This window comes from Elephas maximus, chromosome 1 (genome assembly GCF_024166365.1).
Source record: "Elephas maximus indicus isolate mEleMax1 chromosome 1, mEleMax1 primary haplotype, whole genome shotgun sequence".
NCBI classification, from domain to species: Eukaryota; Metazoa; Chordata; class Mammalia; order Proboscidea; family Elephantidae; genus Elephas; species Elephas maximus.
In genome coordinates, this window is record NC_064819.1 from 195583347 (window position 1) to 195690571 (window position 107225).

At 37.8% G+C, this 107225-nt stretch overlaps 1 protein-coding gene across 3 annotated transcripts; it reads right to left on the reverse strand.

Annotated features, from left to right (window-relative positions):
• Window positions 1-42895: 42895 nt before the first annotated feature.
• On the reverse strand, window positions 42896-89353 carry LOC126086405 (protein LEG1 homolog). 3 transcript variants are annotated; one of them, XM_049902578.1, is made up of 6 exons: window positions 89017-89353; window positions 84221-84307; window positions 80266-80450; window positions 79083-79183; window positions 68186-68424; window positions 42896-43608 (listed from the first exon to the last, which is right to left on the reverse strand). In XM_049902578.1, exons 1-6 carry the CDS (start codon window positions 89315-89317, stop codon window positions 43511-43513), a joined length of 1011 nt encoding a protein of 336 aa, XP_049758535.1. In that variant the 5' UTR covers window positions 89318-89353; the 3' UTR covers window positions 42896-43510. The 3 variants fall into 3 exon arrangements, with proteins under 3 accessions (XP_049758535.1, XP_049758626.1, XP_049758708.1); XM_049902669.1 differs by having other exon boundaries at window positions 43499-43625; XM_049902751.1 differs by lacking the exon at window positions 42896-43608 and adding an exon at window positions 44055-46503.
• Between the last annotated feature and the right edge of the window lie 17872 nt (window positions 89354-107225).

Below are 107225 nucleotides of genomic sequence, written 5' to 3' on the forward strand. Positions count from 1 at the left end.
AGGGACTTCTCCGCTACCCTTAAGAATTCCATTGTGATCTAGAAGGTGAGGATAAGCACTGCTTTGGAAAGTGCATTTTCTAAAATTATAGTTCTTTTCCATTAAATATAGGAGCATTTAGGTAAAAGGAGGTTAGTGTCTTGAAATAATCGTTTGTGCTAACATGAATTTTAGTATAAGTAACTTTATTTTCCAAGTGCAACATCTTGCATTAAAAATGAAATAAAAACACTTTAGAAGTAGTTTTCATACAAGCAATATCATTAAAGCAAAATAAAAATATGCTCAATCCATGGCGAGTAATATCTCCAGTGGCATATAAGACAAAGATGCTATCACAATAAAATCATTTTTGTATTCACTTATTCCAAAATACGTATTAAGTGACTATTGTGTGCCCAGCACTGTCCAAGGTGCTGGGGATGTAGCGATAAGTGAAGAAATGGTCCCTGTGATAGGAAGGCTCAAGAATGTTGGTGAGAATTGAGATAATTGCCTTATTCCCCTTTAAATATTTTTGAGAGGTGGAAGAGTGACATCTATAATAAATATAAAGGTCGGACTTTTACTAAACTAAAAAAAAAAAAATTGCCATCGAGTGGATTCCAACTGACAGCGACCCTAAAGCACAGAGTAGAACTGCTCCACAGGGTTTCCAAGGAGCAGCTGGTGGATTTGAACTGCTGACCTTTTGGTTAACAGCCAAGGAAAAAAGTGAAATCTAGTTACAGTTTATCTGGAATTTATATTGGACAACATGTCATTACTTACCCAAACTTGACTAGTAATTTCCTTAAGAAATACTAAAACCCACAGGTCTTATTCAACAAAAATGGATAAAAAGGATAAAAATATTTTTCCAAGCAGTCCTTACAAATAAAATATTGATGTTATGAATGTAGTGTTAGGACAAAAAAATAAAAACAAAAACATACTGTTCTTCTCTGAGAACTTGCGCTCTCTTCCTTCATCTAAGTTTCAATTTTTTCCTAAAGTGGTATTATTAATTTCAATGCAGTTAGTAACATAAATCTAACAAAAATAAAAATACATTACTATACTTGATTAAATGAAGCAGAGTGTCTAAGTGTTTTATTTTCCAATTATTATGTAATTCCAAGGTTGAAAAAAGAAAATAATAGTGAATAAGTATGCGTGTGTATTAGGTGTTGGTCCCAACTCATAGAGACCGTATGTACAACAGAATGCAACACTGTCTGGCCTGTGCCATCTTCACAACCATGACTGTGTTTGAGCCCATTGTTGCAGCCACTGTGTCAATCTATCTCACCGAGGGTCTTCCTCTTTTTCACTGACCCTCCACCTTACCAAGCATGATGTCCTTCTCCAGGGACTGGTCCCTCCTGGTAACATGTCCAAAGTACATGAGATGAAGTCTTGCCATCCTTGTCTCTAAGGAGTATTCTGACTATACGTCTTCCAAGATGAATTTGTTCATTCTTCTGAACAACAACAACAAAAAACTCAAACCTGTTGCCATCGAGTCGATTCTGACTCATAGTGACTCTAATCTTCTAACAGTCCATGGTATATTCAATATTCTTTGCCAGCACCATAATTCAAAGGCATTGATTCTTCTTTGGTCTTCCTTATTCAACATCCAGCTTTCACACGCATATGAGGTAATTGAAAACACCATGGCTTGGGTCAGGTGCACCTTAGTCTTCAAGGTGATGCGTCTTCACTTTCTAACACTTTAAAGAGGTCTTTTGCAGCAGATTTGCCCAATGCAATACATCATTTGGTTTTCTGAGTGCTGCTTCCATGGGCATTGATTGTGGATCCAGGTAAACTGAAATCCTTGACATCATCAATCTTTTCTCCACTTATGATATTGCTTATTGGTCCAGTTGTGAGGATTTTTGTTTTCTTTTTACTGAGTGCAATCCATTCTGAACACTGTAGTCTTTGGTCTTCAAGAATAAGAAATATTAAAGATGCTTCTTTATTCTTGTAAACATGGATAAGATATGGAACTTTTGAAACACTTGTATGGCTTATTATCCTATTTGCTAGTTAAGATTATATTTCTCCAGTTAAGAAAAGTCAAAGCAGGCAGGCCAACTGACCTTTTAATGTCTGTTTGAAATAATGAATCATCCACACTGTAATACAGGAAGATATGGATCTTTGATGAAGGGAAGAAGGCTGAAGTCTCAACTTAAATGCCCTTAAGAAATACGTAGCTTGTAATGCCTACCTCTCAATTTTCATGACATTAGCTATATAATGATATCTTAATCTGTTTAGCTGTACAGGTTGCAAAACTCTTTCATTTTGTATACTCAAAATGTGAAGTAGCTATTTTCTCTAAATGTGGGGTAGCTGAGGTTTAATTATGTGACGTGACTTACTCAAGTTCGATTTCACAATCACAACTTGAACTTGGTTCCTTTCCTCAGTCAAGTGTACTTCTTATACAGGTAGCCCCTGTCTTTGTCACCTAGTACTGCTGTAACAGAAATACCACAGGTGGATGGCTTTAAAAAACAGAAATTTATTCTCTCACAGTCTAGGAGGCCAGAAGTATGAATTCAGGGTGGCAACTCCAGCGGAAAGCTTTCTCACTCTGTCAGCTCTGGGGGAACATCCTTGTCATCAATCTTCCCTGGTCAAGGAGCTTCTTAGCACGGGACCCCAGGGCCCAAAAGATGCGCTATTCTCCTGGTTCTTGGTTCGTGGTGGTATGTCTCTCTGCTCGCTTCTCTCTTTTGTATCTCCAAAGAGATTGGCTTTAGACAAAACCTAATCTTGCAGATTGAGTCCTACCTCATTAATGTAACTGCTGCTAATTCCACCTTATTAACATCATAGAGATAGGATCTACAACAAAGGAAAATCACATCAGATGACAAAATGGTGAACAGTCGCACAATACTGGGAATCATAGACTAGACAAGTTGGCATATATTTTGTGGGGACGTAATTCAATCTATAACAGTCCCCAACTGATGTTGTATTGGAGTTACAAGAATAGCACCTACCAGTGTCTATTTTGTTTTGTGTTACTTCTGATGGTTAGTAGCATGTACTACATACAATGTTGCAATGTGTAATTTGATGATGTAATTATTCTTATGCCAACCCCCAAAGACAAATAAAGATAGGATTTATAAAGATACTGAAAATAAAAGGCAATAACAATGAAAAAAAAAAAAGAGGTATTCAACTAATGTCAGAACTGACTTATGACAGAATCTTCAGAACCGAGCAGGGGCTACCCATACTCTTCCCAGATGCCACTTTTTCATACCATAACTTAAAAATGTGTATCTCTAAGCCCAATTTTGCATTTGTATCCTAGACCAATCTTCGCCTATTTATAGAATGTCCTCATTTGCAGATGACGCCATCACCTCAAACACCATATGAAATTTTTTCTCCTCTAAGTAGTATCATTTGGAAACCCTGGTGGCATAGTGGTTAAGTGCTACAGCTGCGAACCAAAGGGTCGGCAGTTTGAATCCTCCAGGAGCTCCTTGGAAACTCAATGGGGCAGTTCTACTCTGTCCTGTAAGGTTGCTATGAGTTGGAATGAACTCCACAGCACTGGGTTTGGTTTTGGTTTAAGTAGTATCATTTATATACTATGTTTCTTTTAGTGAAAAAAATGCATTACACATGTATTCTTCTTTTAGTGAAACTATGATTCGATGCTTTCCTACTAAACATTGGTTTCTTCATTGCTTTATTGTTTTCCTTCTCTTCTGTATCCATTTTTTCCTTCTTTTAAAATGTCTCTCAGGCTTACTTTCTCATTTTTCTTTCCTTTGTAGTCACTACCAAAATCTAGACCCTCATAATTCTGTGTCCAGCCTGCTGCAACTCTTTCCTATACCAAATGAAACACTCTTTCTCCCAAACTCACGCTGTCTAATGCTACCAGTTCACACTTTTACTAAGCACCACTTTGCTCATGTCACTCTGCTTCTCGTCATGACATCATTCCAGACTCTTCTTCTGGGATTTCAAGGAACTGCATTGTTACCACCCTGTAACAAAATGTACTTCCTAACACATTAGTACACATACCCCTGCCCCAGTTAAACTTTTTTATCTCTTTTTCCCATAAGTACGAAGGGTTCATTTTGCTTCTGTACCTTTCCAGAACAAGGGGAAACTACCTGGGTTACAGTCATGAAAGACGTGCATCAGGGTTGTATCTTTCACCATACCTATTCAATACGTATGCTGAACAAATCATCCGAGAAGCTGGACTATTAGAAGAAAAACAGGGCATCAGAATTGGAGGAGGACTCAATAACAAGCTGCATTATGCAGATGACACTACCTTGCTTGCTAAAAGTGAAGAGTACTTGAAGCACTTACTGATGAAGATGAAAGCCTTCAGTATGGATTACACCTCAACATAAAGAAAACAAAAACCCTCACAACTGGACCAATAAACAACACCATGATAAACGGAGAAAAGATCGAAGTTGTCAAGGATTTCATTTGACTTGGATCCACAATCAACACCCATGGAAGCAGCAGTCAAGAAACTGAAAGACACATTGCACTGCAAAAAACATCTTTAAAGTGTTGAAAAGCAAAGATGTCACCTTGAAGACTAAGGTGTGCCTGACCCAAGCCATGGTGTTTTCAATCACCTCATATGTGGGCGAAAGCTGGACAATGAATAAGGAAGACCAAGGAAGAATTGACCCTTTTGAATCGTGGTGTTGGTGAATATACCATGGACTGTGAAAAGAATGAACGAATCTGTCCTGGAAGAAGTGCAGCCAGAATGCTCCTTAGGTGCAAGGATGGCAAGACTACATCTTACATACTTTGGACATGTTGTCAGGAGGCATCAGTCCCTGGAGAAGGACATCATGCTTGATACAATAGAGGATCAGCAAAAAACAGGAAAACCCTCAAGGAGATGGATTGACACAGTGGCTGCAGCAATGAGCTCAAGCATAGCAACAACTGTGAGGTTGGAGCAGAAATGGGCAATGTTTTGTTCTGTTGTGCAAAGGGTCACTATGAGTCAGAACCAACTTGATGGCACCTAACAACAGCAACAACAACTTTTCCTCCTGTTTAGCATGTCCTCCTTCCTCTCCTATCCAAAAGCTATCCATATTTTAAGGCTCAGCTTAAGTTTTAAATCCCTCTGTCACATGAACTTGGGCAAACTATTTAATCTTTCAGAAGTTCAGTTTTGTTTTGTTTTTACTGTTTCACTCATTTATATATACATTTATCATGTATTGTTGAATTCATGTTATTAATAGTACCTAATTTATGTCATCATTATTATAAAATGGTGAAAGTAGTTCTTATCACAGTGCATGGAACTTAGTAATAATAACTAACAATGAATGACAATTACTATGTGCCTGGGACTATAAGCTATTGATAAATGTTAGCTCACATTATTATCATTAATATTTTATCAATATTATTATACTATTTACACCAAGTTTAACCATTTGTGAACTCCCATAGAACTAATAACTAACATCACACTGCTAGACACACTAGGTTAGTGTTAGATTATTTCATAACTGTTCATCCAGATGATAAATATCTCAAAACAATACTCCTGTTTCTCTCATTATCTCCACCAGAAAAGTGAGCACATAGAAACTGGTCAATATATACTGACTGATTGGTAGAGACCTTATTATAGAGAAAGGCTGATGTATTCAGATCCATTTTCTGTTTTTGGAGAGTCATTTAACTTGGAGATGTGCCATTGTCCTGACTTCTCCTGGCATATGTATGTAGTCAAGAGCCACATTTGCTCTCTGTAAATTTTAGATAATAATTGATGAATCATAGACTCCTGGGTTTGTAAATATCAGGATTCATCTTTTTATCCCTACGCAAACTACCTAAACCATATTATACACTGGGTTTACCTTCATTTCAGACACCTCAATAAAAGCTATTCTACAATCTCTCAGAGTAAATGTACACATTATAGTTTAACAGTATGAATCACATATTGGATCAAGGCTGCTTTGTGAATGGCAGTGTGTGTACACATCTGTCAGCATTGCACACGCTGATAGGCCATGCCTCAAACTTCCTGGCGAACATTAGACTACTAGGAATGAGACACATACACTTGCTGGCATCAACCATACTGTGAGTGCTATGTTCATCTGTGATCAAGCCACGCACATGACATACTTACACAGTGTTGGCAAAGTGAAAGCCATGATTATTGTTTACAGAAACCAAAAGACAAACCAAACCCACTGTGGAGTCTATTTTGATTCATAGTGACACTATAGGACAGAGTAGAACTGCCCCATGTGGTTTCCAAGGAAAGGCTGGTGAATTTGAACTGCTGGCCCTTTGGTTAGCACCCAAGTTCTTAATCAGGGCTTCTATTTACAGAAAGCAATCACTAAACAATAACAAGAGATTCCCAAAAGAGAACTGCTTACCATTCCCTAAATTACCCGTGTCCATTCTTATGCTGCTGGGCAGAAGCAGCCGTGGTTCATATCAGATGCTGTATTCCTGTCACCACTACCTTGGGCTACTGCTAAGCTGCTTGGGGCAGGGAAGGGGGTGAGCAGGGCTCCCAAGGCTTCTGCTCTGCCACTGGGCCTCACTGTTGGATGGAGACCTCTGCATAGGGTCTTCTGAGCCTCTGCTACTGGGCTCTTCTAAGCCTCTGCTTTTGGCTCACCCCACACTACTTGCTATCACAACTGTGGGACTCTCTTTCCCCTTACCCAGTACCCCACTGCCTGGTGGAGGTGGGAGTGGGGGTTGGTATGCAACACCTGCACAGGGCACACTGAGGCCTCTGCCCAGTTCTTTTAGCTCCTTGGGCAAGCCTTCTGGCCAGAGGCACTCAGTTCTCTCTCCTTGGGCCAGGCAGGCTCACTGCTGCTGCCTCTCGTGTTAACTCTTTCTTTTGGGCCTAAGAGGTTCTCAGCACAGGTATTGCTGGTCCTTGGTTCAAAAGATGCACTCTGCTCCAGACTCTTCTTAATGGTATTTAAGTTCCTTTTATCCTCTGTGGTATTACCCTTATAAGCCTAGCAGGATAGCAAAACCAGCCAATCCCCTTGATTAGGCCACAGTCACCTCATTTGCCTTGTCCTGAGAGAATTTTTGGCACCTTACTTGCATAATTTCAGCCAATGTATTTCGACCTTTTAATAATTCTTTATCTCACCTACTATGGATCTTCCTGCAGCTCTCAGCATTCATCAATAATTAAACTGCCCTAATATGAAAACACTAGGCCCATTCTTATTGTGCCAAACCAAGAAGGATGACAATCCTGCATGACTCTGTACTTCACAGGGAAATTTTAGTCCATGTTTTGTATTACTACTTCGTCACTTCCCCTGTGTTGTCTGAAAAAAATTTTTCAAGGGTCCTCTGCATAGGCATAATCTAGCAAAGATCCTACTAACGGGAAATGGATTTGGTAGATCTGATATTTATTTCTGGCTGAATATTTAAGTAAAATGTAAAAGTAATATTGCAATATTCAATTGGTCCAGTTATAAAAAAAAAAAAAATAGGAAACTGCGCCTATATTTTATATTCTTATATCTTAACTATTTTGTTGTTCCGAAGTATCAGAGAGATTTTAGTTCAAAGTGGTCGCATATTTTAGATATTATAATATGCTATGCTGTTGTTCTTGTCATGTGCTGTCATGTCGATTCTGACTCATAGTGACCTTATTGGACAGAGTAGAACTGCTTCACAGGGCTTTGTAGGCTGTAATCTTTACGGGAGCAGATCACCAGGCCTTTTCTCCCATGGAGCTGCTGGTGGGTTCGAGCCATTCAACTTTCAGTTAGCAGCTGTGTGCTTAAACATTGCACCAACAGTGCTCCTTATGCTATGCTAAGGTCATATTTCTTTTTTAACTCTGGCAATTTGATTCTTAGTTTTATATGTAAGTATCAAGGACTAAGACTATGCATGACATAAGGTGAGTTAACATGCTCTATGGGATGTTAAGATTTAAATTGTATTACTTTACATATCATGCTACTGGCTAGAGATAGAGAAACTAAAGAAATAAACCTGGTAAAATACAGAGGTAGCATTGCAGATCATTGGGGGAGATTATGGATTATTTAATAAATGATGCTAAGACAAATGGTTAAATCTATGGAAACAAAAGAAATTGGGTCATGTCATATGATAAACAAAAAACCCTTGGTAATAGATTCATGATTTAAATGTGAAAAGCAATTTTTTTAAACTTTTAGAAGAGAAATTAGGAAAATGTAGTTTTTAGTTTGAGATAAGAAACAATTTTTTTAAAAATAAGATTCAAAAAATGTACAACACAAATAGAAGTACTAATACATTCTACTGCTGTCGAGTCGATTCCTACTCATGGTGACCCTACAGGACAGAGTAGAGCTGCCTCATAGGGTTTCCAAGGCCGTAAATCTTTAAGGAAGCAGACTGCCACATCTTTCTCCTGCAGGAGTGGCTGGTGGATTTGAGCCACAGACCTTTTGGTTAGCAGTCAAGCACTTTAACCACTGTGCCACTAGGGCTAATAAATAAACATATTAGACTATATTAAATATAAGAATTTCCATTCATCAAAAGATAATATGAAAAAAGGATGAAAAGACAAGCCACAAACTTGGAGGAATAACTTCAAAAGTATAACAACAAAAAACTAGTATCCAGAATATTTAAATACGCTCTTACGAATCAATAAAAAATATTAACAGCTTAAAAGAACAAAGGTTAAAATACATGAGTAAGGAAACACAGAAGAACAAGCATAAATGGCCCATAAATATAGAATATACACTCGACATCGTTAGTAAAAAAAGAAATGTAAGTAAAAACACTTGGACTACCATGTCTTACCCAACATATTTTTAAAATATTAAAAAGCCTGTAAAGCTAAGTATCAAAATGGATATGAAGCAACAGCAAAGCTTATATATGGCTGGTAGGATTAAGGTACATTCCACTTGGTAAACAATGTAATAGGCAGAAATGTTGAAGATGCAAGATTTCTACAATTTGGCTCCTCCAAACATAGAAGCAGAACTTCTTGCACACGTTTACCATACTGTGTGTTCCTAGAGACACTTGCAATCATGAAAATGTAGAAGAGACGCAAATAAATATATTCATTGAATGGAGTATTGCTGATCAGTGAAAATGAGTAAACTACAGCTACAAACATCAAAATAGATGGTTCTCAAGAACATAGAGTTAAGCAAAAGAAGCAAGTCACAATTTTTATACACAAAAACATACATAAGTTTAAAACATGCAAAAGTATGCAACATATTACTTAGGGAGTCATGCACAGACATGGAACTAGAACACAAAGTATAAAGGAGGTGAAAACAAAATTCAGGATAATGGGTGACTGAGTGAGAGAAAAAAAGTAGTTTACGAGTAGGAATGGCTTCAGGAATAACTCAAATGCTTGAATCCTGTGCTCAAAGCTTATTTCCAATCTGTCTTTTTCCTCCTGGATCTCTGCTTTCCTTTGTGTTGGCTTTAAACTCTCAGGCAGACTCTCTGTGTATAGGGAACTACCAGGCTTCGCAGCCCCAGGAGGATAAGGACATCTCTTTTCTAGCAGCTCCAGCAAAATTCCAGGCATCGCTCTCATTTTTCCGTGTTGAGTCTTGAGTCCACCCCTGCAATGGTCGTGAGAGGGTGTAATTATTACTACCAGGTCTGGATTACGGGTCGGCTGCTTAAGCTAGGCACTGGGTCAGTCTCGCCAGTCCCCATGGGCAGGGTGGGGGAATTCAGGGCCTAAATGAGTGTTAATGCTCTGTTACCAAAAGAATGGAATACTGATGCTGAGACGGCAAAACGATTTCAGCCATCTTAGATGAAATTTCTTATTTTGACCGATCGCATACTTCCAGGAAGAGACAGAACTTGCATAAAGCAGGTTGTAGTAGTAAATAAAAACATGCTTCCTTTGTATAAAGCTTTAAACGTGACACATTATTTTTTAATCTTTATCGCAGCCTGGTGAGATGTGATATTGGCAGGTTTTAATATCTCTTTTCTGACTTCTTTATGCACTCGAAAATCTCTATTCCCCTTTAACCTCTTTTTTTTTTTCTTTCTTCATAGCACTTATCTCCACCTGACATATCCTGTATTGATTTATTTGCTTATTGTCTGTTTCCCCCCCTTTAGAAGGGGAGCTCCATGAGGGTAGAATTTTTTTTTTTTAATTGCTATATCCCCAGCATCTTAGTAGGATCTTAATAGGCATTGAAAAATATGCTTACTTTTTGAACAGATGGATGGAAGAATGGGTGGATGAAAAAAAAGAATGCATGAATAAATAAGAACAATACTTGACAGAAGTTTCAAATGCCAAAACAGAATTTTGTTTTGATAGGAAAAACAATAGGGATACATTGTAGATACTTGAGGGAGTAGAGATTATCTGACAGTCAAGAGCAGAGTAAATCTGAAGAAGACAAAAAGAGTAAGGAAGGAATTTCTATAATCTAATCTGAGATCATTATGTTAGGGAAACAGTTACAGAAGTGTAGAGAAAGTAATGAACTCATGTGAATTGGCTGAGTTGAGTTTAGTGGGGGGGGGGGCGGGTGCAGCATTTCATAGATATTCCTAATATTGTACTAAGATCTTTAGAAAATTGGAAAGTGTTGGGGCCACTCCCAAAGAGGAAGAAATTGGGAAGTTAAGCTTGTTGTGTGAAATGACACAGCTAGGAGTTGGGGATGAGGAGCAGCTGTAGTTCAATGATAGTTTTTTTTTTTTTAATTATTATTATTTTGACTCCACAGCCCTCTTCATTGGTGTTATTTAGAGAAGGGTGAATAAACACAAAGTTTCCAGCCATAAAAGACTTTTCAAACCATGTGTTTTTCTTTTTATGTTTTAAATTGCTTCTCCATATATCACACAGCTGTAATTTGATCTGTAGACTAATCAACAGAGGAATGATCCTGTACTGCTCCAAATTAGTTTAGGGTGTGTTCCTGCTAGGTCTAAAAGAGTTGTAAACTAATCTACCAGTCCCCAGATTTCTTCTGGCTTTACCCCTCTAACCATGTCCCCATTTCAGTACAGCACATTTTGTATAATGGAATCTTAACAGAGAGATAGAGGATCTGAATTGTTTTATTATTTGGGGGTTCTGCACTCGAACTAAGCATCTTCTGTTATTTTCTTTAATCTTAAACTCCGGAGAGTGTAAGTAATTCTTACTTCATTAGTTTATAAGGACTAAAATCAGAACCTTTATACATTAATGGAATAAAACCATACCACACATCTTCGAGCTATTGAAATCCCCAGTGGTAGGATTATCAGGGAGGACTGAGCCATTCAGATTGCCAGGATTGAGGGGATGATTGTAAGAGGTGACACTCATTTGCAGAGTGTTTGAAATTTCTGGGAAGGTTTAATCTGATAAGCCACAAGCTTTGAACTTATTAATTTCTTATTTACTGTCTTTTGGGCTTTTTTTTTTTTTTTTTTTGTGGTGTGTTTCCTTGTTTGGTATTATATACGATAGGACTTAAACCTCAACAGATTTCAGAGGTAAGGACTTAAACTGTGAGGCTACTCTTTTGAGTGGATGTATTGAGTAGCCACAATCCAGAATTAAGAATGCCTTTGGCTTAATTGACCATAACCGAAATCAAACTGGGTTGGGCAAAAGATACATTTATTGGAGAAACATCTTATTATCAAATATGATTAAGAAATACAAATAACCAACCACTGGAAGGACAGCGTTGCCATGGGCTTTAGGAATAACTAGAACTGGGGGCAAGAACACTGCTAAGATTCTCTTTCTCAGCCTCTTCTGTCCTTCCCTCTGCTTTTCAGCTGGATTTTTTTTTTTTTTCCTACTCAAAGCTAGCCTCCTCAGCTTCCCACAGCACCTACATGTCACATATTTTTGCTCCCACTACTACAAAGATATGGCTGGCTTTTCTTAATTCCAGTTTGAAAAACCCCAGGGAAGGAGACTACATGGCTGTATTTAGGTCACATGCTCACCATGAAGCCAAGAGGCCATGATGCATGATGGGCCCGGCTTGAATCTGACGCCAGTTCCTGACCAGTCAATATCACAGGAGGTGTGGGGTTTGGGGAGTCAGATATGAAATAACGTAAGAATTCTCATTTGAACCATGTGGTCAAAGAGGGGAGAGGGGCAGCTCCAAGAAAAAAGGATATGTTGATCCAGAGAGGCAAGCAAACAAGCCATATTACTATAGTTTGCACTTAAAAACAAACCAAACCAAACCTGCTGCTGTCAAGTCAATTCTGACTCGTAGCAACCCTAAAAAGAGACTTCAAGAAAGAGAAAGCCTTTATGTTTCTATAAACATTGATCTCCTACACGCTTGGCATTGTAAAGTTTCCTATTAGAGATTTATTCCTTTGGTTTAAGGCTACCACCTATATAAAAATTCAAAATAAAACAATTCCTGGACCTATGTGGCACATACTGGCAGTTCCCTGTTCAACAACCACCAAGCTGCACACTTTTTCCTTGCTGGCAGAGGAAATCTCTTTCTTTAGAGGCTGAAAATATCCCCAGAACCTGACACCACTTCTGGCACATGGTAGACACTCAATAAATCTCAAAGAACTAAGTGATTAATATTGTTGTTGTTAGGTGCCGTCGAGTCGGTTCCGACTCATAGTGATCCTATGCACAACAGAATGAAACACTGCCCGGTCCTGAGCCATCCTTACCATGGTTGCTATGCTTGAGCTCATTGTTGCAGCCACTCTGCCAAGCATGATGTCCTTCTCCAGGGACTGATCCCTTCTGACAACATGTCCAAAGTATGTAAGACACAGCTTCACCATCCTTGCTTCCAAGGAGCATTCTGGCTCTACTTCTTCTAAGACATATTTGTTCGTTCTTTTGGCAGTCCATGGTATATTCAATATTCTTCGCCAACAGCACAATTCAAAGGTGTCAGTTCTTCTTTGGTCTTCCTTATTCATTGTTCAGCCTTCACATGCCTATGATGCAATTGAAAATACCATGGTTTCGGTCAGGTGCACCTTAGTCTTCAAGGTGACATCCTTGCTCTTCAACACTTTCAAGAGGTCCTTTGCAGCAGATTTACCCAATGCAATGTGTCTTTTGATTTCTTGACTGCTGCTTCCATGGCTGTTGATTGTGGATCCAAGTAAAACGAAATCAATGACAACTTCAATCTTTTCTCCATTTATCATGATGTTGCTCACCGGTTCAGTTGTGAGGATTTTTGTTTTCTTTATGTTGCAGTGCAATCCATACTGAAGGCTGTGGTCTTTGATCTTCATTAGTAAGTGCCTCAAGTCCTCTCCACTTTCAGCAAGCAAGGTTGTGTCATCTGCATAAAGCAGGTTGTTAATGAGCCTTCCTCCAATCCTGATACCCCATTCTTCCTCCTATAGTCCAGCTTCTCATATTATTTGCTCAGCATACAGATTGAATAGGTATGGTGAAAGAATACAACCCTGATGCACACCTTTCCTGACTTTAAATCAGTCAGTATCCCCTTGTTCTGTCCGAACAACTGCCTCTTGATCTATGTAAAGGTTCCTCATGAGCACAATTAAGTGTTCTGGAGTTCCCATTCTCCACAATGTTATCCATAGTTTGTTATGATCCACACAGTCAAATGCTTTTGCATAGTCAATAAAACACAGGTAAACATCCTTCTGGTATTTTGTGCTTTTAACCAGGATTCATCTGACATCAGCAATGATATGCCTGGTTCCACGTCCTCTTCTGAAATCGGCCTGAATTTCTGGCAGTTCCCTGTCGATATAATGCTGCAGCCGTTTTTCAATGATCTTCAGCAAAGTTTTGCTTGTGTGTGATATTAATGATATTGTTGTATAATTTCCACATTCGGTTGGATCACCTTTCTTGGGAATGGGCGTAAATATGGATCTCTTCCAGTCAGTTGGCCAGGAAGCTGTCTTCCATATTTCTTGGCATAGATGAGTGAGCACCTCCAGCGCTGCATCTGTTTGTTGAAACATCTCAATTGATATCCCATCAATTCCGGAAGCCTTGTTTTTCACCAATGCCTTCAGAACAGCTTGGACTTCTTCCTTCAGTAACCATCGGTTCCTGATCATATGCCACCTCTTGAAATGTTTGAACATCGACTAATTCTTTTTGGTATAATGACTCTGTGTATTCCTTCCATCTTCTTTTGATGCTTCCTGCGTCATTTAATATTTTCCCCATGGAGTCCTTCACTATTGCAACTGGAGGCTTGAATTTTTTCTTCAATTCTTTCAACTTGAGAAACGCTGAGTATTTTCTTCCCTTTTGCTTTTCCATCCCCAGCTCTTTGCACATGTCATTATAACACTTTGTCTTCTCGAGATGCCCTTTGAAATCTTCTGTTCAGCTCTTTCACTTCATCAACTCTTCCTTCTGCTTTAGCTGTTTGACATTCGAGAGCAAGTTTCAGAGTCTCCTCTGACATCCATCCTGGTCTTTTCTTTCTTTCCTCTCTTTTCAATGACCTCTTGCTTTCTTCTTGGATGATGTCCTTGATGTCATTCCACAATTCGTCTGGTCTTCGGTCGCTAGTGTTCAATGTGTCAAATCTATTCTTCAGATGGTCTCTAAATTCTGGTGGAATATACTCAAGGTCATATTTTGGCTCTCATGGACTTGCTCTGATTTTCTTCAGTTTCAGCTTGAACTTGCATATGAGCAAATGATGATGGTCTGTTCCACAGTCAGCCCCTGACCTTGTTCTGACTGATGATATTGAACTTTTCCATTGTCTCTTTCCACAGATGTAGTCAATTTGATTGTGTATTCTGTGTATTCTATCTGGCGAGGTCTGTGTATATAGCCACCATTTATGTTGGTGGAAGAAGGTATTTGCAACGAAGAAGCTGTTGGTCTTGCAAAATTCTATCATTTGATTTCTGGCATTGTTTCTATCACCAAGGCCATATTTTCCAACTATTAATCCTTCTTCTTTGTTTCCAGCTTTTGCATTCCAATTGCCAGTAGTTATCAATGCATTGTGATTGCATGTTCCATCAATTTCAGACTGCAGCAGCTGATAAAAATCTTCTATTTCTTCATCTTTGGCCCTAGTGGTTGGTGAGTAAATTTGAATAATAGTCGTATTAACTGGTCTTCCTTGTAGGCACATGGATATTATCCTATCGCTGACAGCACTGTACTTCAGGATACATTTCGAAACATTCTTTTTGACGATGAATACACCACCATTCCTCTTCGAGTTGTCATTGCCAGCATAGTAGACTATATGATTGTCTGATTCAAAATAGCCAATACCAGTCCATTTCAGCTCACTAAAGCCTAGGATATCAATGTTTATGCATTCCATTTCATTTTTGACGATTCCCAATTTCCCTAGGTTCATACTTCGTACATTCCAGGTTCTGATTATTAATGGATGTTCACAGCTGTTTCTTCTCATTTTGAGTCTTGCCACGTCAGCAAATGAAGGTTCTGAAAGCTTTACTCCATCCACATCATTATGGTCGACTCTACCTTGAGGAAGCAGCTCTTCCCCAGTCATCTTTTGGGTGCCTTCCAACTGGAGGGCTCATCTGCCAGCACTACATCAGACAATGTTCCTCTGCTATTCATAAGGTTTTCACTGGCTAATGTTTTTCAGAAGTAGACTGCCAGGTCCCTTTTCCTAGTCTGTCTTAGTCTGGAAGCTCAGCTGAAACGTGCCGTCCATGGGTGACCCTGCTGGTATCTGAATACTGGTGGCATAACTTTCAGCATCACAGCAACATGCAAGCCCCCACAGTACAACAAACTGACAGACACGTGGGGGAGTGATTAATATAGAATGAATAAATAAAGAGCCCCAGCACAACAACACACTGAGAGGCCATGTAGCCTGGTGATTAGGTCCAAGCACTTTGGAGCCACACAGACCTTTAATTTGAGTCTCATTTCTGATCTTGGGAAAGTTACTAATTGGAAAATAATATATTCCTCACCAGCTACTGTTGTGATTATATACATACAGACATACATACATTTTTATAAAGGTGCCTGATAAGAAAAAAAAGGGGTGTCTAACAATAATAATAATAGTTTAATAGCAATAATAATTAACTTATATAGTGCTTACAAGGTGTCAGATACTTCTCTAAATGCTTATGTCTGTTTAGTCACTTAATCTTTATAACAACTATTGTGAGGTAGGTTAAAAAAAAAAAAGTTGCCGTAGAATTGACTGTGACTCACGGAGACCTGATGTGTGTCAGAGTAGAACTGCCTTCAAAAGGTTTTCAGTGGTTGATTTTTTGGAAGTAGATTTCCAAACCTATCTTCCAAGTTACCTCTGAGTAGACTTGAACCTCTGACCTTTCAGTTAGCAGCCTAGTGTGTTAACTGTTTGCGCCACCCAGGGACTCCATGAGGTAGGTAGGTAAACTTATTATTCCCATTTCACAGATGAGGAAACAGAAATACAGAGAGGATAAATAATTTGTCCTAGGTCACTCAGTAAAAGAGTATTTGCTCAGTGTCTAAAGTAGTCAATAAATAAATACTAGTTATAATTAGACTTACAATCATTAAAAAACCATTTGGAAGAGCCTGAAACACAGTAGAGCAAAACAGGGGGGCTACACTATATTTAATAGGTTATATAGTACCATCTAGTAACATTTCAGCGTTATTCATATTTTACTCTATTTAATAACTGAGGCAGTTTTATATTTCCTAATGTAATCTTAAAAAGAAACATAATAAATTGCCAATATATTTATAATCACATATTTACGTATTTGATGGGCTCAATAAAAGAACAGCAAACATATAAAGGATCATTTCAATTCAAATGCAAGAACTGTGATGTTGATCATATCGCTGAAATTTTAAAAATCTGGGATAAATTCTCTCACAGAAAATAGCCACTTGTTCTCACAGTTTGGAATAAGCCAGATGTCGAGATTTGTGATAATTTGTCATATGATCCCTCTTTCTGAAAAACAAATGGTTGATACTGAGGTTGAAGTGGAAAATCAGTAAGTGCTAGGGTGAGCCTGCTATGACTTGCCTTTCCTCAGGATGTTCTTTATTATCCCACAGGCCTGCACTGGGAACTGCTCTTGCTAGTTTGCCGCTAAGACACAGAGACTAGCCACAGGGCACAGAACTGGCTGATCAGCCTGGTTTTGAATTCACGTCACCATTTTGGTACCACCAAATACCTTGAAACAACGCTGTTCCTCTTCTATAAATGTGATTTATAATAACACGATTCTACATTTATCATCCCATTTAGTAGTATACTAGGAGTCCCTGGATAGCACAAATGGTTAAGCACTTGGCTGCTAACTGAAGCGTTGGTAGTTTGAGTCCACTCAGAGGTACCTTGGAAGAAAGACCTGGCAGCTACTTCTGAAAGATCAGTCACTGAACACCCTATGGAGCACAGATGTACTCTGAAACAAATGGGGTCTCCATGAGTCGGAATTGACTTGACAGCAACTGGCTTGGAATAGTCTAGCACAATTATAGGATAAGGGATAAGCGGCAACATTATTTAAAAAAATAATATTGACCACTTTCAATATCTTTTAAGATTATATTTAGTTCAACATTATTTGATGATGTTTTGCTCATTGCAGAAATAATATTTCATAGTGCATGTGGTCAGTGAACTTGTGCCTGAAGCACTCAATGTATGCCAAGAGCGTTTGCGTATCATTGGAGAATTCACCATAGCATGCTTTCTAAGCCTGGTTTCTGGCTAATTTTCCAAAATCTCCAGTTAGTTGAAGAGGTCATTCAAATCTTGATACTATTTCCAAAGCAAGGGAAATCATAAGAAGATGGTACTGTGAATATGATATTCTCTTCCCTTGAAGTAACAGCACTTCATGTTGTGTGGAAATATTATTCTAACCTCACCCGAAGTAAGAAGACCTGCTACTTCGGTTTGTTAAAATTAGTTTAAAATTAATTTAATTCTCAATTCCTGTATCAAATGCCAGCATTAAAGTAGTTTTAGTGACACAGATAGACTAAGAGCTGGTGAATGAAGTTGACTGAATGGTAAAATTTAAAATTAGATCGACTTTGAATACAAATCTCTTTTATTTAAAAGCAAAAGTTGAGTTGTTTTTTAAATAGGGCCTTAAAGTATAAAATGTATGCATGTTGTCATCTATGTTTTCTGCTTGGTAAAATTATGTGGGTGATAATATATTTTACTAAGTATACTTGGAATATTTATTGAAACCAACTGTCATTCTAGATGTTATTTTAAAATATAATACCTTAACCACAATTTAAAAAAATGCTTTCCTGCAGTATCTCCTCCTTTACCACTCTCTCATTCCTGAGAAATTTGGAGATGACCCAGAAAACTGTTGAGATTCGTTAGGAATCAGTATTCATGCACACACTCAGGGTTCAAGATCTTGGGGTGCCTGAAAGAGTGACATTTGTTTATATTCTCCTAATTGGGGAAACTGTTGTTTTTGTTGTTGTTAGGTTCTCGAGTCGATTCCAACTCATAGTGACTGCATTCACAACACGATAGAATCCTGCCTGGTCCTGCACCATCCTCACAATCACTGCTATGTTTGAGCCCATCGTTGCAGCTACCGTGTCGATCAATTTCATTGGGGGTCCTCCTCTCTTTCGATAACCCTCTACTTCACGAAGCATGGTGTCCTTCTCTAGGGACTGGTCCCTTCTGATAACATGTCTGAAGTACAGAAGATGAAGTCTTGCCATCTTTGCTCTAAGGAGCATTCTGACTGTACATCCTCCAAGACAGATTTATTCATTCTTCTGGCAGTCCATGATATACTCAGTATTATTGGCCTGCACCAGAATCGACTCGACAGCAGTGGTTTTTATAATTCGAAGGCGTCAATTCTTCTTCAGACCTTCTTATTCATCGCCCAGCTTATAGATGCACGTGAGGTGATTGAAAATACCATGGCTTGGGTCAGGGACACTTTAGGCCTCAAAGTGATATCTTTGCTTTTGAATACTTCAAAGAGGTCTTTTTGTAGCAGATTTACCCAATGCAACACGTTGTTTTATTTGTTAACTGCTGCTTTCATGGGCGTTAATAATGGATCCAAGTAAAATGAAATCCTTGACAACTTCAATATTTTCTCCATTTATCATGATGCTACTTATTGGTCCAGTTGTGAGAATTTTTGTTTTCTTTATGTTGAGTTGTAATCCATACTGAAGGTTACAGTCTTTGATCTCTATCAGTATATGCTTCAAGTCCTCTTCATTTTCAGCAAGCAAAGTTGTGTCATATGCATATTGTGGGTTGTTAATAAGCCTTCCACCAATCCTGATGTCACATTCTTCTTCATACATTCCAGATTCTCAGATAATTTGTTCAGTATGAAGACTGAATAAGAATGGTGAAAGGATACAACCCTGAAGCACATCTTCCCTGATTTTAAACCATGCAGTGTCTCCCTGTTCTATTCCAACCATTGCCTCTTGGTCTATGTACAGGTTCCTCAAGAGCACAGTTAAGTGTTCTGGAATTCCCATTCATCACAATGTTATCCATAATTTGTTATTATCCACACAGTTGAATGCCTTTGCATAGTCAATAAAACACAAGTAAACTTCTTTCTGTATTCTCTGCTTTCAGCCAAGATCCGTCTCCCATCAATAATGATATCCTTTTATCCGTGTCCTCTTCTGAATCTGGCTTGAATATCCAGCATTTCCCTGTTGATGTACTGCTGCAACCATTTTTTAATGATCCTTAGTAAAATTTTACTTGCCTGTGATATTAATGATACTGATTGACAATTTCTGCATCCTGTTGGATCATCTTTCTTTGGAATGGGCATAAATGTGGATATCTTCCAGACTGTTACCCAGGTAGCTGTCTTCCAAATTTCTTGGCATAGGCAAGTGAGCACCTCCAGCACTGCATCCTTTTGTTGAAAATTCTCAGTTATTATTCTGTCAGTTCCTGGAGCCTTGTTTTTTTGCCAATGCCTTCAGTGCAGCTTGGACTTCTTCCTTCAATACCATCAGTTCTTAATTATGTACTGCCTCCCGAAATGGTGGAGCATCAGCCAGTTCTGTTTGGAACAGTGACTCTATGTATTCCTTCCATCTTCTTTTGATGCTTCCTGAGTTATTCAATACTTTAACCATAGAATCCTTCAAAATTGCAACTCAAGGCTTGAATTTTTCTTCAGTTATTTCAGTTTGAGAAATGCCAAATGTGTTCTTTGCCCTTTGTTTGATAACTCCAGGTCTTCGTACATTTCATTATAATGCTTTTTGTCTTCTCAAGTCACCCTTTGAAATTTTCTATTCGACTCATTTATTTCATCATTTCTTCCTTTGGCTTTAGCTACTATACATTCAAAAGAGCAAGTTTCAGAGTCTCTTCTGACATTCATCTTGGTTTTTCTTTCTTTCTTGTATTTTTAATGACCTTTTGCTTTTTCTGTATGATGTCCTTGATGCCATCCCACAACTCATCTGGTCTTCAGTCATTTGTGTTAAATGTGTCAAATTTATTCTTGAGATGGTCTCAAAATTCAGGTGGGATATATTCAAGGTCATATTTGGCTCACCTGGACTTGTTCTAATTTTGTTCAGTTTCAACTTGAACTTGCATATGAGCAATTGCTGGTCTGTTCCACTGTCCGTCCCTGGCCTTGTTCTGACTGAGATTTTCCGTCATCTTTTTCTAGAAATGTAGTAGATTTGACTCCTGTATTTTCCATCCAGTGAGGTCCAGGTGTATAGTTACCATATATGTTTTGAAAAAAAAAGTTATTTGCAATGAATAAGTCATTGGTCTGGAAAAATTCTGTCATGCACTCTCCAGCATTGTTTCTATCACCAAGACCATATTTTCCAACTACCAATCCTTCTTTGTTCCCAGCTTTTGCATTCTAATCACCAGTAACTATCAATGCATCTTGATTGCATGATTGATCAATGTCAGACTGCAGAAGTTGGTAAAAGTCTTCAAGTTCCTCATCTTTGGCATTAGTGGTTGGTGCATAAATTTGAATAATAGTCGTATTAACTGGTCTTCCTTGTAGGTTTATGAATATTATCCTATTATTGTCAGTGTTGTCCTTCTCTATAGATCTTGAAATGTTCTTTCGGAAGATCGATGCAATGTCATTCCACTTTAATTTGTCATTCCCGGCATAGAAGACCATAGGATTGTCTGATTCAAAATGCCCAGTACGAGTCCACTTGAGCTCACTAGTGCCCAGGATATTGATCTTAATGTGTTTCATTTCATCTTTGACGATTTCCAATTTTTCTTGTGTCATACTTTGTAAGTTCCACATTCAGATTATTGATAGATGTTTGCAACTGTTTCTTCTTGTTCTGAGTCATGCCACACTGACAAACGAAGGTCCTGAAAACTTTACTCCATCCACATCATTATGGTCGACTCTGCTTTGAGGAGGCAGCTCTTCCCCAGTCATTTTCTGAATGCCTTCCAACCTGAGGGACTCATCTTCCAGTACTATATGAGACAATGTTCTGCTGCTACTTGTAAGGTTTTCACTGGTCAATGTTTTCAGAAATAGACCACCAGGTCCTTTTTCCTAGTCTGTATTAGTCTTCAAGCTTCACTGAAATGTGTTCACCATGGATGGCCCTGGTGGTATTTGAAATAACGTTGGCATAGCTTCCAGCAACATTCAAGCCACGACAGTACGACAGACTGACAGATGAGTGGTGGTGATAATTACTGGTGATGGGAATGGGAAAGCTGGAAACGAAGAAGAATCAGTAGTTGGAAAATATGCCTTTGGTGATAGAAATGACACCAGAGACTGCATGATAGAGTTTTTCAAGACCAATGACTTATTCATTGCAAATAGCTTTTTTTCAACAACATATACAGTGACTATAAATGTGGACATCACTGGATGGAATACACAGGAATTAAAGCGACTACATCTGTGGAAAGAGATGATAGAAAAGTTCAACATCATCTATCAGAACAAGGCCAGGAGTTGACTATGGAATAGACCATCAATTGCTCATATGCAAGCTCAGGTTGAAGCTGAAGAAAATTAAAACAAGTCTATGAGAGCCAATATGTGACTCTGAATATATTCCACCTGAATTTAGAGAACATCCCAAGAATACAATTGACATATTGAACGTTAATGACTGCAGACCAGATAAGTTGTGGGATGACATCAAGGACATCATACGTGAAGAAAGCAAGAGGTCATTAAAAAGACAAGAAAGAAAGGAAAGATTCAAATGGATGTCAGAAGAGACTTTGAAACTTGCTTTTGAATGTACAATAGCTAAAAGAAATTAAAGAAATGATGAAGTAAAAAAGCTGAACAGGAGATTTCAAAGAGAGGCTCGAGAAGAACAAAATAAAATATTCTAATGACATGTACAAATACCTGGAGTTAGAAAACCAAAAGGGGAAGAACATGCTAGGCATTTTTCAAGCTGCAAGTACTGAAGGAAAAATTTAAGCCTCGAGTTGCAATATTGAAGGATTCTATGGCTAAAATAGTGAATGATTCAGGAAGCATTAAAAGCAGATGGAAGGAATACACAGAGTTACCATAGCAAAAAAGAATTGGCCAACCTTCAACCGTTTGAGGAGGTAGACTATGATCAAGAACCAAATGTCTTGAAGGAAGAAGCCCTAGATGCACTGAAGGCATTAGGGAAAATGGCTTCAGGGATTGATGAAATACCAACAGAGTCGTTTCAACAAATAGATTTAGCAGTGGAGGCACTTGGTCTTCTATGCCAAGAAGTTTGTAAGATAGTGGCCAGCCTGCTGACTGCAAGGGATTCATATGTGTGCTTATCCATAGAATGATGATCCAACAGACTGTGGAAATTATTGACTGATATTGTTAATGTCACACACAAGTAAAACTTTGCAGAAGATAATTCCAAAATGATTGCAGCAGTGCATCCACAGGGAGCTGCCAGAAATTCAAGACAAATTCAGAAGAGGATTTGGAATAAGGGATATCATTACTGATGTGAGATGGATATTGGCTGAAAGCAGAATACCAGAAAGATGATTACCTGTGTTTTATTGACTATACAAGGGCACTGGACTGTGTGGATCATAAAATCATGGATAATGTTGTGATGAATGAGATTTCGAGAGCACTTAATTATGATCATGAAAAACCAGTACATAGACCAAAAGGCTGTGGTTGGAACAGAACAAAGGGGTACTTCATGGTTTAAAATCAGGAAAGGTGTGTGTCAGGGTTGTAACCTTTCCCCATAATTATTCAATCTATTTTGGGCAAATAATCTGGGAAGCTGGACTATATGAAGAAGAACGTGGCAGGAGGGTTGGAGGAAGACTCATTAAAGACCTGCTATTTGCAGATGACACAGCCTTGCTTGCTAAAGCGAAGAGGACTTGAAGTACTTACTGGTGAAGATCAAAGATTGCAGCTTTCAGTATGAATTACACCTCAACAGAAAAAAAACAAAAATCCTCACAACTGGGCCAATAAGCAGCATCATCATAAATGCAGAAAATATTGACGTTGTCAAGGATTTCGTTTTACTTGGATCTGCTATCAGTGCCCATGAAAGCACAGTCAAGAAATGAACTGATGTGTTGCTTTTGACATATCTGCTGCAAAAGACCTCTTTAAAGTGTTGAAAAGCAAAAATGTACTTTGAGGAGTGAGGTGTGCCTGACACAAGCCATGGTATTTTCAATGGCTACATATGCATTCAAAAGCTGAACAATGAATAAGGAAAACAGAAAAAATTGATCCCTTTGAATTATGGTGTTGGTGAAGAATATTGAATATACTATGGACTTCCAGGAAAATGAACAAGTCTATCTTGGAAGAAGTACAGCCAGGATGCTCCTTGGAAGCGAAGATGGCAAAACCTCGTCTCACGTACTTTGGACATGTTATCAGGAGCAACCAGTACCTGGAGAAAGACATCATGCTTTGTAAGGTAGAGGGTTAGGGAAAAAGAGGTAGATCCTCAAAGAGATGGATTGACACAGTGGCTGCAACAATGGGCTCAAGCATAAACAACAATTGTGAGGATGGGGCAGAACTGGGCAGTGTCTCGTTCTGTTGTACATGGGGTCCCTATAAACTGACTCTGTGGCACCTAACAACAACAACGTCCCTTCTTTCTAAGGAGCTCTGGTTGTGCTGTGGTTAAGCTCTTGGATGCTAACTGAAAGGTTGGCAATTCCAACCCACCAGTCTCTCTTTGGGAGAAAGATGTGACAGTTGGCTTCTGTAAAGGCTTACAACCTTGGAAGTCCTGTGGAGAAGGAAGGAAGACAGAAAGCAGAGGGGAGGGTAAAGGGAGAGGCAGAGAAGACAGAGGATCAATAGGGTATGAGTATGAAAGAGTCAAAATTACTACTATTTACCAATAACAACATCATTTACCTAGCAAATCCAAGATAATCAAAGAACTGTAAGCAACAGGTGAGAGAATTTAGAAAGGAAATTCAAGCGTTTCTTATATCTGCGGGATTAAACTTTCTTTCTCTTTTTCTATTTGCCTATCTGCCTTTCTGTCTGTTTTATTGCTTTAGCTAAAATTTCCTCAACAATGTTGAGGCACATCAGACAATGGAACATCTTATATTGCTTATATTATATTCTTCATGACTTTAGTGTGAAAAGCTATGTTTGTTTTTGCTTTTGTTTTACAATTAAGTATAGTATTTTCTGTTGATTTTCTTTACTGGTATACCATCTGGATTAAGTGAAAGATAGGAATGACAGCCTGTGATCCATGCATCATCCTCCATGAAATTCCATAGGATGTTTGTAGAGTAAGGTTGAGAACTCCCCTTTCCCTTCCTCATTCATCACCCTCCCTGCTTCAGGGTTAGGCTTGCCTACATTCCCTGCCCCTTGGAGTTGATTATGTTTTCAGATATTTTCTGGAGCTGCTGTCTATTGTCTTTCTAGGTGGGCATTTTCTTTACAGATAGTGAACTGCTGGGTGGTCTGTCCTTCCCTAGTATAATCTCATCAGTACCAAGTCCTGCAGAACTTGCTTGAAATCACCCTTCTTCGATTTCCTTTATTATTAATATATATATATTTTTTATTTCTTTAGGATTTTTAATGGGAATTTAATAAGCAAATCAGCTTAACCAACCAACTTGAACCAGTTAATGGTCCTTTTAAAAATAAAATTTATCATTTTCAATTCTCCAATTACAAAGCACAAATGAATCCTTCCTTAAGTGATGAAGGAAATAATATAGTCAAATTTATCTCTAGGGGCACACCAGTGATGATTTTTCCTTTAAAAATGTTAATTGCTTAAGCCAATTAACGTTAGATTAAGAGCTTTACTTCCAAAGTGAAAATACGAATATGAATGGATTGTCCCTTTCCAAAAGAGGGTTTTTCATGCCAAGTATTTTAAAATTTCTTTTTTTTTTAATGTTGGCAAAGAACCTTCCTAAGAAACAATACTGAGTTTTAGATCAACACTGCACACTAGCTTAGGAAAACAACAACAATCCACCTCTTTTTTTTTCTGTTTGAATAACAAGTGTTTTTTTTTCCAGTGGGACCACTGTAGGTTTACGTATATCACTGCCCAGTTTTTCAAGAGTCCCTAGTTAGATCTATGTTTTGCAGCAGTAGGAGTCATTGTGTCTTTCACGGTGAAATGTTGTCTTGTTTGAATCACATTTTTGGCAGGATGGGGTTTTGTTACATTCCATAGGAATCAAAGGTGGCTGAGAGAGAAAGGAGGCAGCTCTTCTTATCTATGAAATTTGTACTTGAATTTTTCTTTGGGCACCTAAGAAACCTTCTTTTGTGTAAGACCCCCGTTGCCCTCTAGTCAATTTCGACTCATAGCAACTCTGTAGGACAGAGTAGAGCTGTCCCATGTGGTTTCCAAGGAGCAGCTGGTGGATTCAAACTGCTGACCTTCTGGTTAGCAGCCATAGGTCTCTGTAGCTTTCAACCGCTGTGCCACCAGGGCTCCTCCTGTGTATGAAAGGGGCATAAAAATGTCTGTCATGCTTGATAAACTAAATTAGTTTCTCATAGCAAAGGAATACCACACATAGCAAAAGTACGTATTGAGAGGTTGTTTCTGATTTATGTGCTTTTAAACTTACTCCAAAATTAAAAATTATTACTTTGAATTCTTTCTCTGCTTTATACCACTACACTTCACTTTTTTTCTCACACTCTCCTTCTTCAGGCAATTTATGTCCTCATTTTATTCCGTCAATGGACAACAGTTAGCACTTTGTTCCCTAATCCCAACCTATTTACTCTGTCAGCATTCCATGCTCTGAATCTTTCCAGATTTTTCTTTATTTCACTCAACTAGTTTCCTGATTTTTTTTTACCCACTTCCCCGATTTCCAAGGTAAATCTGGCTGATCCATCAAACAAATTCTAAATCTAACCATATTCTTTTTCTCTACACTGTAATCTCACTTTAATTCATTATTATGACTTTATTTTAAAGATGTAATAGTATGAAGGATCTGCATTATTTTTCAGAAACCGAATATGCAGGGTGGCTGTATATTCAGTGAGGATACATCTGCAAGCCAAGGAATGCCAAGACAACTGGGGCTTCAGAAGCTTAAAGAGACTACGAAGGATCTTCTTCTAGTGTAGACAGAGGGAGAGCATGATCTTGCTGATGCAATTAACTCCTACTTCTAGCCTCCAGAACTTTGAGAGAATAAATTCCTGTTGTTTAAAGCCACTCACTTTGTGATATTTTGTTACGGCAGGCCTGTGAAGCCAGGATGGTGAGACTTTGACTTACTTACTTTTGACATATCAGGAATGACCAGGTGCTAGAAAAGGACATCATAGTTGGTAAAGCAGAGGACCGATACAAACCAGGGAAATCCCCAATGAGATGGACTGGCACAATAGCCACAACAATGGACTCAAACATACCAACAGGCACGAAGATGACCCGGGGGAGGGCAAGGTTTCCTTCTTATTATACATAAGGTTGCCATGAGTTGGAGTCAACTAGAAGGCAACTGACAATAACAAGATCAACTGGAAACTAAATCAGTCTTCATAATCAAAGTTAAACATTTTTTTTCAAATTATAGAGAAAATTTTAATATTCAGATCATAATATTCAGATCACTAGATTTAATAAATCATTGAGATGAAAAGGAATAAAAACAAAACCCACTACCTTCGAGCTGATTATGACTTACCGTGACCCTACAGGACAAAGTAAACTGCTCCATAGGGTTTCCAAGCTATAAATCTTTATGGAAGACTGCTGCATGTTTCTCCTGAGGAGAGGTTGGTGGGTTCGAATCACTGATCTTTTGGTTTGAAGTTGAGTGCTTTAACCATTGTGCCACTAGGGCTCAATAGAAACACAGGAAAATAACTTGAATATGCAATTAATTCAAGAGGAAAGAACTGGCAAAAGATCATTTGTGAATGTTATTAATCTCACTAAAGGAAAAATACAAAATCTAGCAATTAGAATTTTATCAGTTACATAGACAAAGCTTATGAAGATTTATAAAACTTTGCTGAGTTGGAAAGTGTACAGATTTATTTAATAAGTGTGGTAGTTTAAATTAATATAGTGTTCCTGGATTCAATGTAATGACATTTTTCAAAATTTTTTATATATTTGACTCAAAGGAAAAGCTTTCTTAATGTAGATACATAATTTTGTTTAGTATGATATGAGATACTGGGAATAAAATGGGAAATAGACATATTTACTGAAAAATAATTTTTAATATTGTAATTCATAAAGGAAATTTACATGCTTAGAGGTCAGATTCAATTTTCAGATGTACGCCTCTGAGAATTAGTGGTATACATGAGAAATACAGGTATAAATATGAATATGAAAGAAAAACCCTTCCACAGTTTTAGTTCTCTAGGAGGGAAAACATATGTGCAAACTAATAATTACTTTATCTTGTTTAATTTTTTCCTAACCATGAAACTAAAAAATTAATTTCTTAAAAAGGTATACCTATTAATAATAATATTAAGATATACATAAAGGTGAATTCCAAGCAATTTCAGTCACTGTATCCACAGATGACTTGAAAATTTTTAAAAATATAATAAAACACAAATATCAGTCAAATGAATTAGAATTTACCAATAAATCCAAAATAATCAAATAAAGGACTGTCAGTATAAATCAGAGAATTTAGAAAACAACTGGTTCCTTGAATAAAAATAGAAAATTCAAAGCTTTCCTCTTTTCTTTTTTGGCAGAGCCAGGGGATGGTTAGCTAAAGAAAGAAAATAGATAAGTAAACAGGACATGTGGCAATGGTGAAAGACAAACAAATAAATAGGACAGAAAAAGATCATAAATTAACTCAAGTATATGAAATAATTTGGCCTATGATAAAAGTGGTGCTTCAAATCAGTTTGATCTTTCAACACTGTGATGAGCTAAATGAAAAAGTAGATCACTATGTTGGGAAAATAAATTCTACATTACAGAAAAAAAAACACATTTGAGATGATTTAGAAAGTTAATTAAGAATGTTTTATTGCAGAAATGCTAGAATAAAATGTTGCTGTTGTTAGGTGTCCTGCAATCAGTTCTGACTCATAGTGACCCTGTGTACAACAGAACAACACTCTGCCCAGTCCTGTGCCATCCTCACAATTGCTGTAACGCCTGAACCCATCATTGCGGTCACTGTGTCCAGCCATCTCATTGAGTGTCCTTCTTCAGGGACAGGTCACTCCTGATAACATGTCCAACATATGTGAGATGAAGTCTTGCCATCCTTGCTTTTAATGAAGATTCTGGCTGTGCTTCTTACAAGACAGATTTGTTCCTTCGTTTTGGCAGTTCAGGGTATATTCAATATTCTTCACCAACACTACAATTCTGAAGACATCAATTCTTCTTCTGTCTTCCTTATTCGCTGACCAGCTGTCCCACGCAGATGAAGTGATTGAAAATGTAATGGCTTGGGTCAGGAGCACCTTAGTCCTTAAAGTGACATCTTTGCTTTTTTAACACATTAAAGAGGTCTTTCGCATTTAGAATTTCCCAATGCAAAGGCATTGTTTAATTTCTTGACTGCTGTTTTCCATGTGAGTTGATTGTGGATTCGAGTAAAATGAAATCCTTGACAACTTCAATATTTTCTCCATTTATCATGATGTTGCTTATTGATCCGGTGAGGATTTTTGTTTTCTTTATGTTGAGGTATAATATATACTGAAGGCTGAGTTGTTTGATCTTCATCAGTAAGTGCTTCAAACCCTCTTCACTTTCAGCAAGCAAGGTTGCGTCAGCTGCATATTGCAGGTTGTTAATGAGTCTTTCTCTAATCCTGATGTCCCATTCTTCTTCATATAGTCCAGCTTCTCAGACAATTTGCTCAGTGTACAGACTGAATAAGTATGCTGAAATAATACAACCCTGATGCACATTTTTCCTAAGTTAAACTGTGCAGTAACCCCTTATTCTATTTGAACAACTGCCTCTTGGTCTAAGTACAGGCTTCTCATGAGCACAGTTAAGTGTTCTGAAATTCCCATTCTTCACAATGTTATCCACAATCTGTTATGATCCACACAGTCCAATGCCTCCATAGTCAGTAAAACACAGGTAAACATCTTTCTATTCTCTGCTTTCAGTCAAGACCCATCTGACATCAGCAATGACACCCTTCATTCCAAGTCCTCTTCTGAATCCAGCTTGAATTTCTGGTAGTTCCCTGTTGATGTACTGCTACAACTGCTTTGGAATGTGTGATATTAATGACACTGTTCAATAATTCCGCATCCTGTTGGATTGCTTTTCTTTGGAATTGATCACTTCCAGTCACTTGGCCAGGTAGCTGTCTTCCAAAATCTTGGCATAGACGAGTGAACACTTCCAGTGCTACATCTGCTTGTTGAAACATCTCAACTGGTAGTCTGTCAATTCCTGGAGCCTTGTGTTTCACGAGTACCTTCAGTGCACCTTGGACTTCTTCCTTCAGCACCATAAGTTCTTGATCATATGCTACCTCTTGAATTGGCGGAATGTTGATCGTTCTTTTTGGTACAGTGTGTATTCCTTCCATCTTGTTTTCATGCTTCCTGTGTCATTTAATATTTTCCCCATATAATCCTGCAATATTTAAATTGAGGCTTGAATTTTTTTTTTCAGTTCTTTCAGCCTGAGAAATGCCAAGCATATTCTTTCCTTTTGGTTTTCAAACTCCAGGTCTTTGCACATTTCATTATAATACTTTGTTTCCTCCAGCCACCCTTTGAAAACTTCTGTTCAGCTTTTTTACTTCATCGTTTCTTCCTTTACGCTTTAGCTACTCTACATTCAAGAGCAAGTTTTGGATCTCTTCTGACAACCATTTTGGTATTTTCTTTCTTGTCTTCCTAATGACCTCTTGCTTTCTTCATGTATGATATCCTTTCACAACTCGTCTGGTCTTCAGTCATTAGTGTTCAGTGCATCAAATCTATTCCTGAAATCGTCTGTAAATTCAGGTGGGGTGTTCTCAAGGTCGTACTTTGGTTCTTGTGGACTTGTTCCAATTTTCATCAACTTCAACTTGAAGTAACACATGAGCAATTGATGATCTGTTCTACAGTTGGCCCCGGCCTTGTTCTGACTGATGATATTGAGGTTTTCCACTGTATCTTTCCACAGATGTAGTCGATTTGATTCCTGTGTATTCCATCTGGCTATGTTCATGTGTATAGTCACCATCTATGTTGTTGAAAAAAGGTATTTGCAGTGCAGAGGTTGTTGGTCTTGCAAAATTCTAAAATGTGGTCTCTAGCATCTTTTCTATCCCCATATTTTCCAACTACCAATCCTTCTTGGTTTCCAACTTTCTCATTCCAATAACCAGTAATTATCAATGCATCTTTGTTTCATATTTGATCAATGTGAGACTGCAGAAGTTGGTAAAAATCTTCAAATTCTTCATCTTTGGCCTTAGTGCTTGGTGCATAAATTTGAATAATAGTCTTATTAACTGGTTTACATTTGGGCATAAGGATATTATCCTATCCCTGATAGTATTATACTTCAGGATAGGCCTTGAAATGTTCTTTTTGACAATGAAAGCTAAGTTATTCCTCTTCAATTTGTAATTTCCACATAGTAGACCATATAATTGTCTGATTCAAAATAGCCAAAACCTGTCCATTTCAGCTCACTAATGCCTAGGGTATTGATGTTAATGCGTTTCATTTAATTTTTGACAACATAAAAATTTTCTTAAATTCTCACGTCTTACATTCCACATTCTGATTATTAATGGGTGTTTGCAGCTGTTTCTTCTCATTTTGAGTCATGCCACCTCAGCTAATGAAGGCCCAGAAAGCTTGACTCCATTCATGTCATTAAAGTCAATTCTAATTGAGGAGGAGGCTTTTTCCCAGTCATATTTTGAGTGCCTTCTAAACTGAGGGGCTCATCTTCTGGCACTATATCAGACAATGTTCGGCTGCTATTCATAAGGTTTTCACAGGTTAATTTTTTTTTTTTTTTTTTCTGAAGTGCTCGACCTCCAGGTCTTTCTTGCTAACATGTCTTAGTCTTTAAGCTCCACTGACACCTGTCCACCATGGGTGACCCTGCTGGTATTCAAATACTGGTGGCATAGCTTCCAGCATCACAGTATCATGCAAGTTACTGCAGTATGACAAACTAACAGACATATTAATAAATAGCCCCAGGTTGATAGCAACATTTTAAATTATGTCATCAAACGCAGGAGTCATTAATATTCTGGTGAAGAATGTTTCTCATAAAAAATTTTTTAAATATTAAACATGGAAGTGAAGTTGGAAAAATGAAACATGGAAATCCATTAAACTTCAAAATCTATTAGATATCCTTAATATGTTGAGACCCTCCTCATCCCAAATGAATGGGTTTGGTGTTCTGAAGCTGACCTAAGCAGATGGAACACTTCCAGGAAATTCAAATACTGGCCTTCAGATACGTTTCTTATGTTCATATATAAATATGGTGCTGCTATCATCTGCCTAAAACCACTTGGTCCAGGGGCCACCCAAGGCAGACTAGTAGAATATATTATTTATACAATTATTTATAAAACCACAATACAACATGAAGTTTGTAAGAAATAAGTACAATGTAAACTTATCAAACATGGGTTGTATATTGATATTAATAGAGACAAACCGACAGAAATGGGGGAGGGAGTAGCACATCAGGAATTGATTTATTTTGTTAGGATTGTACTTTAACTGTTGTTCATATGTTAAATGTTGCAGTTGTAAATTGTGTAATATAAAACGCGTGTTAACTACTAAGAAATTGAAGAAACATTCAGAAGAAAAGAAGGAAGCTAGCAAAAAAAGGCTCATCACAGGAAGGCAGCCAAATACAAACAAAAACAGAAAAATCAGGATTAACAAAAAAAGATATGAAACATTCAAAAAACAAATAGCAAATTGAGAGAGGTAGACACTTTGTTTTCAGTAATAAATTTAAATGTAAATCGTCTAAAAGGCCCATGCAAAAGGTAGAGAGTGGCAGAAAGAATATATAAAAAAAAATGATCCATTCTTTTGCTGTCTATGAGAAACACACCTTAGACATAGGGACACAAACAGACCGAAAATAAAATAATGGAGAAAAATATTCCATGCAACCAGTAAACAAAAAAGAATAGAGGTGGCCATATTGAGATCAGATAAAATAGGCTTTAAATTGAAATCTATTACAAGAGATAAAGAAAGGCATTACATGATAATAAAAGGGTCAATCCAGCAAGAAGACATAGCAATTATAAATATATATACATCTAACAGCAATGCACCAAAATACATGAAAAAAATACTAACATGAAAGGAGAAATAGCTTCACAATAATAGTAGAGGACTTCAAGACACCACTTTCAACTACAGAGAGAACAGCTAAAAGATCACTAAGGACATTAGAACTTAAATAAAACCATAAGCCAACTGGACCCTGCAGAGGATAAAACACTTCAACCAGCATCAGAACAATACAAATTCTTTTCCAGCACACGTGGATCATTTTCCAGAGTAGATCATGTGCTAGGACATAAAACAAGTCTCAACAAATTTAAAAAGATTGAAATCACACAAAGCATCTTCTTTGAACAAAACGGTTTGAAGCTAGAAATCAACAGGAAAAAATAAATAACTACATGGAAACTAAACAATACACTACTAAAAAACTATTAAGTACTACAAGAAATCAAAAGTGAAATTTAAAAAATTCCTTGAATCAGATGAAAACAAAAAACACAATGTATCAAAACTTTTGGGACGCAGCAAAAGCAGTGCTCAGAGGGGAATTTATAGCAATAAATGCCTACATTAAAAAAGAAAGACGCAAAGTCATTAAATTAAACTGACAACTTGAATAAATAGAAAAAGAAGAGCAAAAGAAGCCAAAAGTTACCAGAAGATAGGAAATAATAAAGATCAGGGCAGAAATAAATGAAATAGAAAAGCAATAGAAAGAATCAACAAAACCAGGAATTGGTTCCTTGAAAGAATTAATAAAATAGACAAACCACTGACTAGATTGAAAAAGAAAAAATCCAAGAGGCAAATAACCAAGAAATGAAATTAGTGACTTTACAACTGATCCACAGAGATAAAGGAGATCATAACTGATTACTATGAAAAAAATGTACTCCAACAAATTTGAAAACCTAAATGAAACGGACAAATTCCTAGAAACACACTACTTACCCAAACTAACACAAACAAAGGTAGGAAATTTAAACAGACCTATTGCAAAAGAAGAGATTACAGATATCATTAAAAAACTGCCAAAAAAAAAAAAAAAGCCCAGGTCCAGATGGCTACACTGGAGAACTCTACTAAACATTAAGAGAAGAGTTGACATCAATACTACTGAATCACTTCAAAAACATAGAAGAGGAAGGAACACTACTGAATCTTTCTATGAAGCCAGCATACCCCTGATACCTAAACCACGCAAAGATATCACGTACACACACACAAAAAACCCTGGTGGCACAGTGGTTAAGAGCTCAGCTGGTAACTAAAAGCTTGGCAGTTAGAATCCACCAGCTGCTCTGTGGAAACCCTATGGGGCAGTTCTACTCTGTCCTATAGGGCCACTATGAGCCAGAATCAACTTGACTGCAATGGTATTTTTTTTTATCCCTTATGAACATAGATGCAAAAATTTTCATTAAAATTCTAGCCAACAGGCTTCAGCAACATATCAAATAAAATCATACACTATGATCAAGTGGGATTCTTACCAGGATTACAAATTGTTAGGTGCCATTTAGTCAGTTCCAACTCACATTGACCCTGCCCAAAACACTGCCCGGTCCTGTGCCATCCTCACAGTTGTTGTTATGCTTTAGCCCCTATTGCAGCACGGTGTCAATCCATCTCATTAAGGGTCTTTCTTTTTTTCACTGACCCTCTACTTTACCAACCATGATAATTACAAGAGTGGTTGAAAATTAGAAAACCAATCAATATTATCCACCAAACAAAACGAAGGCAAAAACCATATGATCATATCAATTGATGCAGAAAAAGCATTTGATAAAATTTAACACTTTTTCCTGATAAAAACTCTCAGGAAAACAGGAATAGAAGTGAAATTTATCCACATGACCAAGGGCATAAATGCCAAATCAACAGCCAACGATCTACTCAACAGAGAAAGGCTGAGAGCCTTCCCTATAAGAATGGGAATGAGACAAGGATACTCAATTTCACCACTCCTATTCAACATTGGACTGGAAGTCCTAGCCAGAGCAATAAGACAAGAAAGAGAAATAAAATGTATACGAATTGAAAGGAAGAAGTAAACCTATCTCTAGTTGCAGATGATGTCCTATACATAGAAGACCCTAAAGATTCCACAAGAAAACTGCTGGAACTCACAGAAAAATTTAATAACATTGCAGGGTTCAAGATCAACATACAAAAATCAGTTGGGTTCTTCTGCACTAACAAAGACTACCCCAAAAAAGAAATCAAGAAAACAGTATCATTTACAATAGGCCTCAAATTGATAATATACCTAGGAATTAACCTAACCAGGGACATAAAAGACTTATACTATGAAAATTATAAAACATTACTGCAAGAGACTAAGAGACCTACAAAAATGGAAAGACATCTCTTGCTCGTGGACTGGAAGACTTAATACAGAGAAAATGTCAATTCTACCTAAAATGACCTATAGATACAATGCAATCCTGATACAAATCCCAACAACATTCTTTACTGAAAAGGAAAAACTAATGCCCAACTTTACATGGAAAGAAAAGAAATTCTGAATAGTCAAAGCAATACTGAAGAAAAAGAACACTCCCCAATTTCAAAACATATTATACAGCCTCTGTAATCAAAACAGCCTCTTGTTGGTTCAGTGATAGGCACATAGACCAGTGGAATAGAATTGAGAACTCAGAATTAAACCCAATCATCTATGGACAGGAATCCTGGTGGCTCAGTGGTTAAGAGCTTGGCTGCTAACCAAAAGGTTGGCAGTTTGAATCTACCTGCTACTCCTTGGAAACCCTATGGAGCAGTTCTACTCTGTCCTATAGAGTTGCTATGAGTCAGAATCTACTTGACAGCAATGGGTTTTTTTTTGTTGTTGTTATTAATCTATGGACAACTTATTTTTGACAAGGGGTCAAAGTCCATTCAGTATGGCAGAAACAATCTCCTTAATAAACAGTGTTGGAAAAACTGGATACTTACAGAAAAATGAAACAGGACCCATACCTCACACCATATGCAAAAACTAAAACTCAAAATGGATTGAAGACCTAAATGTAAAACCTAAAACCATAAAATTCCTGGGAGAAAACTATGGGACGCAATCTTTTATAAAACTAGGATAACAAAAATTACAACAGATGCACGAATAGCAGAACACAAAATAGATAATTGAGACCTCATAGAAATTAAAATCTCATGCTTATCATAAGACTTTATTAAGAGGGTAAGTAGACAACCTTAAGACTGGGAAAAAATCTTCAGAAACAACTTATCTGATATGGGTCTAATGTCTAAAATCTCTAGGGAACTCCAGCAACTTATGAACCAGACAATCCAATTACAAAATGGGCAAAGGACATGAACAGAACCTTCACCAAAGAGGGCATCCAAGCAGCCAACAAACATATGAAAAGATGTTCACAATCATTTGCCATTAAAGAGATGCAAATCAAAACTACAATCAGATGCCATCTTACCCCAGCTAAAATGGCACTGATTAAAAAAATAGATAATGACAAATGTTGGCAAGGATGTGGGGATATTGGAACCCTTATCCATTGCTTGTGGAACTATGTACAACCATACGGAAAATGGTATGGCACTTCATCCAAAAACTAAAATTAAAACTACCTTATGATCTAGCAATACCACTCCTAGGTAAAACCAAAAAAACAAACCCGTTGCCATCAACCAATAGTGACCCTATAGGGTAGAGTAGGACTGCCCCATAGAGTTTCCAAGGAGTGCCTGGTGGATTTGAACTGCCGACCTTTCGGTTAGCAGCCATAGCACTTAACCACTGCACACCACCAGGGTTTCACCAAACAAACAAAAACTCATTGCTGTCAAGTCGATTCTGGCTCATAGCAACCACTTAGGACAGAATAGAACTGCGCCTTATGGTTTCCAAGGAGCGGCTGGTGAATTCGAACTGCTGAGCTTTTGGTCAGCAGCCAAATGCTTCACCACTGCGTCACCAGGGATCCAAAAAGTATGGAGCAGAACTCAAATTCTTAGGAAAAAAAAAAAAAAAGATAAACTGGAACAGTAGAGGACTCCCTGAAACTGTTGCCCTGAAACACTCTTTAAACCTAGAACCGAGATTTCCCCTGAGATCCTCTTTTAGCAGAATAGCAGAATGGCACACAAAATAAAGTGTGTTACCTGTAAGATCGAAGCCCTACTTAAAAACCATCAGTATGAGACCAGAAGGTCAGCAATTACTCAATGGCAGAGATGGGAAGATGGGGCAGGGAAATTAGAGTACTGGAAAGGGAAAAAACTGCACACAATTAAAGAAAATGTTGACACATTGTGAAATGTAACTAATGTCACTGAGCAATGTATGTGGAAATTGTCAACTGAGGACCTAAAATGCTGTGCAAACTTCCAACAAAAACTCAATAAAATATTATTTTTTAAATAGATATTGTACACATACACACATATATAAAATTTTAGTTCACTTAAAAATAATTGTATAAGATTCCATAATATGGATATATTATTACTTATACAACCATTAGTTTATTGATAGACATTCAATAAAATTACTGCAAAATATGTTTTCCCATGTAAACTTCAACAGGGGTGTTCTTATATCTTTAAAATCAGTTATCAAAAATGTAGTGACTGAGTAGAGTTTATCAATTTATTTTGGTATAAAGTAGAAAACAGGATGTAGCTTTCTTTTTTTTTCCATATGTTTGGCCAATGGGCCTGATTTCCTAAATTTATTAATTGGTCCACTTTCCTCTTTGATCAAAAGTACCACATTTATCATATACTAATTTTTATTTTATTTATTTATTTTTACTAATACTGAGAAGTTTATTCTGTTTTTTTAATCTAGAATTTTTTTTTTTTTAATAATTCTATTCCAGTGAACTAGTGGTTTATCTTGTGCATCACACAGTGCTCATGGCTTTAACGATTGTAGCTATAAACAGCTAGTCCCTGACTTACGATGGGGTTCTGTTCCAACCACTCCATTGTAAGTTGATTCTGACATAAGTTGAACACTTTTTTTTTAATTTTTCATTATTTCCTGCTATATGACAGTATTTTGAACAGTAAATCATAACATTGAATATCTGTGAGTGAACATCTGAGAATGATAGCATCAACACTACAACGTTGTATGTACCACATATTACTAATGATAAGATGTACAAAGGAAAAAAAAATGTCAGTTGTAAGTGCAGTTCAATGGAACTTGAGTATGGACTTGACAGGAGTCAAGGACTATCTCTAGTCAACTTTAATAACTGCTATCATTTTTTGTTTTCCCATAAGGGGAAAAAAAAAACTTTCTGGCTATTCTCATAGGCTTATTTATTAGAGTTGGACCAGGCAAATTTTTCTATGAATAGCCAAATAATAAATAGGCTTTTAAGCTTTGTGGGCTGTCTTAGTTACCTAAAAACTCGTTGCCGTCGAGTTTACCTAGTGCTGCCATAATAGTAATACCACAAGTTTATAAAACAGAAATTTATTTTCTAAAAGTTTAGTAGGCTCGAAGTCCAAATTCAGGATGTGGCTTTTTGTGGGAGGTCCTTCCTTATCTATTATTTCAGCTTCTAGTACCTGCCAACATTCCTTGACATTCCTGGGCTTGTAGATATACCTGTCTCCTGATCTATATTTCTCTTCTTTTGTGTGTATATCTGTGTCTATTTTGCTGTTTTTATAACTCAGAAGTGATTAGGTTTAGGACCCAACCTATTGTGATATGACTTCATTGACATAACAAAAGAACAACCCCGATTTCCAAACAAGGTTATATTTACAAGTATAAGGTTTAAGATTTCAATGTATTTTTGGGAAGGACTCAATTCAATCCATAACACAGGCCCTTAAGTCTCTGTCACAACCACTCAGCTCTGCCTTTGTAGCATGAAAGTGTGATAGACAATACATAAAAGAATGAACAAGGCTGTAGTAAACGGCATTTTATTTACAAAAACAGGTAGTGGGCCAAATGTTTCCATATGCATTTGGTATAATTATGGACTTTCTCTTCTATTCCTCTGATCTGTCGCTAAAATTTCATTCGATTCTATTCTTCCTTGGTCACCTTGTCCTTTACTCTTCATTTCTGAGATTCTTTTGCCTTTTTTCTGCTTCTTTCCTAAGTTTATGTACTCTTTGTTCATGTATTTTTATTCATCCCTGCTTTAAAATTTTGAATATCTAATTATAAAGTTGGTTTCTCACATCCTAAAATTCTTATTTGAGTATATTTAATTCTGTTTATAGTATAGGCTTACAGTTTTCTTCTGCTTTATGGTTGTTTTCTAGGAGATAATTGCCTCAGTTGATTTATGTGAAATCTTGTTTCCTGATTTTCGGCCATTGTTCATTACAGATTTTATTTTCTTCCTGTTCATTTTTATTATATGGTGGGGTTTAACAAGCATAAAAGTGTAAACACAACATAGGCATTTTACAATCTAACTGATGGTGCCATTTTCTATCAGGCTACCTAAATTCGGGTAATTTAACTGTTTTTCCTTTGTTTTCTGGCTTGCTTATTTGTTGCGGTAATGGAAGAAAGGTTGTGAATACTCAGATTTTGTGGTTCTCTTTTTTTTTTTTTTCTCTAAAGGGCCTGTCATGGATTGAATTGTATCCTCTAAAATTATGTGTCAACTTGGCTAGGCCACAATTTCCAGTATTGTGTGATTGTCCCCATTTTGTAATCTGATGTGATTTTCCTGTGTGTTGTAAACCCTACCTCTGTGATAGTAATGATACAGGATTGAGGCAGTTATGTTAATGAGGCAGGACTCAATCTAAAAAATTAGGTTGTGTCTTAAGTCAATCTCTTTTGAGATATAAAATAGAGAAGCAAGCAGAGAAACATGAGGACCTCCTACCACCGAGAAATAAGAGCCAGGTACCCCAAATTTGGACTTCTAGCTGTGAGAAAGCTGTGAGAGAATAAACTTCAGTTATAGCAGCACTAGATAACTAAGACAGGGCCCTAAATTTCCTACCTTTTCTTTTTTGCTCCTTTACTATGCAATTGTCAAAAGGGACATCTTTCTTCCTTTTTGCATTTTTTCTCCCTCATAATTTATGCATTTGGAAGACTGACACTTTAAATTATGCTTAGCCTTTTCACTTTGGCTGTTCCTTTAAATCACAGTCCTGGCCCGTTTTAGGGTGGCTGGCTCTTGAAGATGTGTTTGTGTTTTGGAATTCTTTCCTTGCAGTTGTGCTTTGGTGTGCTCTGATCTGCTCCATTGCTTTTTAGTATTTTCAGAATAAGGTTAGATATAATCTTTCTGGTGGTCACTCCATTCCACCCTCAGGCTCCTTTGCTACAGCCCCTCCTCTGTCTTCCCTCATGGTGTTTCTCCATCTACCTTTGATTGCTGAACTGGGGTGGAAGCCTGAGGACTGGAAACTATTAAGTATTGATTTTTTCTCTTTTTACCTGGAGCTATTTTGCCTTTACATCATTGTCTGATGAAGTAATATTGAAGGTTTAGTTTTGTGTAGACTTTGTATATGTATCATTATTTTGTATCTTTTGGAGAGCAGATTTTGGGGGGTTGTTTACTACACTGTCTCCATTGTCTACAGCTACCCAGAAATTCTGTTTTCAGGCTTAACAAAAACATACTCATGGCCTTGACTCATCACAAATATTTTTACTGTCCCACCAACAGAGTACAGGTTGAACTATAAGAACAATTATTGTGACAATCCCTACCTTTTTGGATGCTGACTACATGTTGGGAAGAGCACTAGTCACTTTATATTCACCTTTTATTGAATCCTCAAAATAATCCTGAAAAGTAGGTTTCATAGTTTTCATTTTAACAATAAGTAAGCTGAGGCACAAAGGGGGCTAAAAAATCCCCAAGTTCACTAAACTAAAAAATGACACAACTACATCTTTCTTCAAATGTCCATGTTATTTCAAACCAATTTATCCAATTTATAATTCCAAGAGTTGGTGGATAGATTGATATGTGGATGAGGCCCTTGTGAAGCCTTTATGTGAAAGCTTCTGTGCTGCCAACTGCACTAAAAAAGGGGCAAAATGGGCAAACCCCATCTTTATCATTAACTGCAAGGTAAGGATCACCATGAATCCAATTCCCACCTGAAAGTTGATCCAGGCTTCACTTTCCCACAACTCCATGATCCTGTTACTAGCCACTTACATGGCACTTTGTATCTGATCCTTCCACCCAAAATTAGGTCAGACTTCAATCCCAGCCAGAAGCCTTGGTGACATAGTAGTTAAGAGCTATGGTTGCAAAGCAAAAGGTCAGCAGTTTGAATCCACCAGGCACTCTTTGGAAACTCCATAGGGCAGTTCTACTCTGTCCTATAGGGCCACTATGAGTAGGAATCAACTTGGGGGCAACAGGCAGGCTTTATCCCTGCTACCCTGAGCCATTTCAAATCATCCTGGCCATTCAGGGCCAGGTCATCTAGTACCAGTCCAAGGCTCAGGAGTCTGTACTACTCTCTGCACTTCAGGTGAACTGCTTGCTCTGCATCCCTCTCTCTTTCTTTCACCCCCTGGGGCTAGGTCACAAGGTAGAAAGACTCTATTCTTCTTAATCAATTGCCTGTGCATCCTTTCCCTGACCAGCAGTCACACAGAGCTGGGTTTTCACAAACCAACTGTGTGCAGTCTTTCTCTGAATTAGCCACCCCAAGGTAAGTAAGAGTTTCATTGCCCCTGTGGGTTTACTAGTTCTCTATAATAGCCCACAAAATTCGTGGAGGGTATTAACTATACTTACAGTTACCCATTTATAACTAGAAAGGATACAAGTGAAGAGAAACATCAGGAAAGTTCTGGATGAGGTCCAGGTACAAGACTGCCACTGTTCCCAGGGATTTGCCATCCCTTCCCACGTGTCTGTCAGTTTGTCATACTGTGGGAGCTTGTGATGCTGGAACCTATGCCACCAATATTCAAAAACTAGCAAGGTCTCCTGTGGTGGACACGCTTCAGCTGAGCTCCAGGCTAAGACAGACTAGGAAGAAGGATCCCACGGTCTACTTCTGAAAAGATTTAGCCAGTGAAAACCTGATGTATTGCACTGGGAAAATCTGAGGCAAAAGACCTCTTTAAAGTGTTGAAAAGCAAAGATGTCACCTTTAGTTCTAAAGTGCACCTGACCCAAGCCGTGATGTTTTCAATTGCTTCATATTCATGCTAAAGCTGGAAAATCGAAGAATTGACGCCTTTAAATTGTGATGTTGGTTAAGAATATTCAATATACCATGGACCACTAAAAGAATGAACAACTCTGTCTTGGAAGAAGTACAACCAGAATCCACAGAAGCAAGGATGGTTAGACTATGTCTCACATACTTTGGCCATGTTCTCAGGAGGAATCAGTCCCTGCAGAAGGACATCATGCTTGGTAAAGTGGAGGGTCAGCGAAAAAGAGGAAGGAAGCGCCTCAACAAGATGGATTGACACAGTGGCTGCAACAATGGGTTTAGGCACAGCAACAATTGTGTGGATGGCACAGGACCAGGCAGTGTTTCGTTCTGTTGTGCATAGCATGGCTACGAATTGGAACCAACTCAATGGCACCTAACAAAAACAACCCATGCATGGATGTTCCTACTAATGCAGGAAGCCTCAAAAGAGGAACCTCCAGGGTCCCTTAGTCACTGGAACCTCAATACGTTTGCATGAGTATCAATATGTATGCATGTTTGACTCCATTATGTACCCCCCTCTTTGAGGTTAGTTGCCAGGTGATATGCTGGGGGCTCTCAACTCATTTGCACATGTTTAAGCATTATATGACTGTTTTAAAAAACAAAGACAGCTTGACTGCTGAGGGATTCCAAGAGCTATTTTCAGAAACCAGAGACAAAAGGCCAATTCTAGTTCTTCATGTCATATCAACTCTGGTAATCACCTCCTGGCCATTGCATTCTCTCTACCAAAAGATAAAAACCTTGAGAAACTTGACTTTTTAACATTCATTATCATGTGTGAATAAAGGAGGACAAATTTATAAGGTAATTGTAGTAAACTGTGGTCAGAGAAAATGCACATACACACACATAACAACTTGATAAATCAACTACTGTATTTTATTGGCTAGTTCAGTTTTATCAGTTTTAAACATTTAAATTGGATGTCAGCATTTTATTTTACATTGTTGTGAAATTTTATTGTAAATTAGCATTATTAACCAAAAAAAAAAAAAAAACCCAAACCCACTGCCATTGAGTCGATTCTGACTCATAGCGACCCTATTTGACAGAATAGAACTGCTCCATAGAGTTTCCAAGGAGCTCCTGGTGGATTCAAACTGTTGATCTCTTGGTTAGCAGCCATCGCACTTAATCACTACGCCACCAGGGTTTCCAAATCAGCAATATACATTGTTCTAAATATCATGAAATTAGCTTATATAGGATAACAAAAAAGAGCCATAGAAGTTTAGTACCTGCTTATCAATTTCTCAGTCATTTACGGTAACTTAATGTAATCTCCTTTTGATCTTAATCATTTTCAACATTAATGAATTTTTAAAATCAAGAATTATTAATTAAGTAAAATAATCACAATGTTAATTTGAACTTAAAAGTCAAGAATAAAAAAAAAGGCAAGAATATACCCAGAAAATTCTATTAAACATGCATAGGTGAAAATTACCAGACACAAGAAAATTATCTGATTGTGACCATAATAATTATTTGAAATGACTGTCTCTCAACAGTTTAAAATTGTTCCTTTTTAATTCATTAATCATTTCCATCCCAACCCAGTGCCATTGAGTCAACTCCGATTCATAGAAGTGCTGAATTAAAAAATATTGAGAATTATCTCCAAAACCTCTAGAACAAGCTCCCTTGCCTCTTGTGTCTTCATTAAATTTTTCCATATAGTCAAAGATAAATGATCTGGAAAAGATACAAAACTATTATATGTAAATTTAAATTTATGCACAATTTTAAAATGTTTGTTTTAAACAAAATTCCATGCATTTCACATGCAAATAGTGTATGTTCACAATATGGTAATTATGCTCATAATATTTTTAAACTAAAAATAAACTTTCAGATCTTCATATAAAAATAAATAAGAAATATAAGCAGCAAATACAAAAACCAAGATGAATGCACAAACCATTTAAAGAACTACAAATCCATACAACAGTAAATTTCCACATTAAAGAATCTATACAACATCATTTTAAAAATTTACAGAAATTGGTATGAGATAGTGGGCTGGTAAAAGTAGAAACCTTAATACAGAGTTTTATGATAAAAATGTAAACTCCTCAAATCTTTTTTGAAATACCTTTGACAGTAAAAAAAAATTTTTTTTGACAGTATCTGCTCAGTCAATTTTATTTCCTTTCTTTTCTAGGAATTTATTAGTAGAACCATAAATTATGCCAAGAAAAGTAAACGTGGACTGCCATTGTTGCATTATTAGCAATAGCTTATAAAAGCTATGGTAAATTCATTAAATAAATCATTGCATATTCATTAAATAAAATGAGTTGGATCAACACGTCTTGATATAGAAAAATGTTCAAGAGAATTTCTAGTAAAAAAAATCTAGTGCAGAGGTGTGTATGAGTCCACTTGTGCAAACAACACAGGTTTCATTTATTCATTAAGCACTGTTTTATATACTAAAATTTTCTAGAAATTTGCACTTAAGAATGAATTTTAAAAATTAGCTTATGGACCAAGAGATGTAAGTAAAGAGGAATGGTTAAGAGGAAGGCTTTTAATTTCATTTAATTAAAATATATACATTTTTATCATTTGCGTATCTTAAATATATTAAACTAAATAAGTAAAAAGTTATAGCAATTAAAATGTTAAATTAATAAAGAGGAAATAAGTAATTAGGGATTTTTTTTAAAGCAATCTTTGAGACAGGAAATATTTCAGTTTAGATCTGTTGTGTACAAGAAGTAACAGTTTGGAATTATCCAGAACACTTAGTCTATTTCTTCTTCTTCCTTTAGACTCTTACGGTGGGTAATGCTTACTTTCCATGAGGAGCTATTTTCATGAGCATCCTTTACCCTTTTCCATGGAAGTGGAGTATATTTTCTGATTGGTTGGTGTCACGGATCAAACTATGTCCCCACAAAATACCAGTCAACTTCACTAGGCCATGATTCCCAGTATTGTGTGATTATCCTCCATTTTGTGATGTGTTGTAAATCCTAGCCTCTGTGCCTGTGATTATGGTCTCATTTAGGAGTAAGCTGTCTGTTATGTTAATGAAACAAGATTGTTGTTGTTATTGTTCTTAGGTTCCCTCAAATTGGTTCTGAATCATAGGAACCCTATGCAAAACAGAATGAAACACTGCCCAGGCCTGCGCCATCCTTACAATTGTTGTTATGCTTGAGTCCATTGTTGCAGCCTCTGTGTCCACCCATCTCATTGAGGGTCTTCCTCCTTTCTGCTGACCCTGTACTTTGCCAAGCATGATGTCCCTCTCTGGGGACTGATCCCTCCTGACAACATGTCCAAAGTATGTAAGACGTAGTCCCGCCATCCTTGCTTCTAAGGAGCATTCTGGTTGTACTTCTTCTAAGACAGATTTGTTCGTTCTTTTGGCAGTCCACGGTATATTCAATATTCTTCACCAACACCACAATTCAAAGGCTTCAATTCTTCTTTGGTCTTCCTTATTCATTGTTCAGCTTTCGCATGCATATGATGTGATTGAAAATACCATGGCTCGGGTCAGGTGCACCTTGGTCTTCAAGGTGACATCTTTGCTCTTCGACACTTTAAAAAGGTCCTTTGCAGCAGATTTACCCAATGCAATGCGTCTTTTGATTTCTTGACTGCTGCTTCCATGGCTTTTGATTGTGGATCTAGGTAAAATGAAATCCTTGACAACTTCAATCTTTTCTCCATTTATCATGATATTGCTCATTGGCCCAGTTGTGAGGATTTTTGTGTTCTTTATGTTGAGGTGTAATCTATACTGAAGGCTGTGGTCTTTAATCTTCATTAGTAAGTGCTTCAAATCCTTTTCACTTTCAGCAAGCAAAGTTGTGTCACCTGCATAACGCAGGTTGTTAATGAGTCTTCTTCTAATCCTGATGCCCCCTCCTTCTTCATATAGTCCAGCTTTTTGTATTATTTGCTCAGCATACAGATTGAATAGGTACGGTGAAAGAATACAACCCTGACACACACCTTTCCTGACTTTAAACCACTCAGTATCCCCTTCTTCTGTCCAACCTCTTGATCTGTGCAAAGGTTCCTCATGAGCACAATTAAGTGTTCTGGAATTCCCATTCTTCCCAATGTTATCCATAATTTGTTATGATCCACACAGTCAAATGCCTTTGCATAGTCAATAAAACACAGGTAAACATCCTTCTGGTATTCTCTGCTTTCAGCCAGGATCCATCCGACATCAGCAGTGATATCCTTGGTTCCACATCCTCTTCTGAAACCAGCCTGAATCTCTGGCAGTTCCCTGTCGATATACTGCTGCAGCCATTTTTGAATGATCTTCAGCAAAATTTTGCTTGCATATGGTATTAATGATATTGTTTGATAATTTCCACATTCGGTTGGATCACCTTTCTTGGGAATCAGCATAAATATGGATCTCTTCCAGTCAGTTGGCCAGAAAGCTGTCTTCCATAGTTCTTGGCATAGATGAGTGAGCACCTCCAGGGCTGCATCTGTTTGTTGAAACATCTCAGTTGATATTCCATCAATTCCTGGAGCCTTGTTTTTCGCCAATGCCTTCAGAGCAGCTTGGACTTCTTCCTTCAGTGCCATCAGTTCCTGATCATATGCTACCTATTGAAATAGTTGAACATTGACTAATTCTTTTTGGTATAATAACTCTGTGTATCCCTTCCATCTTCTTTTGATGCTTCCTGCATCATTTAACATTTTTCCCATAGAATCCTTCACTATTGTAACTCAAGGCTTGAATTTTTTCTTCAGTTCTTTCAGCTTGAGAAATGCTGACGATATTCTTTCCTTTTGGTTTTCCATCTCCAGCTCTTTGCTGGTTTAGGTTGTGTTAAAGAGCATTAGGTTATGTTTGTTATGTTAATCAAGCAGGATTAAGGTGATATGCAACACACTTACCCAGGTCAGAGCCCTGATCTGATATAAGGAGAGTTTCCCTGGGGTGTAGTCTGCATCACCTTTTATCTTACAAGAGATAAAAGAAGAGAGAAGCTAGCAGAGACAGGGACCTGACTACTACCAAGAACGAAGAGCCGGGAGTGTAGCATGTTCTTTGGATGTGGGGTCCTTGTGCTGAGAACCTTCTACACTCGGGAGAAGATTGATGCCAAGACACATGCAGATCTCCAAGAAATGCCAGGCCCACAGGTGTTGAAAGGAGACAAGGACCTTCCCCCAGAGCTGACAGAGAGAGAAAGGCTTCCCCTAGAGCTGCTGCCCTGAATTCAGACTTCCAGCCACCTAAACTGTGAAAGAATAAATTCCTGTTTGTTAAGCCATCCACTTGTGGTATTTCTGTTATAGCAGCACTAGACAACTAAGACTGTGGGTGAGAGATTTTGGCCCATGTTTCTCAACTGGCTGGAACTAATCTATCAAAGTCCTAAGAGCCAAGAATATCTCTTTTTCTCTTCTTCCTATCTAGACCAATGTGATAGAGATACTAGATTAAGTGACCTGTTCTTCAGACTCTGGATGGCTTTCCCAGGTCTGGAGTACGAATATGGAGTGGGGAGACTATTGTTCCTGTCCATCTAAATTACCTTTTTCAGTCATTTGCCGCTGCTGAAGCTGAAGTTTCATTTCCTTTCATTTGTTTCTTTGTCTCAAGTGGTTCTAATTTTAGGTGATGACAAAAAGAGTGTAATTTATTGCTCCTTCTGTATTACCATCACTCATTTGGTGAGGGATTTATACCATACACATGACATTAATCACCACCTACAATGGAAATTGCAAAATCTAATACTTATGGCAATCAGAAAGTAGCATAAATGGGTGACAACAGACAAATATAAGAAAATCAGTAATGACGGTAGCTATAAAAACTATTTCAAGGAGAGGAAGCTGCTACTGAACTCCAGCAGTTAGTTGACATGGAAGAATGTGGCCCAATGTAGCCTGTATTATTATGTTTTAGGGAAAGCCTGAGAAATCTAGGTTTTTTTTTTTTTTCCCTATGGAATCTTCCAGTGCTATTATCTTAGTTATCTAGTTCTGCTGTAACAGAAATGCAACAAGTCGATGGCTTTAACAAAGAGAAATATATTTTCTCACGGTCTAGGAGGCTAGAAGTCCAAATTCAGGGTGCCAGCTCCAGGGGAAAGCTATCTCTCTCTGCTGGCTCTGGAGGAAGGTCCTTGTCATAATCATTCCTGGGTCTAGGAGCTTTTCAGTGCAGGGACTCCGAACCCAAAGGACATGTGTTCCTGGCTCTTTCGTGGTGGCATGAGGTCTTCCTGTCTCTCTGTTTGCTTCCTTCTTTTATATCTCAAAAGAGGTTGGCTTAAAACACAATCTCATTTTGTAGATAGAGTCTTGCCTCATTAACATAACTGCCGCTAATCCCACCTCTTTAACATCATAGAGATAGGACTTCCAACACATAGGAAAATCACATCAGATGATAAAATGGTGGACAATCACACAGTACTGGGAATCATGGCCTGGCCAAGTTGACAGACATTTCTGGGGACACAATTCAATCCATGACAACTATATTTTGAAAAATAATTTTAAAGCTAAAACCACTTTGTAAGCCAAAAATGCTGTGATTTATCATTGAATCAGTAATTTTTTATCTCTAATGATCCCCAAAATAATCTGCATATAAGAATTCTCCCCTGAGTTCTACACATATACATGTAGAACCATTAAGTCTACTTTGTCACATGGCCATCTTACAGTTTCCTTAAATTCAACATGTGTAAAACTAAATTTCTCGCCATCATTCAGAACTCACCAACCCCTATCTTCTATACTCCCCTAGTGTTTCCCAGCTCAATTAGTAGCTACACTATACGCCTAATTCCTCAGACCAGAGTTCCAGATTTCATGCTTGATAACCTTATTATCCCTCACTCTGTCCGTCTAATTTATCACCACATTCTACCAATACCCATACCCACTGCTTTCTGGTTGATTCACAGTGATCCCATGTGTTGCAGAGTAAAACTGCTCCATAGATTTTCTTGGCTGTAATATTTACAAGGAGGATAAATAGGCCTTTCTTCTGTGGTGCCGCTGGGTAGGTTCAAACTGGCAACCTTCATTTAGGAGTCAGTCACAAACTGTTTGTGCCACCCAGTATCTCTAATCCTACCAATTAAGTTTTTTTTTTTAAATATCTCTCAAATCCATCTATTTCGTTTTGTTTTTTTTTTTCAGCCTCTACTCACACCCATTTCTTTTAGTGATCTCCCCATTCCACCCTCAAGATGCTCACTGAATATCATCTTCATTTTCAGTCACATTTCCAGCAATTTTCTACTGCCTGCTACCAATCATGAGTTATTTAGGCATGGGCTGTCACTGCTGTTATATATTCTTCCACCAATATATTTATTTTCCAGTATCTTAAATGCTCATTGCCATTGAGTCAATTCTGACTCATAGTGACCCTACAGGACAGAGTAAAACTGCCCCATAGGGTTTCCAAGGAGAACCTGGTGGATATGAACTGCTGACTTTTTTTTAGCACCAAATGTTTAACCACTGCACCACCAGGATGCCAGTATCTTAAATAGTAGAAAAAAATAAAATAAAAACCAAACCTGTTGCTGTCGAGTTGATTCTGACCCATTGCAACGTATAGGACAGAGAGAACTGCCCCATAGAGCTTCCAAGGAGCACCTAGTGGATTCAAAGTGCTGAGTTTTTGGTTAGCACGTGTAGCTCTTAACAACTACACTGCCAGGGTTTCCATCTTAAATAGTACTTTACATAATTTGTGCATTCTGTTGGACCTCCTTTCTTTGGAATGGACAAAAATATGGATCTCTTTCAGTCAGCTACCTGGTCAACTGGCTGGAGGAGATCTGTATTTTTGCCCCTTCTAAGGAAAGATGATCCAACAGAATGCAGAAATTATTGAACAATATCACTAATATCACACATAAGTAAAATTTTGCTGAAGATAATTAAAAAATGGTTGCAGCAGTACATCAAGAGAGTATTTGCCAGAAAGTCAAGACAGATTCAAAAGGGGACATGGGACAAGAGATATCATTGCTGATGTCAGATAGATCTTGGCTGAAAGCAAAGAATACTAGAAAGATGTTTATCTTTGTTTTATTGACCATGCAATGGCATCCAACTGTGTGGGTCAATGCAGATAGCATTGAGAAGAATTGGAACTCCAGAGCACTTAACAGTGGTCATGAGAAAACTGTACATAGACCAAGAGACAGTCTTTCAAAAAGAGCAAGGAGATACTGTGTGGTTTAAAATCAGTAAGGTGTGCATCAGGGTTGTATCCTATCACCATACTTATTCAAACTGTATGCTGAGCAAATAACTCAAGAAGTTGGACTATATGAAGAAGAATGCAGGATCAGGATTGGAGGAAGACTCATTAACAACCTGTGATATGCAGGTGATACAACCTTGCTTGCTGAAAGCCGAGAGGACTTGAAGCATTTACTGATGAAGACCAAAGACTACAGCCTTCAGTGTGGATTACACCTCAACATAAAGAAAACAAAAATTCTTACAACTCAACCAATAAGCAGCATCATCATAAACAGAGAAAAGCTTGAAGTTGTCAAAGATTTCATTTTACTTGGATCAACAATCAACGCCCATAGAAGGAAGCACAGTTAAAAAAATCAAACAATGCATTACATTGGGCAAATCTGCTGCAAAAGAACTCTTTAATGTATTCAAAAGTAAAGATGTCATTTTGAGGACCAAGGTGTACTTGACCCAAGTGCCTCATCTGCACGCAAAAGCTGGACAATGAATAAGGAAGACCGAAGAAGGATTGATGCCTTTGAATTGTGATGTTGGGGAAGAATATTGAATATACCATGGACTGCCAAAAGAACAAATCTGTCTTGGAAGAAGTACAACCAGAAAGCGTCTTAGAAGCAAAGATGGTGAGACTATGTCTCACATATTTTGGACATGTTATCAGAAGGGATCAATCCCTGGAGAAGGACACCATGCTTGGTAAAGTAGAGGGTCTGCAAAAAAGAGGAAGACCCTCAATGAGATGGTCTGCAATAAATAATGGGCTCAAACATAATGATTGTGAGGATGGAGCAAGACCAGGTAGTGTTTCTTTCTGTTGTACATATGGTCACTATGAGTTGGAACTGACTCAATGGCACCTAAAAACAACATTATAGTAACAGTATAAATGATTTTTGAATAAAGAAACTTAATTTACTATGTATTTAATTTATTATGTTAGTTCTATCTTTGGAATAGTAGATATATGCCTTTTAAGCCTTATTTTAACTGCTGAGGATTATATCTCTCTGGTAGATGGTCCTGTGGCACTTGTCTTTGCACTGGGTACCCAAGGATTGGCTGAAATATCCCCCTGTGACACATTCTAGGGGATGGGGCCACCCTCCAACTGGGCACACATGGCCAGCTGACAGCTCCCTGCCTTACCTTCCACATTGCTCCCCGCTGCAACTAGTGACTTGTAACTACTCCAAACACCCCCACACAGCCCTGCCTGCCCAGGACTGTTGGTGAGAGTCTTCTCACCACACACTTAGTGACTGATGACCTCGGCATCTTTGCCCTGAAAATTCAAAAAGGGGCTGAGTGCACACACAATATCCAACCCAATGACCAGGGAGAACACCCCCTGCACCCACAACCAGGACCAGCAGGACAGATACATCACCTCACCAAAAATGCTACCTACATCTTCAGCAGCTCTGCAAGAACAGTGAATAGAGTTTCATGCTCACAATGCTCACACACGTAGTAGCTGCTCCCCCTATCTGGAGACAGGAAGCGAGAGCTTCAGTACAGCCAGATTAGTGACCAGAGTAGCACACACACCCAACCCACTCAGATGTATCAAAGCAAACATAACAAAAATTCAAGATGCAGTACACAATCACACAATCAATAAATAAATATAATAACTTCTTGATGCCTCAGAGACAACAGTCAATGTGAGATCACATAAAGAAACAGGACAAGATGGCTCCAGTAAACAACCAAAATAAAGAATGAGAAAACCTGCTGGAGGAAGATGAGGTGATGGGACTACTTGAATTAGAAAGAGATCAGCGAAAATGCAGGTATAACCAAGGAAAACACAGACAAAGCAATAGAAGAATTCAGGAAAACAATACGAGAACAAAATGACAGAATAAATAGGCTACTAGAAACCATACAAAAAAAGCAACTAGAAATTCAAAAGATTAACAATAACATTTAAGAACTAGACAACTCAATGTAAAGTGACAGGAGCAAAACTGAGATAATGGAAGACAGAATTAGTGAGAATGAAGACGAGTCCCTTGACAAAATTTGTCAGAGGAAAAAATCAGAAGAAAGAACAAAGAAAAATGAAGAATTATGTGCGATACTATCAAGAGTAAATACTTGTTTGATTAGAGTTCCAGAATGGGGGGGGGATTTAATGGAAAACACAGAGAGAGCTGTTGAAGATTTGATAGAAGAAACCTTCTCTAGTATCATGAAAGACAAGAAGATATCCAAGCAAGAAGCTCAATGAACTCCATATAGGACAGACCCCAAAATAAAGGCACCGAAACATATCAGAATTGAGCTTTTCAAAACCAAAGACAAAGAAAGAAACCTGAAATTGTCTAGGGAAAAACAAAAAATCACCTACAAAGGAGAACCAATAAAACTAAGCTCTGATTACTCAGCAGAAACCATGTAGGCAAGAATGCAATGAGATGATATATATAAAGCCTCGAAGGAAAAAAAAAAAAAAAGGCTGCCTGCCAAGAATTATATATCCAGCAAAACTGTCTTTCATATAAAAAAAAATATATATGATGGTGAAAGTCAGACATTTTCAGATAAACAAAAATTAAGGGAATATGTAAAAACCAGAACAAAATGGCAAGAAATATTTAAAGGAGTCCTCTGGTTAGAGAACCAAGAATATCAGACAACAATCCAAGACTAGAACACAGATCAACCAGATACCAGCCCAGATAGGGAATTCTCAAAAATAAAACAAAGCTAAAAGGCTGCAAATAGGGAACCAGAGAACTCAACAGATGAATGATGACAATGTCAAAACAAAAAAGAGGAAATAAATGGTGTAGTTACAGAACTTCCATTTGGAGAAGAAGTCAAGGCAATATCAAGAAATAAAAAATTGGTTTAAACTAAGAAAAATGAAGGTAAATTTAAAGTCACCACAAAGGAAGCTGACAAAGCTACCCATCACAATAAAAAAGAAGAAAAACAAAAACTCAGTAAACACAAAATCAGCATTAATGAAAGAAATGAAATAAAATATAGAAACAAAAAGAACTCATCACAGAAAATTAAGTGGAACAAAGAAACCGTCAACACCACAAAAAAAAAAAACAAAATGACAACAGTAAACTCATACCTATTGATAATTACTCAATATAAATGGCTTAAATGCACCAGAAAAGAGACAGAGTGGCAAAATGAACCAAAAACCACAATCCATCTATATGCTGTCTACAAGAGATACATCTTAGACATGAAGACATAAACTAAAACTCAAAGGCTAGAAAAATATTTATGTATCCATTAAACAATAACCAAAAAAAAAGAGCAGAAGTAGCAATTGTAATCTCCAATAAAATAGATTTTAAAGCAAAATTCACCATAAAGAATGAGAAAAGACACTATATAATCGTTAAAGACAGACTCATAGCCACCCTATAGGACAGAGTAGAACTGCCCCATAGAGTTTCCAAGGAGCGTCTGGCGGATTGGAACTGCTGACCCTTTGGTTAGCAGCTGTAGCACTTAACCACTAGGCCACCAGGGTTTAATCATTAAAGTGTCAATACACAGGAGGCCATAACCATACTAAATATATACACAGCAATGATAAGGCTCCAAAATACATAAAACAAACATTGTTGAAAAGAAATAAACAGTTCCACAATAAGACTTCAACATACCACTTTTGGTTAAGGGCAGAACATCTAAAAAGAAACTCAATAAAGATACAGAAAAGCGGAATGCTACAATCATCCAGGTCAGCCTCGTAGACATATACAGAACACTCCGCTCAACAGCAGCAAAGGATGCATTCTTTTCCAACATTCTCCAGAATAGACCACATTTTAGGCCACAAAAAAAGCCTCAACAAAATCCAAAATATTGAAATAATGCAGAGTCTTTTCTGATGATAATGCCGTAAAAGTAGAAATCAGTAAAAGATGCAGTAAGGAAAAGAAATCAAATACGTGGAAACTGAACAACACCTTGCTTAGAAGCTACTGGGTAATAGAAGAAATCAAGGACAGAATAAAAAATTCATAGAATCAAATGAAAATGAAAATATATCTTACCAAAATCTTTGGGACAGAGCAAAATCAGTGCTTAGAGGTTAATTTACAGCAATAAATACACACATCAAAAAAGAACAAATGATCGAAATGAAAACGTTAACCCTACAACTCAAAAAAAAATAGAAAGAGAGCAACAAAAAAAAAAAAGAAGAAGAAAGGAAATAATAAAGATTAGAGCAGAAATAGAGAACAGAAAAACAATAGAAAGAATCAACAAGATCAAAAGTTGGTTCTTTGAAAGGATCAACAAAATTGACAAACCATTGGCCAAACTGACAAAAGAAAAACAGGTTAAGAAGCAAATAACCCAAATAAGAAAAGAGACGCAACTGAAATAAAAAGGATCATAACAGAATACTATGAAAAGTTTTATCCCAACAAATTTGAAAACAAATTTCTAGAAACACATCACCTATCTAAACTAACTCAAACTGAGGTAGAAAAAACTAAATAGACCCGTAACAAAAGAAGAGATTGAAGAGGTAATAAAAACAAAAACAAAAAAACTCCCAACGAAAAAAAGTCCTGGCCTGGACGACTTCTTCGGAGAATTCTACCAAACTTTCAGAGAAGAGCTCACACCGATACTTCTCAAAATTTTCAGAGCATAGAAAAGGAAAGAATACTCCCAAATTCATTCTATGAAGCCAGCACAACCCTGATACCAAAGCCAGGCAACGGAGCAGCCAAAAAAACAAAAAAGCCTACAGACCATTATACCTCATGATTATAGACACAAAAATACTCAACAAAAATTCTAGCTAATAGAATTCAACAGCATTGCAAAACAATAATACACCATGACTAAGTGGGGTTCATAGCAGTTATACAAGGATGGTTCACCATTAGAAAATCAATCAACATAATCCACCACATAAATAAAAGAATCACATAATCATCTCAATCGATGTAGAAAAGGCATTTGCCAAAGTCCAACACCCATTCCTGATAAAAACTCTCAATAAAATAGGAATAGAAGGGAAATTCCTCAGCATAAAACCTCCTCTATACAAAACCAACAGCCAACATCATTCTCTATGGAGAGAGATGGAAAGCATTCCCCTTGAGAAAGGGAACCAGACAAGGATGGCTTGAATAACCACTCTTATTCAACATCATGATGAAAGTCCTACCTAGAGCAACAAGGCAAGAAAAAGAAATAAAGGGCATCCAGATTGGTAAGGAGGAGGTAAAACTGTCTGTTTTTGCAGATGATATGATCTTATACATACCCATAAAACCAGAAAACCAAAAAAACTCCACAAGAAACTACAGGAACTAATAGAAGATTTCAACAATATGGCAGGATAAAAGATTAACATACAAAAATTAGTTGAATTTCTCTACACCAAGAAGAGCTTCCAAAAAAAAAAAAAAAGTCAGGAAAGCAATACCATTTATAGTACCCCTAAAAAAATAAAATACTTAGAAATAAATCTAACCAGGTACATAAAAGACCTGTACAAAAAAAGCTACAAAACACTACTGCAAGAAATAAAAAGAGACCTACATAAATGTAAAAACATACCATGCTCATGGATAGGAAGACTCGATATTGTGGAAATGTCAATACTATCCAAAGCAATCTACAGATACAATGCAATACTGATCCAAATTCCAACAGCATTCTCTAATGAGATGGAGAAAAAAATCACCAATCTTATATGGGAATGGAAGAGGCCTTGAATAAGTAAATCATTATTGAAGAAAAGCACAAAGTGGAAGGCCTTAAAATATCTGATTTTAGAACCTATTATACTGTCATGGTAGTCAAAACGGTCTGGTAATTGCACAAGACACATAGAGAAACAGAACAGAATTGAGAACTCATGTGTAAATCCATCTGTCTATAAACAGCAGATATTTTGACAAAGTCCCAAAGGCCATTAAATGGGGAAAAGACAGTTTAACAAATGGTGTTGACATAACTGGATGTCCATCTGTAAAAAAATGAAACAAAATCCATACCTCATATCGTATACAAAAATTTAACTCAAAATGGATCAAAGACCTAAATATAAAATCTGAAATTTAAAGATCCCAACAGAAAATATAAGGACAATGCTAGGGGCCTTAATACATAAGTAACAAGGCACAAATACCAGAACAGAAACTAGGTAACAGGGAGCTCCTAAAAATTAAACACTTATGCTCATCAAAAGACTTCACCAAAAGAGTTAAAAGAGATCCTACAGCCTGGGAAAATTTTTGGCTATAATGTATCAGGCAAGGGTCTAATTTCTAAAACTTATGAAATACTTCAACATCTCAACAGCAAAAAGAAAAATAATTCAATTAAAAAATGAGCAAAGGATATGAACAGACACTTCACCAAAGAAGACCAACAGGTGGCTAACAGACATATGAGGAAATGTTCACAATACTTAGCCATTAAAGAAATGCAAATCAAAAAACTACAATAAGATACTATCTCACCCCAACAATACTGGCACTAATCAAAAAAATTGAAAATAACAAATTTTGGAAAGGTTGTGGGGAGATTGGAACTCTTACTGCTGGTGGAAAAGTAAAATGGAACAACCATTGCGGAAAACAATACAGCACCTCATTAAAAAGCTAGAAATAGAAATACTATATGATTGAGCAATGCCACTCCTAGGCATACATAAATCCTAGAGAAAAAAGAGCCTTCACACAAATAGACATATGCATACCGATGTTTACTGCAGGACTATTCACAATAGCAAAAAGATGGAAACAACCTCAGTGTCCATCAACAGATGAGTGGATAAATAAAGTATGGTACATATACACAAAGGAATGCTACACAATGATAAACAACCATGATGAACCCACGCAACATATCACAACATGTGTGAATCTGGAGGGCACTATGCTGAGAGAACTAAGTCAATCACAAAAGGACAATTACTGTATGAGACCACTATTTAAGAACTTGAAAAAAGATTTAGCTCCTAACCACTGTATCACCATGGCTCTGCAAAAAAACACTTACACTCAGGAAAAAAAAAATCCTTTGATGGTTATAAGGGTAGGGAGGGGTGGGGAGGGTAAATCACTAACTAGATAGTAGACAAGCGTCAGCTTTGATGAAGGGAAAGACAACACATAATATAGGGGAAAGCAGCACAAATTGACCAAACCAAAGTCATACAGGTTTCCTGGACACATTCAAACACCTTGAGTGACCGAGTTGTTGGGGCTGACAGTTGGGGACCATGGTCTTGGGGAACATGAAGGTCAACTGGCATAACATAGTTCATAAAGAAAATGTTCTACATCCTACTTTGGTGAGTAGCATCCCAGGTCTTAAAACCTTGCAAGCAGCCATTTAAGATGTATCTCTTGGGCCCACCCCATTCGAAGCAAATGAAAATGAAGAAAAACAAAGATACAAGGAAAATACTATCCCAAAGACCTAAAGTACCACATGAACCAGAGCCTCCTCCAGCCTGAGTCCAGAAGAGCTAGATGGCGCCTGGCTACCACCACTGACCACTCTGACAGGGATCACAACAGAGATTCCCTGACAGAGTGGGAGAAAGATGTAGAACAAAATTCAAATTCACAAAAAAAGACCACACTTACTGGTCTAACAGAGACTGGAGAAACCCTCTAGACTATGGTCCCCAGACAGTCCACTAAGTCAGAACTAGAACTACTCCAGAAGCCCACTTTTCAGACAAAGATTAGGAACGCCTATAAAACAAACGATAACTCAGGTGAAGAATGTGTTTCTTAGTTCAATCAAATATAAGGGACCAAATGGTCAACTCCTATCCAGAAGCAAGACAAGAAAGCAGGAAGGAACAGGAACAGAACAAACAGGCACAGGGAACTTTAGGGGAAAGGAGGAAAGAAAGTGCTGTCGCATTGTGGCTATTGGAACCAATCACAAAATGATACGTGTATAAATTTTTGAATAAGAAACTAACTCGAGCTGTAAAGCTTCACCTAAAGCACAATAAAGTTTTTTTAGAAAAAGCTTGCGAACAGCCATCTAATATACATCTGTTGATCCCATCCAGTCTGGAGCAAAGGAGAATGAAGAAAACCGGAGACACAAGGAAAATATTAGCCCAAAGGACCACATGAATGACAGCCTCCACCAGCTTGAACCAAGAAGAACTAGATGGTGCCTGGCTGTCACCACAGACCACTCTGGCAGGGATCACAATAGAGGGTCCTGGACAGAGCAGGAGAAAAACGTAGAGCAAAATTTACAAAAAAAGACCAGACTTACTGGTCTGACAGAGACTGGAGGAACCCCCAAGACTATGGCCCCTGGACACCAGCTAACTCAGTACTGAAGCCACTCCTGAAGCCCACTTTTCAGACAAGGTTTAGGCAGGACTATAAAACAAACAGTAACATACGTGAGGAAAGTTCTTAGTTCGATCAGGTATATGAGACCAAATGGGCAACTCTTACCCAAAGGCAAGACAAAAAGGCAGGAATAGATATGAAATCTGGACCAATGGACATGGGGAACCCATGATGGAAAGGGGGAGAGTGCTAACACATTGCAGGGTGTCATGGATTGAATTATGTCCCCCCAAAATATGTGTCACCTTGGTTAGGCCATGATTTCCAGTATTGTGTGGTTGTCCTCGATTTTGTGATTTTCCTATGTGTTATAAATCATAATCTCTGCCTGTGGTTAAAGAGGATTTGGGTGGGATCTAACACCCTTGCTTAGGTCACATCCCTGATCTGATGTAAAGGGAGTTTCCCTGGGGTGCAGCCTGCATCACTTTTTTTTTTTTTTGCAAGAGATAAAGGAAAGTGAAGCTAGGAAAGAGTTGGAGATCTCATACCACAGAGAAAGCAGCACCAGAAGCAGAACACATCCTTTGGACCTGAGGTTCCTGCACAGAAAAGCTCCTAATCCAGGGGAAGATTGATAATAAGAACCTTCCTCCAGAGCTGACAAAGAAAGCCTTCTCCTGGAGCTGACACCTTGGATTTGGACTTCTAGCCAACAAGACTGTGGGAAAATAAATTTCTCTTTGTTAAACCCATCCACTTGTGGTATTTCTGTTACAGCAGCACTAGATGACTAAGACAAGGAGATTGCAACCAATGTCACAAAACAAAATTTTGAAAGAGAAACTAATTTGCACTGTACACTTCCACCTAAAGTACACATGCACACACACAAGCTACTATCCCAGATTTCAGGGGTCAGTTTACGAAGTTATTTGATAAGGTGCAAGAGCATGGACTTTAATGCCAGGGTGCAAATCTCTATCACCACTTACCAGCTGATGAATTGTTAAGCTCTCTAAGCCCCTGTTTCTTTGTCAGTAAAATATTGACAATAACATTTTTCTCTCAGAGCTGTACTGATATTTAAATGTGATGATGGAAAAAAGAAGAAAAGAAAAAGAAAAAAAACACTTGGCACAATTTCAATTTCAGTGACATGGAAGGTGTTCAATAAATGTGCATTTCCTGCCTCATATTACTCTCTTAACCCTATATTATACACACTGTATATTTTCAATTAAGTGCAATAGATGATTAAATTTGAAATCAAATAAGTTTTTAAAGCACTTTGAATTATATTAACATGAATCATCCAGTTTCTGACAGTTTTAAAAGAGCTTCAGTCTTTATTATTTTATATATCACTGTGAAAAAAATCAAATTTAGGCAAGCTTTCTTTTCCTATTACATATTTATTAGCTAGTATTATTTTTCAAATTTAATATGAGCTCTCCATTATTAGGATATCTGTATTTAAGAATTGAAACCTGATGCCACTATAGATTAAGAGCTGGTTGAGGATTTAACATAGTTAAAAATGAAAAACTCAACACCAGTTCTTATTACCATCAGCAATAACAATAAAGGATTACCTCTAACTTAAAGCCTGAAACTGTTAATTTTAGTTTATGGATTAAATCCAATAAAATTAAGTCAAGTTCCATGTGAAAAGCAAAAGACTTCTAAAGACTAAAGAATAGCTGAGTGAGCTAAATGATACTTTGAAAAGTTTTATGGAAATACATATTTATTTCTACTGAAGGTAAACTAACTCAATTATAAATATTTTTTTTTACTACTTCTTCGTTTGTTTTCAGTACATCAATTTTGCTTATTCTCTACTTAAGTCAAAGAGTTTCCAAAAAAAAGAAACCAAACCCAGTGCCGTCTAGTTAATTCCGACTCATAGCGACCCTATAGGACAGAGTAGAACTGCCCCATAGGGTTTCCAAGGAGTGCCTGGCAGATTCAAACTGCAACCCTTTGGTTAGTAGCTGTAGCACTTAACCACTATGCCACCAGGGTTTCCTCAAGGAATTCTGAATGTCAATGGGACAAAGGAGAGGGGTTACCCATGAAAATAATCACTTTTGTTGTTACTAGTTTCTGTTAAGTGAAATATAACTCATAGAGGTCCCATATGTGCAGAGTAGAACTGCCCCCTAGGGTTTTCAAGGGTGTGACCTTTCAAAAGCAGATCACCAGGCCTCTTTCCCTAGAATCAGTTGGTGTGTTGGAACTATCAACTTTTTGGCTAGTAGTCTACACCATTGGCACCACCCAGGGACTCCTGAATGTCAGTGTGACAAAGAAAAAGGTTTGGCGATGAAAATGGCCACTAAAAGATAGTATCTAATTTTATAATATCTAAGCAGTTATGCTCACAAGGCTGACTACTTTTCTTTCACATTAGTTTTCAACAATTTAACCCAATTTTTTTCCCTGTGAAAACAACTCAAAATTACATATTAAATTCAAAGCTAAATTTCAGTAATACTAGAACATGTTACAAAGTCTTGTAGTCTGTCACTTCAAACTTCAAATTAAGTAACTTCAGACTCTCTACTCTATTCCTCACTCTTATATACTAAGAGGAAAGACCCAGTTTATAAGACACAGGCCTGGAATGATATGATAGCAAATAATTTTACAGAGATGGTTAGCTGACCAACAAAATTAGTATTTCTCCTTTCATGCGGTAGAATAATCGTATGGTAGTCGTGCTTAAGAAAAGCTTAATTTGCTGCCCTTTTGAATCCAAGTATGGAACAATTTGACTATTTCATACCAACAGATTGTGAAATGAAGTGAAAGATGTGTCCAACCCTTCTCCAAACTGTGCGGTATTGGATAAGTATGGTGAAAGGATATACTCCTGACACATACCTTTCTTCATTTTAAACCATGCTGCCTCTTGGTCTATGTACAAGTTCTTCATGAGCACAACTGTTACGTTGTTGTTATTAGGTGACATCAAGTAGGTTCCTACTCATAGAGACCCAACGCACAACAGAATGAAACATTGCCCAGCCCTGAGCCATCCTTACGATCGCTATTATGCTTGAGCTCATTGTTTCAGCCTTGGCGTCAATCTACCTCCTTGAGGGTCTTCCTCTTTTCTGCTGAACCTGTACCTTGCCAAGCATGATGTCCTTCTCCGGGGACTGATCCCTCTGACAACATGTCCAAGTATGTAAGACGCAGTCTCGCCATCCTTGCTTCTAAGGAGCATTCTGGTTGTACTTCTTCTAAGACAGATTTGTTCATTCTTTTGGCAGTCCATGATATAGTCAATGTTTCTCACAAACACCACGATTAAAAGCGTCAATTCTTCTTCGGTCTTCCTTATTCATTGTCCAGCTGTCACATGCATATGATGCGATTCAAAACTCCATGACTTGGGTCAGGCACACTTTAGTCTTCAAGGCGACATCTTTGCTTTTCAACACTTTAAAGAGGTCCTTTGCAGCAGATTTACCCAATGCAATGCGTCTTTTAATTTCTTGACTGCTGCTTCCATGGCTGTTGATTGTGTATCCAAGTAAAACGAAATCCTTGACAACTTTAAACTTTTCTTCATTTATCATGATGTTTCTCATTGGTCCAACTGTGAGGATTTTTGTTTTCTTAATGCTGAGGTGTAATCCATAGTGAAGGCTGTGGTCTCTGATCTTCATTAGTAAGTGTTTCAAGTTCTCTTCACCTTCAGCAAGCAAGGTTGTGTCATCTGCATAATGCAGATTGTTAATGAGTCTTCCTCCAACCCCGATGCCCCATTCTTCTTAATATAGTCCAGCTTCTCGGATTATTTGTTCAGCATACAGATTAAATAGGTATGGTGAAAGAATACAACATTGATGCACACCTTTCCTGACTTTAAACCAATCAGCATCCCCTCGTTCTGTGCAAACAACTGCCTCTTGACCTATGTACAAGTTCCTCAGGAGCACAATTAAGTGTTCTGGAGTTCCCATTCTTCGCAGTGTTATCCATAGTTTGTTATGATCCACACAGTCGAATGCCTTTGCGTAGTCAATAAAACACAGGTAAACATCCTTCTGGTATTCTCTGCTTTCAGCCAGGATCCATCTGACATCAGCAATGATATCCCTGGTTCCACATCCTCTTCTGAAACCAGCCTGAATTTCTGGCAGTTCCCTGTTGATATACTGCTGCATCCTCTTTTGAATTATCTTCAGCAAAATTTTACTTGGATGTGATATTAATGATATTGGCAGATAGTTTCCATATTCTGTTGTGTGACCTTTCTTTGGAATGGGAACAAATATGGATCTCTTCTGGCCTGTTGGCCAGGTAGCTATCTTTAAAATTTCTTGGCATAGACAAGTAAGACCTCCAGCACTGCATCTGTTTATTGAAATGTCTCAATTGGTATTCCATCAATTCCTGGAGCCTTGTTTGCCAATACCTTCCGTGCAGCTTGGACTTCTTCTTTCAGTACCATTGGTTCTTGATCCTCTATTACCTCCTGAAATGGTTGACTGTTGACCAATTATTTTTGGTACAGTGACTCTGTGTATTTCTTTCATCTTCTTTTGATGGTTCCTGTGTTGTTCAACATTTTGCCCACAGGATCCTTCAAAATTGAAACTCAAGGCTTGAATTTTTCTTCATTTCCTTCTACTTGAGAAATGCTGAGGATGTTCTTCCCATTTGGTTTTCTAACTCTAGGTCTTTGCACATTTCATTATAATATTGTACTTTGTCTTCTCCAGCTGCCCTTTGAAATCCTCTGTTCAGCTCTTTTACTTCATTGTTTCTTCCATTCGCTTTAGCTAGCCTACATTCAAAAGCAAGTTTCAGAGTCTCTTCTGACACCCATTTTGGTCTTTTTTTTTTTCTTTCCTGTCTTTTTAATGACATTTTACTGTCTTCATTTATGATATCCTTGACGTCTTCCCACAGTTCATCTGGTCTTCAGTCATTAGTGTTCAATGTGTCAGATCTATTTTGAGATGGTCTCCAAATTCAGGTGACATATACTCAAGGTCGTATATTGGCTCTTGTGGAATTCTTTTAATTTTCTTTAGCTTCAACTTGAACTTACATAAGAGCAATTGATGATCTGTTCTGTAGTTGGTCCTGGCCTTGTCCTGACTGATGATATTGATCTTTTCTGTTGTCTCTTTCCACAGACGTAGTCAATTTGACTTCTATATATTCCATCTGATTAGGCCCAGGTGTATAGTTACAGTTTATGTTGTTGAAAAAGGGTATTTGCAATGAAGAAGTCATTGGTCTTTCAAAACACTATCATGAGATCTTGAAATTAGTTTTCTAAAATACGTATTGCATTTATTAATGTTTACTTTTCCTCATCTTTATATTTCAGATTCTATATTTTTTTTTTGCTGTGAAAAACTTTAACAGTATGTGGTGTAATGAGTTACTTAATATGGCCTTTCTCACCATGGTCGCATAACTTGCACCCAAATGATTGGGTGGGACTGTGTGACAGCTTATTTGTGGCCCACCAAAGGGACTGGTCAGTTTCCCTATCCCCCTGGGCTTAAAATGAGTCATCCCTGAGACAGGAGAGAGAAGAGCCCACCACCACCAAGGAAGGAGAGACTGGCAAGAGAGACCTGCAGGAGACAGTGCAGAGGGCTTCCCAGCCTTTGGACAGAGACTGAGGGTCAGGGAGAAATATGCCTGTGAGCATGGCTGGGAAGAGGCTGTCCTGATGGAAGAACTGTATCTTGAGCATTCCTGGACCTGAATTGTAACCTGTTACTTCCCTAATAAACCCTGTAATCATGAGTGTGGTCTGTGAGTTTGGTGTGGCCATTGCAATGAATTATCAAACCCAGCAGAGAAGTACAGAATGCTGTGGGAGGGATGGTTGGTGTCAGAGTTGGTAAAGATGGTGGAGAGAGGCAGCACATCTGACCTCTGCCTCATGGTAGTCAGCCTTGAGCTGTTGATCTTGGTTCTCCTTCCCCCTTGTGGGGTTAGAGGAGGTCAAACACCACAGGCAAGTTGTTTTTACAGTTGGCTTCAGAAGTGGGATTCCTTACATTGGGTCCAGACTCGTGAAAGTGTGAAACTTTGTAAGAGAAAGAATGAAGGAGCTTGGGAAGTAAAGCTTTAGATTCTTGGATGGTTGTTTTGGTTGTTGTTGCCCATAATGGCTGAAGTAAAAGTTATGGTGCAGCTAAGGGGAGAGAAGCCCCACAGGAGTGGCCTGGGGCCAAAGCCAGGGCACACAAACAGGATGATTGATAGGGAGCTAGGGTCTACTGCTTCCAGCTAGCCAGAGGGCCAAGACCATATGCATATGAGTGGGAAAACAGTTAAGGGGCAGAGAAGAGAAGAAGCAACTAGAAAGTTTTAAAAAGGGATATGTGTTTAGGATTATGTGTTTATCTGAATGTACTATGGCTATTGAATGTTTCTCCTACCTAATGTAAAGCAGACCTAAATGTAAGGTAGAAATGAACATTGGGTATTGTGGATTACAGCCCTGGTTGCATAGTGGTTAAGTGCTATGGCTGCTAACCAAAAGGCTGGCAGTTCAAATCCACCAGGCCCTTCTTGGGAACTCTATGGGGCAGTTCTACTCTGTCTTATAGGGTCACTGTGAGTCAGAAACAACTTAATGGCAGTGGGTTTTCAGTAGTGGGTATGGATTACAGACAGTGTATAACTCTGCCTTCAGCCAATACTTGATTGGATATGCTAAATGGGGAACTAGGATTTGCCAGGGAGAAACATAGGGTGTTTAAATTCAGTAACCCTGTGTATCCCATATGGGGGCTTAGGTAAAAAACCTGAGCCCCACCCAAATTTTGCACTTAAAAAGACATTCAGAACCACCCAGAACTGCTGAGAGAACTGGATATTTGCATTTGAAGCAAGGATCTTCAAAAGAAAGAAAAAAAAGTGATTGTCTTGCTTTTTGGATTTTCAGCAAGGGGTTTGTTGTTAGATGCATGGAGGCAGGAAAAGTCAGTGTCCATCAGAAGGAGCCCTCTTCCAAGACTGGAAGTTAAAGGGAGCCACTGAGTAGACAGCTTGGTCTGCTCACTTGTAGTGACAACCTGGGCCTACTCAATGAGTGGAAGTGGGGGAAGTGCAGCAGTAAAGAGACAAACTGAGTTTGGACTTGTTCCATTGACATCCATTGACCTAGCCCATGGGGGCTAGGGATGAGAGTGAGAAGAAAGGCTGGCTAGTCAGAAGTAAAAGGAGTTGTTGGACTTCTGAAGTTTAAGGGTGGAACTCATTGACCTAGTCCAAAGAGGCTAGGGATGAGTGTGTGAAGGGGCTGTCTGAAGTGCCAGGAGGTGTTTGGGAACTCTTGAGTCTAAGGCTGCTACCCATTGTGGCCTAACTTGGATGACTAGGGATGAGCTGACCAGAACCTGATCTAATGAAAAGAAAGATGTTTTGACACCATGAGCTGGTGTAGATTGCTGCAATTTGATGTCTTGCTCTGGGCTGAACTTTGCTTATGGATACAGGTGCTAAAGTTCCAGCCAGAACAGAATATTCTTCAAGAAAAAAGAAATGCTTGTCTCTTCAAAGTACTGATTTGATAGGGATGGCAATTTAAACATTGGTTTTCTAAAACAGGGGGAGATAAAGGCATGAAGTGGCTGGCTTACACCCTTTTATAGATGTGCTTGTACTGAAAATTAGGGGGACAAGGGAAGATCCCCACTGAATAGATTCCTCTTTTCCTGATGGGAAGAGAGGGTGGGGGAAAATGTTGATAGGGTTATATGATTCAGTAGTGTTGATTGTTAATAGGGTTAACTGTGATTGCAAAAACTAACTGTAGAATCTGTAAGTGTGAAAGAGTTGTATAACGGGGAGGCACTGCTGGACTGGAGTATAGTGGCGGAACCTAAAGTCTGTTAAGGGTTTTGGTATGGTGATACCTCAAGTGAGGCTCAAAGCAAGGGAATAATCTTCTCTCAGTTAAATTTTATCGGACACCAAGAAGGGTGAAGTGAGATGACTTTTGGAGAAACTGACCAGTTCAGATGGAAGCCTGCAGCAGACCTGAATGACTGGTATATGAGTAACTTCACCCTTAGGACTCTTTGCCTTATTGAAAGGCTACTTCTTAATGACTGCTTTATACTCGTAAAATGATTGGGAGGGGGAAGTTATCCTCCAAATATGAAAGAACCATGGCTAGAAAAGCCAGGGGGGTGGCCTGCAGTGTAATGAATTACTTAATATGGACTTTCACGCCACTGTCATGTAACTCCCACTCAAGTGATTGGCCAGGGCTGTGTATTGGGTAATTGTGGCCCTAAAGGGATTGGTCAGTTTTGCCATCTCCTTGGGCTTGAAATAAGCCATCCCAGAACCAGGAGAGAGAAGAGCCCACCACCACCAAGAAGGGAGAGACTGGCAAGAGACACCTGCTGGAAAGACTCGCAGAAGACAGTGCAGTAGGCTTTCCAGCATATGAAGCAAGAAAGCTGGGTGACTTTGGGCAGAGACTATGGGTCAGCAAGAAGCATGCCTGTGAGCATGGTGGGGAAGAGACTGTCCTGACAAAAGAAAAGTATCCCGAGTGTTCCTAAACTGGAATTGTAACCTGTTACTTCTCTAATAAACTCTGTAATCATGAGTGTGGTCTGTAAGTTTGATGTGGCCATTGCAATGAATTGTCGAACCCAGTAAAGAAGTAGAGAATGCTGTGGGAGGGATGGTTGGTGTCAGAGGTGGTAAAGATGGTGGAGAGAAGCAGCATGTCTGACCTCTGCCTCATGGCATTCAGCCTTGTGCTGTTGATCTTGGTTCACCTTCCCTCTTATGGGGTTGGAGGAGGTCAGACACTGCCCCTAAGTCATTTTTACACAGTATAATCACGTTTTATGCTTGGATCGATTCATTAAGTGCACATCTGGAAAATGTAGATGATGCAGTATTTTCAAATTTGCAATTGTAGAATCCCTGTTATTCATTTTTTTTTTTTAGGAAACCCAGCAGTTGAAGGACTGGAGCAAAGGCTTCTTCCATGACTAATAGAGTTGGGTGGAGGAAGCACTGAGAAGTCAACTTACTAGTTTTCCCATTAATCATGGCAGATTTCCTTTTGAGATTTACTTATTTCCTTTAAATTTAAGAACTATGTAGGAGGAAAATAAACAAACAACAAACAAAAATTTTGATGACCCCAAAACAAAGGGATTTATCTGGCTTCATGGTACAACAACAACAACAAAAAAACAAAAACATGTGCTGGGGGTGCTCTGGTAGCTTCAAGGATCAACAAAGATGCCAAATAAAAGAACATACCATTAGTGGAAAATGTGTGGAATAGATGCCCATAGGAAATCATGACTTTCTCTTTAGAGTATATGTTGTAGTGATTATATATATGATTTAATTAATATTTTTTCCTTTATCTATTCAATACAACACAGGTAGTTCATAACTTACCATATGTTTAAGTTACAAGCAACTGAACTTAGGGCCATCCTTCTTTTTTTCATCTTATCAGTAGTAATATGTCCTACATAAAATGTTGCAGTGTGTATGTGTAATTTGCTGTTGGTTGCATTCTCATGCGGACCCCCAAAGACAAATAAAGATTGTATTTATAACGATACTGATAATAAAAGTCAATAATAATGAAAATTAAAAAAAAATTGGAAGTTTTCGACTTAAGTCAGAGCTGACTTACCACAGAGTTGTAGGAACAGAACCCCCTGCATAAGTCAAGGGCTGCCTGTAGAGATTTTGTTTAATGTTTATAAGGCCCTTACCTGTAGCATTATTCACTTTGTAAAGAGTATTTATACCAAAGAGGACTATGTTCTGAAGGGCAGTAAAGTCCTTGATGAAAGGGGCTACATCTCCTGTAACAAGCATCTGTGGTGGCAGGCACTTCTGGAAGTCATGTGTTCTTTTCAAGGTTGTAGGAAAGTTAGAGGCAGCAACATACTCCACAGTCACAGGCCAACTTGTGCCAAAATATGCTTCTGGTTTAGGATAATATTTTAATCTAAAAGACAAGTGAAAAAGTATAAAATTGAAATTAGTTCACTCAGAATTTCAACATTACTGCTTTTATAAAAAATATTATCTTCTGTCAACAAATTAAGTTCATAATTTTACTATTTAGAATGTAGATTTAAGAATGTGGTAACTTCGGCCCGTAACTTTGGAGATATAGGTATCGATGATACCTAACAACAACAATTAAAATTTTATGCCGGAAAGGACCACCCCATCAATAGTTTTACTTTGCCATTAAGTTTTTATCTCTTTAAATTGGGCACATTATACTTGAATATGATATACTGTCCAGATGTAAGGCCCTGACTGAGTCATTCTCTTCAAAAATGTAGAGGTAAAATTAAGATTTATAAGGCAAAAATTTTGCTGGACTCTGGCAATCTTTTGTAAAGCTGTTGATTTCTTGAAATCAGGGGATCCCCAAAACATCGAACATCATAGAAATTGTTGTTGCTCTTAGGTGCCATTGTGTTGATTCTGACCCATAGTAATCCTGTGTACAACAGAACAAAACATTGCCCTGTTCTAAGCCATCACAATAATCAGTTTGCTTGAGCCCATTGTTTTAGCCACGGTGTCAGTCCATCCCGTTGAGGGTCTTCCTCTTTTTCCCTGACCCTCTATTTTACCAAGCATAATGTCCTTCTCCAAGAACTTGTGCCTCCTGAAAACATGTCCAAAGTACATGAGGCAAAATCTCATCATTTTCACTTCTAAGCAACATTCCGACTGTACTTATTCCAAGACAGATTGGTTCCTCCTTCAATATGCTTCACCAACACCATAATTCAAAGGCACCAATTCTTCTTTGGTCTTCTTTATTCATTGTCCAGCTTTTGCATGCATATGGATGATTGACAATTGTTATTGTTGTTCTTATTAGGTGTGTCGAGTCAGTTCCAACTCCTATGCACAACAGGACGAAACACTGCCCAGTTCTGCGCCATCCTTACAATCGTTGTTATGCTTGAGCTCATTGTTGCAGCCACTGTGTCAATCCACCTTGTTGAGGGTCTTCCTCTTTTCTGCTGACCTTGTACTCTGCCAAGCATGATGCTCTTCTCCAGGGACTCATCCCTCCTGACAACATGTCCAAAGTATGTAAGATGAAGTCTTGCCATCCTTGCCTTTAAGGAGCATTCTGGCCACACTTCTTCCAAGACAGATTTGTTCCTTCTTTTGGCAGTCCATGGTATAGTCAGTGTTCTTCGCCAACACCACAATTCAAAGGCGTCAACTCTCCTTTGGTCTTCCTTATTCATTGTCCAGCTGTCACATGCATATGATGTGATCGAAAATACCACGGCTTGGGTCAGGTGCACCTTAGTCTTCAGAGTGACATCTTCGCTTTTCAACACTTTGTAGAGGTCCTTTGCAGCAGATTGGCCCAATGCAATGCGTCTTTTGATTTCTTGATTGCTGCTTCCATGGCTGTTGATTGTGGATCCAAGTAAAATGAAATCCTTGACAACTTCAATCTTTTCTCCGTTTATCATGATGTTGCTCATTGGTCCAGTTGTGAGGATTTTTGTTTTCTTTATGTTCAGGTGTAATCCATACTGAAGGCTGTGGTCTTTGATCTTCATTAGTAAGTGCTTCAGGTCTTCTTCACTTTCAGCAAGCAAGGTTGTGTCATCTGCATAATGCAGGTTGTTAATGAGTCTTCCTCCAATCCTGATGCCCCATTCTTCTTCATATATTCCAGCTTCTCGGATTATTTGTTCAGCATACAGATTAAATAGCTATGGTGAAAGAATACAACCCTGACGCACACCTTTCCTGACTTTAAACCAATCAGTATTCCCTTGTTCTGTCCAAACAACTGCCTCTTGATCTATGTACAAGTTCCTCATGAGCACAATTAAGTGTTCTGGAGTTCCCATTCTTCACAGTGTTATCCATAGTTTGTTATGATCCACACAGTCAAATGCCTTTGCATAGTCAATAAGACACAGGTAAACATCCTTTTGGCATTCTCTGCTTTCAGCCAGCATCCTTCTGACATCAGAATGATAACCCTGGTTCCACGTCCTCTTCTGAAACCAACCTGAATTTCTGGCAGTTCCCTGTCAATATACTGCTGCAGCCATTTTTAAATGATCTTCAGCAGAATTTTGCTTGTGTGTGATATTAATGATATTGTTCTATAGTTTCCACATTTGGTTGGATCACCTTTCTTGAGAATAGGCGTAAATATGGATCTTTTCCAGTTGGTTGGCCAGGAAGCTGTCTTCCATATTTCTTGGCATAGACGAGTGAGCACCTCCAGCGCTGCATCCATTTGTTGAAGCGTGTCAATTGATATTCCATCAATTCCTGGAGGCTTGTTTTTCGCCAATGCCTTCAGAGCAGCTTAGACTTCTTCCTTCTGTACCTTCGGTTCCTGATCATATGCCACTTCCTGAAATGGTTGAATATCGACCAATTCTTTTTGGTATAGTGACTCTATGTATTCCTTCCATCTTCTTTTGATTGTCAATACCATGGCTTCAATCAGGCACGTTTTAGTCCTCAAAGTAGTATCTTTGCTTTTTAACACTTTAAAGAGGTCTTTTGCAGAAGATTTACCCAATGCAATACATCGTTTGATTTCCTGACTGCTGCTTCCATGGGTGTTGATTGTGGGTCCAAGTAAAATGAAATCCTTGACACCTTTGATCTTTTCTCCGTTTATCATGATGTTGTTTATTGGTCCAGTTGTGAGGGTTTTTGTTTTCTTTATGTGGAGGTGTAATCCATACTGAAGGCTGTGGTCTTTGACCTTCTTCATCAGTAAGCACTTCAAACCCTCTTGGCTTTCAGCAAACAAGGTTGTGTCATCTGCATAACGTAGATTTTTATTGAATCTTCCTCCAATCCGGATGCTGAGTTCTTCTTCATGTAGTCAGGCTTCTCAGATTATATGCTTAGCATACAGGTGGAATAAGTGTGGTGAAAGTATACAGCCCTATCACATACTTTTCCTGATTTTAAACCACATGATATTCCCTTGTTCTGTTTGAAAAACTGCCTCTTGGTCTATATACAAGTTCCTCATGAGCACAATGAAGTGTTCTGGAATTCCCATTCTTTGGAACGTTATTCATAATTGGTTATGATCCACACAGTTCAACAAATGTTTGCTTTATCATGTCTGATTTCCTAAACAATTGTTTTGTTTTATTTTTCTCTAATAGAGGAAGTCTGCTGGTAATTCTAGTAGAGTCTGCTAAACTCTCTTCCCTGGTTGGAGAAAATCATTAGAGCATAAAGTTTAGGTGTAGTAAACAGTCTTATAAGTATGTAATTCACTGCTTCTGTCTTCATCATGTAAGTATGCTGAAGAACTTGAAGTTTCGCAGATAGGCTTTATTCCCCTGAAACATTGCTCACTTACATACATTCCTGTTGTTGTTGTTAGGTGGCATCGAGTCACTTCTGACTCATAGAGACCCTACGTACCACAGAGCAAAACACTGCCCTGTTCTTCACCATGCTCACCATCTCATTGAGGGTCTTCCTCTTTTTCTCTGATCCTCTACTTTACGAAGCATGATGTCCTTCTCCAGGAACCAATCCTTTCTGAAATCATGTCCAAAGTATGTAAGATGCAGTCTCACTATCCTTGCTTCTAAGGAGCATTCTGGTTGTACTTCTTCCAAAGCAGATTTGTTCGTTCTTTTGGCAATCCATATATTGAATTGAATATATTCAATATTCAATATTCTTTGCCAAAACCACAATTCAAAGGCGACACTTATTCGGTCTTCTTTATTTGCTAAATAGCTTTTGCATGCCTATGATGTGACTGAAAATACGATGGCTTGGATCAGGCATACAGTCCTCAAAGTGACATCTTTGCTTTTCAACATTTTCAAGAGGTCCTTTGCAGCAGATTAGCCCAATGAAATGCATCTTTTGATTTCTTGACTGCTGCTCCCATGGCTGTGGATTGTGGATCCAAGTAAAATGAAATCCTTGACGACTTCAAACTGTTCGCCATTTATCATCATGTTGCTTATTGGTACACTTGTGAGGATTTTTTGTTTTCTATATGTTGGGGTGTAATCCATACTGAATGCTATGGTCTTTCATCTTCATCAGTAAGTGTTTCAAGTCCTCTTCACTTTCAACAAGCAAAGTTGTGTCATCTGCATAACGAAGGTTGTTAACGAATCTTCCTCCAGTCCTGATGCCCTGTTCTTCTTCATACAATCCAGCTTCCTGGCTTACTTGTTCAGCATACAGATAGAATAGGTATGGTGAGAGGATAGAACCCTGCTGCACACCTTTCCTGACTTTAAACCATGCAGTATCTCCTTGTTCTGTCCGAACAACTGCCTCTTGATCTATGCACAGATTTCTCACAAACACAATTAAGTGTTCTCGAATTCCCATTCTTCACAATGGTGTCCGTAATTTGTTTTGATCCAAACAGTCGAATGCCTTTGCACAGTCAATAAAACACAGGTAAACGTCTTTCTGGTGTTCTCTGCTTTCAGCCAGGATCCATCCGACATCAGCAATGATATCCCTTGTTCCACATCCTCTTCTGACTCTGGCCTGAATTTCTGGCAGTTCCTTGTCGACATGATGTTGCAGCTGCTTTTGAAAGATCTTCAGCAAAATTTTACTTGGATGTGATATTAATGATATTGTTTGATAATTTCCACATTTTGTTGGATCACCTTTCTTGAGAATAGGCATAAATATGGATCTGTTCTGGTTGGTTGGCTAGGTAGCTCTCTTTCAGATTTCTTGGCATAGATGAGTGAGCACTTCCAGCATTGCCTCTGTTTGTTGAAACATCTCAATAGATATTCTGTCAATTTCTGGAGCCTTGTTTCACACCAATGCCTTCAGTGCATCTTGGACTTTTGCCTTCAGTACCTTTGGTTCCTATTATATGCCACCTCTTGAAATGGTTGGACGACAACCAGTTCTTTTTGGTATAAATGACTCTGTGTATTCCTTCCATCTTCTTTTGATGCTTCCTGCATTCTTTAATATTTTAGCCATGGAACCCATCACTATGGCAACTTGAGGCTTGAATTTTTTCTTCAGGTCTTTCAGCTTGAGAAATGCCGAGCATGTTTTTCCCGTTTTGTTTTATATCTCCAGCTCTTTGTACACGTCATTATAATACTTTACTTTGTCATCTAGAGCCGCCTTTTGAAATCTTCAGTTCTTTTTCTTCATCATTTCTTCCTTTTACTTTAGCTGCTTGACATCCAAGAGCAAATTTCAGAGTTTCTTCTGACATCCCTTTTGGTCTTTTCTCTTTTTTTAATGACCTCTCACTTTCTTCATGTATTATGTCCTTGATGTTATTCCACAACTCATCTAGTCTTTGGTCATTTGTGTTCAACATGTCAAATCTATTCTTAAGATGGTCTCTAAATTCAGGTGGGATATACTATACAAGGTTGTACTTTGGGTCTTGCCGATTTTTTCTAATTTTCTTCAGTTTCAACTTGAATTTGCATATGAGCAATTGATGGTCTGTTCCACAATCGGCCCTGGTCTTGTTCTGACTGATGATATTGAGCATTTCCAGTGTCTCTTTCCACAGATGTAGCTGACTTGATTCCTGTGTATTCCTTCTGATGTGGTCCATGTGTACAGTCTCCATTTATGTTGGTGAAAAATGGTATTTGCAATGAAGAAGTTTTTGAGCTTGAAAATTCTATCATGCAATTTCCGGCATTATTTCTATCACCAAGGCCATATTTTCCAACTATTGATCCTTCTTCTTTGTTCCCAAATTTTGCATTCTAAACACCTGTAATTATCAATGCATCCTGATTGCATGTTTGATCAATTTAAGACTGCAAAAGCTGGTAAAAACTTCAGTTTCTTCATCTTTGGCCTTAGTGGTTAGTGCAGAAATTTGAATAATAGTTGTATTAACTGGTCTTCCTTGCAGGTGTATGGATATTATCCTATCACTAACAGCGTTGTACGTCGGGATAGATCTTGAAATGTTCTTTTTGATGATGAGTGCAACATCATTCCTCTTCAAGTTTTCATCCCTGGCATAGTAGATTGTATGATTGTCTGATTCAAAATGGCCAGTACCAGTCCATTTCAGCTCACTAATGCCTAGGATATAGATCTTTATGTGTTCCATTTCATTTTTGACCATTTCCAATTTTCCTAGATTCATACTTTTTACATTCCACATTCTGATTATTAATGGATGTTTGCAACTGTTTCTTCTAATTTTGAGTGGTGCCACATCAGCAAGTGAAGGTCCCAAAACTTGACTCCATCCATGTCATTAAGGTCAACTCTACTTTGAGGAGGCAGCTCTTCCCCAGTCATCTTTTGATTGTCTTCCAACCAGATGGGCTTATCTCCCGGCACTATATCAGACAACTTTCTGCTGCTATTCATAAGGTTTTCACTGGATAATTCTTTTCAGAAGTAGACTGCCAGGTCCTTCTTCCTAGTCAGTCTTAGCCTGGAAGCTCAGCTGAAACCTGTCCTCCATGGGTGACCCTGCTGGTATTGGTATGCTGGTGGCATAGTTTCCAGCATCATAGCAACATGCAAGACATGCACATTCCTAAACCTTGTTTAAGTCTCATCATAGATATCACTTCCTTCATGAAGTTTTCTAGCCCACCTGAGGTGCAATGGGTCAATTCTTTCTCTATATTCACATAGTACTATAATATTGCCATAGTTACAGTTTCATTTCTCTCAAGTTATATTATAATTTCTAGAGGTTACAGTATATTCTAATTTCTGTGTTACCAAAGTACATGTATGTGTTCCATTAAACAAAAGATGCTTGCAATATGCTTTCCTATGTTGAGTGAACTATAACATAACCCAGAGGAAACACTTGTGTGTGACAACAGAAGAGTTTGATTTGGGGTCAGTGCTCTATAACACATCACAGCTAACAATCATATAAAGACAAGAGGTAAAGTGAATCCATAAGGATTTTGAACAAGGGCCACAAAGCCCTAGTAACATTGTATTAAACAAATTGCAAAGGGATCAGCAATACTGAAAGAAGAGAAAAGTGAGGAGGTACCAGTTGAAGGTACAAAGGGCCTAAGAGCAAAAGTGACATGCAGTGTTTCAGATGCTTTAATTGGCTCTTTCAATTTTCAAATGCTTCAGTTGAACTGACCATTTCATGTTAGTTCATCTAATAAACTAAATTAAATGTAGTCATTAAATATATATTTATAAATACATACATATATATACACAGCTTAAATAATTTGTTTTAATTAAAATTATATATAGGTACCAGTCAATCTTAGGACCCAGGACCACGGAGTTTTATTTGAGTATACATAGGCTACACAGCACTCAACACTGTCTCACTTAAACAACTATGAAGGAAAGTAACTCATGGGATTTTAAGGGAGTTTCCCAGATTGCAACATGGCCCCAAATCTTCACCCATCCTTATCCCCATACCTTTTGTCATGTAACTTTATAGTGTCCCTCACCCTGTACAGTGATTGGGAGGTGAATGAATAATTTCTTTCATAAGGATCAACACAAAGCTGGTTCCTATGAGGTGGAAGTTAAAGATGTCTCAAATGTCCAACATTTCCAAATTGCTGTACCACTCCATCATCTATAACATCAACTGCTCCCTTCTCCTCCCTGCAGTATTCCCCTTCCCATATTTGGTTTTTGTTATTCACTGCAACATATCACAGAAGTCACAAATGGCATCAAGAGACTGGCTCATACAGTTGTGGAGGCTGGCAAGTCCCAAGTCCTTGTCTCAGGTGTAACCGTCTCCTGAATCCCAAGGCCTCACAGGCTGACAAACCCAAATTGGCAGGCCAAGTGACAGGCTGCTGGATCACAAGGCTGCAGAAGCTGACAAATCAAGTCAGACCATAGGCTGCTGTCCCACAGGGCTGCAGAAGCTGGCAAATCCCCAAATCAGCAGGTCAGAGGGCAAGCCCTTGGCTGAAGTTCCCAAGAACCAGAGGTCAGAGAGTGATGAGTCAGGCACAGGATCCAGATGCAGAGAAAGAGAAAGACAGATCCACCAAAGCACCTACATATATACATTGGATGCAGGCCACACCAAGGTAAAGGTGGAACTTAAGTCTTACCCTTCTGCAAGGCTGTGACTCAAGATACACCACACAGCAAATCCTGCCTCATTAACATATAGAGGTTAGGATTTACAACACATAAAATGGAAGATGATTAACAAAATTCCATTAGATTACAATATGAAGGACAGCCACACAATACTGGGTATCATGGCCTAGCCAAGCTGACACAAAACCCCAACCATCACGGGTTCCATACCCCTTATTTGCATAGTCTCACTCAATCAGTTTGTGTGAGTCTCAAAGACTATGGCTAGATGGGCCATATTAAGTAACTCATTACACTGCAGGAGACATAATTTCCTGCCCTTGGTTTAGTCATGTGACTTAATTTGTCCCCTAGGATATCATCCACCTTGACACAGCAGACACTGCAAAGATTTTCCACAATTTGTCTTCTCCCTTTTGACTTCTGCCATCACTATGAGCAACACTCAGCCTGGCCTGATGGAGAATGAGAGACATGTGGAGCCAAGCCGAACTTCACCAGCTACCCCTGCTGGGGCCACTTTAAGTCAGTCAGACATACAGAGGAGGATTATCTAATAGGCAAGTAAGCACCATGCTTACCTTGCTTACTAGATCACCTGTAGTGAACAATTTCACATTTTTTTCACCACATCAAAGATTCTGGTTCTAGGCATGTCTGGCATCTGTCTCTCTCCCATCCTCTTCCTACAGAATCAAAGCCTCTTTTCAAATGTACAATAACTGACAGGGATGGATAATCCAGCAAGCAAGATAACCACAGGCCTATTTGTGCTTACTTACTAATCTGTAGTGAACAATTTCACATGGGTTTCACAACATCAATGTGGTGAAATTCATGTAAAATTGCTTACCTTGTTTACTGGGTAATCCACCCCTACAGGCATGAAAGTGATCCCAGACAAGACCAGAGCAACAAATCCTTCTAGATGTGTGAGCAGTGAATGCTTCTCATTGTATGACACTAAGGATTAGTGGTTGTCGGTTACATCGTGTTCTTGTGAGAAAGGCTAATCATGAATGACAGAGCCAAGATTTAAACCCTGGCAATCTGGATTTGAAGTCCAAAGCCCTCTACTGCCAATTGTTATGATGATAATAGTTATTTTATATTGAATGCTTCTCATATGCCAGAGGTATGTTAAGCATGCTGACTGCATTTCTCAACTAATCACCTAAACAACCCCATGTGTTATGTACTGTTATTTTAAAAACGATAAAACTGAATTTATAAGTGTTTGGATCCCCAAGTCAAATTGAGTCCATATTAGAACTTCATATCTGTTGAACTCCAAAGCATAAGATCTTAATCTGTACGTTATTACTTTACCTTAATGAACAATCAGGAGTCTATAACCTTCGAATATTAATTCTTAAAACTGGACAAACCAGAGGCCTCATAAAGAGTTGTTTGAAATTTTCCATAATAATAATCATCAAAAAATCTACCTTCCATCAAGATAGGGTTTCAAAAGGATTCTGATTGCCAACACCAATGACCCTTCCTTTCTTTGTTCCTGCTATTTGCCCTACCCAGATTTCTACCCTACTCCTCACTTTGGTTTGTTGATTTCACTCTCTGGATAGTTTTATTCATACCAAAGCTCAAATCGTTCTCATACTTTCACCGCTCAGTGTTATAATATATGGCATGTCTTGATTATCTAGGCTACCTTAAGTGCTAACACTGATGAGTGATGTTAGGTGATTTTTCATCCAGGTATGTGGCACCATATTATATATCAATGATCAAAATAATGAAAACAATTCAGACATTTGTTTTCTATTTCATTTTCTACAAATAGAAAACTTCATTTATGGTTTTATTTGTTTTTTGGTGAGTGTCATAGATTGAATTGTGTCCCTCAAAAAATACATGTCAACTTGGTTAGGCCATGATTCCCAGCATTGTGTGGTTGTCTTCCATTTTGTGATCATAATTTTATGCTAAGGAGGATTAGGGTGGGGTTGTAATATTATACTTACTCAGGTCACCTCCCTGATCCAAGGCAAAGGGAGTTTCCCTGGGTGGTGGTCTATACCATCTTTTATCTCTCAAGAGATAAAACGAAAGGGAAGCAAACTGAGAGTGGGGGACCTCATACCACCAAGAAAGCAGCACCAGAAGCAGAGTACACAGGGCCCCTGCGCCTGAGAAGCTCCTCAACCAGGGGAAGATTGAGGACAAGGACCTTCCTCCAGAGCCGACAGAGAGAAAGCCTTCCCCTGGAGCCGACACCCTAAATTTGGACTTATAACCTATTAGACAGTGAGAAAATAAATTTCTCTTTGTTAAAGCCATCCACTTGTGGTATTTCTGTTATGGCAGCACTAGATGACTAAAACAGTGAGACTGGTTTTTTGTTTTTTTGTTTTCCCCTCAAATTTTTGTCCCTTCTTCATAAAACACTTTTTAAACTTGTTCATATTAAAATGCTTATACCACATCATTATAATCCACAATGGTTAAACTTTTTATTTATCAGGACAATTGAAACAGAAGTAAAACAAGAAAAGTCACAAACAAGGCCAAAGATCATTTACCATATTAAATGGAAATGGCTGGATCCATTCTTACCTAGATGCAAAAGTTTCGAGAGTATTAGCTAAGGATGAGGTATGTGCAGCCCACAAGTACTTCAACAGGTCCTGAAAGGTGCTAGAATGTAACTTCAAATGCTAAAGCAAAAGAAGAATCTCATTAATATTCAGCAACTGTAATAATTCTCTCTACAATTCACTCTTGTTCACATGTATAATTTAACAACATTCTATATGAGAGAACTTCGCTTTAAGAATTATTATGTGTGACATCTTAACACCTAATGCTTTGTAAAGGTCATAATACATATAGTTATTATTAGTAATAATGCATACATCTAGAAGAAATCAACTGCAAGTATTTTTCAGAGTCAGTAATTTATACTCTCTTGGAGGTCTTTATTTTTTGTCGTTTCTTTTTCTGCTATCGTAGCCGAAATTACCAAAAATCTTAAGAGTAAGAAGTGGAAAAAAAACTTGTTCTAGTATTCAATTTAATTATGTCTAAATTAATGAACTAACAATCTAATCAAAAGCCATTTGCCATTGAGCTGATCCCAGTTCATTGGAACTGTGTAGGACAGAGTAGAACTGCCCCATAGGGTTTCCAAGAAGCAGCTGGTGGATTCAAACTGCCAGCCTTTCGGTTAGCAGCCGAGCTCTTAACCACTACACCACCAGGGCTCCAATAAAGAATTAGTAAATTTATTTTTTCATTATTAGCCTTAGTCCATGTCTACTTTTAACTGATGTATTTTATTTTGGTCATTGAATACTTGGTTTTGATTGCTACAATTATTATGCTCTACCCGTATGTATAATTTATTAATTCAATTGGAATAAATTGATAGACTGCTCTAAAACCACTTCCATAATCATATTTCTGCAAGGGTTATTCTTCAACTGACATGATGTTCCAATTAACCAGAATACCCTGTTCTCCATTCACCAAGATCTTGTGTGCTTACACATTTGAGTGTAATTTCTTTGTAGTGAGAAAAGGGGATCGATTTTATGTTAATGTTGTCTTGGGAAAGCCTGTTGATGACACCTAACGCCCAACTACAATGATTACATAAAACATAACATTTTCATACTAAGGAAAATAATGTACCATGCACGCAAACAATCCTAGACAAAAAAAAAAAAAAAATGTTATCCCCCAAAAGACATTCTCTTGTCACCTCTCCAGTATAAATTATAAATCTTCAAGAAGGAACCTGGTAAAAGGTATTCCACTTGTTCATTGTCTCTGGGAAGGATGAACGACAGGTAGAAACATTAAGACAAAACAGATTCTTATCCTTGGCTGGTGGCAAAAGGGTGACTTGGTCTGTTGATATCCCCATTACACCAGAATCAACCGCAGCAAGGAAAGGTAATGCACACAGAAAATAATTTATATCTGTAAGAGCAAAAAGCTTATCATTACCACAAGCCCTAGCAAATGTCAGAGGACATTTTTTATTGTTCTATTGTTGTATATATATATGTATATATAAAACAAAACATTTCCCAATTCAATATTTTTTATATGTACAATTCAGTGACATTGATGCAAATATCATCACTATTTCCTTTCCAAACTATTCTACCACCATTAGCAGAAACTCAGTGCCCCCTAAGCAATGACTCCCCTTCTCCTCTCCCATCTCTGGTAACCACTGACAAACTTTAGTCACTATACATTCATCTATTTTATTTAAATGAAATCATATACTACTTGTCATTTGGTGACTGACTTATTTCACTCAACATGTTTCCAAGATTCATCCATGTTATAACATGTGCCAGAATTTCATTTCTCTTTATAGTTGAGTCATATTCCATTGTATGTATATTCCACACTGTATGTATGTATGTAAACATTTCGTTTATCCATTCATCTGTTGATGGGCATTTAGGTTGTTTACATCTTTTGGGTATTGTGAATAGTACTACAACAGTGCTACAATGTACAATAGTACATTGGTGCACGGGTTTCTGTTTGTGCTCCTGTCTTCACTGCTTCTGGGTATATACCTTAGACTGGGATTGCTGGGTCATATGGTAATTCTGTATTCTACTTTGGAGGAACCTCCAAGCTATCTTTCACAGCAGCTGTACCATTTTGCATTCCCATCAGTAATGGATGAGGGTTCCAATTTCTCAACCTCCTCGCCAACACCTGTGATTTTCTGCTTTTTTGATCAAAGTCATTCTAACAAGAGTAAAGTGGTATCTTACGGTGGTTTTGATTTGCATACCCCTCAAGATTAATGGAAACCCTGCTGGTACAGTGGTTAAGTGCTCAGCTGCTAACCGAAATATCAGTGATTAGAACCCACCAGCCACTTTTCAGGAGAAAGATGTGGCAGTCTGCTTCTAAAAAGATTACTCTCTTGGGAAATCCTATGGGGCAGTTCTATACAGTCCTATAAGGCTTTTTATGAGTCGGAATTGACACCACAGTTATGGGTTACCAACTAATGACTTGGAACATCTTTTCATGTGCTTATCAGCCATTTGTATATCCTCTTTGGTAAAATGTGTATTCAATTCCTTTGACTAATTTGTGATCCGATTGTCTGTCTTTTTGTTGTTAAGTTGTAGGGGTTCTTTACATATTCTCAGTATTAAATGCTGATAAGATAGATGTTGTTGTTTTTAGGTGCCATCGAGTTGGTTCAGACTCATAGTGACCCTATATACCACAGAACAAAACACTGCCCTCTCTTGTACCATGCTCACGATTGTTGTTATGCTTGAGCTCATTGTTGCAGCCACTGTGTCAATCCACCTTGTTGAAGGTCTTCCTCTTTTTCACTGATCCTCTACTTTACCAAGTATGGTGTCCTTCTCCAGGGATCAATCCCTCCTGACAACATGTCCAAAGTATGTAAGTTGTGGTCTCGCCATCCTTGCTTTTAAGGAGCATTCTGGTTGTACTTTTTCCAAGACTGGTTTGTTCATTCTTTTGGCAGTCCATGGTATATTCAATATTCTTTGCCAACACCACAATTCAAAGGCATCAATTCTTCTTCAGTCTTCTTTATTCATTGTCCAGCTTTCGCATGCATACGATGCGATTGAAAATACCATGAATTGGGTCAGCGGCACCTTAGCCTTCAAAGTGGCATCTTTGTTTTTCAACACTTTAAAGAGTTCCTTTTCAGTAGATTTTCCCAATGTGATGCGTCTTTTGATTTCTTGATTGCTGCTTCCATGGGTGTTGACTGTGGATCCAAGTAAAATGAAATTAACTACTTACGCCACCAGAGCTCCAGATAAGTAGATATATGGGTCCCCACAATATTCTCCCAATCTGTACTTTGTTTTTTCATGTTGTTGATAGAGTCCTTTGATGCACAAAACTTTTTAATTTTGATGAAGTCCAATTTTTCTACTTTGCATTTTGCTGCTCATGTTTTTGGTGTCATTTTTATCCAAGAATCTGTTTTTAAAAATTAGGTCCTGAAGCATTACCCCCATATTTTCTTCTAAGAGTTTTATAGTTTTCGTTCTCACACTTAGGTCCTTGATCCATTTTGATTGAATTTTTGCGTAAAGTATGAGGTATGGGTTCAGCTTCATTCTTTTGCATGTGGAAATACAGTTGCCCCGGTACCATTTATTTAAGAGACTATTCTTGCATCATTGAATGGACTTCACTCCATTGTCAAAAATCAATTGACCTTAGATGTATGAGTTTATTTCTGGACTGTCAATTCTGTACAACTGTTTTGTATCTCTATCATTATACCAGCACCAGACTATTTTGATTACTATAACTTTATAGTGTACTTTGAAATTGGGAAGCATGAGTCCTTCTGTTTTGTTCTTCCTTTTCAAGATTGTTTTGGTTATCTGGTCCCCGTGCTGTTCCACATAAATTTGAGATTTTTTTTTCCATTTCTTTAAAGAAGGCTGTTGGGATTTTGATAGAGATTATGTTGAATCTATAGATTGCTTTAAGTAGTGCTGACATATTGACAATATTAAGTCTTCAAATCCATGAACATGGAATATTTTTCCTTTTATTTGGGTCTTCTTCAATTTCTTTTAGTAATGTTCTACAATTTTTAGTGTAGAAGCCTTTTAATTTCCTGATTAAATTTATTCCTAGATAGATATATTTTTAGATGCTATTGTAAATATTTCTTTAATTTCCTTTTCAGAATGCCCATTGCTAATGTATAGAAACCCAACTATTTTTATGTGTTGACCTTGTACCATGAAACTTGGCAGAACTCATTTATTAGCTATAATAGCTTTCTTGTGAAATCTTTGTGGTTTTCTTTTTACAAGATTATGCATCAACTAAAAGGGATAGTTTTGGTTCCTTCTACCAAATTTGGATACCTTATTTTTTTTTTTTTCTTCCTCTGGCTAGGACTTCCAGTACAATGTTGAATAGCAATGGTGAGAGTGGGCATACTTTTCTAGTTCCTGATCTTAACAGGAAAATTCTCAGTTTTTTTCCATTGAGTATGATGTTAGCTGTGGGGTTTTCATAAATATTCTTCATTATATTGAGAAATTTCCTCTCTATTCCTATCTTGTTGAATATTCTAATCATGAATGTGTATTGGATTTTTGCCAAACGCCTTTTCTGTATCAGTTGAGGTGATCATGTGGCTCTTTTGTTCTATTAATGTGGTATATTACATTGATTGGTTTTCTAATATTGAGCAAGGACATTTTGAAGGAGCTGTAAACCATTAAGAAAAAACTTCACTCATACAGAAACATATGATAAAAGTTAGGCCACAGAAAAAATACTAAATATGAATCCTTCTAAGGATTATATACATAACTTTAACATGCTTCTATAAATAATCTTATAATCACAAATAAATGTGGGTTAGAGTAGGTACCTATAATATTTTAAAACAAAAACAATTTTTAAAGGATTTGGTAATATTCAGTTTTTTTCAAATCATTAAGTAAAGTAGGAAGAAAGTTGCAGGTTTTCTCACAAAATGGTATTATTGTAAAATGTGCATTTTTCTAAAATATTCTAATGTGATTATAGCTTTGATAAAGAGATATTTTGAATTTTATATATGCACGTTTAATTTGTAGTCATGTTGCAACCATGACTAAGTCCCTGTCTCCGTACTTAAGATCTCAGGTTGAATACATTATTTTTGAGAAGGTTAGTGATTTGCTGTTTTACTATTTAAATGAACATACCAGCCCACCAACTGTCCACAGAGATGCACAAATGATTTCCCGATTCATAGCCACACTTGGTCCTATGGGTGGGATCAGCTAATCTGCCTAGAAAGAAAGAGGATACACAGTCATATGTATTACGTCCATTTTTAAATTGCTTATCTTTGTCATTTAACTAGATGCATTTTGTTTTTAAGCATGTACAAAATGCTTATCTCCTGAATGACTTGTGTTTGTCTTCCCATCACTCTTTATTCTTCTTTTCCCATCTTAACAAATTTTTCTTTAGCTAATAACACCACATTTTTCCACTTTTAACTATTTGTCTTAAGTATTCTTTACTTTTGTAATTAGTCTTTCCTCTACTCCCTTAGATAAATCCCTTCAAAATTAGGGAGGTAATATGCATAGAGATTAAAAAAGATCTAGAGTCAATCCAAATTCCTGCTCCATCATTTACTCGTTTGACCTTGGCATATAACTTAACCTCTTATAGCTTTGTATCCTCAGCTATAAAACAGGAATAACAAAATTAACTACCTTATAAGGTTATAAGGTTGTTCTATCATTTGTCTGTCAGTTTGTCATGCAGTGGTTGCTTGTGTGTTGCTATGATGCTGGAAGCTATGCCACCAGTATTTCAAATACCAGTAGGGTCACCTATGGTGGACAGATTTCAGTGAAACTTCCAGAGTAAGACAGACTACGAAGAAGGACTTGGAGATGTATTTCTGAAAGTATTGACCGCTGAAAACCCTATAAATAGCAGTGGAACATTGTTTGACACAGTGCCAGAAGATAAGCCCCTCAGGTTGGAAGGAACTAAAATAAAACTAGGGAAAACCTGCCTCCTGAAAGTGAAATCGACCTTAATGACTTGGATGGAGTTAAATTTTCAAGACCTTTATTTGCTGATGTGGCACGACTCAAGATGAGAATAAAAAGCTGCAAACATCCATTAATAATCAGAATGTGGACTGTATAAGGTATGAATCTAGGAAAATTGGAAGTTGTATAAAAATTAAATGGAATGCATAAAAATTGATATCTTAGGCATTAGTGAACTGAAATGGACTGGTATTGGCCAGATAATCATATGGTCTACTATGCTGGGAATGACGGATTGAAGAGGAATGAAGTCACACTCATCATCAAAAAAACAAAAAAAATTCAAGATGCACCCTGAAGTATAACTCTGTCATTGATAGAATGATATTACCGGCCTACAAAGAAGACCAGTTAATATGATTGTTGTTCAAATTTATGCACCAACCACTAATGCCAAAGTTGAGGAAACTGAAGATTTTTACCAACTTTTGCAGTCTGAAATTGGTAAACATGCAATCAAGCTGCACTGACAATTACTGGAAATTTGAAAGTGAAAGTCGGAAACAAAAAAGAAGGATCTGTAGTTGGAAAATATGGCCTTTGTGACAGAAAAGGTGCAGGAGATCACAGGATAGAATTGTACAAGACCAATGGCATCTTCGTTGCAAACACCTTTTTTCAACAACATAAACGGTGACTATACACGTGGACCTAAGCAGATGGAATACACAGGAATCAAATCAACTACATCTGTGGAAAGAGACAATGGAAAAGCTCAGTATCATCAGTCAGAACAAGGTGAATTGTGGGAGGACATCAAGGACATCATACATGAAGAAAACAAAAGGTTATTAAAAAACAGGAAAGAAAGAAAAGATTAAAATAGATGTCAGAAGAGATTCTGATATCTGCTTTTGAACATAAAGCAGATAAAGTGAAAAGAAGATATGATGAAGTAGAAGAGCCAAGCAGAAGATTTCAAAGGTGGCGTGAGAAGACAGAAAAGTATTATAATGAAAGGTACAAAGACCTGGAGTTAGAAAACAAAAAGGGAATAAAATGTTCAGCATTTCTCAAGCTGAAAGAACTGAAGAAAAAATTCAAGACTTGAGTTGCAATTTTGAAAGATTCTATGGGCAAAATATGGAGCAATGCAAGAAGCATGAAAAGAAGATGGAAGGAATACACAGAGTCACTGTACCAAAAAGAATTGGTCACTGTTCAACCATTTTAAGAGGTAGCATAGGATCAAGAACCAATGATATTGAAGGAAGAAGTTCAGGTTGTACTGAAGGCATTGGCAAAAAGCAAGGTTCCAGGAATTGACAGAATACCAACTGAGATGTTTCAACAAATGGTTGAAGCAGTGGAGATGCTCACTTGCCTATGTCAAGACATTTGGAAGACAGCTACCAGCCAACGAATTACAAGAGATCTGCGTTTGTACCCTTTCCAAAGAAAAGTGATCCAAAAAAATTTGGAAATATTCAAACAACATTGTCAATATCACACACAAGTAAAATTTTGCTGAAGATGATAAAAAGTGGTTTCAGTAATACATTGACAGGGAATGGCCAGAAATTCAAGCCAGGTTCAGAAGAGGAGATGGAATGAGGAATATCATTGCTGAGGTCAGATGGATCTTGGTTGATGGAGAGAATACCAGAAAGGTGTTTACCTGTGTTTTATTGACTATGCATAGGCATTTGACTACTTGGATCATAACAAATTATGGATAACATTGCGAAGAATGGGAATTCCAGAGCACTTAATTATGCTCATATGAAAAATATACATAGACCAAGAGGCAGTCATTTGAACAGAACAAGGGGATACCACGTGGTTTAGAATCAGGAAAGGTGTGTGTTAGGGTTGTATCCTTTCTTCACACTTATTCAACCTCTATGCTGAGCGAATAATCTGAGAAGCTGGACTACATGATGAAGAAAGTGGCAACAGGATTGGAGGAAGATTCTTTAATAACATGCACTATGCAGATGACACAACCTCGCTTGCTGAAAGCAAAGAGAACTTGACGTACTTACTCATAATGATCAAAGGCTACAGCCTTCAGCATGGGCTACACCTCAACATAAAGAAAACAAAAATCCTGACAACTGAACCAATAAGCAAAATCATGATAAACAGAGGAAAGATTGAAGTTGTCAAGGATTTTATATTACTTGAATCCACAATCAACACCCATGAAAGCAACACTTAAGACATAAAATGAGGTATTTATTGCACTGGGCAAATCTGCTGCAAAAGACCTCTTTAAAGTGCTGAAAAGTAAAAATGTTAGTCTGAGGACTAAGGTACCCCTAAACCAAGCTATAACATTGTTAATCACATCATATGTATGTGAAATCTGGATAAGAATAACGTAGACTGAAGCCTTTGAATTATGGTATTGGTAAAGCACATTGAATATACCAGGCACTGCTAAAGAATGAGCAAGTCTATATTCAAAGAAGTACAGCCAGAGTGCTACTTGGAAGGCAGGATGGCGACACTTCATTTCATGTACCTTGGACAGGTTGTCAGGAGGGACCAGTCATTGGCAAAGGACACCATGCTTGGTAAAATGAAGGATCAGCAAAAAAGAGGAAGACCCTCAATGAGATGGACTGACACAGTGGTGGCAATGATGGGCTCAAATGCAGCAATGGTTGTGAGGATGGCACATGACAAGGCAGTGTTTCATTCTGATGTATACAGGGTCACTGTGAGTTGAAACCAAGTCGATGACACCTAACAACAACAACCTCAAAAGTAGTTATGTCAAGTGGGAAAAATCATTAAAAATGTTTCACCCTGCGTGTACATCTCCATCAATATTAGCAAATATTTTTATCCTTGCCGAAGAACAACTGCTGATTTCTCAATCTCTTTCCCTATTTTTCATGTCATTTTTTCCACCTCCCTTGCTTATCTTCCGTTTATCCCTTATGATTCTATATCATAATTCTGTCCTCTGTTTTAACTGTTGCATCACGAGTTTTTTTTTTTTAACCTAACTCATCTACAGTTTATTCTCTCCACTCCTGCTAACCTCCTTTTTCCCCTCACTTCCACCTAAGTAAATTTATGACTTACTTTCACTTATTTCTTCACCTCCAACCTTGCTTTCAGGTCTCTAATGACCTATGTGTTGCATTTTCTTATTTACCTACTACCCTTTCTCTTGTGCACTCACTTTCTCTTCCTTATGTTCCTCTACAACTACACCTTCTTCATTTTTTCCTTTATTCTTTCATGAGCATGCCAATTCTGCTCATCTCTTTCCCACACATATGTTCGGTTCTTTTCTTTTTAATCTCATTATTCTTGCCACTCAGCTCTTCTCAACCTGCTTACTGTCAAAGCAATGCTACTGAAGAACTTGTTAGTCCTGTTAACCAGAATGAATTAGAATTTCGAGCTTTTCCTAATCAATTATTTCTCAGACTACTGAACTAGAGTGAAAGATAAATCTGTAAAATTTTCTTCCTTTGTTCCTTCTCGTTTGTCTACTTTGTGGGTTAGGCCTCCTCCTTACAGTACCCAACTCCTTTTGCTTCATTTACTCCCTTAAAGAGTTCACCCTTCAAACAGTGCCTTAATGCTGGTGACAATTATTCTGTAGCCCTAAGCACTCACTTGAATTTATGCACTATTTTGGTTTCTTTTAATCTCAAACTGAACATGTGTGGAGTTGTACTGTGATCTTGGTACTCAAGCAAGGTTGAATATCCCTTTTTCTGTCATTAAGGTCTTTTTGTAGTTGGTGCCTATGCCTTATGCCTCATTGCAATTTCTATTAGAAACAGCCTATTAAAGAAGAATTTGTGAAGAAGGAGAAGAATAATTATGACATTAAAAAAAAAAGAGAGAAAAGTAAAAGAATCAGTTTTCAAAAGCATGATATTGTATATACAGAGTCTCATTTACCAATTACTTCATGAATACGTTGGAAGACAATTGTAACGAAAAAGAGTCACTCTTACCTGTACTATATTGCCAGCCATGCTGCAGAGGCAATCCCCATAAAACATTCTGCTCATTTTCTGGAGCAAATCTTTCAAAATACCTGGCAGTCTGCGTCAATAGGATTTTATACATCCCCATTCTCTCAGGATATACCCAGGCGTTGATAATGTACTGTCCATCTTTCATTCTGTAATCACTGAACTGACCAGGACTCTCCTCCCATAAAGGGGGATACAGATCTGAGAGATTGGATGTCACTGCTAAAGAAGCAGAAATACAACCAACTATCACACAGGCCCAGGAAGGAAAGAAAGCCATGGTGACAAAGCTGGGGGTGGAGACAGGGCAGGCTTTTATTGGGAAATGGAAAAGGAAGTCATTGTTCTTACATCCCAGTCTATCAACCCTTTGTTTTCTCTTTCCTCGAGATGATAAGATAAAGATAGGACTGCCTTACCAACAAAAATAGGGTGCTTCCTTCATTAAGTAACATTGCCAGTATAGTTGATCATTCATGTGACATTTGAAAAAAGTTGTTGTATAATGTTAAATGAGTCAAATGTTTTAAACATTTTTTAAAAATACTATTATATTTATATTGTTTTTCCTATGGCCTTTAAATTAAGTACACTCTTGACCTTATTCTTCTAGAAATTTAAAGTTACGGACATTTACTTATCTTTGAGAAAAAGAGTTAACACAGCTGGCCCCAGACTGCTATCCTTATCCTTAGAAAGAGCTGCTTGCAAGAATTGCCATCAGCTGGGGTCTATGGCTGTTAGAGCAGCCTCAGTCAACAGTTATCTAATAAGGGTGATTTACCATGCCTAGGCTGCACAAGGAAACCCTGGTGGTGTAGTGGTTAAGAGTTACGGCTGCTAACCAAAAGGTCAGTAATTTAAATCCACCAGGTGCTCCTGGGAAACTGTGGGACAGTTGGTTCTACTCTGTCCTATAGGGTGTCTACGAATTGGAATTGACTGGATGGCAATGGGTTTTTTTTTTTTTTAGACTGCACAGACAATATGGTGTATGCTGAATGCCTGCTTTTTTCTTCTAGTAGTCTGGAATTTTCCTATGTGCTAGTCAGAGAGTGCCTATATGACCATCCTTTAATACAAATCTTGGACTTAAAATGGTGAAAAAAATCATACACATGTCTTACGTTTTTATTGTTGGGGGGAAAATGTGCTTTGTGGTGCTTCATGAGAGGGAGAAAGCATGAGAGAGTCTGCACGTGTGTTCCTCTAAATTGCCTGTGACTGTTCCCTTACAATTCTTCTGTGTAACCTCATTGCATCGCTTTAGTCGATCTTAATCACGAGTACAACTGTATGCTGAGTTCCATGAGTACTTCCAGTAAATCTCTGAACATAGATTCTCAATGAAAAACCTTCAGATACCCAGTCGTGTCTCTCTCACCAAAGGACTCAGAAAATAATTTTTAATTTATTTATCAGTGTTTATTTAATATGAATACTAAAGTCATATGGTCCCTAATGTCAGATGTTTCACTTAATCACATATCTCCAGGTTACGGGGAAAAACAAGTCTAATAGGTGCTAACTTCAAATGGATTTCAGCCAACATAGAAAGATATTCCTAATGATTAGAATTTCATGAGAATAGAATGGAATCTCTTCTATTCCATTCTATTCTCATAATTCTCAATTCTGGGGTTGAGTTTCCTATTAAAAAGATTGTCCCTGCAGAAGTTATACAACTACTGCTTGGGAAGGCAATGTAGAGGGAATAAATGGCTAACGTTTGGAATAATTAGATTTTGCTACCCATTCTGTTTTAGAGCGCTGTTTCAAAATCTAAACACAAGGTTAACTTTGTCTATAATATTTTGGATAAAGTTATTTCTCAACAGAAACCTTCCAGAAGTTTCTCAGCCTACTTTGTGATTATAAAATATATTATACATAACATTAGGATACTTCCCTCTCATAAGAAAAACTTTAACATATTTCATGGAAAATATGAAATAAGTTGAAAATCAATATACTAAGATTTGTGATAATGTAAAAGTGTGTTGAAAAAGATGTGGATGATCCAGTGATAATACAATGCGTTCAAGAAAGAAGCTGGAAGTATGTCCAATTAGCCATACCCAGTAGAGAAAGTCATCTGGTAACAAAAACTGTAGTCAATTTACAATATGTTCTCTTCCTTTTTTTAATAAAAAAAGAAAATGGTGGAAATTGCTGTTAAGTTCTGATTAAGAGCACAAGCTTTCTGGGCCTCCTAAAGAAAAGTATATTTCATTTTATAAAAATAAGTAAATGGATATTTACCATAAGGAACATTTTTCTATTACCAAGCACAGATTCAGGTTCAATGAGGAAAACTTAAGAGAATTTCCTTTAAAACCAAAAGTAAAAAAAAATGGCTACTAGCATTATAATGACACATTGCATTGGGTGAATCTGCTGCAAAAGACCTCTTTAAAGTGTTAAAAAGCAAAGATGCCACCTTGAAGACTAAGACACACCTGACCCAAGCCATGTTGTCTTCAATCGCCACATATGCATGTGAAAACTGGACAATGATAAGGAAAACCAAAGAAGTATTGACACCTTTGAATTGTGGTGTTGGCGAAGACTACTGAATATACCATGGACTGCCAAAAGAATGAACAAATATGTCTTGGAAGAAGTACAGCCAGGATGCTCCTTAGAAGCAAGGATGATGAAACTATATCTCACATAATTTAGACATGTAATCAGGAGGGATCAGTCCCTGGAGAAGGACATCATGCTTGGTAAAGTAGAGGGTCAGCGAAAAAGAGGAAGACCCTCAACAAGATGGACTGACACAGTGGCTGCAACACTGGGCTCAAGCATGACAACTATTGTGAGGATGGCGCGGGACTGGCCAGTGTTTCATTCTGTTGTACATGGGGTCACTATGAGTTGGACCCAACTCGAGAACACCTAACGACAACAGTATTATAGTCATTTATCTTTTCTTTGAAGGTATTATACAGGAAAGCTAGTAAACATAAAGAAATTAGAAGTATAAAAGTGGCGGTAAGGAAGTGACAATATCATTTCTGCAGATGATATGATATGACAGTATCTGAAAAATAAAAGTGAATAAATGGAAGAGGTAATGTTGGAAAAAAAGAGAATTTAGTAAAAGTGGCTAGGCAGTAAATTAGTCTATATAAACCAATAGCTTTTACATGTAAAAACAATTAGGAAATAAAATGAAAGAGAATATAAGAAAGGTCCTCGTTTACAGTATCAACAAAATGGCTAAGGTACCTAGGAATTAATATAAATGTGTTAGATCTATATGGAAAAAAACCTTCAAGAATACTAATAAAATTGAACATTTTTATTGCCATTTTTTTGGATTGAAAGGCTCATTGTTATGAATATGTTAATGTATCAGTTCCAACAATCACAATGAGAAGTACTACCAGAAATTTTAGAAGGTTATCTAAAGTTTATCGTCCTTCTTAGTAAAAACATCCCTGATTTTTGTCACTGAACCATCTTCCTGGAATAAAGACTATATTATCTAGTCTCACCTACATTCATGTGTGGCTATGTGACTGAACTCTGGTCAATTGATAGTAAGTCAAAATGTTAGGTTACAACTTTCAGGAAACCTTCTTAAAAGACAGTTTGTCTTTTCTTCTTTGTTTCTTTTTGCTGGATTGAATTGCAAATGTGACATATTGAGACTAGCAAACTCTCTTAGACTATGAGGTAATCTAACAAGGGAACAGCAAAACAAAACAAAACAAAAACACCGTTGTGGTCAAGTCAGTTCTGACTCATACTGACCCTATAGGACAGAGTGAAATTGCTCCATAGGGTTTCCAAGGCTGTAATCTTTATGGAAACTGACTGCTACATCTGTCTGCCACAGAGTGGCTGGTGAGTTTAACCGATGATGTTTTGGTTAGTAGCCTAGTGCTTAAATACTGTGCCATGAGGGCTTCTTTTATTATTTTTACTATCTGAATTTAAAAAATTGAGCAGAGACATGCCTGACGAAGAAAGTAAAGATTTGGTAGGAATTTATTAGGACAACAAATTTGAACGCAGGCTTTCGTACCTCACTGTTCCTCTGTCCTTTCCTAATTTATTCTTAAACTGTTCTCATTCCAAGGTGAGCATAATCTTAAGAAATAACTATGGAAAATAAGAATAGAAACTGGAAAATATCAATTAATGAAAAGATTAAAAGTAGAGAAATAATAAAATATCCTATGGATTAGAAGATGTTTTGGCACATGTCAAAGTTCCGACTAAATATATTATGGATTGAATTGTGTCCCCCCAAAATGTGTATAAACTTGGCTAGACCATGATTCCCAGTATTGTGTGATTGTTCACCATTTTGTCATCTGATGTGATTTTCCTATGTGTTGTAAATCCTTCCTCTATGATGTTAATAAGGCAGGATTAGAGGCAGTTATGTTAATGAGCCAGGACTCAATCTACAAGATTAGATTGTATTTTAAATCAATCTCTTTTGAGATACAAAGGAGAGAAGCGGGCAGAGAGACATGGGGATCTCACACGCACCACCAAGAAAGTAGTGCCAGGAGCAGAGTGCATCCTTTGGACCTGGGGTTCCTTCCCTGAGAAGCTCCTAGACCAGGGGACCATTGATGTCAAGGACCTTCCCCCAGGGCCCAGGGCTAGCAGTGACAGCAGGTCTTCCCTTGGAGGTTGTACACTGAATTTGGACTTCTAACCTCCTAGACTGTGAGAGAATAACCTTCTGTTTGTTAAAGCTGTCCACTTGTGGTATTTCTGTTATAGTAGCACAAGATAACTAAGACGGAGTGTTTTCAGTGATTCCACCCATGGACTCCAAGAAATGAATACTGGATGACTATGATTACAGACATAGTTCTTCAAAACTGAATGGCCCTCGACATTCTTACTACTGCACAAAGAGGCACCTATGCCATTGTTAAAGCTGATCGTTAATGTTGAATCTTAACAATCCTGTGCTTTCCTTAACTGATATCATAAGTAATTGGTTTTCCTCTTGAGGTAGATGATGGAAAAAAAATTGCTTCTTTGTTTTGGAATCTTTCTTTGTTTCTATTATTGTAAAATGCTGTATATAACATGCTTAATTCCACTTTGAAAGAATATTTTTCACAGGTTAAAGAAGCTTTTTTATGGCCAGATGTCAGAATCCCAAAATCTGCTTAACATTGCCCCAGGAGAACACGCATATTGAAAAAGATACCAATGAAAGACTCCTTAGAGCTTCACTGGAAGGAACCATACCCAGTTCTCGTCCCCAATCTGTGTGCTGCCAATCTAAAAGGAATAAAATCTTGGATTCATTTGTCACAGCTAAAAAAGGCTAGAACATCTCTGAGGACTAGTTAGCCTTCTTTAGAACTAAAGATTACTTTGAGATAACCCTGTGTCCAGAAGCAGATGACATCTGAGGTAGACAGCTAGTCCCAAGATCACAGAACAAGATTCCATGCATCTTGTTGAACTTCGTGAGCTTTGCTTTGAAATTGTAACTATCCTCATGTTATTAGCATTGCTTCATACATGTGATCTAGTCTCCTGGTAATATTATACAAAACAAAGTTTCATTTAAGCCTTATTCTTCTATTCCTAACAATTCCTTCCAGTGCTTGGAGAGAAAATGCATTTGTTAAATTAGCCCAATTATCAGCTAGTGCCAGTAATTTGAAAGTATACTCTGGACTAGTGATCTGTCCGGAATAGACCTAACTCACATAACCCGAGAGCTGAAAAACCTGGGATGGAATGGGTGTGCCTCTGAGCACTTCTACACAGCTATGATAGTCTTCAGCTTGAACAATGTACCCACAATTTATCTGCTACAATGTCTCAAATTGCCAAAGGAATAGTTCCCGAGATCAGTGTTTTAGATTTGTTCTGATCGTAGAAGAATTCTTAAAAACTGTTTCTTTCCCTGTTTCTCTCCAGCGAGCTAGCTGGCCTATCATTTAGCCTAAATCTTCAATGAATCAGTCTCCTCTCAATTGTGTTTCAGCACAAGCTTCAGTGTTTTTGAGAGCACGCTTATCCTTGAGGAGCCCTGGTGGCTCAGTGGTTAAGTGTTTGGCTGCTAACCAAAAGGTCTGTGGTCTGAATCCACCAGCCACTCCTTGGAAACCGTGTGAGTCAGCTCTACTCTGTCCTATAGGGTTGCTATGAGTCGGGGTCTACTCCACAGGGAAGGGTTTTCTTAGCCTTGAACTTCTCTACATTTTTTTTGAAAATCATTTTATTGGGGGGAAGTTTTTGGAATTTGAAGCTCTCTGTTCTATGGCCTGGTAAAATCTCTGAGCCATGGTTCTAGTACTGGGGATGGGGACAACGGTATGCTTCTGTCTCTAAGTGGCATCCCCTCTATAGGAGCAGAGTACTCGGTAGATTTCTTCAACTTGCTTCTCTCAGTGTGGAACCTCAACCCCATGAGCCAGAGCAAGGGTAATCAGGGTTCCGTATTGTCAATATTACCATGTCTGAGGTAGAGCCTCTGACCCTTGAGTGTGGCTGGGTTTAAGCAGGGAGCCCTCACATCTTGGTTAAAGGCAATTGGGGTTAAGATGAGAAATGCTGAGGTCTTACTCCACCCAGGAAGATAACCCTCAAACTGGAATCTAAGAGAATGGGGAACGTTGAGTTCTTGGCTGTATAAATCCAGAGTGGAATTTTAATCTTGCTGAACTGAAAGGTGGAACCCTGGTGGCATAGTGGTTAAGACCTATGGCTGCTAGCCAAAATGTCGGCAGTTCGAATCCACCAGGTGAGGTGCTCCTTGGAAACCTTAGGAGACAGTTCTTTGCTGTCTTACAGGGTCACTATGAGTCAGAATTGACTTGACGGCAATGGGTTTTTTCTAATGGGAGCTAAAAAGGAGTAAAGTCATGGGTCTTGGTTCAAAAACCACTGACTTCGGCAATTTTTAACAAGTTTCAGTAGATTTTCTTGAATACATATTTATTTGCTCTATGTTCTTAGGTCCATTTTTGGATGTTTTAAATGCTTGTTTTCTTTATAATTTTCACCAACTTTGGTGAAGAGCAGGTCCACAGAGGACTTCAGCCTGTTGTGCCCAAAGTAGAATCTCTCTGATGTAATTTTTTCCTTCTCTGTAATTTTATATGAAGGAAATCAAATAGGGTGAAATATGCTGTCTGGCTTCTTTCATTTACCATGGTATTTTTGAGATTTAACCATATTATTGCATGTTTCAGTTGATTTTTTTCCCCCTTTACTTCTGAGTAGACTTCTTCCGGGAATGAAAACAACAACTTTGTGCCAAAAACATGAACAAAATCCTTGAAGGCCCCATATTATACATTAACTGAATGAAGAAGAAATGGAATATATTATTAGCCCTCTATCCAGTAAGGATATTAAATTCATACTTAAGAAAGTTTCTACAAAATAAAAATGAAATTGAAAAAAATCTCCAAGTCCAGATGGTTTCAGTGGTTAATTCTATTGAAAATTTAAGAAAGAAATATCAATCTTATACAGAGAGTTTAACAGAACAATTGCATAATCCTAAAAATTTCCCTCTGTGGTCCCTTTATAGTCAGCCTCTCCCCATTCCCCCAATTTTGACAACCTCTGATTGTTTTTTTTTTTGGCTTTTCCAAAATTTTGTCTTTTCTGAGATGTCATATGCATAGAATCGTATAATATATTCAGCATTTTGTGCCAGGCTCATTTCAGAGGGGTTACCTTCTAAGAATCTTAAGACTATTTCTCCCCTTTTGCAAAGCAAAATGCTATCGCAGCATCAGAATATGCACACTTCCCCTCATCATTACATTTCTTAATTTCCCTAAGTACCACCATACAGCCCACCACAAAACAGAGGGTGTGCTTTATCTCCCTTTTTCTATATGTCCATTCTTCAAACACACACACACACATACACTTGTACTTCTTGAGAACAAAAGAATATTCATAGGGAATATGCAGCTTAAATGCTAAATACATAATAAACAAGCAAACATTTCCCTAATTAATAAATAATTTGTATAGCCTCTGCCTATCCTAGGAGTAAGCAGCCCTGGTGTCACAGTGGTTAAGCGTTTCTGCTGCTAAGCGAAAGGTGGGAAGTTTGAACACACGAGTTCCTCCACCGGAGAGGGATGTGGCAGTCTGCTTCTGTAAAGCTCACAGTCTTAGAAACCCTATGGGGCAGTTCTACTCTGTAGAACTATAGGGTTGCTATCAGTTGGAATTGACTTGACAGGAACAGTCTCCTGAGAGTAGTGATTTATATTACTGTACAGAGCTCTGTTAGTCCCCTCTTTTTCATTTGTAAGCTTTCAAACCATGCGCTGAAACTCATGAGTATATAAACATGAGAGCCATTGCCTTATGTTTTCAAGCAGCATTTTTTAAATTAAGCAGTATAAGTTACGTGGAAAAAGCACGTGTTCTGGAGTATGAATTCCTTTCTACTTCAGAGGGAGTTGGCTAGGGGCCTGGTTGAATAGACCATTCAATCAAATCCATAGTAAATTGAGTTGAGTATTACTACTGGCCGTACAAAGGGTATGGTTCCTGCTATCACATCATGGTGAGACATTTGCACTAATAATGGCAGTACAAGGTTGAAGTAGAGAATGCATTTCCTATCCAGAGATGCAGTGGTCTGGGCTGTCATAACATGACTGGATATCCGAATAAGTCTACTCACTTGGTTTGTGGTCTAAGCCCTTACATGAATTCTCTAAGATGTTCAGAACTCCAGGCTAATAACTGTAGTAAACTCATTGGTGTCAAAGCATATAGACGATGTCTTTGTCTCTTCCCCCTCCCAACTTCCATTAGTCTTCCACAAGTCTTATTGGTCATCTCTTTAAATTTTTCCCTTGTTTATTACTGCATTTACTTGATATCTTATTTCTAAGAGTTATTATTACGTTCCCGGAGCACTGCAAAGTTAGGATGCTAGTGTCTGTAATTCTGTTCCCTTCTGATCCAATTCATTTTACACAATGCATTCTGAAAAAACAGGCTCAGAGCAACATTTTGATCTTATGACACCACTGGTTTGCCATTGACCATCAAAAAGGGCAGGATTGTAAACCCAGACAAGCTCTTGTCTCTACTAGAACTAAAACGTTAGGTTAAAAACTGGCTCCTTTTTTGCTCCTCTTAGTAAAACATAATCAGTTAGACCCTTTGGGGAACCAGCATTTAGTTATAAATGTCAAAGTTTCAGTTGCTGCTTACCTTCTTTTTTTGTTAATGTGTTTTATTTTATTAAAAAAAAAAAAAACTTACAGTGGAGGTGCCTGTTTTGTCTACATTGTATATACATCCAAAATGCCTACTCTTGTGAAGTTTTCTTAATTGTGCACTTTAAAGGAAAATAAAATGTACTGATAATTTGTTTGACCTTTGTATTATTGTAAGGCCTACTTAATGATATTAATAATGTTAATGTGGACTCATTGCTTTTACTTTACAAGTTGATTGAAATGGGTTATATGAGAATTTAGAAAAAGAATTCTGAATTGTTGCCTCCTTGCCTCACAATGTTGTTGACTTACTTATTTAGTGAACTGCGTTGATTTAACCAAACAAAATTATATTACATAGTTATGTATTTTTCTTGATTATGCTGATTTTCTTATTCTAATCACTAATTCAGGTCTTTGGGTGACTACTAACCAAAAGGCTGGTGGTTTGAATCTATACAGAGGTGCCTCAGAAGACAGGCTTGGTGAACTGCTTCTGAAAGGTCACAGCCTTTAAAACCCTATAGGGCAGTTCTACTCTGCACACATGGGGTCACCATGAGTTAGAATCTACTAAAAGGCAACCCATAACCACAGCAATGGCAATACTCGACACATTACTTTAAACTCTGTTGTCCACATAACCAAGTCCAGACTACCTCCACAGTTTGATCACCTATAAGATTTTCAACCTTGTACAGCTCTGTGCTTCAAGCAAATAACTCATTCATTGTCTTTCAAATGATCCTTTTGCTCTCCTTACTATTTCTGTTTGTCCATGTCTTTCTCCCAAGTAGAACTTTCTCCCTATCATCTCCATTTAACTCTATTATACTTTTATCTCAACTCAAATTTCTATTCTTCCACAAATCTTTCACGATCTAGCACATTGCCTTGAATGCTGTAGGTATATGACAAATGGCCCAATAGAGTTTCCAAGGAGCACCTGGTGGATTTGAACTGCTGACCCTTTGGTTAGCAGCCGTGGCACTTAACCACTACACCATCAGGGTTTCCAGCATTTACCTTTAGCAAATAAAATATATTCTGAATAGGACAGTGTAAAGGAAAAAGAAGAGCTCAATTTCTTTAAAGAATGCTTTTTCTGTTCTAAATTATTTATGCCATGGAGAATTGCTACATCCAGTCTTTCTTATTACTCTTTATATTTATTTGTTATTTTTGCTGTATGCAAGTTTCATAATTCTGAGTTTTCAACTTTTAAAAATGTAACTTGATTCTTGTATTGACTAAAGACTTTTATTTACAATGGCTATCAAATGCCGGCTACCTCTAATCCAAGCAAACTCTAATATCACCTGGCATTAAATCAGTTGAAAACCTATTTTACTGCCCTTAAGTTTACTTTTTATTTTATAATTCTCAAAAAGTATGTAGTAAGTATTTTTCAACCACAATTTTATGTGTCACATCCACTATGTCTTTTTTCACTTATCAGTTGTAATTTCTTCAAATTTACCTCAGTAAAAGAATTTGGCGCTTCATATAGAGGGATGCCACAGCAATACCATAGAATTGTGCTACGCTGAAACGGAAGTGGTCCAGGGATTGTTTAAGGACATTGCTATAATTTTTCAGTTGCCATTGAGTTGATTGCAACTCATGGTGACCCCATGTGTTGCTGAGTAGAACTGCTCCATATTATCATTTTATTTTTGGCTGCAATTCTAATGGAAGCAGATTGCTAGGCCTTTTCTTCTGTGGCACCACTGAATGGGTTTGAACCACCAATCTTTAGGTTAGCAGTGAAGTGTAAACTCTTTGTGCAGCCTAGGGAAATCAGATGTTTTAAATTCTCTGTCAGATGCTTTCAAAGGCTGTGTAATAGCTGGTTCTGGTCCTAATTTCTTTGTATCTTGGGATTTTTTTTCCTTGCTTTTTCTTGTCATGTAACTTTTTGTTGAAAATGAAAATGGACATTTTGTGTAGGACAGTAGAGACTGGGGTAATTTTTTTTTTCTTTCCTTGAGATTGGCCTCACCTCTCCTTCTATTGCCTGCACAAGTGCTATTGCCTCCTCCTCAAGCTCTATTTCTGGATCTGGCATGTATTCTTGTCACTGCTCCATAGAAAGTTTTTGTTACCTTCCCCTGGCAGCAATGGGTTTTCACTTGTGCCCTAGAGTGAGTTTTTATTGACCTCTCCTAGTGTCACCTATAGATTAGAGTTTTTCTCCATAGGAAAAATAGGGACAAAGGGTCTGGGTGAAATTTGTGCCCCTTATCCAGCAGCTGCTAGTCCCCTCCTTGCCTGCACCATGGAGAAAATTTTATTAGAATACTCTCCAGTGTTTCTTGTAAGAAACAACATTATTTACTGGTGAAGTGTATATGAAGTAAAAGGAAAGAGGAGGAAACTGACTCCAAGATATTTGATTTGGCCTGAGGCTCACATGGGTCCAGTTCACTTCCCAAAGTTAATATCCAGTAGTAGAGGAAGGGTACAACTCTTTCCAAACCCATTCCTTTGATGACAGCCATCTTCCTCTTTCTTCTTGAACTTTTTTCTTCTTCCAGCTTCAGTATTTTCTTGCTCTGAGATGATCCAAACTACAATAACTCAGAATTCAATGTATGTTGTCTATACAAAGGCAGATTAATATTAATTTGCCTTTCTGATATGTTGATAGTTTTTATTGCCAGAAAATTGAGTTGATTTCCTCAAGGAACATATATAATGATGTTTTTCTTGCCCTCTTTGCCACCAAAACAAAATTTTTACATCCTTGACCTGGATCATAATCAACAGCTAGAGACATGTCATTCTGTCAAATTTTCTTTTACAAAAATTGTACCAAATATTTTCAAGGACAAATGTTTTTCTTTAAAAAACCTAAGTGTAGAATCATCTAGGCTCACCTTTCCATTACTATATTGAATTATCTTTGAGCTTTCCCCACTGTGTCCCCTGTTCATTTTAAATAAGTGCAAATGTAATCCCCATACTCTTCACAGAACTTCCTCCATTTCTATCCTTTAACTGATACCTGTATTTCCCTTGGCACGCTATTTCATTCTCTTAAGCTCATGAACCATGGTACAGACTAAGCAAGTTCAAAGCTACTACCATTGAACACTCTATTCATATAATCCTATAACATGATCATTTCTATTGATTTTCACCTCCATCCTTTGTTGGTTGCCAAATTTTTGTAATGATAGTCTTCCTAGTTTAAATCACCAATTTAGTACCTCACCCACGATTTTTTACCATGATCCTATATCATTCATTGTGTTAAAAGAATCAAAAGAATTCCAGTAACAGCATGAATATTTTCACGGACATTTTTTACACTTGACCTCCTGTGATAATATAGTTTCATAATCCTGTATAGATAACATCACTGTGGTAATTTTTACATGGCCACAAATTCTTTGAAGCTCTACCCATGAAGAGATAGAGTTCCCTTCCCCACTTATTGAGCTGGGATGATTTGTGACTTACTTTGATCAACTGAAAGTAGTAAAAGTGAAGTTAAGCAACTTCCAAGCCTAGAACTCATAATGCCTTGCAGTGTCTGTTCTTGCCCTCTTAGAAAGTAGATACCATGTGAACGAGCTTCATCTAACTTGCTAAAGGTGCCATATAGTGGAAAACCAGATGATAACCATCCAACCACCATGAGGCATCCCAAACCATCCAGCTTTAGTTCAACCACAAACTTACTGAACTCACTTGAGCTCAGGAGAGACCAGTGGAACTGTACAGCTGAATCTAATCCAAATCTCTGACCCACAGATTGTGATCTCATAAATGAATGTTGTTATAAGCCTCCAGGTTTTGGCGTGGTATGTAACTGAGCAATAGGTAACTGATAGAACTACAATAGTAATTTTCCATTTAGAAGTTTTTTTTTTTTTTTTTTTAGAAAGGTAATATATGCATTATGTAACCCAGAGTAGTCTATAAAACATAGGTAAACATCTCTCTGGTATTCTCTGCTTTTGGCCAAGATTCACTGGACGTCAGCAGTGATATCCTTCTTCTATGTTCTCTTCTGAATCTGATTTCAACTTCTGGCAGTTCCCTGTCAATGTACAGCAGCAGTTTTTTTTTTTTTTTTAATTATTTTCAGTAAAATTTTGCTACCATTTGATATTAATGATATTTTTCAATAACTTCTGCATTATCTTTAATCATCTTTTTTTGGTATGGTTGTAAATACGGATCTCTACCTGGTTGGACAGGTAGCTGTCTTCCAAATGTCTTGGCATAGATAAATGAGCACTTCCAGCATTATACCCATTTGTTGAAGCATCTCAATTGGTAGTCTGTCAATTCCTGAGCCTTTTTTTTTTTTTTTCACCAATGGCCTCAGTGCAGCTTGAACTTCTTCCTTCATGAAAATGGTTTTAATTTTTGCTTCATATAATTTTAGGTCATTTTATAAGATGCATACATGTTTAATAATGGTAAGAGGTAAACTGAACATTTTATTATTAATATTTATTAAAGGTACATGGGTTGAAACCTGATGAATCTTTATCGTTATGTAATATTGTCTCCTAAACTATAGTAATTTTTGTTACAGGGCCTATTTTATATAATACTACAACTGCAACAGCTTTTTTGCCAACCTATTTTTACTATCTTAATTTTTATTTCATTTTTTCCTATTTTCCAAAGTTTTAAATTTCTTTCTACTTTAAAACTAACTTCACCTAATAATACATGAATTTGTTCAGTAAGTCCTCCAATTTTCATCATGTTAATAATATCCAACATTTTAATTCTGCTGAGTAGGAATCAACTTGAAGGCAACATGTTTGGCTTGATTTTTTTGGTGTACATATATTTAGGTTATGTTTGTACATAAATATATGCATATAAAATGAGTGTCTTTATATACTTGTAGGGCACTGGGTTATTGGGTATATTACATGCACACACATACACACAAACACACTTTTATCTTTTATCTGTGCTATTTTCCTGTGATAAAACATGTTTTACCAAAATATTTGATTAATTTTATTCATTTGATCACATTAACTTTATAGATCTCTTGCAACATGACCTAGATTTATCCTTTCTCTTGTTTAAATACTTCATTTAAATTAAATTTATTGTAACTATATTATTGTAAAGTTTTGAAGACCTTAGATTTCAGAAAGAGTATTTTCTTATGTCGTGAAATTTGAATGACAGTTTCATTAGATATAAAGTCCTAGGATCTAAGTTCTTTTCCTTTAGTGTACTGAAAACACTACTCCATTGTATTTTTGCATACACTATTACTAGTGAAGTATCTAAGTCATCTGATTTTTGTATGTGATCTGCTATTTTTTTCTGCAAGTTTCTAGAATGTATCATGAGTTTTTAATATTCTTAAATTCACTATTCTCTATCTAGGTGTGAGTTTTCCTTTTTGTTTCCATCCTGCTCATCACTTAACATAGTCTTTGATGTTTTTAAATTCTGGGAAACTAATTTTTTTATTAAAAATATCTTCAAATATTTTTATTATATTTTCTATTGTGGATATTAATACTCTACTTTTATCTACCATCTCCCTTACCCTTTCTTTTATTTTTAAAAAATTTTCTATTTGTTTTGTTTTCATCAGAAAATTCATTCAATTACTTCTTTCCTATAAAGCAACTCTTTGGGTTTGAATTTCATCCTTTGCTCCTCAGAGAGGGAAAGAATCTGGAAGAAGAACCTCTTAGATTTTAATTCAGTAATCATGGTAGCTTAGAAAAGAAAAAAATGGGCTCTGACTTCCTGAAGTTAATACATCTGTTTTTGTTTTTCTTAGCTCCTCCTAAGCAGAGGTCTTTTATACTGCCCTGATTTACTGCTGAATGCTACCTACTACCTGTTGCCATCAAGTCGATTCTGACTCATAGAGACCTTATAGGACAGAGTAGAACTGCCCCATAGGGTTTCCAAGGAATGGCTGGTGGATTTGACCTGCCAACCTTTTGGTTAGTAGCTGAGCTCTTAAACACTGTGCCACCAGGGCTCCAGGAACAGGATTTGAGCTAGCTTCTATTTCTCACTACCTGGCTGCTCCCTGCTCCAAGTAAAAGCCACTGCAACCTCAGCACAGTCACCCCAGGGATGTTTGAGACTTCCTGTTTTTTCTGGGTATTTACCCCCTACAGTTTCTATGAGTTAACTTTGGTTGAGGAAGCCAGGGAGTATGCTTGTTCAGCATCTAGGTAGAAAGAGGAAACAAAACTAAAATTCAATTGGAATTTCTCTCCGTTTTCCCCATATGCCACCCCATATCTGCACCCTTACTCAGTTATGTCTCTTGGATAAGCTACTATAATTGGAATATATGGAACCAAGCATATGATCTTTTTTAGGACTTTTACAACATACTGCCAATTGCTATCTAGAAATTTTGTAAGAGTTTTCACTCACAGCTGCTAATAAGAGAGTCTATTTTCCCATTCTAGGATGAAGAGTGACTGATAGTTTTTAAATTTTTCCAATTTGTAAGCCAGAAATATATATCTCATTTTTAGTTTTCATTTCTTTGATTCTTCGTGATGATAACTTTTTGTAAATTTATTAGCTATTTTTATTTCTTTATTATTGAATATTTTCATCCCATCTTTTGCCCAGTTTTTCTAAGGGTGTATTTAGTTTTTATTAATTAATATTTATAAATTTTAGAAAGTAATAATATTTTTTAGTAATATTTTTCTGCTTCAAATTTAACTCTACCATTTACTATCAACAAAATAACTATTGTAGCATCCAGAATGTCTGATGCTTGGAAATGTCCTTCATCCTAAGTCCAAATATGTGCAAAAACTAATTTTAAAAATATTCTCAGTGGAGCCAACATGGTGTTATATAGACAGAAGCACCATGCCATTCCTTTGCAGCAAAGACCTGAAAAATTAAGTAAAACAGATACATACGTCTATCTTGGAAACCTAAGCATCAAATGAATAAAAAAAGAACTCAATCAAGCACCAAATGGAATAAGAATCTTACAGAGGAAGGAGAACTGGACGAGCTACCAAGTGGAGGTCCCCTACCAACTACTATGGCACAGAGGCACCATTGTGGACTGAAGTCACCAAGGTACGCAGACAGGGAGTATGGGAAGGCAGTTTCATGGAGCACCCACCAGGAGACAGAGGACCTGGTAACCCGGGATACATACTTTCCCACCCCCCACCCTTCTTCCCTCTATGCAGTCTTCACCACTTTTCAACAGGCCACAGTCACTCAGCTGAAAAGACACCAGGTCACTGCTGCCTGGATCTAGGCTGCCCCCACTGGATGGCCCCTTCAGCTCCATTTTTGTTTGTTTGTTTCTCTTTTTTTTTTTGTTGGTTTTTTAATTTTATTTTTTAGTGTTTTGCTCTTTGTTGTTGTTTCTTTCTCTCTTCCTTCTTTTCCTTTTTCCCACCCAGCTAGCCCCATGTGCCATCCCCTCCCCTTCTTAATGGGCTGTAATTTTTTGGCTTGTCTGCTTTGTTCATTTTTTTTTTTTCTATTTCCTTTCTCTCTCTCCCATCTTTCCTTTCATTTCTCCTGCCCACCCATCCCTGTGCACCACCTCTACCCCTTCTTGAGGGGCTGTGCTGTACCACTCAGCTACAGAGTCACTGTACATGGCCTCCCCAGATCTGTGCCACTGTCACTGATTGGCTCACTTAGCACCATTTTTTTTTTGTTTCTTCTCTCTCACTCCCTACCTTCCCTTCCTTTCTCCCACCCACCTAGTCCCATATGCCCCCTCCCCACCAACTTCTTGGCAGGCTGCACTGTACTGCTCAGCTGGAGAGCCTCTGGCATATGGTCTCCCTGGGTCTGCACCACCCCAACAGGCCAGCTCCCTCAGCACTATATTCTTTATTTTCTTTATCTTTCCCATTCTTCCTATACCTTCCTTGTCTTAGGCTGGGTTCTCTAGAGAAGCAAAAGAGACAAGGAACCTGAGAAGCCAAGCTGCCGCCATGACCTCTGGTGTTTCAAAGGGTGGAGCTATGGCCTCTAGTTTTTCCAAAGGTGGAGTTGACACTCAAATGGACTAAGAGAATGGTACACTTTAAGCCAAGAGAGCAGAGTTGCTGTCCCAGGGGGCCTGGAAAGCAGAGCTGAAGCTCAGGGCCAAGGGGCCTCCACTCAGAATCTGGAGAGTGTGGCCAGTACCTAGAGGCTGGAGGGCAGGGCCATTGTGTAAATTGTCTGAGAGAACAGAGGATTATTTTCAAAGCCTTGAAGGCTAAGGTAATGTGTTCTGCTGACTTGCTTGGTGCCTATTATCCCTTCTTTTCCTCCATATTCTCCCATTTGTAATAGAAATTTCTAGCTTGTACCTGTTCTGCCATTGTACCTTTGGAAGCAGAAAACTTGTGTTCTAGATTTCACAGATGGAGAGGAATTCTTGAATTTTGGACTTGGAGTTAAGACTTTTGCTATGATATGATGGGGTGAATACATTTTATGTGTTGCAGGATGTGATTTTTGGGGGACTAAAGGGTGGAATGTCATGGACTGAATTATGTCCCCCCCAAAAATGTGTGTACCAATTTGGCTGGGCCATGATTGCAGAATTCCGTGATTTCTGTATATACTGTAAATCCTGCCTCTATGATGTTAATGAAGGGGGATGGGCACTAGTTGTATTAGTGAGGCAGGACTCAATCTACAAAATTGGATTGTGTCCTGTGGCAATCTCTTTTGAGATATAAAAGAAAGAAGAGAGCAGACAGTGGGGACCTCATGCCACCAAGAAAGAAGCACCAGGAACAGAGCACATCCTTTGGACCTGGGGTTTATGCACAGAGAAGCTCCTAGTCCAGGGGAAGATTGATGAAAAGGACCTTCCTCCAGAGCTGGCAGAGAGAGAAAGCCTTCCCCTGGAGCTGAGACCCTGAATTTGGGCTTATAGCCTACCAGACTGTGAGAAAATAAATTTCTTTTCATTAAAGCCATCCGCTTGTGTTATTTCTGTTATAGCTGCACTAGGTGACTAAGGCGTCTTCCTCCCACCTA

Coding starts and splice junctions, on each gene's coding strand:
- LOC126086405 (XM_049902578.1), bottom strand. CDS start 89,317: ATGGCTTTCTTTCCTTCCTGGGCCTGTGTGATAGTTGGTTGTATTTCT. Junction 80,451..84,220: donor TGTGGACAGTTGGTGGGCTG/GTATGTTCATTT, acceptor TTGCTCTTACAG/ATATAAATTATTTTCTGTGT. Junction 43,609..68,185: donor CAAAGTGAATAATGCTACAG/GTAAGGGCCTTA, acceptor TATCTTTTCCAG/ATCATTTATCTTTGACTATA.